Here is a 102,414-nt window from a genome sequence, read left to right on the forward strand (position 1 = left end):
CCAGGGCAACTAAGGAGTGGCTCCGTAAGAAGCATCTCAAGGTCCTGGAGAGGCCTAGCCAGTCTCCAGACCTGAACCCAATAGAAAATATTTGGAGGGAGCTGAAAGTCCGTATTGCCCAGCGACAGCCCCGAAACCTGAAGGATCTGGAGAAGGTCTGTATGGAGGAGTCGGACAAAATCCCTGCTGCAGTGTGTGCAAACCTGGTCAAGACCTACAGGAAACGAATGATCTCTGTAATTGCAAACAAAGGTTTCTGTACCAAATATTAAGTTCTGCTTTTCTGATTTATCAAATACTTATGTCATGCAATAAAATGCAAATGAATTACTTAAAAATCATACAATGTGATTTTCTGGATTTTTGTTTTAGATTCCGTCTCTTACAGTTGAAGTGTAGCTATGATAAAAATTACAGACCTCTACATGCTTTGTAAGTAGGAAAACCTGCAAAATCGGCAGTGTATCAAATACTTGTTCTCCCCACTGTACACATATATGGGTAAAACTGTGGTTTACTATAAACAGCACGTTCACATATCTTCTCACCACATGGAACAATTCCATAGTCGACAAATGTCAACTGGACTGGTTCAGATTTTGTCAGTTGTGTTCTGATTTCAGAACTCATGAACCACAAAAACTGGGGAAACTAACAAAACCTCAGACTAATCAAGGTTGAACAAATTGAATCTTCAATGTTTCTCAACCTTGCTATAACATGGACTGGCTGTCACCAGCAATCTATGCTCCTTCCTTTACCAGGGACTGGCAAGCGGTTGTCCTTCCTGCTTTGGGGGCCACATAAAAGTACAACTATCACTTGAGAACTGACCTTATGTGTCATTTAGCTAACAGTATGTGGGACCAGTCAACAACATCCCAGGGATCAGTTTTGGTCTGCAGTCCGGGGGTTGAGGATCACTGACCTAGGCCAAATCCCATTTCCTCTGTATTTGCCCATGCTTAAAGTGGTGCCGTGGCCTGTCACACGGCCTCCAACACATTTGAGTGACCGCCAGGACACGGTGACCATGGGGACACCAGATGAGCAAACACGAGCACGATCAAACATGCCAGCCGCCACCATCACTCTCAATTCCGGTATGACAGGCCTTTTTGCTTGGGGGAAGGGGTATCAATTGGAAAGCTGCTAATTTTCATGTTTAAAATGCCTGGGGGGAGTTCCTATCGGGCGGTTGTTTAACAGTGTGTCTTCTCTCTGTAGACTTAGACAGAAATACTTGATCTGCTGACTGACACGTCGTTGCCAGCGCGAGAGGAGCGCAGGAAGCAAGAGGACATGATGACAGAGCGCTCACCGAGCCTTGCACGCCAAACCTTTCTGAGACGCGCCAACGGAACCGGAGAATCTGGGCCCGTATTGAAAAAACATGTTAGAGTAGGATGTATGATCAGTTGATCTAGGATCAGTTTAGCTTTTTAAACCATAATGAATAACAGGGGGGACCTGATACTTATTAGACTAGAGGTGTCAAACTCATTTTGCCCTGGGGGCCGCATTTGGTCTTCAACAAGGTCTGGAGGGCTGCACTGAAAATGGGTTATATTTCCTCACTGCCGAAAATTGCATCTATCGTTTCGGGAAATTTCGATACTCCCTGACTGTCTAGCTTTCATTTTGGTGATTATTAGCGAGCTGGACACAGTCAAGGATCTCTATGAATGTAGGTCCATTTTAATTTCTACACAGTTTCAATTTGGTTTTAGTCATTTTAAAGTAGGGTATATTGAGTTTGTTTGTTTGACCATGATTAGTTGGATCAGGTGTGTTGGTGAACAAAAGCCTGCACACCCAGTGGCCTTCCAGGTCCAGAATTCCACATCCCTGCATGAGTAGCTTCAATCAATTGCGTACTACAAGCTGTAGAATTTTGATCATGTATTATCTGGTTATGGATTAAAACAGGGATCTTCAACGTTTTCTTGCCTAGGGACCCCCGCCCAGGCATACCAGCGTACCCCATCATATGTTAGCAACATCTTTTTTCCTCCATGTCTTGTCTCATCTACTGAATAATAAATGGCAAGGACAGGTAACCAACATTTTATAATGAATAGATTTGGTTTATAGTTTAGCATTATTTTGACCTCCCCACATTATAATTGGAAGAAGTGTAAATTCTAACATAGTGTATTAGATAGAAAAGTAACTCCAAACACGTTCACTAATACTGTAGCAGCTGTTTAAACAAAGGTTAGCATTGTGTTAGTAAAAATGAATGTCCAAGTCAAGAAAGCTTGCCAGCAGCCAGCGGCACTTCTGACTGGTTTTCGTGGGTGTTTTTTCAAAGCCTATGTCAGATAATCCAGTGAGTGTAATTAGCTCCAATTAGTGTAATTTATTCAATATTAGGAGTTGAGAAATAAGGTTGACATCATTAGAAAGAAGATATTCCCCTTTTCTACTGAATGTCATTAAAATGTGGTTTATTCTGTTGTTGCTAGCGATATTCATAACATTGGAAATATATACAGTTGAAGTCGGAAGTTTAAATAATAAGGAGAAAGGGGGATGCTTAAATAAGTTTACATCCACTTAGGTTGGAGTCATTAAAACTTGTTTTTCAATCACTCCACACATTTCTTGATGACAAACTATAGTTTTGGCAAGTCGGTTAGGACATCTACTTTGTGCATGACAAAAGTCATTTTTCCAACAATTGTTTACAGATAGATTATTTCACTTATAATTCATTTCACTTATAATTCACTGTATCACAATTCCAGTGGGTCAGAAGTTTACATACACTAAGTTGACTGTGCCTTTAAACAGCTTGGAAACTTCCAGAAAAGGATGTCATGGCTTTAGAAGCTTCTGATAGGCTAATTGACATAATTTGAGTCAATTGGAGGTGTACTTGTGGATGTATTTCAAGGCCTACCTTCAAACTCAGTGCCTCTTTGCTTGACATCATGGGAAAATCAAAAGAAATCAGCCAAGACCTCAGAAAAGAAATTGTAGACCTCCATAAGTCTGGTTCATCCTTGGGAGCAATTTCCAAACGCCTGAAGGTACCACGTTCATCTGTACAAACAATAGTACGCAAGTATAAACACCATGGGACCACACAGCCGTCATACCGCTCAGGAAGGAGACGCGTTCTGTCTCCTAGAGATGAATGTACTTTGGTGCAAAAAGTGCAAATCAATCCCAGAACAACAGCAAAGGACCTTGTGAAGATGCTGGAGGAAACAGGTACAAAAGTATCTATATCCACAGTAAAATGAGTCCTATATTGACATAACCTGAAAGGCCGCTCAGCAAGGAAGAAGCCACTGCTCCAAAACTGCCATAAAAAAGCCAGACTACGGTTTGCAACTGCACATGGGGACAAAGATTGTACTTTTTGGAGAAATGTCCTCTGGTCTGATTAAACAAAAATAGAACTGTTTGGCCATAATGACCATCGTTATGGTTGGAGGAGAAAGGGGGATGCTTGCAAGCCGAAGAACACCATCCCAACCGTGAAGCACGGGGGTGGCAGCATCATGCTGTGGGGGTGCTTTGCTGCAGGAGGGACTGGTGCACTTCACAAAATAGATGGCATCATGAGGAAGGAAAATGATGTGGATATATTGAAGCAACATCTCAAGACATCAGTCAGGAAGTTAAAGCTTGGTCGCAAATGGGTCTTCCAAATGGACAATCACCCCAAGCATACTTCCAAAGTTGTGGCAAAATGGCTTAAGGACAACAAAGTCAAGGTATTGGAGTGGCCATCACAAAGCCCTGACCTCAATCATATAAAACATTTGTGGGCAGAACTGAAAAAGCATGTGCGAGCAAGGAGGCCTACAAACCTGACTCAGTTACACCAGCTCTGTCAGGAGGAATGGGCCAAAATTCACCCAACTTATTGTGGGAAGCTTGTGGAAGGCTACCCGAAACATTTGACCCAAGTTAAACAATTTAAAGGCAATGCTTCCAAATACTAATTGAGTGTATGTACACTTCTGACCCACTGGGAATGTGATGAAATAAATAAAAGCTTAAATAAATAATTATCTCTACTATTATTCTGACATTTCACATTTTTGAAATAAAGTGGTTATCCTAACTTTACTAGGATTAAATGTCAGGAATTGTGAAAACTGAATTTAAATGTATTTGGCTAAGGTGTATGTAAACTTCCGACTTCAACTGTAGGCCTCCTTGCTCGCACACAATTTTTCAGTTCTGCCCACAAATGTTCTATAGTAATGAGGTCAGGGCTTTGTGATGGTCACTCCAATTGACTCTAATGATGTCAATTAGCCTATAAGAAGCTTCTAACGCCATGACATCATTTTCTGGAATTTTCCAAGCTGTTTAAAAGGCACAGTCAACTTAGTGTATGTAAACTTATGACCCACTGGAATTGTGATACAGTGAATTTTAAGTGAAATAATCTGTCTGTAAACAATTGGTGGAAAAATTACTGGTGTCATGCACAAAGTAGAAGTCCTAACCGACTGGCCAAAATTATAGTTTGTTAACAAGAAATTTGTGGAGTGGTTGAAAAACATGTTTTAATGACTCCAACCTAAGTGTACCGACTTCAACTGTATATACAGTGGGGAGAACAAGTATTTGATGCACTGCCGATTTTGCAGGTTTTCCTACTTACAAAGCATGTAGAGGTCTGTAATTTGTATCATAGGTACGCTTCAACTGTGAGAGACGGAAACATTAAAAGTATAGACTGATCATGTCTTTGTCAGTGGGCAAACGTACAAAATCAGCAGGGGATCAAATACTTTTTTCCCTCACTGTATACTTGTCAGAACACACATTTTAATTTTCTGTTGCAAAACGTTTTGCTATGGTGTGCCCTACTGAACAGAATGCAGGTTTGAGGACTTGGTTAAATTGAAGATTACAGTATTTGTGTTTAATCTATGAAATGACCACTGAACTGCAGTAACTATTGTTACTACAGTTCCGTCAGTAACTATTGCAGACTGCACCAGATAATGCTGTGTAGTTAAAAAACAAATAACACAATATCAAGCACTTTATTAGGTTTGAACAGTATCTTGCTTTGAAAGGCCATTTGGCATTATATAATTATATCATATATATATAATTATATATACATATATTCAAATTTTTGAATAACAAAAAACACTATAAAATGAAACAAATGCAAATAAAAAATGTTTTTAAAAAAAGAAAATACAAATTAAAAATAGCCAAAACAAAAAAAGAAAACATTGAATACATTTCAAAATGGTCCCAGTACAGTTTTAACACAGATTTTCTGTTTTAAAAAAAAAGATAAAAGAAAAGAAAAAGCAAGGCAGCAGACAAAATGAAATATAAATTAAATTACCCTACAGTATGTACAGAAGGGAGTGGGGCAGCGACCGGTTATAAGGGAGACAAAACCGGCCCAAGGGGCAAAGAGAACGAGAGAGAGAGAAGGTGGAAGGAGTTAAGGGAAAGAGCGAGACATCTTTGGGCGTCTAAAACGGACAGCTAAACAGGCTCAGGAGAGGAGAGACACAGGTTTAGGGGTGGGAGAGACACAGGCTCAGGAGAGGAGAGACACAGGTTTAGGGGTGGGAGAGACACAGGTTTAGGGGTGGGAGAGACACAGGTTTAGGGGTGGGAGAGACACAGGTTTAGGGGTGGGAGAGACACAGGTTTAGGGGTGGGAGAGACACAGGTTTAGGGGTGGGAGAGACACAGGTTTAGGGGTGGGAGAGACACAGGTTTAGGGGTGGGAGAGACTGGTTGAACCCTATGAAGCCCCACTCCTCCAGTCTGTTTCGCTCTCGTTCTCAGTCTCTGGAGAAAGGTGTGCCCTGTTACTCAGACAGGGACATTCAAAATGCTCTACTGGGGCATTGTGTCACATTTCAATCTGCAGCTAACAGGGGTATGGAACAAGGGCCCAGACACACTGGGCTGTCCTCTGTAATAACCAGTAAACTATGTCTTTGTGATTGCAGTAACTCAGGGCAATGTATTATACCAACTATATTTGGTTAGGTGGAGGACCCAACGAGGGGCCACAATGAAGGAATAGTCAAGGGTCCAGCACTTCAGTGAAATGGAGTGAAGACGTAGCTGGAACACAAAACAATGGAATGGGGTTGAATTGGAATGGAACCCGGCGTTACAGCATGAAAGGGAGAATAAAGGCCCTGATCTTGGTCTCAGAGTTACAGCCAAGCGGCAGCAGAGGTGGTTTGTCGATAAAGTTCTATACGATGGCTCAGAGATAGTAGTGGGAAGTGGGCAAATATATGTACTAATCTGTAGGGTGATACTGGTTTACCAAGCTTCTATATACCAACACTCAACCAACTCACAGAGGGAGAGGTGCAGTGAACTTACTTACCATATAAATCAACCTGTGAGGCACTTTCTAGAGTGAAGCTTTAAGTCAATAGGGTTGGGTGTTGGCACAGTGTCATTGGGGACAGGTGATTATTACATTTGGCTAAACATTCAGACACAGCCAACTACAGACAGAGCCATAGAATGGAAGCAAGGTGGATAGAAACCGCAAACTTTGGTTCAAAAGAAGAGTAAAACCCTCCCACCTCTCCACGCACACAAACACCCACCCTGACGATTACAAAGATCCAACACATCCAAACATCCAGGAAGTAAAACAAAATGTAGCCAATCGTAAATCATGGGCACTTGTGATGCTTTGGAATAGAACGTGGTCTGAAATGACGATGACAGTTTAAGTGACTGGTCCAAATGAGACATCCAGTTTGAAGATCTCTACCTAGCTATTTATGTCCCATGGTTTAACCTAAGGGTCCCAGTCAGAACTAGAGGCCTAACTAGAGGCCGTAACCAGAGGCTTTTAAAAGGTCTCTCCAATGTTGACATTAGGGTTGCAAAATTCCTCAAAAACATTCTAAAAAGTCTGGTTGGAGGATTTCTGGAATCAGAAGGGAATAAGCTGCAAGGTAATCCTCCAAACTGGAATTCTTCAAAACAGGATAAAAAAAAGATATAAAAAGATTGCAACCCTAGTTGACGTCAAGTAATTTCCTATCTAAGGGCCATGTTACCCGTCTGGCCTTCGTATCATTGGTTTAGTCATTTCAAGGGCTTTTTTGGTGCAACTAGCACAAGCTTTTTGAACAATCAACAATAACTCAACAAGTTCTCAATAACGGTGCGTTTTTTGTGTGCAGAATTTCAGGGACTATTTCTAATTCAATGATCACGTGATTGAAGCACATCGACAGAGTTGGATTGTGCTCCTTCCTTTCTGCTTATAAAAATATATTAAAAGGGAGAAGCCAAACCGATCTATTACCAACTCATGAACAATGGGGGTTGTGCGCGGTGCAGGCATTTGTCTACACACTGTGGGCTGTCCCAATGACAAAAACAATGCTGAACCTCTATGCCTGGACAAACAGGGCCATCTGCATATAAGACAATGAGTTTGGTATCACTAGGCCTGGCAGATCTTCATTGCTCTCTAGGATACCTGTCAACTCCACAGAACAATGGAGGAACTAGGATCAAAATGGAGGCTCTCACAATTGACCAATAATCCCTGATCACAATTGACAGCTAAAACCTCATGTCGGTCACCCCTAATTCACTCATACCAGGGTTAACACCTTGGTTCATGGGGAAGGGGGTGGGAATCATACATATCATACGACCTGCCCCCTACACACTATTACTATTTATTACAATCATTTGGGGCCAAGTGGTAGCTGTGATTGGCTAATGGACCAGGGGCAGGGGCAATTCCATTTGCACTCAACCAACTAAGTAGACAAATTGAAATTCTATTCATACATTGAGAGAACCTGTATGGGAAAACCCCCCAACTGGCAATTTCAAGTCATTTCCTGAGTTGACCGAGATGAGATGGAATTGACCTCGACCTTGTTGCTAGCTAATTGACATCATTTATATTTCATTACAATCGCAACTAAAGACGGCGGCCTCATCCACAAACCCATAGCGTGTGTTTCTAACCAAGCTGTCCTTGTAGGCAGCCATTTTGAATAAAAAAAAAAAAATCACTGCAAACATTCCATGTCACACGTTTCAACAATAAAAGTAACAATGCATCCATTTGGGGTGGGAGTATCAAAGCAACAGCATTAAAGTATAAAAAAATTGCTCAGTATTAGTCATAAAACACTAACAGCACAGTATTGAGGTGCCACAACAGATTGTGAAACGTTCTAAATGTTGCAGATAGAAATATATTGAATAGAGCTGACAATTCCCTACGACAAACAATCAAATATGTTCTACACAATACATTTCTATCGGAACGTTCTATAACATTTCATCATCCTGAACAGGCCCCAGTTGAAAAACAGAGAGGGATGTCTTCACATTTTGACGCCATCTTCTTAAACAACCTATACCGAAAATAAATATATGCAATAGAGTACAAGTAAATAGAATAATAAGTGAATAATAGATAGGAAATGTTTTCCCCCATTCTAATTGTAAGCAATTAAATATATGAATACATAACCATTTCCATGATATAACAAAATGATAGGAAATCACAGTAATTGCATGGTTACTATATTTTATCCATAATCTTATGTAGTTTTAGAAATGGAAATTCTGAAATAATCATTTTATTATGGCAACATTCGGGCGTCATACTCATTATCATTATGCATAGGCTATTTTGAATGCATTGTTGGCCAAATCTTCAACACGCTCATTACATTTAAATATATTTACGTTTGATATTTGATTTATTTTCGGTATGGGCAACTTCAACTTCCATAAACGTTCTACACACATTGAATCCACTGTGACGGCGAGCATGTGAAGGTCCACCTAAACTACATTGTTTTCTATGTCCTTGAACACAAATGCAGCAAAGCCACAATGTCTAGGACTGTGTGTGAGAGATTTGGCTTGCGACGGCCTAGGCCTGCCTCGCAGATGGAGAGATGCTCCTGGGAGGAAAAGTGGCCTCTAGGTTCAGATCTAGGATCAGCCTGCCCTCCCCAAATCCTATCCTTAACTATGAGAGGGGGAAACTCAAAACTGACCCAAGACCAGTGTCTAGGGGCAACTTCAACCTTCACCTGAGGAGACTGTTTGGCACATGGCTCCCTTTTAAAACACACACATACACCGTGTGTTTGTGCCCTGAGAAAATCAGTGGCTCTGGGGTGCTATGCTCTTGTGTAACGGTGAGTTCAGCAAATGCCATGGCTCCTTGACCTCTGTGTGAACTTTGAACTCAAAGGAAAACTAGTGGAAAGGGTTTGGATCATGTGATTGGCTAAGCCATCGTGGCCAATTCTGGATGTGCTCCTGGCCAGCTGTAACGTGTTTGTGTGTGTGCGTGCGTACAGATTAATTCTGATTGGCTGTGTAAATCCATTCCTCTGACGATGACCTATCAGCTTTTAGCTTCAGCCTGAATCAGATAAAGTCTCAAGTCACTCAACCGCAAAAAACTAAAGAGAACACAAAGAAACCCCTAACACCATTTCCTCGACTCTCGATTTGACATACACCTCTAAAGCATCTGATTTACTTATTTAATATATATACCAATAAAAAGCATTATGTCACCCAAAAAATACAGCCAAACTTAAACTGTATCTAAAAACAAACCCCCAAAATGTGACAGGGTAAGTACGGTATATGTACATTGGGTGGATTGGGGAGTGTCTGGATGTGGAGGGGGATAGGGACAAGGGGCCATATAAACATGCTCAATATTACAAAATATTCTAGAAGGCATCTCTGATATTCACTCCCTCCGGTACACTGCAGCGCTGCACTTGGCTCTGTCACAAAACTTCCATTCCCTTTTCCTCTGTGCACGCAGGCTGTCCAGTCATCTAAGCCGTGAACAGTTTGTTTCTTTCCGTCTGGTATGTGTGGGTTTGGTGTGTGTTTATGACTGTGTATGGATGTCCGTCCCCTGTGTGGGTCCCTACTTGAAGTTGGCGTAGTCAGAAAAGGCTTCGATATACTCCTGGACCACTTTGTAGCAGAACTCATACTGCTCCTAAACACAAGAGAGCGAGAGAGAGAGAGCAAGAGAACATCACAATGATGAGTATAAAAGATACTAAAGTATTCAACAAAGATCAATTCATTTGCCCAAACTGAATTGGAGAACTCTTTGAAGTTGCCGAAAAAGTTGTGTTTCCAATGCTGTCCAAAAAGACAGAGAAAACAGTGGCAGGGAGCCTAGCGGTTAAGAGCGTTGCCCCATTAACCGAAAGGTTGATAGTTTGAATCCCTGAGCCGACTAGGTGAAAAATCTGTCGGTGTGCCCTTGAGCAAGGCACTTAACCCTAATTGCTCCTGTATGTCGCTCTGGATAAGAGCGTCTGCTAAATTACTAAAATGTAGAAATGTAAATGTAAATTAACTCAAGCACACACACACACACACAAACAACGTCTTATTTGGCGGTGATCACCTATTAAGAAGAAAGAAGAGATGGAGGAAAAACAAGAAAACGTGGATAGAGGGAGTCTGACTAGGTGAGCCAAGAGCTCATTGAGGAGTTTATACTAGCTTACATAAGTTTACATCTGTTGTTGACAACACACATGGTATGCTAGAATCTAAGCAGCACCATTTTCACAATACTTTCCACATTATTCACATAGGGTGACATTTAGCGCGAGGATTTTGGCAGTGAGTTAAATAACTGTAATAACAAAAAGACAGGAAGGCATATTATTGAATGCAAGTTCCTAAGCTTGCAACTCTTAATTATATCACATGCATCCCTTGCATTGCACAGTTGGCCAAACTCATGTTGAAAAATTACATCATAACACATATCATTAAAGAAAGATGTATAATTACATTGCGCAGCAGATTATAATGAGCTTTACAGTATTGTTCAAAATTCTCTTTTGTGTGATGAAAATGACGCTCATAGTGTGCCCTCACCAGTGTCTGCACCATGTGGGGTCTCTGCAGCCGGAGGCTCTTGACAGTCTGGAAGACGTCCAGGATGGCCTCAGCCTTCACCCGCTCCAGGACCGTGCTCAGGGCACAGAAGGTCCCCGTCCTCCCCGCGCCCGCACTGACACACACACAGAGATAGAGGTTAGACGCACGCACGCGCACCCACAAAATATGATAAATGGCACATGCTACTGAGTTGGACTGGGTTGGATGTTAGGTTACAAATTTCAGTAAAATATTGACTCGAACATTGTTAAAACGTTAGGTGAAGGTTACCTGCAGTGGACAGTGATGGGGTGGTTGCCAGATTGTTGCTGCTGCTTCTGGACCGCAGCGATGATGTGGATCATCCCCTTCCCGTCGCTGGGGATGCCCACCTCTGGCCAGCCATGAAAATGGAACTGCCTCACCGCACGAGCCTTGTTCTCCTAAAGAGAGAGAGCGAGTGAGAGAGAGAGAGAGTAAGAGAGAGAGTAAGAGAGAGAGAGAGAGTAAGAGTGAGAGTAAGAGAGAGAGAGAGTGAGAGAGAGTAAGAGTAAGAGAGAGAGAGAGAGAGAGAGAGAGTAAGAGAGAGAGAGAGTAAGAGAGAGAGAGAGTAAGAGAGAGAGAGAGGTGAGAGAGAGAGAGAGAGAAAGAGAGTAAGAGAGAGAGAGAGAGAGAGAGAGAGAGAGAGAGAGAGTAAGAGAGAGAGAGAGAGAGAGAGAGAGAGAGAGAGAGAGAGAGAGAGAGAGAGAGAGAGAGAGAGAGAGAGAGAGAGAGAGAGAGAGAGAGAGAGTGAGAGAGAGAGAGCAAGGACACACAACCACACTCTGAAGGCACACAGAAGTGACAATTCAAATCTAGTTGACCTTGGCTTGATGTGTGTGTGTAGACGGTGTTTTGAATGGGTTATGTTGACTACTATAGTTTTTTCCCCAGAGGCGGCCTCTGTCCTCACCCGGTTGTTGGTGACCAGGAGGTCTCGAACAGTGTAGCTCTCACTCTCCTCCTCCCTCTTCAGCTCGATGGAGATGTCACCACACACCATCACCCCATCACTGGGCCAGTACTGGGCACACTTCTCCTACAGGAAGAGAGCAGGGGATGGCGAGAGCGGGAGGTAGAGAGAGGGAGAGACAGACAGAGAGCGAGACAGCGAAACATGGGAGATAGAGCAAGGCAGAGAGAGAGAGAGAGACAGATGGAGAGAAAGAGAGACAGACAGACGGAGAGATAAAGAGAGAGAGACAGAGTAAGTGAAGCTCCTTCATTTCCCAGGCTCATGGCACTGTGCATTCATCTCTAGGAAGTAGTTAAACTAGCAGAGAATGATCTTCTAATCATAAGACAGAACCAGGAAATTGACTAATAAGAGGACTTTCCTATTCCAATCATTGTTTTCTCTACTTCTCCTCTTTTATAAACTGGGTGGTTCGAGCCCTGAATGCTGATTGGCTGACAGCCGTGGTATACCACGGGTATGACAAAGCATTTATTTTTACTGCTCTAACTACGTCGGTAACCAGTTTATAATAGCAATAAGGCACCTCAGAGTTTGTGGTTTATGGCCTTGGGCCTTAATGCTTAATTATAACATACTTTACTGGCATGGCATGACTGGGCTGAGAGTAAAATGTCAATTTCTCTACTCCCTCCATCCCTCTTCACCTGTCCTCTCTCCATCTCTCTACTCCCTCTGTACCTGTCCTCTCTCCATCTCTCTACTCCCTCTGTACCTGTCCTCTCTCCATCTCTCTACTCCCTCCCTCCGTACCTGTCCTCTCTCCATCTCTCTCCCTCCCTCCGTACCTGTCCTCTCTCCTCCAGCTCAGTGAGCATGACTATGGAGCAGCTCCTCCACTCCCAGATCATCCTCCAGAAGTCTTCGATGGTGTGCTGCAGCGGGCCCTGGCTGGCCATGTACGAGTCCTTCTGACGGTAGCCCTGGACCAGACACACAGGTCAGCTTAGGCACATGAAACCATACACACACACACACACACCTCCACAACAACCATTGTAGGAGCCATTTCAGCCTGTATCTGGCTCATCTGATGAGTTGCGTAACCTTCCCAGACTCTCGCCAAGGGTCTCTACCTCCACTATCACTTCAAGACAGGCTTCTCCTTAAATTCAACCTACATGTGAATACTTACTTGTATTGGTGCTAAAGTTCTGTCCATTTGTCTAATTTTAAAAACCCTCAAGACCCGTAACGCAGTGTGACTGTCTACTCACGTCAATGAAGGAGGCGTTGACATAGTCTGTGCTCTCCTCCCCTCTCTTGACTGGGATGATCACTCTGTTGAACTCATCTACGAGACACCCACAAACAGGTTACATTACACAGAGTTCTGTGGTCGACTTTTTTTAACATTAGATTGCGATAATCTGCTACGCTAAAGCCTAGGCATTAGCTCGGGGAGCTAACACAAGTCTTCAGGTCTCAGTCGAGGTTACTGGAACAGTAGAAGCCGTCACTCACATGGGATGATCTGGAGAACTCGGTTCTTCTTCATGTTAGCCGGCAGGTTGCCAGTCCTCATCTTGTCGTTCTGGATCTTGATGGAGGTCAGCTTCTGTGTGGGGAGACAAAACCACAGGCTTAGCTCTAAGAGACTTGAAAAAATTACTCAAGGGAAAAAATGCTCTCAAGTCAACTGCTACTGCAACGGTTTAAACCTGAATCATATTCATAAGTGCACACCGTAGCAAAACATTTTGCAACAGCAAACAAAAACGACAATTTCTTATTGGACATGTTCGGGTAGTCCCTTCCGGTTTCAATCAATTTTCTTCCGTTTGAGTCAAATAGACGTGCTATGGTCAAATTGATTGATTTAGCTTGGACTTTTGGGACTATTCCATTACACCAGGCAAACTAAATCACCTTGAACTCGGCTTCCATGCCCCCACAGCCGGCGGCGGCGGCGGGGGCGTAGAGCTTGGCCAGGTGGGACTCCAGGGAAGTCACCTCCAGCTCTGTGTCTCCGTACAGGTAGTGCTCCAGCATAGCCTGGAAGATGAACACGTACTGCATCTGTGGGGAGAGGGAGGGGGAAGGAGGGCGAGAGAGAGGAGAGAGAGAGAGAGAGAAATCATTAGACTTTTAGTATACTTGCGATGCTCATATTACACATCCACAAGTGGTGTCAGAAGAGAACACCACATGAACGGGTAATACCCACACACACTTAAAGCTCCCAATTTGAGACTTGAGTGGAAACTGGTTTATATAATTCATACATTATAATGCTGTGAGTGTGTGGTCTTATTCAAGTCAGGATAATGTTGTGGTCTTATTGCAGTCTGAGTAATGTTGTGGTTAGCTCTTATTGCGGTCAGTACGACTTACGTCTGTCTGGACCATTTGGCAGCGCTGGGCTCTGATGCGCGTGACGAAGCCAAAGACGTCCACCTTTCTCTCGGTGTTCATCATATCCAACATGGCGTCTATCACTATGAAGGTCCCTGTCCTCCCCACTCCCGCACTGAAACACAGTCCGACACACAGACCGACACACAGACCGACAGACAGACCGACACACAGACCGACACACAGTCCGACACACAGTCCGACAGACAGACCGACACACAGACCGACACACAGTCCGACACACAGTCCGACACACAGTCCGACACACAGTCCGACACACAGACCGACACACAGTCCGACACACAGTCCGACACACAGTCCGACACACAGTCCGACACACAGTCCGACACACAGTCCGACACACAGTCCGACACACAGTCCGACACACAGTCCGACACACAGTCCGACAGACAGACCGACACACAGACCGACACACAGACCGACACACAGACCGACACACAGTCCGACACACAGTCCGACACACAGTCCGACACACAGTCCGACACACAGTCCGACACACAGTCCGACAGACAGACCGAAACACAGACCGACACACAGACCGACACACAGTCCCGACACACAGACCGACACACAGTCCGACACACAGTCCGACACACAGTCCGACACACAGTCCGACACAGTCCGACACACAGTCCGACACACAGTCCGACACACAGTCCGACACACAGTCCGACACACAGTCCGACACACAGTCCGACACACAGTCCGACACACAGTCCGACACACAGTCCGACACACAGTCCGACACACAGTCCGACACACACACACAGAGGTAGAAAGAGAGAGAGAGCGTGAGTCAGAATCTAACACGCACAGAAAGATAGTTTGTAGTGTGTGCCTGAACGTGGGTTGTGTTAGCCCACCAAGCTTAAGACTAGGGATTAGCTTGGCATCTAGGCATCAGCGAACTACCTCCGCTGCCACCAATAACACACACGCACACACACACTGACCTGCAGTGGACCACGATGGGGCCGGCGTACTGGGGGTTGCAGGTCTTGACCTTCTTGAGGAACTTAAGCATGCCGATGGGTGTGAAGGGAACGCCAAAGTCTGGCCAGCTGGTGAAGTGGAACTGGGTCACCAGCCGCTGGGGCTTCTTACCCCCCACATCCCCCACCTAGAGAGAGCGGGAGTGGGGAGAGGGATGTAGAGAAGGAGGGGGAACGGTAGAGACAGAGACACCATTAGTCGGACTGTTTTGGAGTATCAGCTTAATGCTATTTTCACCTTCACTTTTTCTCTCTCACAGTCTCACAAACGTTGCCATCAGTGTACCAAACATATAGAGACCTGCTACGAGTGTTGTTCATTTGAGAATGCTTGGCGTCTGTAGGCAGGAGAACAGAGGACAAACGAGGAGGAGGGAGGAGAGAGGAAAAGAGGAGAGAGGAAAAGAGAAGGAGAGAGGAAAAGAGAAGGAGGGAGGAGAGAGAAGGAGAGAGGAAAAAAAGAAGGGAACGCCAGGGTTACCTGTTGGATGCAGAACTTGCGGATGGTGTAGTCCACCAGCACCATCATGTCTTCCACAGAGACCCGGATGTTGCCGTAGGTCCAGCAGCCCTGGTCCGGCCAGTACTGGGCACACTTACACTGAGACACACAGAGAGATTGCCGCTGTATGGATTTCTTTCAAATGAAAAGAAACAAACACTCATAGTCGTACACTCATACATTCACGTTGGAAATTTGACATGCTGAACATACCCCATCATCTTCATATAGCATCTACTACGAAAGACTTAGCAGGGGTCTTTTCAGGAGTGTGCAATGTTACAGAACGGTTCAGATAGAAATGTATTTCGTAGAACATATATTATAAATGCCTTTAACTGTTAAATAGGCAGTCGTGTTAGCTCTTAGGACATTTCTATCTGCAACACATTCTGAACGTTTCACCTTCCTGAACACATCCCAGTTCTCACCCCTCCCCCTCTTTCTCCTCCTCCCCTACCTCTTTTCTCTCCTTCAGGTTGGTCACCATGACGATGGTGGCTGTGTTCTGTTCCCAGATCATTCTCCAGAAGTCGTTCACAGTCTCCTCCTTTGGCCCTGAGAGAGACAGAAGAGATATATTATCATCCACTGGATATTATCATCATTGATTAAATACAATCCTGTATGCTTGCTTTGGCAATGTATTATGATGTCATATTACGATGCCAACAAAGCTCATCGGATTGAATGGAACCGAGAGATGGGGCACGTTGGAAACCAGGGCTACGTAGTGCACTAAATATGGGATAGGGTGCCATTTGGGATGCATGACATAAGCCAATCCCAGCGGCTAGAATAGCCTCCTTACCTTGAGCTGCAATGAACTTGTTCTTCTCTTGGTACCCCTGTGAACAAGAGGAAGACAGAAAAGGAAGAGGGTGAGAAAAAAGTTTTGTTTGAACGCTGAATCCGTTTAATGACCGTGTCTTGCATTGTTAGGTAATGTTCTGATGTATCGTCCATATTTCTCTACTTTCTGATGTATTGATGTTGTTTCAACTTCATGCGCATTGAGAGTTGGACATGCGTTCTACCTAACCTTTATTTATCCAGGGAGTCCCATTGAGGTCAAAAGACCTCTGACAAGGGAGCACTTGCCAAGGGTTAGCAAAAAAAATAAAAAAAATAAAACACAGCTTGTCATTGATGTCCATGGCTTGTGGTGTCACTCACGTTGATGAAGGACGCATTGATGAAATCAGAGTCTGGAACTCCCTCTAGAGACGACAGATGCACCCTGGAGTGATCATCTGAAACACAAAAACAGAACCTTGATTAGATTGAATAGCAAGCCTGTGTTTTAAAGGAGCTACATGTAACATTAACATTTACATCTAGCGCCAAATGTCAAATACATACCGATAGTAGCAAAGGAATAGAAATCCACGAGTGTAAAACATACTTTGTAGAACGCCACTTAATGCTGCTAATTAGCACTTTTACAGAAACTAGCCAGTCTAGCTGTTGTTGAATTACGATTTGTTCTTGTTCGCAACGTTGACGTCGTCTTTCCAACTGATGTTTTTTGGACTACGATAAGGTAAGAAGCAGTTCTATGCCATGTTAGGTATTTCGAAACAGAATCAGGGTTTAGCTCTACGTTGGGGACTCACATGGCAGGATGTTGACGTATCGGTTCTTCTCCTTGTTCTCCTCCTTAGAGGCCGCGTCGCATGCCGCCTGGATGGGACACACCGGCAGCGCCTGGACACACAGACGGGTAACATTTATCTTAGCTGAGTGATGCATGTTCCTATTGGTGTGTCCCTAGAGTGATATTCTTCTATCCAATTCCACCCTTGGTGGAAACGAGGAAAAAGCTAATAAGGAAAGGAAGCTAAGGGAAATGGAATTAGGAAGTATTGGCACACAGCTAATAGGCTCTGTGTAGGGGAGTATCACGCCAATCAGTAGCTAGAATCACACGCAGAGCATTCTAGTTGCAACTACTACCCGCCCATTGTCCTGACAGGGCCATAGATGACTGAAATGTGTGTAAGGTGTGTGTATATGTATGTAAGTACATGTGAATGGGCAAGACAAAAGATTTAAGTGCCTTTGAACGGGGTATGGTAGTAGGTGCCAGGCGCACCGGTTTGAGTGTGTCAAGAACTGCAACGCTGCTGGGTTTTTCATGCTCAACAGCTTCCTGTGTGTATCAAGAATGGTCCACCACCCAAAGGACATCCAGCCAACTTGACACAACTGTGGGAAGCATTCGAGTCAACATGGCCAGCATCCCTGTGGAACGCTTTCGACACCTTGTAGAGTCCATACCCTGACGAATTGAGGCTGTTGAGGGCAAAAAGAAGGTGTTCCTAATGTTTGGTATACTCCGTGTATATAATTGTGTGTGTGTGTGTACAGTATGTGTGTGTATATAGATCGATATTTGTGTGTGTGCGCGGACTCCATACGTTGAACTCCTCCCGGAAGAGCTTGTTGTCGTCAGCCATGCGACGATTCATCTCCTCCTCCAGCTTGTCGACAACAAGGGGCGGGTACTTCCTGTTGGTACTGGGCGAGCGGGCCAATAGCGGCACACTCTGGAGCTCTGGAAAAGCAGGAAGGGAGGGAAGTAATGGGATGGGAAAGATATGTGGTGATTGAGGCCCACAGGGGATGGCGGGGAGGGGAGAGAGAGAGAGAAAACCTTATTGTTGAGACACTGACAACAATAAATTGTATGAAAACAATGATTTTTATATAGATAGATAGATAGATACACATATACACAAAGTATACATAAACAATTGTTACAGTAATAAACAATTACAAAACGTTATGTTGTAACAGCCAGAGTGACAAATTCACCAACCAATGATTATAAACTAAATTAATGAACTATAGAAAATACGCTATATTATGTTAAATATGTTATACATTAAACATTAGATTCTAATCTACACATGCAACTTCGCCAAACTGACTGTGTTTGTTAATAAAAGCCCACAAGGGGGCGCCATAAACCAATCCAACACTGCTAATGAGCCACAATTCATCATATGGAACAACTGCATAGGCCAAGAATCAGTGAATATGACAACATTACCCGTAAATGATCACAAAACCAATGTGATTTTATCTCAACACAGAACAATGGAGAAAGTCCCGGAAAATGGCTCCCAAGTGGGTCTAAGGCACTGCATCTCAGTGCTAGAGGCGTCACTATAGGCCCTGGTTCAATTCCAGGCTGTATCTCAATCCGGCCGTGATTGGGAGTCCCATAGGGCGGCGCACAATTGGCTCAGCGTCGTCCGGGTTTGGCCGGGGTAGGCCGTCATTGTAAATAAGAATTCTTAACTGACTTGTCTAGTTAAATAAAAGTTAAATAAAATAAAAAATGTACGACCACAGACAAAACATGCGTGTTCACACACACATGCGTATACACACACACACACACGGTTACCTGTATCATCTGATCTACCGTTAGTCAGCCTGAAGGAGTTGGAATGGCTGCCGGCCTGCTTGTACTTCTTAAACCTGTCAATCACACACGACACACACATGAATACATACACCTCCTTCAGAAAGTATACACACCCCTTGACTTTTTCCACATTTTGTTGCGTTACAAAGTGGGATTAAAATGGATTTGTCCTTTTTTGTCAACGATCTACACAAAATACACTGTTATGTCAAAATGGAAGAGATTTGCTACTTTTTGTGAATTCATGTAAAACAAAACACTAATATATTGTGATTAGATAAGTATTCAACCCCAATCCCCCACCCAATGTCATCTTGTTAAGCAACTACAGTGTATATTTGGCCTTGTGTTTTAGGTAATTGTCCTGCTGAATTTGTCTCCCAGTGTCTGTTGGAAAGCAGACTGAACCATGTTTTCCTCTAGGATTTTGCCTGTGCTTAGCTGTAGTCTGTTTCTTTTTATCCTAAAACTCCCTAGTCCTTGCTGATGACAAGTATACCCATAACATGATACAGCCACCACCATGCATGAAAATATGAAGAGTGGTCCTCAGTGATGTGTTGGATTTACCCCAAACATAACACTTTGTATTCAAGACAAAAAGTTAATTTCTTTGCCAATTTTTTTGCAGTATTACTTTAGTGCCTTATTGCAAACAATATTTTTTTTAAATTCTGGACAGGCTTCCTTCTTTTCACTCTGTCATTTATGTTAGTATTGTGGAGTAACTACAATGTTGTTAACCCATCCTCTGTCATTTCCTATCACAGCCATTAAACTCTGTAACTGTTTTAATGTCACCATTGGCCTGCCTCATGGTGAAATCCCTGAGTGGTTTCCTTCCTCACCGGCAACGGAGTTAAAAAGGACTCTTGTATCTTTAGTTTTTTTCTACCAATAGGTTCTTTGCGAACCATTGTAAAACCTCCCTGGTCTTTGTGCTTGAATCTGTGCTTAAAATTCACTGTGCGACTGAGGTTCCTTACAGATAATTGTATGTGTTGGGTACAGAGATGCAGTAGTCACTTAAAAATCATGTTAAACACTATTATTGCACACAGAGTGAGACCCTGCAACTTTTTACTCCTGAACTTATTTAGGCTTGCCATAACAAAAGGGTTGAATACTTAGACTCAAGACATTTTAGCTTTGTAAACATAAACATTTCTAAAAACATAATTCAACTTTGACATTATGGGGTATTTTGTGTAGATCATTGACACAAAATCTCAATTTAATCAATTTAAATTCAGGCTGTAATAAGTCAAGGGGTGTGAACACTTTCTGAAAGCAATGTAAATCCAGAATATCACCCACACACAGTCACACACACCCGTCCATTGCCATGGTAACAACTATAACACTTGGTTCATCAACAGTGGCCTCTATAGGGTGTTTGTGTATGAAAGAACACAAGCAAACCATTTCCTGCTCTGCGCTTTTACAATGTGTAATGAATTGTGTGAGTAGGTGTGGGTGTACGAGATCGTTAGCGTTTTACACGGGTCTCATATCTGACTATTGTATAGCTCTATTTCAAAGATAATCGTGCCTGCAACCATACTTTTCTTTTTAGTTTACAAACGCTTCCCTGAGACATGAAGCTGAAGCCGCGACTGTGGGGGAGAAAACCAGGGTGTATTCATTATGGTACACCATAGCAAAATGCAGTAATACTTTTTGCAACGAAAACTAATGTTTATTGGAAGTTCAGGAAGCCCCTCCCAGTTTCAGTCCGTTTTCTTCTATTTGGTGCCTGATGAACACGATCCAGGGACGAGTTTCCGCTGAACCACACAGGCCAAGTACTACCTCAACTCCAATAAGAGAACAGACTTTTGGTTCAGTTACAAAAAGTTTTGCTACGGCGTGCACTACTGAACACAACCCAGATGAGTGGTGTGGGTGGTTTCTGCCTGAGAGGGACATGACTGACCTGAGCATATAGAGGATGATGATGATGAAGACGATGACGAGCAGGGATGACAGAGCCACCATCACCGCAATGATGGGCGTGTCATCTGATTGCGTATCTTGGTCTGAGAGAATGGGGGGGGAAGAGACAGAATTTAACAACATTCTCTAACATTTTGAGTAAAAGTTCGATTTAGCATTTGATTGAGCCTGTTTCGAGTGCCAAATGCAGTTTGGGTTGGCACCATTGGATCCATTGCACCAGGCAAGCTCGATCAAGCGCACAAATCAGCTTAAGTATTTGAAAGAAAACCAATACTATTCAATACTGTTAATAGTTAACTGTATGCATTAGACAGGCTATATGAAACTGTTCGCTGACTTCTACACTGATTACAGGAGCTCCTAAGTAAGGACATCTTGGTAACAGTTTTTTGGACAGCTTTGTCATTAGTTTTGCATAACATTTTCATAATAATGACAGAATAGACGCCATTATTTTACATTTTAGTCATTTTAGCAGATGCTCTTATCCAGAGCGACTTAGTTAGTGAGTGCATACATTTTTCATACTGGCCCCCCGTGGGAATCGAACCTACAACCCTGGCGTTGCAAGCGCCATGCTCTACCAACTGAGCTACAGGAGGGCCTGCTCTATATCCGTTGTTATAGAGCAGAAAGAGTCATCACGACACAAACAATGAGGCTTTACAGAAGCAGAGGGGTTAACCAAATACACGAGGACCAGTCATATATTGTATATACTCTAGATTAGAATATAAACTATCGATATATAGTCTTTCTCAATCCATGCAACGTAATATGATGTATTATATACCATTTAGCAGACTTTGAATAAAAGCGTCAGCGACCGATTGTGATCCCAGTGGGAATCGAACCCTCAAATCTGGCATTGTGTGCACTATGCCACCCTTACCAACTGAGCCAAACAGGGCCACATTTGATTTCACGTTGGTGAGACTATGCTATCTTGGTAATGCAGTTTGGAACGTTCAGCTAACAATGTTCAGTGTTCTCTGTGGTACAATGTACACATTGAATGGTGAGGCACCACGTTGGTAGGAAGGTAAGTGAAACTGATGAGGAGTAGAGGAGGAGGACTATTCGGCCCATTCCAATTCAACGGCTCATACTGTGAGATGATGCAGGGCTTGAATACTGCGTGTGTTCGACAAGCCAGTTCAATTATTGGCACGTCGCTGCCACGACTGCTTATGACTTACGGTGCCTTCAGAAAGTAGTCAAACCCCTTGACTTTTTCCAAATGTTGTTGTGTTACAGCCTGAATTTAAAATGGAATACATTTAGTTTTTGTGTCACTGGCCTACACACAATACCCCATAATGTCAAAGTGGAATTATGTTTTTATAAATGAATAAAAATGAAAAGTTGAAATGTCTTGAGTCGATACGTATTCAACCCCTTTGTTATGGCAACCCTAAATAAGTTCAGGAGTAAAAATGTGCTTAACAAGTCACATAATAAGTTGCATGGACTCACTCTGTGTGCTATAACATATTTTTGAATGACTACCTCATCGCTGTACCCCACACATACAATTATATGTATGGTCCCGTTCCAGCTCACATACAATTATATGTATGGTCCCGTTCCAGCTCACATACAATTATATGTATGGTCCCGTTCCAGCTCACATACAATTATATGTATGGTCCCGTTCCAGCTCACATACAATTATATGTATGGTCCCGTTCCAGCTCACATACAATTATATGTATGGTCCCGTTCCAGCTCACATACAATTATATGTATGGTCCCGTTCCAGCTCACATACAATTATATGTATGGTCCCGTTCCAGCTCACATACAATTATATGTATGGTCCCGTTCCAGCTCACACAAGCAAAGGCTTGTGCAAGGCTACTTACTTACTACCTCATCTCTGTACCCCACATACACTACATTACCAAAAGTATGTGGACACCTGCTCATCTTACATCTCATTCCACAAACATAGGCATTAATATGGAGTTAATGGTCCCCATTTTCACAATAACAGCCTCCACTCTTCTGGGAAGGCTTTCCACTAGATGTTGGAACATTGCTGCGGGGACTTGCTTCCATTCATCCACAAGAGCATTAGTGAGGTCCGGCATTGATGTTGGGCGATTAGGCCTGGCTCGCAGTCGGGGTTCCAATTCATCCCAAAGGTGTTTGATGGGGTTGATGTCAGGGCTCTGTGTAGGCCAGTCAAGTTCTTCCACACCAGTCTCGACAAACCATTTCTGTATGGACCTCGCTTTGTGCATGGGGGCATTGTCATGCTGAAACAGGAATGGGCCTTCCCCAAACTGCTGCCACAAAGTTAGAAGCACAGAATCGTCTAGAATGTCATTGTATGCTGTAGCGTTAATATTTCCCTTCACTGGAACTAAGGGGCCTAGCCCGAACCATGAAAAACAGCCCAGACCATTATTCCTCCTACACCAAACTTTACAGTTGGCACTATGCATTCGGGCAGGTAGCGTTCTCCTGCCATCCGCCAAACCCAGAATCGTCCTTCGGACTGCCAGATGGTAAAGCATGATTCATCACTCCAGAGAACACGTTTCCACTGCTCCAGAGTCCAATGGCAGAGAGCTTTACACCACTCCAGCCAACGCTTGGCATTGCTCACGGTGATTTTAGGCTTGTGTGCCATTGCTCGGCGGTCCCGTTCTGTGAGCTTGTGTGGCCTACCACTTCGCGGCTGAGCTGTTGTTGCTCCTAGATGTTTCCACTTCACAATAACATCACTTACAATTGACCGGGGCAGCTCTAGCAGGGCAGAAATTTGACGAACTGACTTGTTGGAAAGGTGGCAACCTATGACGGTGCCACATTGAACGTCACTGAGCTCTTCAGAAAGGCCATTCTACTGCCAATGTTTGTCTATGGCTGTGTGCTCGATTTTATACACCTGTCAGCAACAGGTGTGGCTGAAATAGCCGAATCCACTCATTTGAAGGTGTGTCCACATACTTTTGTATATATAGTGTATAATTATCTGAAGGTCCCTCAGTCGAGCAGTGAATTTCAAACACAGATTAATTCGCAAAGAAGGGGAAAACTGAGGATCGATCAACAACATTGTAGTTACTCCACAATACTAACCTAATTGACAGAGTGAAAAGGAAGCCTGTACAGAATAAAAATATTACAAAACATGCATCCTGTTTGCAATAAGGCGCTAAAGTAATACTGCAAAAAATGTGGCTAAGAAATTAACTTTATGTCCTGAATACCAAGCGTTAGGTTTGGGGCAAATCCAACACAAAACATCACTGAGTACCACTCTTCATATTTTCAAGCATGGTGGTGGCTGCATCATGTTATGGGTATGCTTGTCATCGGCAAGGACTAGGGAGTTTTTTAGGATAAAAAGAAACGGAATAGTTGCTTACAAAGATGACATTGAATGTTACAGTTTTGACTTAAATAGACTTGAAAATCTATGGCAAGACTTGAAAATGGCTGTTTAGCAATGTTCAACAACCATCTTAACAGAACTTGAAGAATTTAAAAAAGAATAATGTGCAAATATTGCACAATCCGAAGTTCTTAGAGACTTACCCAGAAAGACTGGGTAAGTCAAAGGTGATTCTAACATGTATTGACTCAGGGGTGTGAATACGTATGTAAATTAGATATTTCTGTAATTAATTTTCCATACATTTGCAAACATTTCTAAAATCATGTTTTCACTTTGTCATTATGGAGTATTGTGTGTAGAAGGGTGAGATAATTATTTATTTTTTTATCCATTTTGAATTCAGGCTGTAACAACAAAATGTGGAATAAGTCAAGGGGTATAAATACTTTCTGAAGGCACTGTATGTTGTGCTCATCTTAGCTGTATGACCATTCTGCATGACGTTGTAACTCGAGACCACACACACACACACAGTCTTACCTGTGTCGTCTTCTCCACCTGAGGAGGGTAAAACAAGAGTACCATTACTATCCAACATAAAAAACAACATCCTACACCCCACACACACAGCACTGACCTGCTCGCCTTTCACTCTCACAAGCACACACAAAAACACTCAATAAAACACAGATACAGACACACACACCTGTAGTAGTGGCACCACTCGTGTCGGCCGACGCCGCATCCACTGTAGGTTCTGTGGCGGTCTCAAGCGGGGGATCTGTGTGACTGTCCAAGGACGTTGTCTCCGGAGCAGAGGGTGTGGTCCCATTCTCCCCTCCCCCTCCCTGACTGACCGTGGTCGGAGCAGGGGGTGGTTGTGGGTCGGCGGTTGCCCCCATGGACACTTGGGGGGCTTTGGTTGGGCCAGGGGGTGGTGGATTGGGGGCGGGCGCAGGGGTGGCACTGGGGCCTGCAGTCATAATGACCCGCTCCACAGTGCTGGTTGTTGTCAGGGTCGTCACGGCAGCCGTGGGGGCTGCGGTTGTTGGAAGGGTGGTGGTGGTTGTTGCCACGGGAACATTGTGGAGGGTGGTGGCTGGAGGGTCCGCGGGTTTGGCAGTGGGGACTGGACCTTCTACGAGAGAGATACAGTTTATCTAGGCCACGGATTCTCAAACTTTTTGGGTCCTGGGACCCCTTTTGTGATAGCTAATTCATCGGGGACCCCCTCATAATCAGAACATAACTTCAGTGAGATAAGAATAGCATACAAGGAGTTTCACTATGACTTTGGCAGTGCATGGACAGACAAACCAAGTCTCTGGCCCTGGGAAGGAACATTTTAAAGGCCTGCCTCTTCGAGAAAATGTTGACATTTTCAAGTTAATTTTCTGCAATTCTACACATTTTGTCGTGGGGCAGAGAGAACTTTGCAGTTTTAAAGTTTAAATTACAATGCATTTTTTGTTGAAAAAATTATAATTGGTGGAGTACTGTGGATACCAATATCCCCATTTTGCCCAGGGTTAAGAACATAAATTGTAGATTAATAATATTACATTGTATTACACACTCTAAACTTATTCCACAGATCCCCTGGACAAAATTAGTTGAATCTGTTAGTAATATTTATTTATATAAAAAAACATTCTATATAATTGTGTTATATTTAGAGATCTGGCCGCGGACCCCCTGGCGTACCTCCGTGACCCCACTTTGAGAAACCCTGATGTTTGAGTTGAGTAATTTATGCCTCAACTGCAACTTCATTGGAGTTGCAGTGATACAAACAAGTATTTTACAATACACATGTCAAAATGGTGTCAGCGGTAGGATCCAGCTGTTCAGGTGATGTCATGTGGGTCCTCCTTACCTGTGGGGATGAGAGGTGGTCCCTGGGCTGAGACGGAGACCCAGAGGGCCACACTGAGCAGCAGGAGCAGGGGACACACACCCATACTGCCCTGGGAGAACGGGGACACATGCCTTACTGACAACCCAAAAATTACCCTTTCACAGTGCAACTGGTTATGATTGGATTATCAATTCAGATGTGTTGTAACTGGAGGCCCAATCCTTGGTGATCACTTTTAGATGTGGGTACATGTTTTCTTAGGATTAACATTTTTGTACAAGAAAATATAAGAGTCTTAAATGCATTGACTATAGGGTAAATCCATTTGAATTCAATCAGAATTCAATCAGTTTAAAAAACAGGGTTGTCAAACTTTGATAATTGCTGGATAAAAAAAATAAAAATGCAAGAAATAATAAAATAGTTTGACAACACTGTTTGTAAGCTATTCAATTATATTAAATCTCAACCATTTATCTTTTCCAGTGATGTCTCATGGTATGGTGGGGTATGCAAAATGGGTCAAGTTTGAGCACGTCTATCTCCTGAATGTTTTGGCATTCAATTCGAAAAAGTCACTTTGATTACTTCTTCCATGGGCAAACATCAAATCAAATTGTGTTTGCCACATGCGCCAAATACAACAGGTGTAGACCTTACAGTGAAATGCTTACTTACAAACCCTTAACCAACAATGCAGTTTTAAGAAAAATAAGTGAAGTAAAAAATAGATAAGTAAAAAATAACAAATAATTAAAGAGCAGCAGTAAAATAAAATAACAGTAGGGAGGCTATATACAGGGAGTACTGGTACAGAGTCAATGTATGGAACGTTTTGTCAAACCAAAAAGGGGTGCAGTCAGAAAGTGAAATCATATGGAATGACCCTATAATGATATGAGTGGAACAAGGAGTTGATCTCTTACCTTAAGGAGCGAATTTGGCATCAATCACTCATTCGCAAAGTGTGGTCCTGGATGCAAACAGAAAAGGAGGAAGACACTTAGAATCTCAAAGAGGTGCTTAGAAATGTTTCACTAGTTAGTTTCACTAGTTTTGTATTATTACTTTAACTTGTATCTTACTGGTTTGCCTGTTGAGAACATTTCTACTATACTGAACGAAAATATAAACACAACATGCAACAATTTAAAAGATTTTACTGAGTTACAGTTCATATAAGGAAATAAATAAATGAATTAGGCCCTAATCTATGGATTTCACAAGACTGGGCAGGGGTGCAGCCATGGGTGGGCCTGGGAGGGCATAGGCCCACCCACTTGGCAGCCAAGCCCACCCACTGGGGAGCCAGGCCCAGACAGGGCTTTATTAAATACATAAATACTCCTCAGCACCCCCCCACCCCCCCTCAGACGATCCCGCAGGTGAAGAAGCCTGATGTGGAGGTCCTGGGCTGGAGTGGTTACACGTAGTCCGGTTGTGAGGCCAGTTGGACATAGTGCCAAATTCTCTAAAAACGACGTTGGAGGCAGCTTATGGTAGAGAAATGAACATTAAATTCTCTGGCAACAGCTCTGGTGGACAATCCTGCAGTCAGCATGCCAATTGCACGCTCCCTCAAACATCTGCAGCATTGTGTTGTGTAACAAAACAGCACATGTTAGTGGCCTTTTATTGTCCCCAGCACAAGGGGGAGAAATGCTCACCGATATGGATATAAACACATTTGCGCACAACATTTGAGAGAAATAAGCTTTTTGTGCGTATGGAAAATGTCTGGGATTTTCTATTCAGCACATGAAACATGGGACCAATACTTTACATGTTGCATTTATATTTTAGTTCAGTGTACATGAAGTCAACAATTGTTTGTACATTTGGTAGAAAAGGCATAGTTGAGGTGTGGAAGGCTTGACTGATCCCAGGTGGTGATTTAGCAGCTTTTATCCAATGTTAGCCTAACACACTACTGTGATCCATGCAGGAATCGAACCCACAACCCCGATGTTGCCAGTACCATGCTGCAACCAACAGCCATCAGACCCGCATAGAACCCCACCATTCTGTGTCTGCTAAATCCCAGTCGCTCGCTCTCTCCTCTTTTCTGGATGTGTTTTGTATCCAGGTGGTGCTCCGTAACAACATGAATAATAAATGACCACATTATTCTGGGACACAGCGAAGGGAACAAAAAAAAGCAACATCTTATGTAGGCATATATGCATTTCAACTTGGGCTATACGCAAGACGGCAGACAGACTAGTTACCCGAGCTCTGGAGATAAATCGAGAAGTTAGACTGAGAAGGAACGCAGAGACTGGATTGAGACAACTTTGTTCCGATTTTGAATTTGGACACGGACTTGGCAAAATTGCCTGTATTGCGCAATAATTTAAATAAAATTTGTGTCGCATTTCTGCATTGACTGCAGTGGGGCTCACCTCGAAATACAATGAAAGGGAGTCAGTTGAAATGAGGGTGTGTGTGTGTAGGAAAGTGCCTAAAGCGCAGCCTGGGTGGCCTGACTGAATGGTGTCATCCCAACCAGTCCAATTGGGTGCGGCCTCACTGACTGAGCAGTGATAACTACACACACACACAATGCCTGGTTATCAGGAATTTACTGCCAGAGCCTCAGAATTGGGTGGAAAAGACAGCTACTGTGCCACTTGTATCTAGGGGGAATAACTGTGATCCATCCTTACTGTTTAGGGGAAAGCAAGTGGTTAAGATGGGTCTACATTTTTACATTTACATTTTAGTCATTTAGCAGACGCTCTTATCCAGAGCGACTTACAGTTAGTGAGTGCATACATCATTTTTTATACTGGCCCCCCCATGGGAATCAAACCCACATCCCTGGCGTTGCAAACGCCATGCTCTACCAACTGAGCTACATCCCTGCCGGTCATTCCCTCCCCTACCCTGGACGACGCTGAGCCAATTGTGCGCCGCCCCATGGGTCTCCCGGTCGCGGCCGGCTACGACAGAGCCTGGATTCGAACCAGGATCTCTAGTGGCACAGCTAGCACTGCGATGCAGTGCCTTAGACCACTGCGCCACTCGGGAGACTATCAACTAGTAGTATGTATTCTGTTTTGTTAGGGGCAATTCCACGGTAATGGAATTACGCAGAGACAAAGGTTTTTCACATTAAAATATATGCCAAACAAAATCCATTGATTTCAAAGTTGAACAAACCATACAACACTACATACAAGGTCTACTAATTTCACAGAAAATTTCACAAAAACACATTTGCTGGAAGAACTGTGCTGATGCAAAGTTGGGTAACAGAATTACGGTAAAATCCCCCTCAGCTTTTTATGCGACCACATTTCCCAGAAAGAATGGGGTGTCAGCTATGACATGACTGACACCTTGAGTTTTACATAATTACGGTAACGGAATGACGTCACGGGTCCCTGATCTGTACTATACAGAAATGCATAATTATGGATATGATTATCATGCTCTTCATGGTGATGTATCCTGAATAGGTACAAAGGTAGAAACAGGCAATACCCTTATTTTGCATATATTTGGGTATTATTCTATACACCGGATATTATTCTAATGAGCTCCGCCCCCAAACAAGACAATATATGGTTGGTCCGGACCAGACCAAATCTGAACCAATCATAGACGTCTATGTTTCACAAGTTTGGACATCACAGTACAGTGTGCTCTAATGTACTTAACTCTACTGTACAGTAGTGTAATCTACTTTTATTTCCTGTTCTGTATTGTACCGTTCTCTGCTGTCCAAACTTGTGAAACATAGATTTCTATGATTGGTTGAGATTTGGTCCGGCCAGGCGGACTGAACACATTTCAACTACTTTTCAACATCCATGGACATCCGGTGTCGGTCAGTGCTCAGTGGGCGAGGATGCTTGATACAGTAAACAGAAAGAGGGTAGGTGTTATGGTAGGTGTCACTAAGAACCAGGAGAGGTGACATTAACTGGAGAGAAAGAGAGAAGTGAGAGAGTGGCAGAGAGAGAGGGGTTGTCCAGAATGTTTTCACAGTCTTGCTTTGACCAACAGACGACAGAAAGAAAACAGTTGAGCTGAACATATCAGTATGCCAGTGGAAGGGAGGACAGTAGCAGGTGACCCAACTGTGGTTTGTGACTACTATGATTTCCCATTGTAGCCAATTCAATTGCAGTAATTCCACTACCGATTTGGTAACAGAATTATGAGTTTTAATCACTTAACTATTCATAAACAAACAGTATCAGTAAATACACTAGCTAATTGGAATGTTTACCTTTACTTGTTACTTCTGTGAACTTTCATTATACTCCCTCATGAGGGAGAGAAATTAGAAAATAACTTATCAAGATATGTGGGTTTTTGGTGACGGAATTACAAGGCAATGTTTCTTAAACTTACAGAAGGCAAATAATTTCTCTAAAACGAAATATAAGTGTTGATATTAGTTGGCAGGGGTCTTCAACATTATTGTGTTTTGATGTATTTCTAATACCTTTTAAGACTTTTTCTGGTAGATGTTGTCTAAGACCCCTTCTCCATCGGTTTGACCATAAATCAAAGCCTTTGCTTTTTAAATTTTTTTTGGATGGAAGATGGTTGAAAAATGTATAGACTCTTAGCTTTCATTTACATGTTGGTGCTCATGGGTCCTTCTAGATGGAAAAGCCCCTTAGCACATAGAATCGTTTTTAAATGGATTGTGAAAACCACACTTGGTATTCGAGCTTGCAGACTCATGCTGCATATTATTTAGCCTAGCACTGTAACTATCCTTCCCCCAATACTTTCGCTCTTTGCCCGCTTCTGCTACCCTTCCCCGGTCTTATCCACCCACATTTACGCACCCACAGCTGACAAAAAACATCCACAATTACAGTTCTCCCTTCTATGCACAAACCGTGCCAACCACCTCCACAAAAACCTCAACCAGTGCTGCAGTTTCCCCTCAGACCTCAGCCAAAGCTGCTGCGCTGCACACGGGGAGGATTTCACTTGTGCCATTTTCCACCTCTAAACGAGGATAGGGAATCAGGATTCTACAATTTTTACATTTTAGTCATTTAGCAGACGCTCTTATCCAGAGCGACTTACAGTTAGTGAGTGCATACATTTTCATACTGGCCCCCCGTGGGAATCGAACCCACAACCCTGGCGTTGCCGGCCATTTCCTCCCCTACCCTGGACGACGCTGGCTAATTGTGCGCCGCCCCATGGGTCTCGCGGTCGCGGCCGGCTACGACAGAGCCTGGATTCGAACCAGGATCTCTAGTGGCACAGCTAGTACTGCGATGCAGTGCCTTACACCACTGCGCCACGTCCCTGTGCTAAATTTAGAAGAGGTGTTCCTAAATTAAAAGGGTGGCCTAGTGCATCGCAAGTGTTTGTTTCACTTGACTTTAAAGCAGACTAATCGCTGAAGACGGCACTAAGCTGAATCCAGGATAGAACAAATAGGAAAATATCCTAGGTCTACAAACTCAACCCACTGGGCAAAAACTGGCTGAATCAACGTTGTTTCCATTTCAACCCAACCAAATCTACGTGATGACATTGAATCAACGTGGAAAACAGATTGGATTTGCAAAAAGTCAACGTATGGGCATTTAGTCTTTTTTTTGTCAACTTTTAACCTAAATCCAATGGTGATTTTTAAATTTTTATTAACGTTAGTTGACAACTCAGCCAAATGTAAATCAAAACTAGACGTTGAACTGACGTCTGTGGCCAACACTTAACTGTAGATTATGCATGTCATACTAAAATTAAATGTATCACATTTCCTTCCTTCCTCCTAAATGGTGTTTTGCTTAATTTAAAAGATGTGCCCAATAACAACGTGCAGAAACGAAGTATGGAAAGCCGCAGTCTATGACAATCATTTTACCCCTCTCTCTGCTTCTCTTCCTCCCTAGTAGGCTAGTCTGTCTATCCAGCTGATTCAGACTGCAGGAAAGTGGTAAAACAGCGAGAGCCCAGCACATTGCTTCCTTCCCCTGCAGTCTGGCTGCTAGTACCCCAAACCCCTCGCTCGTCCAAAACCAGCCTGACCCTTGAACCCTTCCTGTACAATGCCCCAGCCTCCCCTCACCTGACCCATAGAGCAACCATCCTCATAACCAATGACTCGGCTATGACAACCATTCCCCATTAACATTAGCAACTTTATATTCACATTAGCCTAATTGAAGTAGAAGCTTCCTCTCTAAATTAGGCCAAATGTAGAAGGGTTGCATCAGCTGTCTGGTATGAATCAGCCGTTGTGCTTATGAACCGGCTTGCATCATTGGGAGCCTAAATGACCTTTTTGGACAAACATGACTCACTGCTGTCACCCTGCTGTGATAGGGTGGCGTGTTCATGGTGGTGAGGCGAAGCCATCCCATACTAAGTGGAGCTAGTAGCCACATGGATGCAGTTTGTGAGTGTAGTGCCTACCAGTCTGATCTATAGGTCTGAGTGCATCAGTCTATGGCGACCTGGCTAAATGTGTTTTGCCCACCTAAGCAGTCCCCAAACCCTTTCTCTCAGTGGGTGAGTGAGTGTGTGTGTGTGTGTGAGTGTGTATCCACAGAGGGGTGTGTGCCGTGAGAGGGACGTCCCAGTGACTTAAGTGGAGAGAGGACATTATTAATTAAAGAGGCACTAGTCAAGTGTTTCTACTTCATACCTAGGCCATACTCACACAACACAAAGTGCCATCTTTTATAGTCAAGTAAGAGAACAGCCACCCTTTGGCGTGATGGATCGCTCTATTTGTAGCCGAGACAGTAGAGAAAGGTTACTGAACAATCTCTGGTTGTAGTAGCAGTAATGTTCAGCCTCATCACTAAGCTTATGATAGATCTACTCTATCCTTCTAAAAATAAAAGTTTGACAACAAACGTATATGCCTAGTAGCCTATGCCATGATACTGTATACTGTGCTGCAAAACGTACGTTCTCCTCTTGCACATAAGTTTCCTGTTACGAAAGCTGTGACGACAGCCATGCCCGACCAAGATATTCTGCTACCGCAGAGAACAAAGAAGTGGTCCACAGCGGCTTCCTCTCACTGCTTCATTTCGGATCGCAGTCTTCCGATATATAGGCCTAGTTCCACACAGGCACATCCAGTTGATCAAGGCTATATTGACCACGTCTATAACGTTCTAGCAAGCTCCTGTGGAACTAAAAACGTTTTATTAACATTCCTCCACCTGGGTCTGCTTGGGCCAGAATCTGCATAACTTTTCCAAAAGTGCCCATTTCTCACTTCCTATGTTTTGATATCTTGCTGCATTTCCATCCATTCTCATCAAAGCAACCCCCTGAGATGAGACGTCTCATCAAGCGGTCTATTTCTAGGTAGCTAAACAAGTCAGGCGGTGCTCGGTTGTTCTTCTACTGCAAGACTGACTACTGTGTTCAACAGGGCTACTGTTCTACTGTTTTGATGCCACCCCACCTAAATGGAGAGTGAGTGTAGATTCAGAAGCGACTACAATGGAGGATATTTTCTATTATTAGCCTAACTTTCATGCTACTTCATTAATAGTCACATTTGCTATGATAAAGCTGCCCACAAAACACAGTCATTTTCGATACTGCGAAAGTCTGTTTTTCTGTATTTTTTCCTCAAGCTTTGTTTAGTTGCCATCTAATTTCAAAAGGATCGAAAGAGTTGAACAATCTAAAAGAAAACTTGATTTCAATTTTTTTTTTGCAATTGTCAGTAGGGCAGGAAGGTGTTTAAGAGCGACAGGGCACGCGTCCAAACATCTTCATATTCGGACAATGTGCCTCCCATATAAACAGCAACAGTGGTCCATACACAGCCCGGGCTCCCGAGTGGTGCAGCGGTCTAAGGCACAGCATCTCAGTGCTTGAGGAGTCACTACAGACCCCCTGGTTCGATTCCAGGCTGTATCACAACCGGACGTGATTGGGAGTCCCATAGGGCAGCGCACAATTGGCCCAGCGTCGTCCGGGTTTGGCCGGTGTAGGCCGTCATTGTAAATAAGAATTTGTTCTTAACTGACTTGCCTAGTTAAATAAAGGTAAAATTAAAATAAATAAAAACAGCCGATTCAGAACGCCGACTCCAGGTAGAATGCAGAGTTTGCAGACGATTGCCAAGACATTCCAAAAGCATCATGCATGTTAGTCACTGTTGTTGACGACTGTTGCCTCATTAACAATACACTCCCAGGGGTTAAAGCTGCAATATCTAACTTTTTGGCCGACCCTCCCCCGTACCAAAATCACATAGAAAAATGAGTTATAATGCCTCCCGAGTGGCACAGCGGTCTAAGGCACTGCATCGCAGTGCTAGAGGTGTTACTACAGACCAGGGTTCATTCCCGGGCTGTGCCACAACCGGCCGTGGCCGGGAGTCCCATAGGACTGCGCACAACTGGCTCAGCGTCGTCCGGGTTACTTGGCTCATTGCGCTCTAGCAAATCCTTGTGGTGGGCCAGGTGCCTGCGGGCTGACCCCGGTCGCCAGTGTTTCCTTCAACATATTGGTGCGGCTGGCTTCCGGGTTACGCTGGCGGGTGTTAAGGAGCGCGGTTAAGCAGGTCATATTTCGGAGGACGCATGACTCCACCTTCGCCTCTTCCGAGCCCGTTGGGGAGTTGCAGCGATGAGACAAGATCAAAAATTGGGGAGAAAAAGGGAGTTATAGATCTGTCATTGTCATAGAAAGCAAGTCTATGAATTAGGCGAACTATTCGAATTTAAACAAACCAGAAATGTGATTTCTGCATAGTGCATCTTTAAAGGGAAAAAAATCCCATGACTGAAATTTAGAATCTGAACTGAGATTGATTTATGACCGATTTGTTTGACAGAAAAAGGCAGTTATTTGAAAGTATATAGGTCCATTATCATGTCTTTATAGTTTTAGATGTTCAAGTGGGGCCTGGAGAGTTTTTTACCCAAAATAATAATGTTTAAAAAAAATCCACACAAACAATATATACTCTACGGGCATATTGAAGTTCCAGAGTGGGATCTCTGCTAGTTTTTAAAGTTATGGCCCATTTTATACAGAACAATTGGCATACTAGGCTATGTAACCAATCACAGCCCTCTTTTAGGCTTGGGCGGTATCCAGATTTCCATATCGTCACACCGTCCACTTTCCAGGGATTTATGGTATTACCAGCATAGCACACAAGGGGACGCTAAAAACGCAAGAAAAGCCCATTGGGCCTCTTACCAGAATGCTAATAAAATTAGCACAAACTAATAGCAAATTCACAGACACTAGCTAAATGCAAAGAGAGACAAATCCAGCTCATAAAATTACACAAGCCTAGCTAGAAGCTACCGAATGTCATTTTCAGTGAGTGTGGACATTTACAAGTGAAAGTGAACGAGAGAAATTGTTCAAATGAACAAAGTTGTGACGCATGCTTTTCTGAAGGAAGAGCAGCATGTGTACACGGAGCAGAGGGGAGAAGAACAGAGGAGAATAATAATGCTAGTAGGAAGCACAGGGAAAAAAAAATCGCAGCTGTGCATACAAGTGTAAACTTCATCACCTCATGTGAGCCGCACAACAGAGACTCGCCGATAGATATAGAACGCTATGGACTTCCTACCTCCCGCCATCTCCGTTGTGCTATTTACAAACACGTGACTCCATCAACTGTTCTGGGGACCAACGGTAAGCTTCATAATGTCAAATAATGTGACAGGTGAATTGTGAAAAGCAATCTGCTTTATCTCCTAACGCATTGCACAAGTTGTCTGCAAGTATTAACTTATAAAATAGCTACAAATATTCACATTATTGAAAAACTTCCAATAAACAGATGACGGTATTTTTATATATACGGTATACCGCCCGAGCTTACCTCCCTTTACTTGTATCATTGCACATCCTGCACATCACCAGCAGAGGGCAACCATTTTGAATTCATTTTTACAGTCACTGTAATGCTTACAAATTGGATCATAACTCTAAAAGCAGCAGAGATCCCATTTTGGAACTTTGATATGACCGAAGAGTATTTTATGTTCAACAATATATAGAAAAATTTGCCAAATGAAAACATTAATTATTTCAATATTCATGTTTATAAATTAATGTAAAAACGGTTATTGAAATCTAAATACTACTCATATTACAGAGAAAGTGGTAAAGCGTCATATGACACCAATGTTTGCTTTGTAGCATCTACAGATGAAACACTATGGAGTCTTAAAGGAGGCCTGGGTAAGCCCAAAATGTCCTAAATAAACCAACTTTGATAGCTTATTTATCAATTATGCCTTTAGATACCAATGTCAAATATATGTCAACAATCCTTCCTCCAAAGGACTATTCTATGGATTACATTTAGTGAAAATCCCCAAAATCTTGTTCTTTTTTTTATGTCGGTTTCGCGCCTCTCTGCTCCTTTTCTTTCACACGGACTGTGCCTAGGCTAATACAGAGGCCATTTTGTCCAGGTCCATCCAATTAAGGATGCCAATGAAGACACGATTGGGATGAAAACAAACACACTTTGTGGCACAGCAGGACTACAGCAGGACTACAGCAGGACTACAGTAGGCCCCCATACCTACTTTGCAGGTCTTAACATTAACCAATGAATGGATCCATTACAGAATGTGAGCCTAACTCTTATCACAAAGATGACGGAAGTTCCCAGGACATGCTTGAAAGAGGCTAAAGAAAAGAATCCAACATGGGAATCTCAAAGGACAGTCCGATTTTAAAAGCAGTCATTTGACAAACATTTGAACATGACACAAATAAAGAAACAGCCTGTTATGTCAAATTGCAATTCCAGTCTTAACAACTGTGAATATGGATGTAGACTGGTGTTTTTTTTATTAATGTGTTATGCATGCAAGTGGTGACTACAGCATGACTACAGAATAAATACATTGTTCCCTCTCCGCCTGTGGCCAAGTGCCGGCCTAATCAGTGTGAAATTACTGCGAGGTCACAGGACTGTGTTGCTGCTCAAGGTATTCCATTCACACAATGTGAGAGATTGACTTAAAGGGGCATTTTACCATTTGTTTCTTGTTTCCTGTCCATCCGCCGTCCATATGGTCTCTAAATATCATAATGAAATGAAAACAACTAAATCACAGTGCATTTTAGAGGTAGGCCAGATCCTCCCACTTGTTCACATATGCTTTGGGTTTAGGCAATGCTCATATAATAAGCAGGCCTACATTGATCGCCGTTTGCCAATCCTCTCCTCACCTTATAACCTCAATCTGAGCAGCTGCACTAGACTCAGTGGATTCACCTAACTCTCTAATGTCCTGTAACATTCTCTACAGTTGATACAGATATGGAAACTCGGCGCATCTGATTACTGTCATTACATTTGACTGAGACACTCTGTAGACCAACATATCAAGCGAACCAGCTCATGAGGGTACATGCGTGCCAAACAACGCCATCAAGTCTAGTTCATCCAGGGTGGGTAGCTTAGCTTGTCAGGACACCGGGTTGCCGGGAGCGTCCACTGATAAGCAGCCCAATGGCCTTAATGAAATGACAACAGCAAGACAAGCAAGTACTGGAGCAGTGCAAATTTCCCCCTTGCTCACTCACTCGAGGGTGCACTGCTTCACGAGTCATCGCGAGGAGAGATAATGGCAGTCTGTCTGCCCTCATTCATGGCATATTAATACTCTGCCTGTGTCCTGAGGACGATCCGCTGTGACAGGAATACTCTGAATGACCCTCTTCATGGCGGCTCAAGTAGACCATGCCCAAGACTCTCCCTTGCCCACAACAGACCATACATCATCATCGCCACACACAATACTCTGGACTTCCCTTTTTACGGCTAGTACGGCTCCTAGTGTGCTCTGTGACGACGTTTGCTCACCTCATTCATATGAGCCAGTAAATTGGTGAAATGGAGGGAAGGATCCATGATTTGCGCCATGGCAAAATGTGCAGTCAGCCAAAGCTTGTGGGAGCTCAATCGTGTCCGGCTCAAAAGGACCAAGCGCAAACGTGTTGACTCAGTCAGGCTGTGCATGTAGGCTGCTCCTGCTTTGTTGTGGGGTTTCTCACAGAGCGTGCCAGGGGCCTCTACCCACATCACACAGAGGAGAGGATGTGGCGACGCTAAGCAGCGGCCTTCCCCCAAAAGCCACTGTGACCCCAGAGCGTAGTGTGGGCCAAACCCACACTTACGCTCACTCCATCAGCCCAATGTAGGGGCGACGGGCTTCCATGCATTGGCCTGCACACAAAACTATAACACAAGGGTCAATATCGTGAACTTGTGCATTTCTAAATGGTTTGAATTGCTTATGCCTACATGGACACTCATGTGCCGAGTTAGCTGGGATTGCAAACTGTGGCCAGTGAGTTGTAAAGTGCAATGGGCAGTCTCATTGCTGCATGCAGTAATTCACACAATTTTGCTAGAATTAGCTTACTTCCATATTTACATTTTAGTAATTATCCAAATCTTATACAGATTTTTCATCTAGTTGGCTCTGGGATATAATTTGAATAATCAACACACCCCCGACTTTTTGGCCAGCTACCCCGGTTGGGAAGCGGACTGCGGTGTGAGGGGATGCAGAGGCTTGCCTCCTATGTGGACTGTTCGGATTATTGCCAAGGTGTGGTGGTCTTATTGGCGTTTTTACAGTCGCCGAAGCATCACCCAGGTGGGTGCTACACTTCAGTAGTGAACGATTCAGCCTACCAACGGAGGAAAAGCTGTGAACGGAGACGACCAGGTGTCCGATGAAGAGCTCCAGGGCCTGTCTGTCAGATGTTTCTACCTCCCTGCCTGGCTGTATAATAAATGCTATCTACGCTCAAGATTCTACCTTTCTAAACTGGCTATCATCTAACGATGTGGAAGACTATCTCCCAAGAACTGCCAGATCCCTAAAATGTGTTTTTGTTATGTTTATTTTTAAAGCTACTGATTAAAATTAAAGGGACCATAACGGAAATAAGTCACTGACTTTGTGTTATCCCTGACATGTAAAAACAGTTATGCCTACAGTATGTACTGTGAGTACAGTGCATTTGGAAAGTATTCAGACCCCTTCACTTTTTTCCACATTTTGTTACGTTACAGCCTTATTCTAAAATGATTTAAATAAATGTTTTTCCTCAATCTACACACAATACGGCATAATGACGAAGCGAAAACAGGTTTTTAGAACATTTTACAAATGTATTACAAATAAAAAACCGAAATATCACATTTACATAAGTATTCAGACCCTTTGCTATGAGACTCGAAATTGAGCTCAGGTGCATCCTGTTTCCCATTGATCATCCTTGAGATGTTCTACACCTTGATTGCAGTCCACCTGTGGTAAATTCAATTGACTGGACATGATTTGGAAAGGCACACACCTGTCTATATAAGGTCCCACAGTTGAATGTGCATGTCAGAGCAAAAACCAAGCCATGAGGTCGAAGGAATTGTCCATAGAGCTCCGAGACAGGATTGTGTCGAGGCACAGATCTGGGGATGGCAGCACTGAAGGTCCCCAAGAACACAGTGGCCTCCATCATTCTTAAATGGAAGAAGTTTGGAACCACCAAGACTGTTCCTGGAAATGGCTGCCCGGCCAAACAGCAATCGGGGGAGAAGGGCCTTGGTCAGGGAGGTGACCAAGAACCCGATGGTCACTCTGACAGAGCTACAGAGTTCCTCTGTGGAAATGGATGAACCATCCAGAAGGACAACCATCTCTGCAGCACTCCACCAAACAGGCCTTTATGGTAGTGGCCAGACGGAAGCCACTCCTCAGTAAAAGGCACATGACAGCCCGCTTGGAGTTTGCCAAAAGGCACCTAAAGGACTCTCAGACCTTGAGAAACAAGATTCTCTGGTCTGATGAAACCAAGATTGAACTCTTTGGCCTGAATGCTAAGTGTCACGACTGGAGGAAACCTGGCACCATCCCTACGGTGAAGCATGGTGGTGGCAGCATCATGCTGTGGGGATGTTTTTAAGTGGCAGGGACTGGGAGACTAGTCAGGATCAAGGGAAAGATGAACGGAGAAAAGTACAGAGAGATCCATGACGAAAACCTGCTCCAGAGCGCTTAGGTCCTCAGACTGGGGCGAAGGTTCACCTTCCAAAAGGACAACGACCCTAAGCACACAGCAAAGACAACGCAGGAGTGGTTTCGGGACAAGTATCTGAATGTCTTTGAGTGGCCCAGCCAGAGCCCGGACATGAACCCGATCGAACATCTCTGGAGAGACCTGAAAATAGCTATGCAGCAACACTCCCCATCCAACCTGACAGAGCTTGAGAGGATCTTCAGAGAAGAATGGGAGAAACTCCCCAAATACAGGTGTGCCAAGCTGGTCCTCTGTAGCTCAGCTGGTAGAGCACGGCGCTTGTAACGCCAAGGTAGTGGGTTCGATCCCCGGGACCACCCATACACAAAAAAAATTATGCACACATGACTGTAAGTCGCTTTGGATAAAAGCGTCTGCTAAATGGCATATTATTATTATTATTATTATTATATTATTAATCTTGTAGCATCATACCCAAGAAGATTCAAGGCTGTTTTCGCTGCCAAATGTGCTTCAACAAAATACTGAGTAAAGGGTCTGAATACTTATGTAAATGTAATATTTCAGTTGTATTATTTTTTATACATTTTCACACAAAAATAACAATCAATTTTAGAATAAGGCTGTAACGTAACAAAATGTGGAAGAAGTCAAGGGGTCTGATTACTTTCCGAAAGCACTGTACATAAGAAATAATAATAATCTATCCATCTATCTAATACCAGGCAGGCGGGCATTAAAAATGTAGGTGCACATCAGTTTGATCGACGCACCAGGAAAGCAGAGTTTTCCCTTTAAACATTTCACCCGCCTTCCCAGTGCACCGGGTGAGCCAAATCAAGCGTACCCTCTATTTTCAAAGGACTAGCCCCACCCGTAACCTCCAGGCCTATGTGACTGTGCCACACTGACCAACCTCTGCAGAGACCATAATCACACATCCTCAGCCTTTGCAAGATAAGAGACCCATCCCGGGGCCATCAAAGACCCAGAGCTGCTCTACAACCTGTGACATCAGTGTTTCCCCTAGATTTGTTTTCTTATGTAGGGCAGAAAAAAATTACACAAAATAACTTTTCCACTGATACCATTTGAGGACTAGCCTAACTGGGCTGTGGTCAGAGCTAGGTGAGATGGAGGCCCACCATAAATCAGCTAATAGGTTGAGAACATTGTAGGACCAAACCTACATAGCATAATACAACCCTCTCCAGCCAGTTCTTGTGCGACTTGCTAATCCATAGGTGAATTAGTGTCAGTGATTTGGGTCCCCATTGAAAAGGCACAGAAAAGAGAAGTGCTAGTGTCAAAATGAGACCATCACTCTTAACACTCACAGTGGAAATTAGCCTACTTCAAAATCTTTTAAGAGGCCAAAATTATTCAACAAGTGCAGGTTGAAAGTGCAAGTTGTCATGGTGAAGATGGGCCTAAATAGGCTAATGTGTTTTGAAAATATCTCCACTAGTGTTTATAAGGTCAAACTGTCACTCAATGTGCACTTTTTCAATGAGCTGCTACTCCTGTGTCTAGACTCTGGGGCACTAGAAACTGTCCTACACCCTCTAGAACTGAAAAGAGTTACTGTCTAACACCCCTCCTTAGTTGTTAGATAGGGCATAAATATTTTCCTGAAGCATCTGATGTTATTTACATTAGTAGCTAGGCCTATGCTAGTGTAATGTGTTATCCAGGGGCATTGCTAGGATTTGAGGACATTGGGGTCCTTTTTTTTTTTTTTTTGGGGGGGTAGATCAGCTTTAATATTGCAGATAGATTGTAACTAATATTGCAGATAAATTGTCTGCATCACTTCCAATCCCCCATATGTTTTTTTCTTTCTCAGAAAAAAATAAATATATATTATATATGCACACATACATATCCTTTTTTAAAATATATTTCCCTTTATTACTTTCCAACCCCACCACCCCTTCCCTAATTGGACTAAACTAGTGAACAACAATGCTTAAGCCTCTACTTCCAGCTTATACATACTATATACATTTTATGGACACAGTCAATTTTACAATAATTATATTTTGTGTGGGTTCCAGGGGGGGCCAGTATGAAAAGTACAATTACAATAATGCATGCACTCACTAACTGTAAGTCCCTCTGGATAAGAGCGTCTGCTAAATGACTAAAATGTAAATGTTTGTTTTTACTCCTGAACTTCCTCTACCCTCAACCTCTCCGATCATTTTCATTATGTCCATCCGGTTTGCTTCTATATGCCATATCTTTCTAACTGTGCTCTTTCACAAAAGCTCTCAACCTATAACCTATATACTTATTATGGACACAGTATGCTTTACATTATTAGTTATCTTGTTGTTATTAGTTGTTGTTAGTTGTTATTAGTCCCATCCTTCAACTCCATTCAACACCTCCCATCTATCTCTTAACCAACACCATCCATATTGGATTTCTATTTGCCATATATTTTCCAACTGTACTGTGATGTTTTACAAAAGTTCTGAACACTTCTATTCTCATTGTTTCTACAGATTGTAAATTGAAAATAAAATTTTTTGCTAAAAGTATTATTATATTATTGATCGATTGACTATGACTTTTCAGATCACCCAGTAATGCCATCTGCAGGATTAGCCCCAGGTAAATATTGCAATCCTTTAGCCATTCCTGGACCTGTGTCCAAAAACAAGCTACAAATGGACAGTACCAAAACAAATGATCTAATGATTCTGTCTCTTCGCAGCAAAATCTGCAGAGCTGGGAAGATTGTATCCCCCATATAAATAACATTATATTGGTAGAAAGATTTTTATATAATAATTTAAATTGAAAAATGATACGTTTTGAATCCGGCGTCATTTTGCGTATCAGTTCATAAACACTATGCCATGGGATCTGTACGTCAAAAATCTCTTCCAAACTATTTTGCAATCTGTCAATCCTTTGGTCCTTAAATGAAACTGGTATACTTTTTTACATTGGGGGCTTAGCCAAAATCCAGTTGGGGCGCCTGGGTGTCTCCACGGGAAGAAAACAATTTTAATTTCAAAAGCTAAATGTATCAATCTGGTGCACTTTGAGATGAACATTGAGAGTGAGAGATGAAATCTACTAAGAATATTGAAGAAAGAAAATCATCAACTCATGTCAATTCTATTCAAAAGTCAATACAATACATTCTGGTAACTTGCACCTTCCACAGCAGACACTGCCAGGATCCAATTACAGTAGCTATATTGGGTCTCTCTACGCTGGAACACATACATCTATAGCTCAGTTGGTAGAGCATGGCGCTTGCAACGCCAGGGTTGTGGGTTCGATTCCCATGGGGGGCCTGTATGAAAATGTATGCACTCACTAAAACTGTAAGTCGCTCTGGATAAGCGTGTCTGCTAAATGACTAAAATGTAAATGTAAAATCTACAGTGTATTGCCAAAAACCTCCATACCACTCAATGACTAACTTGTCCAATGAGCCAAACTGCTTAAAGAGTTAGTCAGTCACTCTCTCGCTCTGAAAATGATGTAGGATGTAGGAGACAATGCCGAAGTACAGTGCATTCCACTGAATACAAGCATTTTCTGTACTATATTTTCTGCCCTATTAACACATATGTTTTAAAATAGGACCCTGGTTGTATCTTAAATAATTCTGTAAAAAATAAACACATAATTGACGACGCTTTTGAATCTGACCTTCTAAATAACACAAAGATATGTCAAATCAAGTAATGCCAAATGTAAGTCTGAATTAAGTATGCTGAATTAAGTGTTTGAAATGCATCATACCGGTAAAGGAAGATTTTCAGGCAATCATTGTTTATTTAATCTTTCTTAGAACAGATGATGTTTCTGAATCGTAGTTTTCAGGAATGGGGTTATAATTGCTAATAGTCCAAACCGTTCCAAGGCTGGAGCCAAATTCATAGGAAGTAAACAAACTCAACATGCCACACTGGATTTAGAAACCGCTGGGTGCAAAGTTAAACAGTCTGCATGGTCCTAAAGCACACCGACTCATTTGTTTGTTTGTTTTATTTTTTTACAGCAGGCAATTTCACAATTCTTCAACCATCAAAATGTTCGGGGGTGGACCAAAAACATTCGGGGCTGCAGCCCTTGAAAGCCCACCCCTAACAACGCTGGTGTTATCCTACACATCTTGAGTTGAAAGTGGGAAGCAACTGGAAGATTCTATCTTGTTTCTCCAATTAGGCAATTGTTTTCATCTTTCCACCACTTTCAGTCACTATAGTAATGAAATATAACCTATGCTACAACTGCACTGAGGAAAAATACAATAGCCTACATCTGCAGTACAATTTTTTTTTAAACATAATCTCTACACAGTTTTGCTGCTCTCCTCCTAATATCGATTGATGCCATCTCATGGGACACATGCAGCAATGCAGTAAAACTGAGTACGTTTACATGCACACTAATAATTTGATATTAAACTGATTATGGAAATAGTCATGTAAACACCTTACTATGCTTATCTTAAATCAGTCTAAGGTCATAATTGAAGTAAGCATACACCGATTAAAACACCTGGTCTTCTGAGCAATCTTTCTAATTATTAGGACACGTAAACAGTTTAATCAGCGTTCCAGCTGTGTATTTGATCTGCGCATGTACCAGCACCGGGTAGCGCAAGCTCCCCTCTTATGCGCGAGTGAAGTGAGTTTGGAAAAATGGAAACGCATGCATCTTATAGTTTTCACATACACTTTATATGTCCAAACTCAGAATCCAAGTCTTCGCAAAGATAACATGGCCACTGAGGTAGAACGTTGATTTTGATTGCCGATTTTCTGCATTTATTAAAAGTCCCATCAGTAGCCTGATTTCAGATGTATGCATGTAAACAGAATTATTAGGGAAACTATTATGTTAACCTGACTATCCACAATAATCACATTATTGTGTGCATGTAACCATGCTCATTGAGAAATGATCTTCCATGTGTTAGGCCACACTGGTGGAAACAGATTATCTGCCCGTCTGCCTCCCACACCCCACCAATGCCCACCCGAACAGCATTTTTCACTGTATTGTTTCAGTATTGAGAAATGTCCCAACATAGCCTACCAGTGGTTAGAAACACCCACCAATCATACAGGCTGGTCTGTCCCTTATAAAGTAGCCTACGTCTTCAGTTTTCTGGTGGAAATACTAGGCTAAATTAACAAAGTTCTATGAGCCATCTTAGATACATAGAGACAAGACATGGTAGAATCAAGTCCCTTTCCCAAAATCTTCACCTGAATCTCCCAGCTGTTGCGAGGAGGCCCAGTTGCTCTTACACGTAGAGACTAGGGCTGGGAATTGCCTGTGAATCTTGTGATGTTTTTTTCCCCCTTTTCTGGTAAATTAGCCATTAAAGTCACTTGCATTATTTACCATAAATTAGTGTGAAAGTACCAGGTTTTGCCAACTATATGTCACTGTTCCTACTACTAACACATCAGTGGAGGCTAGTGGGAGGAGCTACAGGAGGATGGGCTCATTGTAATGGCTGGAATGGAATAAATGGAATGATATCAAATATCAAACATTTGGAAGCCACATGTTTGACTCTGTACCATTTATTCCATTCCAGCCATTACAATGAGCCCATCCTCCTGTAGCTCCTCCCACTAGCCTCCACTGATGTGTTAGTAGTAGGAACAGTGACATATAGTTCACAACATTTCCTTTGCAACTTTGGGTAGAAAACCGATGAAAATAAATGGTGTGGTCATCCTTACAATTCAAGCCAGTCCTCCATGAAAGCAATCAATTAGCTTAATTTCTCAGAGATCAAATTATATTTCAAAAAAATTATGTTTCAGGAATGTTAATCTTATCTGTTTCTAACTACAGAAAAAAGGTGTGTTTTTTATAGGTGGAATGACCCTGTATCGACCCCCCCTCCATCCATCACTACTAGACTGTGACGAGCCCAGACATGACAAGCCGGGGTCGGGGCAGTCCTGTCCGCATGCAGTCCAGGTCTGACGAGTCAATGTCAGATCGAGGCAAGCAGCTTCTGCTTTGCACTTGTATAGTCAAGACATGACAAACCGAGCTCGGTGGAGAGGAAACTGCATTCTGGACTAGCGCACTAATAACATAGTGAGGCGAGACCAATGCAACCGCTCACTCTGAAGCAGTCCAGACATGACGAGTTTATGATATGATGACACGCCAAACTCGTAGTATTGCCGTTGTCAATCTAGCCTTTCTTAATTCATTCCTTCCTTTCTTGCCATAATGTTGATATCTGACCATGTAACCACACTGATGTTATCCTCTTTCACCTAAATACTCAAAACCATATTCTGTTTTCTTCTGTAAGCTGTTGAGAATGTTATCCATGTTGCTGTCTGTGACCGACTGTGAGCATACATGTAGCTTTTATAAATAAAGCTTTTGTGCAGCAGGCCATATTCTATGTGTCGGCCATATTCTATACATAGAACTTGTCTCCACTTGCACCATGACTGAGTCAGGTCTAATGATAATGAAATAAAGACTCAAGTTGCACTACATTCTCAAGCTTTGCTGCAGATATAGGCTAATGATGCAACACAAATGGCATCAAATGAAAGTTGTCTCCAGCTTCATAAAGTCCCTAGTTTCAAAAGGTAAACTGCCAGAATGTGGCAAATTTTCCTGGATGACTCCTGCTTTGCCATATGTCTTTTCCATGTTCATTCACCTTTATGTATTAGATAATTGAGGACGCTACAGTATGTGGTATGCAAATACTCAGGGCCTGCCCTGAAACAAACTTTTTTAAACAAACCTACTTGCATAAATATATTTAGGCTTGATTAAGTACACTCAGGATCCAGTCAAGCCAGAATAATTAGTATTAGAAGAGGAAATGGGGAGTGCGAGGCAGGGTCAAGCAGTATGATGCTTGTCGAGACTAAATAAAGACTATCTGCTGTGATTTGAAGGGGCCTGGCTGTCTAAAGCGATCTAATTCCTGGGCTGTGGTCGCACTCAGCCCCCTAACACCCCCACCCCGGCAACAAAGCATTGATCAATATGTACTTTTCAGTGAGGTAGCACTCACTGGACCGCCCATTGTTTCTATTTCGCATTGTTACAATGTATACGTTCACAGAACACACTATCATATGGACTTCCAATAAAAATTATGCCGACACTCTTCCTCTCCCCCTCTCTCGCCACCCCCCTCGAAAAAATGTCACTCCCTGCCTCCAAGCTAGTTGTGTGAATGTTCGTGTCGTTACAAACATCATTGGGTGAGCTCCCATGATGATAGCCATGGAACGTTATATAAAAATCACCCCGCTAACCTCTCTGCCTTATCTCGATGTTAGCCGTGGAATACTTTGCTATGATAATGTGTGGGACAAACCAAAAGTGGTTGTTTGTGTGACCAAGTATTCTGACCTTATTACAACAAAATGAAGCACGCTACACTGTAACTAGTGACAATTTACAGAAGAACATAAACAAAACTCACCACGACTTCCGTTTGGTTTAGCACAATCCTGAATATTTACAATTGTGCAATTCCTTTCTTCCTTTTTCCACGTTCTTAACCCCGGCCCCTGTCTTCACACCCCAGGAACCAAGTGTGTGGGGGCCTGGGTAATAGGAACGAACTGGGACAGACGGCCAATTTGGAGAGGCAACAGATCGCAAGTCTGTTTATGTTAACGAGTGACTAAAACGGTCCCAAAAATTCCTCAATGTTCCCGAGGGTGTTCCTAACAAATTGGGGTCTCTCCGTCTTCCTTGAGCATAGGGGACGTGAATCCCACTGTTTATTCGCTGTATCCGGGCGAGTCAGCCGTATCTTTTAGTCCGCCATGTTGTCTGCACTAGGAGGAATGGGAAGCAAAGAATTCCCAGGCCCCTCCCTCCTTCCATAGCGCCGATGCGACATCTGGCGGTGAATCTGTGACATCGTCACGAGACCGAGTCAACAACAGCAGCCCTATCCAGAAGCGCATGACTCCACCATCTATCACACAGGTAGCCCAATTCTGATCTTTTTTCCTCACTAATTGGTCTTTTGACTAATCAGATCTGCAAAAGATAAAAGATCTCATATGATTGGTCAAAAGACCAATTAGTGGAAAAAATATCAGATTTGGGCTGCCTGTTTAAACAACTAATATTGGACGGGCTTATTAATTGCCCATAGACTGCCTGGGCACACAATCCCATTAAGTTTACAACAGCAGCTTGCTGTCAACATAGGCCAGTGGTGGTCACTAACCCTGGTCCTGTTAGTGGGTGCAGGCTGTTGCTCCAGCCCACTGAGCCCAGCACTACCACACCAGATTCAACTAATCAAGGTCTTTTGACTTGATACTCAATTGATTCAGGTGTAGTGCTAGAACAAAAGCCTGCACCCTCTAATAGGACCATGGTTGGAGGGTGAACCACTGCAAGAGGCTTTACCAAAACTACTAGGGCTCTCAAACTCAACTCTGGACCTCAAAGCCAGTTCCACTACATTTTTTTCATTGTTCCCCTCTAGTCAGGGACTGATTTAACCCTGTGACACCAGGTGTGTGCAATTAATTATCTGGTAGAACAGAAGACCAGCAGGCTCCAGACCTCATAGGGTAAGAGTTGAGTACCCCTGTACTAGGGTGTAAATGTTTCTCTGACACAACTTTGAAGATGTAAAACAGCACTGTCCCAATCAGCTTTGTTTCTGTAAAAGGTGTCAATTTCTGGAACTTCCAGATTACTAAATGTTTGCAAGATTTATATTAATTTTACTGGAAGTTCAAAACAGTTTCAAACACAGCATCACGCTGTTGCAATTCAATATTTATGCAACACCTAAATGAATAAAAAACAATTACATTTGTCTGCACTATTATCAGTCAATATATTCAATTACAACACATTTGATGTTAACATCAATTTTCCACACAGCAAAGTATCAGATATAGTAATGTTTATTTATGCATGAACAAATCAATAATGCATATAACACTTGTAGTGAATAAATAAAATAATATACTGATATAGTAGATGTATCTTGTATGAATATCTAAACAAGTTCCAGTCATTGAAGAACAACACTCTGGTACTGAATGTGGAATGTGACTTACATGTTCTATATAACTGTACTGTTGAATGGGAAAACATTTATTTTGGTATTGTTTACAAGACTGAATGTGTCGTCCCCATATTGGCTTCTCATTTATGTAGCAGGTCCTCAATTTCATTGTGCGTATTTTACATATTTTATGTATACTCCTCTGGGTTTGAGTCTGTGGGTGTTAGCTGTTGTTGAGCATGGGTCAGGAGGATTTCATCTGTTGCGCGGCTGTTTGAGTGGTCAATGTAGGAGAGACTAGTTTGAAGGGAGGTAAATAAAGAAAAGTGTGTGTTTGAGAGGCTAGCTCAGACGGCTAGGTTGGCGATGACAGCTCTGGTGAACTCGTCGCTTGTGGCATAGCCCCCCAGGTCTCCTGTGCGCACCTGCCACAAATAAAAGAGCAGTGTGTCACACACACACACCTGGGCTCTGTTTCCCAAAAAGCAGCTGAAGGCTAACTTCATCTTAGAACAATAGGATCCTATGGTTCTAACGATGAACTTCGCCTTAAGCTGCTTTTCAGAAACCTGGCCCATTCAGGAAAGAAATGGTCCTCACAAATATATACAAACATGACTAGTGTGTAAGAGAGCCTTTTTCACCACTAAACTCAGGCACACATTAAAAGGGTAGGGGAATATTAGCTTATTTTGAAGCAACTCAAATCCATGGTCATATGTATTTACTCATAAAATAGTTATGACCAAACATACTAAATAATGGATGATTCAGTAATCTACATTTATGGTTAGCGTAGTCTACATTGGTCTTTCAACAGATGCTGCACCACTCATCCTACCCCTGAAAAATGAAACAATGTGTGTTTAATCATGCCTTTAATTTTGTTTAATGCAGTCTACCCCTTTTGAGAGAACACAGGTCAAAACACACACTTTTTCCCATATTTTATTCTTCAGTATTTGACCATGATAATATATTTTAATACAACAAAAGGTCCATCAGCCATTATAACAGTTAGTGAACAGGGAAGGAGTGTTATTGAGTGTTGTTTCAAAGATCCAATATTATAACCACAGTCCTGTAGCCATAACCATTATAAATAAAAACATGTACCAAGAACCGCACTTTGAAGCATTTATAATACCGTACCACTCGATGACAAAAGCCAATACATTTGAAGTCCCAATGACTGACTGACACATGCCAGTCTAAGTCTCTAGTAGAAATGCTACCACTGAGATCATCATCGCCATAACCAATATATAATTGAATGGACATTTGGCACAGAGTACAAAACCAGAAAAGTAAATGGTCTGACATGATCAATTGGTTTCCAGAGCGAACTCGGGCAAGGCTGGTCGTAGGCTCGGGTTACAGTTGCTTGTTTGTTTGCAAATTGAAATGATGAAAGAGCTTAGCTTGACTGAATAGCCAAACACGTTGGAACTCCAAGGTCACAACTCCAGCAAAAAGCTACCAAGATATTGACCTCTATGATAAACATTTTGTGCGTTTTACAGCATACACAGTGGACAGAGTATTAAGACATTATTTTAGTAACTAATGATGATGACTAGAGTATGCAGCTGAGCGACAATGGATCAATAAAAGGTTAAATGAAGCTAGCTACAGATAGCCAATTTCACCGTTTGGTAACTTGTTAGCATCCCTGCTAACGCAACAATATCAAAACATTGATTGTAAATGCTGAAAGTGTTCTCCCTTCTCAGGAGTGACCTCTACATCCTGCATCCTTTAAGACAGTGGTGGTGATATGTGTTTGTGAGAAACTTCCATGTTTATGATGACTCAGTGGAAACCAGTGGTGTTTTTACAGCAACTAAAACAGTCTTGACTTGACTGTGCACGTAATTAAGGTTGTGATTGAAAAAGGCCAGTTAAAAGGATACTGCGAGATTCTGGCAATTAAGCTGTTTTTCTACTTACCCAGAGTCAGATGAACTCGTGGATACCATTTTTGCCTCTGCGTGCAGAATGAAGGAATTTAGAGGTCGTTTCAAGAGCCAATGCTAACTAGCGTTAGCGCAATGACCAGAAGTCTACAGCTACGGTAGTGTACGCATATGCTACCATGGTAGCCTTAGTCCAAGCCAAGGAAATGCTGCACATAGAGTCAAAGGGTTATGAACGACGTACTGTATATGCCTGGCATGACTCAGGACTGTGAAATGGCAGGCCAGATATCCATTGATACAGTGCTGGGGTAGAGATTTCACACGCGTTGGCATTGGTGTATTGTCCTCGTGGCACGAAACCAGCTTCACCAATACTGCTGAATAACACACGGCCCAACCAGTATGGACTGTGAAGATGGACTAGTGGAGATCAATTTAATATAAAATCATAAGCTTGTCCACAGCAGAGACAAGGAAACAGCTTAGAGAGAGGAGGAAGAGTTGGCGAGTGGAGGGAAAGAGAGACTGTAGTTGACTAGAGAAGTAGCCGACAAATAGAGAGTTGACTACAGGGAGGTAGTAGAGAAGATTCTAGACCAGCTCATAGAAGTGTGCAGCCAACAGCAGAGGTAGTACAAAAGAACAGGCTGACATGGAGGAAAAGAGAGAAGCAGGAAACGGCACCAAGCATGGGGTGCTCAGAGTTGGAGAAAGACTCAGCAAGGAAAAGACTGGGAGAAAATAGAAGGCCACAGCATAAATGGACGATTTGGTAAAAACCAAAAAATGACGATAAAGCAGATAATTATTTGCTTTGGCCAATCAAGCATATTTGAATTTGAGCAAGAGAGAACAGAAAAACATAAAAGAGGATACACTGAGCGCTTTACGAGGAAAGAGGAATATGAAAAGAAAGTGGAGGAGAAGAGAGCTGCCAAGAGTGACGTAAGGAGTGTTAGTTTAGTGGGAAAGTGAGCAAAATAGTTAGTGGGGCAAAGTTATTAGGGGATATGGCGATATGGGGTTCAATATATCCAGATTTTATTTGGTTGTCCGTCCAGTTTACGGTAAAGGGCAGGGTGGGGTGTTCAGGGGATCGGGACTTCTTTAGTACATGGGTCGGTGGCGGAGGTTCCCCACAACGGCTTGCACAAAGTCCCCGGTTGTGCTGTAACCGCCCAGGTCTCGCGTCCGCACCTGGGACACACACACGCAGGGACAGGGTGCAGGGGAAGAGGACGAGCAAAGGAGATGGAAAGGGGGAGGGTATTTCAGACACTAGTGGATTGACAAACACCATACTTCACACATTCAGATAACCTGTCCTCAATCAGTGAATAGAAATTATTCCCAGAAACTTTCGGTGTCATGGCTGACATGACAGAGTCATACCTTCGCACAATGGTGTGTTGACCATGTGCCTGCTTAAGAACCATGGTATTAGTTAGGGTTAGTGCTGCTGCTATTAGTGCTAATAAGGGCTGTGATGCACACTAAAGTTAGGTCTTTGTTACCAGTCAGTTTCTATGGTTACAGAGCTGTGTTCCTTCACCTCACTATGCCAGCTGAGAACAAGGACAATGTTTAGCAGGACACACACAGAGGGGTGTATAAGATGCCACCCACGTCGACATGCATAATCAAAAGGCTCTCTCACACACATGGATATGGGTTATTGATTGTTAGGTGTATTTTCATAGCTAAATGCAATGGGTCATGAATTGATTTTTTGGATCAGAGTATTTGTTTTTACACTTTTCATCCATAAAGGTCTTTTTAGAATTGACCCACAAAATGCATGGACAAATACGTTATGTTGCAAAAACACTGTTCTTAACCCTTCAACTTTAGAATTAGTCATACACTGTATGTGTTTAGACAAACACTCACTCCCCAACACACACACACACACACACACACGTACATGCACACAAACCAATAAGATTTAACAGGATGTTGATACAATAGTTAAAAACACACACACTCTTACCTTGCCCTGTTTGATGACCTTCCTGACAGCATCTGACACCATGTTGGAGTGGTATTCCAGACTGTAACACAAAACACAGTCAGTTGAGATTAGTGTGCGCGCACATACACATCTCATTGGAAGCAGTGCCCACTCACTTGAGGTGATGGAGCATGTTGGCAGCGCTGAGCAACATGGCCGTGGGGTTGGCAATGTTCCTGCCTACAGCCTGGGCAAAGGGGTGCCGCGCTCCCTGAGAAGGAGAGGAAATGTTTATTTTCAGGCTATTTTCCACACGCTTATTGTGGCACTATACTGATGGTTAAAGGTCTAATGTAACAAGTGTATGATTGCAGCTGACTGGTTAAGATGGATCTCAGGCAGACAAGACACTCACGGTCTCAAACACGGCGTACTCGGCGCTGTAGCTCTCTCCTGGCACCACTCCTGCCCCACCGACCAGCCCAGCGGCCAGGTTGTCAATGATGTTGCCATAGAGGTTGGGCATCACCAGCACGTCAAACTGGTATGGGTTCTGGACCAGCTACAGAGAGAGAGAAGCAGCGTGAGAGAGAGGGTGCATATTTGTGAGAGAGCAAGAGCGCGAGAGAGCGAGGCATACCTGCATGCAACAGTTGTCTATGATGATGTTCTCGTATTTGATCTTGGGATACAGTTCTGCCACCTCGGCACAGCACTGTAGGAACAGGCCATCTGCAAGCTTCCTGTAGAAAGGCAGAAGGAGACCAAATCAGATGTAGAATGTCAGTGCAATGGTCCCCAAGTTGCTTGGGCTGTAACGTACATAAGGCCATTGAAATGTTATATTTTTTAAAACAGCTACGCCTCCCATTTGAGAAACACTGTGTGTGCGTTTGTGTTTCTGATTCTACGTGTTGATTCGGGACCAACTACGTCCACCACCCTTAGCAGGGCTTGACATTGTTTTTGTCATTCAGGCAAGTAGGACTGATTTTTTATGTCTGAAAGCTCCAGTCACTTCGCAACACACACACACACACATAAAAGGTCTAACACCATAGGCCAAAAAGGTGGCTGAAAATTGTGTTGTATGATGCAAGGAACTACTTTACAAAATAACATTTATTATGATCATTATTATCACCATACAGAGAATCAGGACAAAAACTAAAATCACACTAATGACCCATTTTGCTCAATAAATATTTTTTTTATGCACAGTTGCTTTCCATTAGCGGCAGGGCTCTAGGCTGACTTTTTCCAGTGCCAAGTAAGACATGAAAGATGTTAGCCATGTTAGCCATGTTCAGGGAATGCATGTTGAATATTTTGATGTGCAACATGTCAAAATAGGATACAGAATGAGCAGATTTCTTAATTTGCCTGCATCTTTTTTTTGGGTGCATATTGGCCTAGGCTATATGCTACATAATTCACCACCTGAGGAAGTGGGAATTCAAAACACATTAGCTAGATTGCTAACCGTAAATATATTGCTGCTAGATAGCAATGTAATTGATCTAAGAGTAAATTCAATGTCCCAAAAAAACTTTCCATCGGTAGGCCTAATAGGCTACTTGATGTATTCACCGCAAGTGGCGTGCTCCGCTCCGTTCTGCCTGCGCATCATAATGACATACTCATACTTTTTTTTTTACTCAAGACTAGCGGAGACTCCTCTCTAACAGTAGCTAAAAAAAATGGTTTTTGTTGCAATTATTTGATGGAATCTTGCTCAACTGTTGTATGCTTGCACTTCAATTCATCTCTCCCTTCAAAGTGGGGAGAGGGAGTGAGAGCGGGCAACGAAACAGGGACAGGGCCGATACAGGACATTTATACATGCTAATAGCTAAATAGATGTTTAATTTTTTTTTATTGTTACATACACCGGATAGGTGCAGTGAAATGCATAGTTTTATAGGGTCAGCTATAGTAGTAGGGTGCCCCTGGAGCAAATTAGGGTTAAATGCCTTGCTCAAGGGCACGTCGACAGATTATTCACCTTGTCTGCTCGGGTATTCGAACCAGTGACCTTTCGGCTACTGGCCCAACGCGCTAACCACTAGGCTACCTGCCGCCCTAGTTCACTACCAAGATAACTAGCCAAACTAGACTATATGGTCTAGTTAGTCTGTTCTCTATCATTATTTATTTTATAGGCTAGCCTACCTGCTGCTGCAATGTCTCTCTACTGGAGCAACGGTACACGACTGTACAAACCCTGTTTGCTGACCAAAAAGTAGCTACAACTGGGCAAATAACTCACTAACTAGCAAGTAATATCAACAACCCGGCTCTGATCTCAAAAGCGCATCTCTCGACCACAGGTGATTAAAAAACCCTAATACCTCAATGCAATTCAAGAATTCTACTCATGATGCGCTTTGCAGAGATTGGGAGAACAGTGTGCAACACATCGCATCCAGAGGAAACTAATCCAATTCTGATCAGAGTAATTGTTTGATAGTGATGTGTGATTGTGTTACTTGTCCATTCAAACAACTTCAATCTATATTCTGCTTGCCCCACAAGTTTTTCTTTTAACTTGTCCCGGACAAGAGGGCAAGTGTTAACGTCGAGCCCTGCATAAACAGTTAAGTTGTCTGTAGTTGGATAGATGTGTAGAAGCATTTAAAAATAGGTTACTTTTTTGGCAGAGAGACTCACATGATGTTGGCCTTGTGGACCGCCGTGACCTTGCTGCGACCCTTCTTGGTGGCGTAGTCGAAGGCAAACTTGGCGATGCGCCGAGACTTCTCTCTAGTGATGATCTTCAGACATTCAATCACCCCAGGCACACTCTGAGAGACAGAGAGCACAGAGTTCAGACCAGGACACACTTCCATCTGACCATGGTTTGACCATGATGTTGGAGTGCTTCTGTGGTCATGTTCTGCCCAGTGTACACAGGCACACGGCGATGCGGACGGGAGCTTGATTTAGCCTCAACATGCCTCCGGAGGCTCTGCAATTGTGTCAAACCCTCCATATGAAGCCTCCACCCACATTTTCAGATCAGGCATTAATTGGCTTTTAGGGGTGTGAACGCTTAAATTAAATTGGGATCCTTAAATGTTAAGATAAATCCCTAACCGATTTTTTAATTTTCTGTTTTGGTGCCCTGGCTACCACACTGTGAACAGCGTGACGCAAACCCGTGCACAGATACTGTGTGAGAGCGAAGTGTTGCATCTCACTCATCTCAATATCCTAGCATATCCATTGATGATAGGCCCTGCTTTACTGAAGTTGTGAGCCCAAAAATTGCCTAGGTACAGCATTCCATTGAGACACAGCTTTGGATTGCCGATAGATAGGTCTAGTGCACGGTTCTGACTGGCTGCCTGGTGGCCGACCTGCCTGTGCCCCTCCCCTCTCCAGCTCGCTATGAAAGATGTGAGTGTTTTGTTATTCTCGGAAGTACGTCAACTAATCAGTCTCCTCCGTTCCAAAAATACTGAATCTTAGGAGTCGATTCTTTGCGGAATCGAATCTTAACACTCAGAAATGGGAGTCGATACGGGGAGTCAAAGTGCAAGGAGTCAAGGAACCAATTATTTTGGAATCTACTCTCCACCACCATGTCATCATCGTTAACAGTTGGAAAAATGGTAGAGAAAGTTAAATGGTACTTTTAAAAGTTAAATGAGAAGGAAATGCAAACTTTGCGAGGTGGAATTGAGGTACAGCAATGGTAGTACAGGTGCAATGCTTAACCGTCTGAAAGGGACGCACTTTGAGACCCAAACCGGTGCCGCCAGCAGCATTGTGAATTCATGTGGAATTTTATTAAACTTTACAGTTTTAATGGAAAAAAGTAGTGTGTGCGTTATTTGAAAAATTAACTAATATAATAACTCAAATTTGAAAAGTAACGCATTATATTACGCCGTTACTCATAAAAGTAATTACTGTAACGCATTACTTTTGAGACGCGTTACACCAACACTGGTTGTGATAGATGATTTCAATGTGTATTAGCCATACAACAAACTAATCAAAAACATGGTAAGATTTATCTTTAGGACCAATTAAATTGTCTTAAAAAAATGGGCTAACTCCACCCACCTAACACCCTAGGCAAGCTGAAACGAACACACCCGTTGGTTGGTTAAATGGCAGTGTGTGGTGATGTACCTCGTGCTCCAGAGAGCTGTACTCTCCTTCAGTCTGCTCCCGGATGATGACCAGGTCCAGGTTGTTGTGGCGGGTGCTATAGCCGGGCAGGCTGTTCACGTGGACCACATTTGCAAACAGGTCCAGCCTACGCCTGAGCAGACACAGGAGGAAGAGGTTCACTAATGAGAACAGCCAGCCAGACACTACGAGTTCTCATAACCTTACAAAATGAATTGATTTTGTTGGATTCATGCTGGTGCTAGATCTAATATGGCCTTACCTAATTTTCATCTCAAAGCCAGCCAGCTCCCCTTTGAACTCCATGGGGGTGTTAATCTTTCCTGCACACAGAGAAAAGAAAACTCGGTCAGAACACACTGATGTGATAAAAGCGGACAAGCGGAAGCAAATCCCCCGCAGAGGAGACAAGGAATTTATATTTTTAAGGGGTAGATCAGCTTTAATATTGCAGATAGATTGTAACTTCCATCAATGTAATTGTCTGCATCACTTCCAAACCCCCATATGTTTTTTTTTGCAAATAAATAAATATTATTATTATTTATTTTGGGATATATATTCTGAGTATATCCACATAAAAAAATCAGACCATTTTATTGGTAAACTACACGGTAATGTAAAAATTGTATTTTTTAATGATCCAATACGTAATATAGTACATTTGTCTTAATTTGGTTGTAATCCAGAGAGGTTAGAACATGTATCTAGATCCTCTGAGGCTGTGGAGGGATTCAATTTATGAATTTAAAAGAAAACATGAATCATCAGCGTACAATGACACCTTTGTTTAAGCCCTGGATTTCTAATCCCTTGATATTATTGTTGGATCTGATTTTAATAGCTAACATTTCGATGGTCATAATAAATAGATATGCCGATAGTGGACAACCTCGTTTCACTCCTACGTTACAGTTTTTATTGATATCTATCTGTTCTGTTAGACCTTCTATTTCCTTTGTTAGTACGGACTCTTTTGACCTAAATTGCTTTTGATTTCGAGATGAGTACTGAATTGCATGGCCTCTAAATGCACATTTAAAAGTGTCCCATACAAAAAGGGGATTTGCTGTACCTATGTTATGTGGGAAAATTCAGTTATAAATTCCTCTGTCCTAGTTAAAAACAAGTTATCATCATGATGTAATTTCCATTATCCTCGCCCACGTGGAAATTCAGTAAGAGTAATGTATATGCCAATTAGATGATGGTCCAACCGCATTCTGTCCCCTATCAACACTTTTTAAACTTTTGGTGCCAACGAGAATGACATACAGTTGAAGTCGGAAGTTTACATTAGGTTGGAGTCATTAAAACTCGTTTTACAACCACACTACACACATTTCTACAAACTATAGTTTTGGCAAGTAGGTTAGGACATTACTTTGTGCATGACACAAGTAATTGTTCCAACAATTGTTTACAGACAGATTATTTCACTTATAATTCACTGTATCACAATTCCAGTGGGTCAGAAGTTTACATACACTAAATTGACTGTGCCTTTAAACAGCTTGGAAAATTCCAGAAAATGATGTCATGGCTTTAGAAGCTTCTGATAGGCTAATTGACATAATTTGAGTCAATTGGAGGTGTACCTGTGGATGTATTTCAAGGCCTACCTTCAAACTCAGTGCCTCTTTGCATGACATCATGGGAAAATCAAAAGAAATCAGCCAAGACCTCAGAAAAAAATGTGTAGACCTCCACAAGTCTGGTTCATCCTTGGGAGCAATTTCCAAACGCCTGAAGGTACCACGTTCATCTGTACAAACAATAGTACGCAAGTATAAACACCATAGGACCACGCAGCCGTCATACCACTCAGGAAGGAGACGCATTCTGTCTCCTAGAGATGAACGTACTTTGGTGCAAAAAGTGCAAATCAACTTCAGAACAACGGCAAAGGACCCTGTGAAGATGCTGGAGGAAACAGGTACAAAAGTATCTATATCCACAGTAAAACGAGTCCTATATCAACATAACCTGAAAGTCCGCTCAGCAAGGAAGAAGCCACTGCTCCAAAACCGCCATAAAAAAGCCAGACTACGGTTTGCAACTGCACATGGGGACAAAGATCGTACTTTTTGGAGAAATGTCCTCTGGTCTGATGAAACAAAAATAGAACAGTTTGGCAATAATGACCATCGTTATGTTTGGAGGAAAAAGGGGAAGGCTTGCAAGCCGAAGAACACCATCCCAACCGTGAAGCACGGGTGTGGCAGCATCATGCTGTGGGGGTGCTTTGCTGCAGGAGGTTCTGGTGCACTTCACAAAATAGATGGCATCATGAGGAAGAAAAATTATGTGGATATATTGAAGCAACATCTCAAGACATCAGTCAGGAAGTTAAAGCTTGGTCGCAAATGGGTCTTCCAAATGGACAATGACCCCAAGCATGCTTCCAAAGTTGTGGCAAAATGGCTTAAGGACAACAAAGTAAAGGTATTGGAGTGGCCAACACAAAGCCCTGACCTCAATCCTATAGAAAATGTGTGGGCAGAACTAAAAACACGTATGCGAGCAAGGAGGCCTAAAAACCTGACTCGGTTCCACCCAACTTATTGTGGGAAGCTTGTGGAAGGCTACCCGAAACGTTTGACCCAAGTTAAACAATTTAAAGGCAATGCTACCAAATACTAATTGAGTGTATGTAAACTTCTGACCCACTGGGAATGTGATGAAATAAATAAAAGCCGAAATAAACCACTCTACTATTATTCTGACATTTCACATTCTTAAAATAAAAGTGGTGATCCTAACTGACCTAAGACAGGGAATTTTTACTAGGATTAAATGTCAGGAATTGTGAAAAACTGAGTTTAAATGTATTTGGCTAAGGTGTATGTAAACATTCGACTTCAACTGTAAGAAAGAAGTCAAGTTGACTAGCTTGATTGAGTCTCCGCCTTGTATATCTCACTAGGTCAGGATATTTAAGCCTCCATATATCCACTAGTTCTAATGTATCCATGACATTCATGATTTCTTTAAGAGCATGAGGGTGATAGTTTGTAGTGTGATTTCCTTTACGGTCCATTGAGCTATTTAAAACAGTATTATAGTCTCCCACCATAATAATATAGTCTTGTATTGCTTGCAGGGTTGATCATTTATTATATATATTTTCAAAGAAGCGTGGATCATAATTATTTGGTCCGTAAAGGTTAAATTAGCCATATCTGTTTATGGTCCAATAACATATTTAAAATCATCCATCTACCTTGCGGATCTGTTTGGACAATTTGCACATTTGGATCAAAATGACTTAATATCATCACCCTTTTGAGTTCCTTTGCCAATGGGAGAAGTATATTTCATCCCCCCAGTTCTTTTTCCACACAACTTCATCTAGAATTGTTGAATGAGTTTCCTGTAAACAGATATTATATTCCTTCTCTTTGAGCCAGGTAAATATTGTTATTATTTTCTTATTATCTGCTAAGCCATTACAATTATAACTGGCTATACTTATTTCACCACTTACCATAATGAGATACAAGTTTCAAATCTATTTATCATAATAATCTATTTGTTTGTAAATGTACCATTAAAAAGTAACATAGTGATTGAGTGTCCATATAGCTGTACCATGATATTTGCATTGCTACTAAGTAACCCTCCAATTGTTCTCCACTATTCCCCCCGCTAAAGCCCCTCTCCATCCTAAATTGGGTTGTCATCCCAGTGATCGGCATACCACCCCCGTCCTCCCGGATCCCTAAGCCCCCCGAGAGGCCAGGACCCATCCTTTGAAAACAGCACACAGTGCCACCCACAAAACAGAAGCAGGTCATCCGCCAAAAGCCTTTCCAATGCTCTCACCTCAATTTGCTTTATATATAGCTATTCAAAATATTTATCTATTCAAATATCTTGCATATCTTCAATTTCAATCATTATCAATTAAAATGCATTATAAATGTCAGCAGTTCATGCAAAGGATTGTTACCTATAACCAGGATTGTCATTGCATTACATTTTTGTCAAACAATTATTATTTTAGCAAACAATTGTGGTTCATCCTATATTCTCCCTAACATCCTTACCCCCTTGAAACAGATCTGGGATACATACACACACACTCTTACACACTCAACCCCTTTCCTCCACAATCAACCATAAGCTCAGATGCTCAACGGTTGTTACATCCCAGAGCCCAACTCAAGAAAGGACCTGATTTACGAATTACAGCTGTTTGAGAAATCATGCAAGATCGAGCAAAAATTGAGATTTGATTAACCTATGTCAAGTCCTAGGTGATGGAGATCAGATCCACCCCCTTCCCCTGAAACATACACACACTCTGGTCCCCCGTTGTAACCATTTTCCCAAGCATCACTGTGCAGTCAGACCTTTGATTATTTTGTGCCACAATAATATGCCCCCTCTCTGATTGTCCGTGTTGCCAGCACTGCCACTACCTGGGTGGGGGTACCCCACCCGAATCCCCACCAGCTAGGTACAAGGTCGTCAAGGTTCTCATTAGCGGCTTTGAGAATTTCCTTGTATATTATGCTCTCCCATCAGGGGGCACTGGCTTTGTAGGACCAACCCTGCCAGGCAGGCTCAGAATCTTGAGGGGGCGGTGCTGCTCAAGTAGGTCTCTGACTGCATTTATCTTTCTGTTTTGGCTGCATATAGGCAGCTTACAGCAGGGCCATAAAACAGATGGGGACTTCGCTTTGGTGTATGGGTCGCTCAGGTGGGTGTCTAGGGTATAGGGTTGGGGACCGTTCCATCATGATAGGACAATAAATTAGATGTATACTTTATTTTAAAATGTATATCCCTCATCTGCATAAAATTGAAAGCTCTCTCACAACCCCTGCTCACAGACACACATTGGTTCTGGGATATGCAACCATTTCTTTTCTTCTCACTCATTTAACGCCACACTTTTCCAAGCATAAAAACGCACACCACCAATACATCCACATTCGGTCTTCTGTTTGCTTTGTTTTTATCTCCACTATGTTGATTGAGTACTTTTGTGTTCTAATTAGTTATATGAAGATGTATTATTTTGCTAGTTATCCTTTCTTCTAATGCCGTCTTATCCATTTACAAAATACTATAAATGTGTTTTATAGTATGCTTCCCTTTTCATCTAAAGATTGCAGAACGGTGCAAAGTTCTGTACCCAATCTCCCTCGGGAACTGATCATTCATGCCTATTTTGGTGCCAGCAAGTTTTTACCTAAGATTTTAAACATGACTTTATCCTTAAAGAAAGCAAATTTGGCAACGATTGTCCGAAACGGTGTACACGTTCGAGTTGGATTTTATCGACAGCATCGAGTGGGATTTGAAGAGCTGTAAGAAAGAAGTCCTTCACTATTTTCTCGGGATCCTCTCCTTTTTCTTGGATACCCGTAAATACTAGATTCTCTCATAGATCTAGTCTTTGTCTAGTAAGACTTCTCTCAGAAAGTTGTTCTCCTTTTTAAGTTAATTAACATCCGTTTCTATCTTAGTGACTGTCCCGTTTAGCTTTTTTGTATCTTTCTCCATTATCGCAGCTTTTTCGTCACTCATTTCAAGGCTCGCCTTCAACTCCTTTACATCCTTACTGACTAATTCTAGTCTGCCTAGTTTGTCATTTATCGACTTCAACAGATCGCTTTTGGAGACAAGGAAGTTAGTTACCTTTCATGGCCACCCTGTTGGTCTTCATGGAGGCCAACACCTGTTCCAGCTTCTCGTCGCTGTCCATGTGCTGCACCTCACTTAGGTGGAACTCCTCAAACTCCACTGGGACGTCACCCGCCTGGAGGGGGATGGAGGGAAGGAAAGAGAAAGGCAGGGTTAAGGGTAGAACCAAGGAGATAAGACAAGGGGACGAGAAACAGGACGGACATGTCGGGGATGGATGGATGAATGAATAAAGGAGTTAGCGAATGAATGGACTATAAACTTTATGAATGAGTCTTGCATATTCAGTTATCAATGAACACAAAGTATTGGATTGAGCTCAGAGCATGCTTGGCGCATAGTGCCGGCAATAGTGAATTCAATTCCCACATGGGCCACATAATGTATGTATTGGGGTTGATGCCTAAGTAATAGGATACCCGGAGGCGATGAGTTAGTTAGCTATATGTCAACATAGGGACCAGACATCCACACTCAGTCACATTGTCACTCCAGGTCAGCATTGAGAAAGTGGAGCCACCATAATGTACATACCTTGAACACCTCCTTGACGGCAGTCATCAGTTCAGGTCCTACTCCGTCCCCGGGCACCATGGTGACCTTGAATGTGGCGTCGGCGCGAGCCGGAGGTGCCTCAGGCCCACCCAGACTGGCGGTCATACTGAGGGACCGGGCAGCCAGCTGCTGCCACTGCGGACCAGTGCCAGTAAGGCCCTAGACCAGGACACAATAGTGAATTAGGTATACTGTAGAAAGTAAGCATAATCAGATGGTCTGGTCCTCGTTATAGCTAATGTGTCTCATCTGCCAGTGGCTGTATTCTTTTTTTTTTTTTAAGCCTTCTATAAATATTTGGGATATGCTTGGTCAGTCATTTTCAACATACTTTCATGTCGTCTTAATCAACAAACTACATCATACCTAAAAACACTTTCATTCTGAATGTTAAAATGTTAGCATGAACAGATACTTTCGCATGGAATGTACATCACGATTATCAGCCAAAGAGACGATTCCAAAGGACTTTCTTAACTAGCTAGTTAACCCTGCTTTTAAAATGACGAAAAGCTTTTGCGTACAGTTTTGTTTGAACAACAGCAGGAGAAATAGACCACCAAATTAAGTTTAATCAACAGCCAAGGACCATGTTTAACAAACCTCATGGTTTCAGGCTATTATGTCTCGATGATGGAAAGCTGTGGGCTCCGATTACTCCATACATTTGTGTGTTCGAAGCACTTCATCACCGGTAAGTCGCTAACACTTGTTTGTATCTAACTAGCTACAGTATGTGTATTGCATAAAGTTTGCTAGTTAGCTTGTAGTAAGGACTAGTGAGCTGTATCCGTCCAAAGAACAGCTATAATGTTCTTCTGCATTTGGATATTTATGCAAAACTGGAGATTCCACCAAGTAGGTGTAGATATCGCCATAGGCTACTTTGGGACATTTGGTAGGGTTGTCTCCCCAGCTGGTCTCTGGCAAGTTGAAAGGTCATATACACTACCAGTCAAATGTTTGGACACACCTACTCATTCAAGGGTTTTTCTTTATTTTTTACATTGAAGAATAATAGTGAAGACATCAAAACTATGAAATAACACATATGGAATCATGTAGTAACCAAAAGAAAGTGTTAAACAAATCAAAATATGTAATATTTGAGATTCTTCAAATATCCACCCTTTGCCTTGATAACAGCTTTGCACACTCTTGGCATTCTCTCAACCAGCTACATGAGGTAGTCAGCTGGAATGCATTTCAATTAACAGGTGTGCCTTCTTAAAAGTTAATTTGTGGAATTTCTTTCCTTCTTAATGCGTTTGAGACAATCAGTTGTGTTGTGACAAGGTAGGGGAGGTATACAGAAGATATCACTATTTGGTAAAAGACCAAGTCCATATTATGGCAAGAACAGCTCAAATAAGCAAAGAGAAACGAAAGTCCATCATTACTTTAAGACATGAAGGTCAGTCAACATTTTAAGAACTTTGAAAGTTTCAAGTGCAGTCGCAAAAACAATCAAGCACTATGATGAAACTGGCACTCATGATGACCGTCACAGTAATGGAAGACCCAGAGTTACCTCTGCTACAGAGGATAGGTTCATTAGAGTTACCAGCTTCAGAAATTGCAGCCCAAATAAATGCTTCACAGAGTTCAAGTCACAGACACATCTCAACATCAACTGTTCAGAGGAGACTGTGTGAATCAGGCCTTCATGGTTGAATTGCTGCAAAGAAACCACTACTAAAGGACACCAATAAGAAGAGACCTGCTTGGGCCAAGAAACACGAGCAAGAAACACGAGCAATGGACATTAGACAGGTGGAAATGTGTCCTTTGGTCTGGAGTTCAAATTTGAGATTTTTCGTTACAACCACCGTGTCTTTGTGAGACGCGGTGTGGGTGAACGGATGATCTCCGCATGTGTATTTCCCACTGTAAAGCATGGAGGTGGTGGTGTTATGGTGTGGGGGTTCTTTGCTGGTGACACTGTGATTTATTTAGAATTCAAGGCACACAACCAGCATGGCTACCACAGCATTCTGCAGCGATACGCCATCCCATCTGGTCTGGGCTTAGTGGCCTTTGTTTTTCAACAGGACAATGACCCAACACACCTCCAGGCTGTGTAAGGGTTATTTTACCAAGAAGGAGAGTGATGGAGTGCTGCATCAGATGACCTGGCCTCCCATAATCCCCCGACCTCAACCCAATTGAGATGGTTTGGGATGAGTCGAACGGCAGAGTGAAGGAAAAGCAGCCAACAAGTGCGCAGCATATGTGGGAACTCCTTCAAGACTGTTGGAAAAGCATTCCAGGTGAAACTGGTTGAGAGAATGCCAAGAGTGTGCAAAGCTGTCGTCAAGGATAGCTATTTGAAGAATCTCAAATATAAAATATATTTTGATTTGTTTAACGCTTTTTTGGTTACTACATTATTCCATGTGTTATTTCATAGTTTTGATGTCTTCACTATTGTTCTACAATGTAGAAAATTGTTAAAATTAAGAAAAACCCTTGAATGAGTAGGCGTGTCCAAACTTTTGACTGGTGCTTTAGGCGAGCTAACAATAATCAACTTTTCTAAATACTTAGACCGTTCAAGGGCAGGCAAAGACTGGAAGTACACTGAACAAGCAGTTAGAAAGATATGGCATATAGAAGCAAACCGGATGGACATCATGAAAATGATCGGAGAGGTTGAGAGTAGAAGTAGTTCAGGAGCAAAAAAAATATATATATATATACATAATAGAATTATTGTAAAATTAACTGTGTCCATAAGGTGTAGATAGTAAGTATAGACCGGAAGTAGAGGCCTGGGCATTGTTGTTCACTAATTTACTCCAAGTAGGGAAAGGATGGCGGGGTTGAAAAGTAATAAAGGGGAGTATATATATAAAAAAACATGGGGGCTTGGAAGTGATGCAGACAATTACATTGATAGAAGATACAATCTATCTGCAATATTAAGCTGATCCACCCCCCCCCCCCAAAAAAATTTTTTTCATTGCCAGCTTAGAGGACAGCGACAACATGCACGGTGTGGACCGAGGTGATGTAAAACAAATTGGTGGAGAAGTGGAGAGTATGGAGGACTAAAAGTGCCACAATTAAATAAATAAATACACCATTAAATAATTACTTAAATGTGTCATTAATTAATTAAAATTAGAATTAAATACATAAATGTGTTATTAAATGTGTCATTAATTAATTCAAATACCGATTCATTTTATGTAAAATACATATATAATAATTTCACTATTTACATTTACATTTCATGGTCCTGCGTTGGAGTGCTTCCTGAATTACTTAAAACTGTCAAACTGACCCATCAAAAGTTGGTAGGCGGAACCTAACGCCTGATTGGTTACCCTCTGCATCAAGCCAAGACAAATCAATTCCGGATAATGGATTGATGCAGAGCTACTGAACACATTCCAATACACTGGGTGGCGCTATTCACCTCTACGTTGGTTTAGTTACACGGTTAAACAGAACTTTCATTGCAACGGCTAAAAAATCAAGAGAAGACTCGGTCCTGCTAGCCCCAATGTTGAGACGCGTGTGAGGTGCAGGACAAAATGTCTAAAAGTTACCTTCTCGGCTCGCCTCAGCTCGCTTGGAACCTCGACTGAGCAGGTGCTAAAAAAAGTATATGTTAGCAGGTACCAGGTACTTTTTTCGTAATGGAAAACCAAAAAGGCGAGGCGAGGCGAGTAGGTACCATGTAATGGAAAAGCACCATTAGATTTTGAAGAAGTGTAATATCGTTACATGGTAAGTTTAGTCTTTTCCTGGTTTCAAAGGCTGCATTACAGTAAAGTGATGTCATTTTCTGAACTTACCAGACTGTTCTATTATTTGCCTTTTACCACTTAGTCATTATATCCACAATATGATAGTTATTTATCCGAAATCTAAATGTGGAAGATATTTTGTGAATGCACCAATTGTCAACCTTACAATATCGTTGCAATATCGACATCAAGGTGTTAGGTCAAAAATGTGATATTTGATTTTCTCCATATTGCCCAGCCCTAATGTCAATGCATACACAGTTCAGATGAATTGACACAAGTTCAGTGTCTTTGAAAACATTAACACACTGTGCAGTAGTTGACTTTTTTTCTTCCATTTACTAAAATCAAACTGTTCTGCACCTTCAGTGCTAACAGTACAGCATTCATGTTAGTCATTCTGTGGACCATAATGAGACAGGAAGCTTCAAAGAAACAGCTTTTTTCCTTTCTTTTAAAAGGAAAGTAAACTTTCAGTTTTTCCTTGCTTGTTCTAACACAACAAATAAAAACATGGGTTGGACATCAGTCTAAGATTCTTGATAACACTTCCACAGTCTCTACATATAGTCTAAGTGCATCAGTAACAGAAACTCCTGGAGCTGGCAAAATTGCAACCTCTTCATCTGAGAGCTCACGGGCCAGCTGAACCTCGGGGACTGACACAGTGCCTCGATGAAGGCAGTGAGGTCCGTTCCAATCGATCCCATATTCTTCAGGAACCTGAATGGATGACAAGCATAATCAGTCTTGTACTTAAAACTAGTTTGACATGTCCTTACACAAGATTGTTATTTTTGGTCACCAAGGCAGTGAGAAATGAAATGTTACTTATTCAGTTTTTTAAAATAATACAGCTTTGCATAGTATGCACTGTAGAAACTACAGCTCACAGGTTGATCTTTAAAAGCTCGGGAGATTTTAAAGAGACAATAATCTATAGTAAATGTTTCATTTAAAGTATCACATTTAGCACCATTTTTTTCTCCCATAATTCCTTTGGGGAAACAATTTTAAGAAAGTGTTTAAAGTTCATTGTTAACCTCAGTAGGATCCTCCTCAGGGCCTTGCTCTCTGTAACTTCTCCAGAGTTGCTGTGGTGACTGATTCCTTTCAGTTCTAAGACCGTGGAAGTTCCAAGCATCTCGAAAAGAGTCGAGGCTTTGCTGAACCAGTGGAAGGAAAATCCGGTGCAGAGCGAAAAGATGGACTTCATTGTCTGGATTCAGTGTCTCCTGATCTTCCAATGAAGTAAAGATCTGATAGAAGAGGTCCAGGGCATGTTCATAAACATCTCTCCACATCCTCTCTATTCTGTGTTTAGGATAAAATTGAGAAATTGTTAATTTATGACATATGCTAAAGTACATTCAACTAGTATGTTAGTTGTGTGAGCCTAGTTGCCAAACATATTTCTTTACCGCTGATTGTGGACACTTCTGCCTGTGATGTGTGAATTCTGTCGGTACCTCTGCTTCTGATCATGAATTCTGCTACATCTGCATTCTCCCCCCTTTGTCAGACCGTACCCTTGATGGCAGCCCATACTGCTCAACAGCGGCGATAAAGCTCTGTAAGACCGTATGAGCTCTATTATTGCCGGCCACAGTCAGGTAGACCACTAAACGACTGAATCCATCCACCCCACCGTGGACAACAAATCTCCACCTGTTGCAAACACATGAAAAAAATATAACTTTATTGTATAACAATTGTAATGAAACATATAGAAAGATGCATTGTTTATCTGCTAATATCACTGACCTGATAAGCTTATGGTGGCCATCTATATGCCACAAAGAGTTTGGGCCAGGAACAAAATACTGCCGTCGCCTTAATACACGCAGCCTCAGACGTCTCATGTAGACTCCCTCTGCATTGACTCTGCGTAAAGACTCTTGCAGTCTTGAGACTGAGGGGAGGAATTTAAAATGAATAACCACACACTCACTGGCTACTTATTTTGAGGATATAGTGGTGTCATAATAAAATAAATAATGTGTGTAAAACAGTCAACTATTACAGAACCACCACAGCTTCAAAAATGTACTTTACTGTCAGATATTGTACATATACATACATACACACATACATACACACATACACACATACATACATATATATACACATATATAAAAATTATATATACATATATATATACATATATATATATATATATATACATACATATATATACATATATATATATATATACACACATACATATATACATACATACATACATACATACATACATACATATATATATTTATATATATATACATACATATACATACATACATATACATATATTTATATATATATACATATATTTATATATATATATATATATATATATTTATATATATATACATACACACATATATATACATATATATACACATATACATATATATACACATATACACACACATATAGATAGATAGATAGATAGATAGATAGATAGATAGATAGATAGATAGATAGATAGATAGATAGATAGATAGATAGATAGATAGATAGATAGATAGATAGATAGATAGATAGATAGATAGATAGATAGATAGATAGATAGATAGATAGATAGATAGATAGATAGATACCACATGCTCGAACAGAGATGACCTGAGATTTTTGCCTCCTATGATATTTTGCTTTTCTATGATTATATTATACCCTTTACAGCAGGGGCACATCCGGACAGCTGAGAATATTACTGTCAGATATTGTTCCACCTCTATTAAACAGGAGGCTAAAAATCACAGGACATGTCTATCCTGATGATACAAGTCAGCCGTCCTGAAATGTGTGTTTCTCTTCACATTTCTTCTACACATTCTACATCTCAGAGGCGATGTCTTTCCATAAGCGGGCTTCCTTCACCTTTCAAAGGGGCAGAGCTCCAAATTAAAAATACATTTAAATAATGCCCATATTATTATCTACTCACTTGGAACATGCACACCTCTTGCATTCAGGTGACCACGCATTAGCTTGTAGCCGGTGTTTGGATGACTTCTGTGAATTTCACTTACAATACGGTCTAACTCCTCATCATTCACAGCTGAATAGAGATCTGTCTTTCTGTACAAACAAGAAAAAACACAACATCAAGTAATGTTACCTTAAACGTCATATTCTTTCCGAGTGTATGAGAGCAGCAATTCATAAACAGAAAACTCATGAATTTAGTGTAAATACCTTAAACTGTATTGTTGCATGCGCCTCCTGATGGTCCTCTTTGACACACCGAACATCGCTGCAATTTGAACTGCGGGAACTCCACAAAGAAGTTGATGCTCCAGAACTGCACTCGGTATGTCAAACGCCAAACGCCCCGGTCCCTGTGTGTGTTGGGCCTGAAGTGCCCTGGTACCAGAGAAGCGGTGGACAACTTCTTCTAGATTTGCAATCACTCTGTGGTCGATATCTTCGTCGGAAAGTGCGGAAATGACTCCAACAACTTCAATAAGTTCCTCTGCTTTACTAGCTACATGCTCTGGGTCAGCAGGTCCTGCTTCTACATCCTCTGCTAAGTTTAAAATGTCTCTAACCAACTCCCTGGAAAGTTCACGGAGATCCTCCATTGTCTCTATCCAGGTTGGCCTACTCTACTTCAGACCAAAGCAATGGATCAGACTAGATTCGCGTTAGCCCCGCCCACTGACTTTGATGGGTCAGTTTGACAGTTTTAAGTAATTCATGAATCACTGCAATGCAGGATCATGAAATGTAAATGTAAATAGTGAAATAATTATATATGTATTTTACATAAAATGAATCGGTATTTGAATTAATTAATGACACATTTAATAACACATTTATGTATTTAATTCTAATTTTAATTAATTAATGACACATTTAAGTAATTATTTAATGGTGTATTTATTTATTTAATTGTGGCACTTTTAGTCCTCCATAGGAGAGCACGCCGCTGCCTTTTCAATGGGCGAGTTCATTTCACATGGCCGGTGCCACGAATGAGAGGAGTTTACTCATTTTAGACCATTCCATTGGTCCATACGTGTAACCTCCACTCACCCAGGGCATGGGCCATGCAAAACGAACTCCACCAAAAATATATGAAATAATAATGATAATATGAAATTAAGTCCATATTCTGCGCCTCAGTCTCTTTTTTTAAATGTTTCTGCACATAATAATGCGCACACTAATAAAAGCATTTCACTGTTTGCGTATCGGCATTTCTTTTCTATGACAACTGAGAAACGCAGGGCAAGATTAACTAGGGAGTAATCGTCGTGTAATGTGAGCACCCACGTCCTGGGTTTGAGGATGGACGGAATGAAAGATTTTGGACAGGGAAATCGGGAAATGTGAGCACGTCCAAGTTAATCGAATGTTAGAAGTCGTGTAGTGTATATGCCCAGCATAACTGATGCTGTGGTCTGAAGCTGATAACCATGGGACATCAATCCGTTAGCATGTGTTCATTGATACGTCGTTAGATTGCTGGTTAACGTTCGTGACAACATTCAATGGAATGTGACAACCATTCAATTTCAACCTGGCTAGTTATCTTAGTTAGCCGTATCATAGCTTTGACAGATAGTACAGCCAGCTAACTACCAGTCTTAGGAGCTAGCCAGCTATCGACATTATCCTATCGCATTAACGTTAACATTGGTAACTAACGTTAGAGGAATACATATCAAGGAGTTTCTAACAAAACAATGGTAGTCACCAATACCAACGGCGAAAAGTTTTACGTTACACGAAACACTTTGTCCACAATTTGATGGCTGTAAACATCATCTACCGACTCACCTTGGCCAATGTTACAAGACTCCCTCTCAAGGCGGCAGCCATCATGATGCACAAACCAGCAAGAATGTGGAGGAAATGAACTTCTTCTTCTATGATATGATGGCGGTCTGAAAACAAACGTGTAAAGTGCATGCCGCCACCTACTGTGCTGGAATGTACGATAAATCATTATCTGCCCATTTCTGAACTGCCATGCAAATTAAAAACCAAATAAATCACTACTATCTTCTACCACACCCTCCCAACCCCAATTCTTCTTCTTCGGTTAGGTTTAACGACAGTTGGCAGCCAACAAATTTAGCCTTACTGCCACCTACTACACTAGAGTATAACTCCCTTATACTTTGCTTAAAAAAATAAAATAAAAAAATACCCTACCATTTAACACTACACTCAGCACAAAAGCTCGTACAGGATAACTAACATCACTTTGTCGGGCAAAGACTCAACATCAAAGCTCAAAAGAACAGACAACGACTCTTCTGTTTCACCACTCACGCCACCATGTCTGCGTCGCACCAAACGACGAGCATCACAAACACCGGGAATCTTCCCCTTCAGTTGGTCAACTTTCACATTTACCGCTACCCCAGTAATCACTCCTTTCAATGGCTTCTCGGCGCCCTTTTCTTGAGGGCAAAACAATTCACATCTCTTGCCCCCGTTTAACGGGAGCGCCTGCTCCCTCTGACCAGCAGAAACACAAACAATTATCACAAGACCACTTCTGGTTACCCTCACCGATTCCACAGCACCCAACTCTGTTTTCACCCACCCTGAAACCACAAATGGATCAGCCAAAAGGCAAGGGTCCACTTTTTCCACAAACTTCACTCCTACTGTCAAAGACTCATCTTTATCCTGACCCTAGGTGCAAGCCTTGGGTTCTGAGAACTTCACCACACCTACCACCTCTGATACTAAGCCCTCATTAACTTCCATTTCTCCTCCTGTCTTCAGCTCACTCTGCTTACACTTTCTACCATTCTTCTTTAACAAACCATCTCCTTTTCTTCCGCCATTTTGAACTGACCCAAGATCACCCTCTTCCTCCTTCTCTCTCTTAGACCTCCTCTGCTGCTCTTTTCCCCTCCATTCCTCCTACGTATTCCAAGTATACGTCTCCTTATGACAATACTGCACTTCTCCTGACATACATCTTGTTCTTGCTTTCTGAAGGGACGCCATTTAACCGGCTGTCACAATCTCCGTACAATCAGCACGAACCCCTCGGGATGTAGAGCTTAACAGTGTATCCCACTTGTAAAGCAGCTGATGTTTCTTCTTTATCAATAGCTACCACAACCCTTTTCCATTTCAAACAAGCGCGCTCTTCCAACCACCACCCACCGTCTCGCTTCCTCTCTCCCGCCCCAAATCCCCCAACCCAATTAAACTTGATCTACAGTGGGGGGAAAAAGTATTTAGTCAGCCACCAATTGTGCAAGTTCTCCCACTTAAAAAGATGAGAGAGGCCTGTAATTTTCATCATAGGTACACGTCAACTATGACAGACAAAATGAGGAAAAAAAATCCAGAAAATCACATTGTAGGATTTTTTATGAATTTATTAGCAAATTATGGTGGAAAATAAGTATTTGGTCAATAACAAAAGTTTCTCAATACTTTGTTATATACCCTTTGTTGGCAATGACACAGGTCAAACGTTTTCTGTAAGTCTTCACAAGGTTTTCACACACTGTTGCTGGTATTTTGGCCCATTCCTCCATGCAGATCTCCTCTAGAGCAGTGATGTTTTGGGGCTGTCGCTGGGCAACACGGACTTTCAACTCCCTCCAAAGATTTTCTATGGGGTTGAGATCTGGAGACTCCAGGACCTTGAAATGCTTCTTACGAAGCCACTCCTTCGTTGCCCGGGCGGTGTGTTTGGGATCATTGTCATGCTGAAAGACCCAGCCACGTTTCATCTTCAATGCCCTTGCTGATGGAAGGAGGTTTTCACTCAAAATCTCACGATACATGGCCCCATTCATTCTTTCCTTTACACGGATCAGTCGTCCTGGTCCCTTTGCAGAAAAACAGCCCCAAAGTATGATGTTTTCACTCCCATGCTTCACAGTAGGTATGGTGTTCTTTGGATGCAACTCAGCATTCTTTGTCCTCCAAACACGACGAGTTGAGTTTTTACCAAAAAGTTATATTTTGGTTTCATCTGACCATTTGACATTCTCCCAATCCTCTTCTGGATGCACTCTAGCAAACTTCAGACGGGCCTGGACATGTACTGGCTTAAGCAGGGGGACACGTCTAGCACTGCAGGATTTGAGTCCCTGGCGGCGTAGTGTGTTACTGATGGTAGGCTTTGTTACTTTGGTCCCAGCTCTCTGCAGGTCATTCACTAGGTCCCCCCGTGTGGTTCTGGGATTTTTGCTCACCGTTCTTGTGATCATTTTGACCCCACGGGGTGAGATCTTGCGTGGAGCCCCAGATCGAGGGAGATTATCAGTGGTCTTGTATGTCTTCCATTTCCTAATAATTGCTCCCACAGTTGATTTCTTCAAACCAAGCTGCTTACCTATTGCAGATTCAGTCTTCCCCAGCCTGGTGCAGGTCTACAATTTTGTTTCTGGTGTCCTTTGACAGCTCTTTGGTCTTGGCCATAGTGGAGTTTGGAGTGTGACTGTTTGAGGTTGTGGACAGGTGTCTTTTATACTGATAACAAGTTCAAACAGGTGCCATTAATACAGGTAACGAGTGGAGGACAGAGGAGCCTCTTAAAGAAGAAGTTACAGGTCTGTGAGAGCCAGAAATCTTGCTTGTTTGTAGGTGACCAAATACTTATTTTCCACCATAATTTGCAAATAAATTCATTAAAAATCCTACAATGTGATTTTCTGAATTTTTTTCCCTCAATTTGTCTGTCATAGTTGACGTGTACCAATGATGAAAATTACAGGCCTCTCTCATCTTTTTAAGTGGGAGAACTTGCACAATTGGTGGCTGACTAAATACTTTTTTTCCCCACTGTATATCATGCTGAAACACTCCACCATTAGGATTGTTCAGCATGTCAACAACCATTTCAACCATACCACGGGAAATACGGGTGCTGAGGATGCTGCAGCACCCCCTGAAAAATCAGAATAAAAAAAAGTATATCATATATTATAATATTATATATATTTGGCCGTCTCCACAATAACCTTCAACCTGGCATTTCTGCTTTCCACAACCTGAGTCATATTGATAACCTTACCAATAAAAGCTATGACGTCAACTTTATTCATTATCAAAGTGTCCTTTGACACCGCACCTTCATGAGCGCAAGATTTGTGAACAGGCCTCAGAACCATGCCTGGACCAGCAGAATCACGACCCCAACAGTAGGTCCCCTTACTACAGGAACATCCATGTAAGCTCCATCAGTCCGCAATGTAGTTCTACCAATCTGTTTTACAGCCTCTGTATATGATACATCATGACAGATCCTATATCTCTGAGCCTCTCTAGCCTCTCTCTGCACCTGTCATCCACTGTGTTCTCCCCCACAATTACAGCACTTAACCTTCACATTGCTTCCACATTCACCATAATCATGTTCCCCTCCACACTTGGTACATATTTTCTTTCCTTCACACTGCACAGCTACATGTCCCGTTCTTTGGCATTTAAAACACTGCAGTGCATATGGGACAAATTCTCTAACATTGAAACTACTTTTCCAGGCAAAACTTTCTCAAACCTCAACATCACTGATAAGCTATCACTTCTTTGACCCTCTTTCCTACTGATCAACCTTTTGGTCTCAATCACTCTGCCTCACTTCACATTTTCTTTAATATCATCTATGGACATATGCTGAACAAAAATATAAACCCAACATGTAAAGTGTTGGTCCCATGTTTCATGAGCTGAAATAAAATATTCCAGAAATGTTCCATACGCACAAAAAGCTTATGTCTCTCAAATGTTGTGCACACATTTGTTTACATCCCTGTTAGTGAGCATTTCTCATTTGCCAAAATAATCCATCCACCTGACAGGTGTGGCATATCAAGAGGCTGATAAAACAGCATGATAATTACACAGGTGCACCTTGTGCTGGGAACAATAAAAGGCCACTCTAAAATGTGCAGTTTTGTCACACTACACAATGCCACATATGTCTCAAGTTGAGGGAGCGGGCAATTGGTATGCTGACTGCAGGAATGTTCAACAGAGTTGTCGGCAGATAATTGAATGTTCATTTCTCTACCATAAGCCACCTCCATTGTTTTAGAGAATTTGGCAGTACGTCCAACCGGCCTCACAACCGCAAACCACATGTAACCACGCCAGCCCAGGACCTCCGATCCACAAAAAGTTATACAGCTGCACCATTGAGAGCATCTTGACTGGCTGCATCACCGCTGTACCTTAACCTAATTATCCTAACCTGCTACGTTAATTATCCTAACCTGCTGTGTAAATTCTCCTAACCTGCTACGAAAAGTACATTTTGACAAAAGCTGTATCCCTAGGAAAGTTGTTGATTCTTTGGTGGAATAGTTGGACAGAGCAACCTTATGTGCGAGATACAGGCACCCCCTAGTGGATTGGCACTGCAGTTCCTAATATTTTCAGTTTCAGCAGAGTAGACCGTTCAATCAAATTAGTAGGGCCAAGGAAACCGCCTTGGTGTTGCAGAATAGTTTTCCTTCTTCACAGAAATTCGAGACCAAGCGGGATGTGGTTAGCTAACATATTTTCCATATGGTCCCACACACCCTGGCACTAAAATAAGGGTAGGTTCCTGGCAGGTTGCAGTACTGCAGAATTTTGTACCAGTGTAAGGTTCCGAAGCACTAGGGTCCAGACTCACTAGGGAGCGGTAATCGGTCTTAACGAACTGTGTGTAAAGGACGTCATGCTGCTTGCTTAGTGAGTACCACTTCCCCCGATCCGGCTCATACCTGGCTCGAACTTGGGACCTCTGCCTCGCAAACACACGTGTACGCCCTCCTGAAGCATTCCAACCCATTGTACCACCAAAAAAGGCCTTCTTCAATGGCCCAAGGGGCAACACTTCAGGCTATGGAGTGAGTTTCACAGATCTCCATCTGCTACATACAGTATGCTTCTGATGGCCTTATCCCCACCTCTGTTCTGACCACCAGTATGGGGACCATCGGCAGGGGCCATAGCTGGCAGTACAAAGTTTTGAGGTGTGAATTGAACCTGGCACTCTAGGGTCGAGAAACAGATCATACGTTAGGTAGAGCAGGTTTATTAGAATGTATATTATATAATATCATTGTATTTTCATGTTCTGTGTGTTGAGCATTGGACCTATATCCGCATAGCATTTGTGACTAGCATTGGAATGTGGTGGGTTCTGGCCTGGGTACCAAAAAGGATACTATAAAGATCCATAGCCCATTCATAGACGCTAACTACTTTTAGCGCCTATTGACGATAGTATCTTCTGGCCAGGGGAGTTTTGTTTAGAGGCCCAATGCTTGCTCTAAACGTAAACACGCATCGCTTGCGGTATGTTTTTGGAAACATAAGGAATGTATCTTTCATATCAGTGAGAAATATATTTAAAAAACAAAAAGGTTAAAATTACTACACACTTTTATAGGGTTATGGTTCCCACACAGCCATATTTCCAAGTTACAGTGCTTGTTTACTTGTTTAGCTATCTGCATCAGACGGACGCCACAAACGTGTTGTCACTGAAACATATTGCTGGCTGCAACTGTGTTAAAACTGGTTTAAACTGTGTACAGTAAGTGTATATTTAGCATTTGTGAAATTATTTTGATGTGATATGAAAGTATAGGGCTTTGTTTCTAGACCCATACCGCAATTGAGAATCGATTCACGTTTAGATGGAGTATTTGGTCGTTTTGGCTGCCAGAGCCAAATAGCCTTTAAATAGAACATGCAAGATCCTTGGACTATAACGACCCTGCTACACTATAGCCATCAGGCATGCGGCATTGCAGTCAGCCATTGAGGGAACGCTTCCTTTGAAAATCAATGAAAGCTGCTATACTGCCCGTGTTGCGCTCGCATTGTGTCACGTCCAATGGCAGCGTCCAAGCTCAAGAATCGCTGAGGTTCAATTCTCGATGGCTGACGCGCGTTCATTCTATCTTGTGAATTGAAATAAAGTCGATTTTTGTTGCATATGGCCTCCACTAGACACCACTAGTTATTTAAAAATGTATGAAGTCAGCCTCCCGAGTGGCGCAGTGGTCTAAGGCACAGTTCTTGAGGCGGCACTACAGACCCGGGTTTGTTCCCAGGCTGTGTCACAACCGGCTGTGACTGGGAGTCCCCATAGGGCGGTGCACAATTCGCGCAGCGTCGTCCGGGTTAGGGGAGGGTTTGGCCAGGGTGCTTTACTTGGCTCATCACGCTCTAGTGACTCCTTGTGGCGGGACGGGCGCCTGCAGGCTGACTTCAGCCGTCAGTTGGACGGTGTTTCCTCCAACACGTTGGTGCGGCTGGCTTCCGGATTAAGCGGGCGGGAGTTAAGAAGCGCAGTTTGGTGGGTCATGTTTTGGAGGACGCATGACTCGACCTTCGCCTCTCCCGAGCCTGTTGGGGAGTTGCAGCAATGAGACAAGATCATAATTGGATATCCCGAAATTGGAGAGAAAAAATTTAACATTAATGTATGAAGCCAAGAAGCTACTAGCTAGCTAGTAATTACTATTTTTACAACAGTGGCGGTCGGTGCCGTTTAAGATGAGGGAGGACAATATTTTATTCATTTATGAGCATGGCCTTATTTCTATTACAGCATATTGGATGACTGTCATTCATATTCCATTCACCCAGTTCAATGTAACATCGATAGGTTTAGGCTACTACATGATACTCACATTTTTCCTATACCCATCATGAGGTTGCTATAACCTAGCCTATGAATTAAAGTTTACATCGTAGGTGCACACAGGTCGAGAGAAAATGTTGAGGTGACAAACAGTGACACATGGACAGACAGTGACACATTCAATACCGCCTTGCACACTCTTGCCTGCATCTAGCTGATCTAGGGTGTAATCATTAGTCCAACAGTTGCAAACGAGCGTTTCTATTGGACAAATTAAGGTATGTTTATCCCCGTTTCGTTCTGTTTGCTTCCTTTTAAGAAACCTTTCTCAACAGAATCGGCTGAATGAATACACCCCTGACCACACGTAAACACAGTTCACTTTCATAGCAGCCACGTTGTATTCCTTCTCACATCTACGCGCTCTCCTCCTCTTACCTTTTCCCTTCGTTTGTGGACTTCAATGCACAACACATCAGCTGTATGTGACCAGGCAAAAAAACTTTTCCAAGCCAAACCGTATCATAACCGCTACACACAGCCTGCATCGTTGTCACCATATTAGCTAAAGTAATGTTATAGTCAACATAGCTAATAGAACTAACAAGTTAGTAAACCCGTTACAATCATGCAGTAAAAACAGACACTCTCTCTCTCTTGCTTCTCCTTCATTTTTGTAGAAATTAATTTGTTAAAAACTGTTCAACTATTGTCTTTCTCTCTCTTTGAGTCAACTACTCTCCACATTTTATGCACTGCAGTGCTAGCTAGCTGTAGCTTATGCTTTCAGAACTAGATTCATCCTCTGATCCTTTCATTGGGTGGACAACATGTCAGTTCATCAAATCAAATTGTATTTGTCACATGCGCCAAATACAACAGGTTTAGACCTTAAAGTGAAATGCTTACTTACAAGACCTAACCAACAATGCAGTTTTAAAATAAATAAGTGTTAAGTAAACAATAGATAAGTAAAAAATAAAAGCAGTAAAATAACAGTAAAGTTATTGCTGCAAGAGCTCTGATAGGTTGGAGGGCGTCCTCCGGAAGTTTTCATAATTACTGTGTAAGTCTGTGGAAGGGGGTGAGACCCATGAGCCTCCTAGGTTTTATATTGAAGTCAATGTACCCAGAGGAGGACAGAAGCTAGTTGTCCTCCGGTTACACCATGGTGCTACCCTACAGAGTGCTGTTGAGGCTACTGTAGACCTTCATTGCAAAACAGTGTGTTTTAATCAATTATTTGGTGTTACATGTGAATATATTTAGTATAGTTTTATCTAAAAAGGTTAACTTTTTAAATGTAAAAAAATTAACATATTTTTATGAAATTCACTGAGGATGGTCCTCCACTTCCTTATCTGAGGAGCCTCCACTGTTTCACAATGTATACAAAATAAACTTGTGTAATTAGAGGATCATTTAGTACAACCACTAGCAACAATTGAATGAGTACTTGCTAAAAACTGGACCAAAGCTATTGTACTTACGCATAATCGATGAATATGGTCCAGTAAAGGGGAAAATAGAATAAAGACGCACTTCTCTCTGCTACTCTCCACAACGCGATCTGTGTAGCAGGTAGAACGTCACATTGATGTGACGCTGATGGCATCGCAACACGTATAGTGGGAACTGAAGTGTAAGGAGTAATGTTAGGCTCCTTTAATCCATTATTAGGCTAGGGAATGTGCTGGGTGCCAAAAGGGATGAAAAACAAATGTCTTTGTCACATGCTTTGTAAACGATAGGTGTAGACTAACAGTGAAATGCTTACTTACGGACCCTTCACAACAATGCAGAGAGAAAGAAAATAGAGAAATAATAGAAAAGTAATAATAAATACTCAATGGGTAACGATAACTTGGCTATTTACATGAGTTACCAGTACCGAGTCGATGTGCAGGGGTACGAGGTAATTGAGGTATAAATGTACAGTGGGGAGAACAAGTATTTGATACACTGCCGATTTTGCAGGTTTTCCTACTCACAAAGCATGTAGAGGTCTGTAATTTTTTATCATAGGTACACTTCAACTGTGAGAGACGGAATCTAAAACAAAAATCCAGAAAATCACATTGTATGATTTTTAAGTAATTAATTTGCATTTTATTGCATGACATAAGTATTTGATCACCTACCAACCAGTAAGAATTCCGGCTCTCACAGACCTGTTAGTTTTTCTTTAAGAAGCCCTCCTGTTCTCCACTCATTACCTGTATTAACTGCACCTGTTTGAACTTGTTACCTGTATAAAAGACACCTGTCCACACACTCAATCAAACAGACTCCAACCTCTCCACAATGGCCAAGACCAGAGAGCTGTGTAAGGACATCAGGGATAAAATTGTAGACCTGCACAAGGCTGGGATGGGCTACAGGACAATAGGCAAGCAGCTTGGTGAGAAGGCAACAACAGTTGGCGCAATTATTAGAAAATGGAAGAAGTTCAAGATGACGGTCAATCACCCTCGGTCTGGGGCTCCATGCAAGATCTCACCTCGTGGGGCATCAATGATCATGAGGAAGGTGAGGGATCAGCCCAGAACTACACGGCAGGATCTGGTCAATGACCTGAAGAGAGCTGGGACCACAGTCTCAAAGAAAACCATTAGTAACACACTACGCCGTCATGGATTAAAATCCTGCAGCGCACGCAAGGTCCCCCTGCTCAAGCCAGCGCATGTCCAGGCCCGTCTGAACTTTGCCAATGAACATCTGGATGAGCCAGAGGAATGGGAGAAGGTCATGTGGTCTGATGAGACAAAAATAGAGCTTTTTGGTCTAAAACCGTTTGGAGGAAGAAGAAGGATGAGTACAACCCCAAGGACACCATCCCAACCGTGAAGCATGGAGGTGGAAACATCATTCTTTGGGGATGCTTTTCTGCAAAGGGGACAGGACGACTACACCGTATTGAGGGGAGGATGGATGGGGCCATGTATCGCAAGATCTTGGCCAACAACCTCCTTCCCTCAGTAAGAGCATTGAAGATGGGTCATGGCTGGGTCTTCCAACGACCCGAAATACACAGCCAGGGGAACTAAGGAGTGGCTCCGTAAGAAGCATCTCAAGGTCCTGGAGTGGCCTAGCCAGTCTCCAGACCTAAACCCAATAGAAAATCTTTGGAGGGAGCTGAAAGTCCGTATTGCCCAGCGACAGCCCCCAAAACCTGAAGGATCTGGAGAAGGTCTGCAGTGTGTGCAAACCTGGTCAAGACCTACAGGAAACGTATTATCTCTGTAATTGCAAACAAAGGTTTCTGTACCAAATATTAAGTTCTGCTTTTCTGATGTATCAAATACTTATGTCATGCAATAAAATGCTAATTAATTACTTAAAAATCATACATTGTGATTTTCTGGATTTTTGATTCCATCTCTCACAGTTGAAGTGTACCTATGATAAAAATTACAGACCTCTACATGCTTTGTAAGTAGGAAAACCTGCAAAATCGGCAATGTATCAAATACTTGTTCTCCCCACTGTACATATAACTAGGAATGAAGTCCCTAGGCAGTAGCGCCTTGCAGTTGCCTTACCAAGCGGTGATGCAGCCAGTCAAGATGCTCTCAATGGTGCAGCTGTATAACTTTTTGAGGATCTGAGGGCCCATGCCAAATCTTTTCAGCCTCCTGAGCGGGAAGAGGCGTTGTCGTGCCCTCTTCAAGACTGACTCCTGAGTGGCGCAGTGGTCTAAGGCACTGCATCGCAGTGCTAACTGTGCCACTAGAGATCCTGGTTCGAATCCAGGCTCTGTCGCAGCCGGCCGCGACCGGGAGACTCATGGGCGGCGCACAATTGGCCCAGCGTCGTCCAGGGTAGGGGAGGGAATGGCCGGCAGGGATGTAGCTCAGTTGATAGAGCATGGCGTTTGCAACGCCAGGGTTGTGGGTACAATTCCCACGGGGGGCCTGTATAAAAAAAATATGTATTCACTAACTGTAAGTCGCTCTGGATAAGAGCGTCTGCTAAATGACTAAAAAATGTTTAAAAAAAAAGAAAAAAGACTGTATTGGTGGTGTGTGTGGACCATGATAGATCCTTAGTGATGTGGACACCAAGGAACTTGAAGCTCTTGACCTGCTCCACTACAGCCCTGTTGAGGTGAATGGAGGCATGCTCAGCCCTCCGTTTCCTGTAGTCCAAGATCAGCTCCGTTGTCTTGCTGACGTTGAGGGTGAGGCTGTTGTCCTGGCACCACACTGCCAGGTCTCTGACCTCCGCCCAATAGGCTGTCTCATCGTCGTCAGTGATCAGGCCTACCACTGTCGTGTCGTTGGCAAACGTAATGATAGTGTTGGAGTCGTGCGCGGCCACGCAGTTGTGGGTGAACAGGGAGCACAGGAGGGGACTAAGCACACACCCCTGAGGGGTCCCCGTGTTGTCGGCGTGGGAGATGTGTTGTTGCCTACCCTCACCCCCTTGGGGCGGCCCGTCAGGAGGTCCAGCGTCTGCTAAATGGCATATTATTATTATTATTATTATTATTGAACACTGAGCTGTAGTCAATGAACAGCATTCTCACATAGATGTTCCTCTTGTCCAGGTGGGAGAGGGCTGTGTGGAGTTCAATAGAGATTGCGTCATCTGTGGATCTGTTGGGGTGGCAAATTGGAGTAGGTCCAGGGTGTCTGGGATGATGGTGTTGATGTCAGCCATGAATAGCCTTTTAAGGAATTTCATGGCTACATATGTGAGTGCTATAGTCCCGTGTAGCTCAGTTGGTAGAGCATGGCGCTTGCAACGCCAGGGTTGTGGGTTCGATTCTCACGGGGGACCAGTATGAAAAAATGTATGCACTCACTAACTGTAAGTCGCTCTGGATAAGAGCGTCTGCTAAATGACTAAAATTTAAAAAATGCTATGGGGCGATAGTCCTTTAGACAGGTTACCTTGGCATTCTTGGGGACAGGGACAATGGTGGTCTGCTTGAAACATGTAGGTATTACAAACTGGGTCAGGGAGAGGTTGAGAATGTCAGTGAAGACACTTTGCAGCTGGTCAGCGCATGCTCTGAGTATGCGTCCTGGTATTCCGTCTGGCCCTGCGGCCTTGTGAATGTTAACCTGTTTAAAGGTCTTACTCACATCGGCAACAGAGAGCGTGATCACACAGTCATCCGGAACAGCTGGTGCTCTCATGCATGGTTCAGTGTTGCTTGCCTCGAAGCGAGCATAGAAGGCATTAACTCCTCTGGTAGGCTTGTGTCACTGGGCAGCTCGCGGCTGGGTTTCCCTTTGTAATCCGTGATAGTTTGCAAGCCCTGCCACACCCGATGAGCGTCAGAGCCGGCGTAGTAGAATTTAGTCCTGTATTGACGCTTTGCCTGTTTGATGGCTCATCGGCGGTCGTAGCAGGATTTCTTATAAGCGTCCAGATTAGAGTCCCTCTCCTTGAAAGCGGCAGCTCTAGCCTTTAGCTCTGTGCGGATGTTGCCTGTAATCCATGGCTTTTGGTTGGGATATGTACGTATGGTCACCGTGGGGAGGACATTGTCATGCACTTATAAATGATGCCGGTGACTGATGTGGTAAACTTCTCAATGCCATCGGATGAATCCCGGCACATATTCCAATCTGTGCTAGCAAAACAGTCCTGTAGCTTAGCATCCGCTTTATCGGACCACTTCTGTATTGGTACTTCCTGTTTAAGTCGTTATTTGTAAGCAGGAATCAGGAGGATAGAGCTATGGTCAGATTTACCAAATGGAGTTTCTGTGTGTGGAGTAAAGGCGATCTATAGTTTTTTGCACAGGTGACATGTTGGCAGAAATGAGTTTAAATGGATTTCAGTTTCCCTGCATTAAAATCACCGGCCACTAGGATACCTGGGAATCCCCCATCCCCACACCCAACGCTGATAGCTGCATAACGTTTTAAAAATAGCTTTTTTTAACCTATTTGTCATCACATCACTCCTTAACCTCTGGGGCAAAGTGTCAAAGTGTCTTATATTTACCTTGTTGGGTATCTTCATGAACTACACTATTCAAACAAACGTCATTTCCTCAATAAGCAAGTGATCGCAAGTCTACAGCAGCTGCTCGCGTCGGAGTTTACTATATATGGGCAACACCAGGCATACCAAGAGTGTCGTTCGCTTCCGTGTTTGTGCGATTAGCAGTCTAGACCAGCCGGTGGATCAGGGAGGTTTGGTGTTTCATTCATTCGGAGGAATTAATACAAAATCAGCGAACATGTCATATGAATTGAGTAAGTTGTTTAATTTATTTTGCTTTTTGAAACAATATACAATAAAGATGGACCTTTAATCGCTTCCTCAGAACAAATGAAGACGTGCTTCACTACAGAGAGAAGCAGCTAGCTAGCTAGCTAGTTTGCTACGTGTGTATTGCACAAACCTCGCCCAATCTGCATTTTCAATCACATTTCCTGTCTTGAAAGACATCACACCACTGTGAAGGTTCCTGTGTATGAATAGCCACGCATTCGTAATTGAGTTGATTTTCCTCTTATTGGATGGAGCTTGAACGTGAACCTACTCAGTTTTGAAATAGCCATACGAAAAACCAAGGCATTGTTATGACATGTCACAGAATGTGGGTGGTTGTGCGTGCTTTTAGCAAGTACATTATACGGTCGCGCGCATAGTTGATATTTTACATTGATCTGCTAAAGTGTAATTAATCAACTAAAAGCAGAGGTAGATGTCGGCCTATTTAGTTATTGTCTTTGTGACAGACTGCTATTTACAATATGCATTTCAATGGCCTGGCATCATTACATGATACTAACCCTTTACATTATACAAGTTATAGTGTAATTCAGTTTGTATTAGTTGAAGTACAGTTCTGTAATCGTTGTGTGGGTTATTTACCTACCAAATAGGCCAATGCCTAGACTAACCTAGACCATGCCTATAACCAGATAACAATAATAACACACTTTTCCGTGTCATTCACACAGAGCATGTATTTGCCAGCCTCCCACAAATGGAACGAGGTGTTGCCAAAGTCCTAGGTGGGGATCCCAAAGGCAACAACTTCCTCTATACCAATGGAAAGAGCGTCATCATCAGGAACATTAATGTAATTCCTTCAATGAAATCAACATATCACCTGACACATTGTTCACAGCTGATAACCTAAAACTCATAGGCCTATATCTGAGTGTGTTCATGTAGAGTAAAATATGTGATTTGGGCTGCCTGGTCAGATTTATTATAGGATATCATCTCTTCCCCAGTCTATATTGCAGCTGTGTGCATTTTAAAAGTATTCTTGGGATGTGTGTGTGTGTGTGTGTGTGACAACCTGTACTAATGTTAGAGTTTTGCTTAATCTCTGACAGAACCCTGCCATAGCTGATATCTACACCGAGCACCCTCATCAGGTTACTGTCGCCAAGTACGCTCCCAGTGGCTTCTACATTGCTTCTGGAGGTAGCTATGGGTTATCATGTCTTATCATGCTTCAGATGGCAAGAAAAACGTGAAAGCTTTTCAAATTCACTCGCTTCTCTTCTGTCAATGGATTTGGCGTCTACATTGTGAATGGTGAAAAGACCAGACATAGACATTTGCATCTACCTAGAGTCCTCTCATGCGTGTATATTCTGTGGAGAATATGTAATTTGCATAGAGCCAAATGGGCAGAGATCATTTTCATGGTAGTGATACCAAATCTGCAACGTTCAAATGTAATGTTTCCTACAGATGTGTCTGGTAAGATCCGTATCTGGGACACTACCCAGAAGGAACACCTGCTGAAGTATGAGTACCAGCCTTTCGGGGGGAAAATCAAGGACATCGCATGGACTGAGGACAGCAAAAGGATTGCTTGTGTAGGAGAGGGACGTGAGAAGTGAGTCTATAGGGCCTAGTGCAGACCACAAGCAGGACAGGGAAATGGAGCCTGCACACTTACCTTCCAAATAAGCTCTCAGGTTTTGCTAACAGTGCAGTACAACAATGGTTGTATGTCATTGACGATTGTATAAGCTTTAGGTCAGCGGTCATCAACACGTAACCTGGAGAATTACAGGGTGTGCAGGCTTTTTTCTAGAAACATGATTAACTGAATCAGGGTTGTGTTCAGTAGGCATAAGACAAACTGTTTTGAAACAGAAAAACAAAAATAAGCATTATTGTGTAAATTCAGGCGATAATGTATCTGTATTTTTTTTCCCTTTCATGTCCTCTGAACACGACCCAGCATGTTGGTGCTTGGCTGGAACAAACGCTTACCTCTCTTGAAACAGTAGTGGGCAACCCTGTTCTTAAAGTGAACATCCCAGTATCTGACATAAATTCAGTATGCCAGTATGTGACATATCATGTCTAAGACCTTTTTTAAATGAGATATTTGCAAAAGTATTTTTCTTATTGGATAAGGGGAATTTCGCGTTTAACCAAGCACTTGTGAATGACCAGTCGATATTTGGTTCTGGCTGTATAGATTTAGTAAATGTTTTGTCTTGTCCTGTCCCACTGTAAATGTTTGTTCTTCCTCCCAGGTTTGGGGCTGTGTTCCTGTGGGACACTGGCTCCTCTGTGGGAGAGCTCTCGGGCCACTCCAAAGTCATCAACAGCGTGGACATCAAGCAGACTCGCCCCTACCGCCTGGTCTCTGGCAGCGATGACAACTGTGGGGCCTTCTTTGAGGGACCCCCTTTCAAGTTCAAGTTCTCAATCACAGTGAGTGTGTGATATTCCTGGAAAAAAATAAAAATATAATTGGAACTGGTTCTCAATGTCCATCAGGGTGTGTGGTTGGGAGGGAATTGTCTACAGATCTCTAACTTATTTTCATGAGTATTGCCTTGTGATACTATAGACCGGATTCACTTGGGGGGGAATTCCAACTCGAGTTAAGCGGAAATGGAACGTAATTCCCTTTTTATGGACTTTTCTCTCTACTTCTGACCTTTAACTTAAGCATGGGAATAGCATGTTATTCACCTGCTATTCATTTGGGGGTGTAGATCAAGTAAATAAAGGTGTGGTAGAGGTGTGTCTACAGATACGCTGTATTCTGAACTTAATTCCTAATAATTCCACCACCTTAACACATGAGGAAACAATGAATAAGGTTTAGCGAACCTACCAGTTCCAAGTGGGAAAAGCATCCCATCTACTTAATTTCCCCTGACATAAATAATACCATTCTCAATGCACTGTCATTTACAACTTGATAAGAACTCTTGACAAGAGCTTTTATTCTGAAAGGGATTACATTTTCTTTGTCTTCAATCTATACACAATACCCCATAATGACGAAGCAAAAACTGGTTTGTAGAAATCTTTGCAAATTTGCTAACAGAACTGAAATATCACATTTACATAAGTAATCAGACCCTTTACTCAGTACTTTGTTGCAGTGCCTTTGGCAGCGATTACAGCCTCGAGTCTTCTTGGGTATGACGCTACAAGCTTGGAACACCTGTATTTGGGGAGTTTCTCCCATTCTTCTCTGCAGATCCTCTCAGTCTGTCAGGTTGGGTGGGGAGCGTCGCTGCACAGCTATTTTCAGGTCTCTCGAGATGTTCATGTCCAGGCTCTGGCTGGGCCGCTCAAGGACATTCAGAGACTTGTCCCGAAGCCACTCCTGCGTTGTCTTGGCTGTGTGCTTAGGGTCATTGTCCTGTTGGAAGGTGAACCTTCGCCCCAGTCTGAGGGCTCTGGAGCAGGTTTTCATCAAGGATGTCTCTGTACTTTGCTCCGTTCATCTTTCCCTCGATCCTGACTAGTGTCCGAGTCCCTGCCGCTGAAAAACATCCCAACAACATGATGCTGCCACCACAATGCTTCACCGTAGGGATGGTGCCAGGTTTCCTCCAGACGTGACGTTTGGCATTCAGGCCAAAGAGTTCAATCTTGGTTTCATCAGACCAGAGAATCTTGTTTCTCATGGTCTGAGAGTCTTTAGGTGCCTTTTGGCAAACTCCAAGCGGGCTGTCATGAGGATGAGGAGTGGCTTCTGTCTGGCCACTCTACCATAAAGGCCTGATTGGTGGAGTGCTGCAGAGATGGTTGTCCTTCTAGAAGGTTCTCCCATCTCCACAGAGGAACTCTGGAGCACTGTCAGTGACCACCTCCCTGACCAAGTCCCTTCTCACCTGATTGCTCAGTTTGGCCGGGCAGCCAGCTCTAGGAAGAGTCTTGGTGTTTCCAAACTTCTTCCATTTTAAGAATGATGGTGGCCACTGTTCTTGGGGACCTTCAATGCCTCTACACAATCCTGTCTCAGAGCTCTACTGACAATTACTTCGACCTCATGGCTTGGTTTTTGCTCTGACATGCACTGTCAACTGTGGGACCTTATATAGCCTCAGGATCTCATCACGGTATCACTGTGCATTAAAATTGCCATAGATAAAATGCAATTGTGTTTGTTGTCTGTAGCTTATGCCTTCCCATACCATAACCCCACCGCCACCATGGGGCACTCTGTTCTCAACGTTGACATCAGTAAACCGCTAGCCCACATTCACTGCCCGGTACAGTTGATACCGGAATTAATCCGTGAAGAGCACACTTCTCCAGTGGCCATCGAATGTGAGCATTTGCCCACTGAAGTCGGTTGCGACGCCAAACTGCAGTCAGGTCAAGACCCTGGTGAGGACGACGAACATGCAGATGAGCTTTCCCGAGGTGGTTTCTGACAGTTTGTGCAGGTGAAGAAGCTGATGTGGAGGTCCTGGGCTGGTGTGGTTACACCTGGTCTGTGGTTGTGAGGCCGGTTGAACATACTACCAAATTCTCTATAAACAACATTTGAGGCGGCTTATGCTAGGGAAATTAACATTCAGTTCTCTGGCAACAGCTCCAATTGCATGCGCCCTCAAACTGAGTCATCTGTTGCATTGTGTTGTGTGACAAAACTACACATTTTATAGTGGCCTGTTATTGTCCCCAGCACAAGGTGCACCTGTGTAATGATCATGCTTTTTAATCAGCTTCTTGATATGCCACACCTGTCAGGTGGTTGGATTAACTTGGCAAATGAGAAATGCTCACTAACAGGGATGTAAACAAATTTGTGCACAATTTGAGAAGGTGTTTGTGCATATGGAACATTTCTGGGATGTTTTATTTATACTCATGAAACATGGGACTAACATTGTACATGTTGCGTTTATATTTTTGTTCAGTATAGATCTATTTAACCTTATCGCTGGAGACTGTGAAACTGAAGCATATCAACTTTCCCACAGTAAACTTTATGAAATTCCGTGCCGTTATGCAAAATTTAAATTGTACGGCCTTTTAACTTGCAGGGATGAGCACTCTCGAATGTCTTAATTATAGGCTACCCCAACTTTCTGTTTCCTATTTCTCATGTTAAAGATTAGCCACTATCAGTATCGACCATCAGTAGGACTAATAACCACATATTCAACTGCCAATTTACTGTTAGTTCCCTTCAGTTGTTATAGTCTACATTATCGTTACATTGTTTCGTTTACCTTCATTTGCTTCCTCTCTAAACACTTTCCCGGCTGTGTGGTTGTTGCTGAGGATCATTAGTAACAGTTGATGATATTTTTAAAAAGACATGTAGGCTAGCTAAATAAATAGTTATGGAGCACAGACAAGCCGTAACAGTTTGAACCATATGCATTGCGCAATACTTGGCCGTGTCATCACACAGTTTTTATTTTTTATTTTTTTTTATTTCACCTTTATTTAACCAGGTAAACCAGTTGAGAACAAGTTCTCATTTACAACTGCGACCTGGCCAAGGTAAAGCATAGCAGTGCGATTAAAAACAAACACAGAGTTACATATGGGGTAAAACAAAACAAAGTCAAAAATACAACAGAAATACATATAATATACAGTGTGCAAATTTAGCAAGTTATGGAGGTAGGCAATAAAATAGGCTATAGTGCAAAATAATTACAATTAGTATTAACACTGGAATGATAGATGTGCAAGAGATGATGTGCAAATAGAGATACTGGGGTACAAATGAGCAAAATAGATAACAATATAGGGATGAGGTAGTTGGGCGGGCTAATTTCAGATGGGCTGTGTACAGGTGCAGTGATCGGTAAGGTGCTCTGACAACTGATGCTTAAAGTTAGTGAGGGAGATAAGTGTCTCCAGCTTCAGAGATTTTTGCAATTTGTTCCAGTCATTGGCAGCAGAAAACTGGAAGGAATTGCGGCCAAAGGAGGTGTTGGCTTTGGGGATGACCATGGTCAGTGCTAGCAATAGATGAGGGTATACTATTGTACACTATTCTCCCTATTATAATTCTATGTACACTAATCTTCCAACATTACCATGGGTTGAAGAACCGTGTCAATTTTCAGAATGACTCAAACCACCGTTTTCGTGCGTAAACGCTCTCCAACCCTGTTTATTTTTATTCATAAATACTTTCATAAACCTAAACCACAATATCAGAGTATTATTAAATATACCAATTTGGTGCTGAAGCAGATTAATATGGATTTCTATTCATTCATCCCTAATATTCGGAACCTGTTCTCTTGATTTTTATATTCTATTGAGCATCAACAAAATTCTAACTGAAAGGTACACCGTATTTAAAGGGATGACTTAAGATAAATGTACTGAGAACCCTATTGATTGAAATCTCCACAATAAAATATGTTGGCCAGCAAGTGGGAGGGTTTTCAGCGGTTGAATGGTAACCACACCGGCAGAGCGCGTTACGACTGAGTAAGGGAAGTCTAAATTCCAAATACTGACATGTGTAGGGAAGACGTCAATTTCCTAAGTCTGAATCGCCCCCTTGGTGTTTGTCCTATGGCCGGGTTATCCCTGTCGTGAATACTTGGATACATTTGTTGACCATGGAAGGCGTCAGCATGTAGGCGTCAAGTCTACTTTGGTTGACATTGGTGTTTTGGTCACTAAGTTCGTGGTGCCGCACTGCTGGAATTAGTTTGGTAAAAAAAAAAAGTGTTTCTGATGTCTATAAAGAGTTCAAGAACAGAAACCAAAAGCCTTCATTTGTAGTGCACGTATAGAGATGTGGTCAAGGGGAAGTACTCTGGTCTTGGGCCTACGCATTTATATTCTTGGCAACTTTTTTGAGTGGTTCTCAGTTTGTTCCACTCTTTGCTTTCACATGGTATTTTGTGTACATTCACATGTTACAGTCCACATCCCCTTTAATATCTGGGTATATTTGTGAACAGCGTTTCTACATTTCTACACTCTACTACCTCAACTTATTCAGTAATAACATTTTGGTGCATTATGCCTACCAAACACTACCGGTCTTGGAGAAGTCTGCTAAAAATCCTTTTTTTTTTGCCGTTTCCCCTGCCACTACCCTTGAGCAAGAAAGCTGTCTGTCTGGACTTGGGTTTGCAACAGGCTACCACCAATCACTGTGTTTGGTCTTGGGCCACATCCATATACATTCAGTGCTTACACATCCCAATTTTACTGCCATAGGGTAGCTTGGCTACAAATATGTTGAGGGGAAACGACCCTAATAAAACAAATGCTTTTGTTTATTTTGGGCAGCGCTAAATGGCTGGCTTTGGCTTGGAGTGTATTCACAAATCATGCAAAGCCTTGCAATGAGCTGAACATTAAACAAATACACTCACTCTGTTCATATGTCTGTTTACCCCACACTGTAATGATTGTTTATTTAAGCAATGACCTCACTCTAATAGAGATTAAATCACTTCTGCTGTAGAGATGGTAGTGCTGAACATGATACAATTTGCTCTGTTAGTTAGGACTCTAATGGGCTATCCCTTTCAGTGATAAAATATAAATGGTCTCAAACCAGGCAAGATCATATGTTGCAGTCTGTTTTTAAATGTGTCTCAAACTGGTCCTAACTGTTCCACAGTCATATTTGTTCAAGCACAGTAGCACACCTGATTCAACTAGTCAACTAACCAGCGTACACTCCTAGATGGAGGCATCTTAAGAGCGTTGCGTTTAGTACTTTGGCAGTGCGCAGGCTAAGCTTTTGATATTCACGATGCTGAAAACATTTGTAGTTGGAAATGTTCATGCCAGTCTGAGCTCCTTGTAGTTCCCATGAAGTTTCAACAGAGACGACAAGATAAATTAGACTTTTACGTGCTCTAGCAAATGGGTGTTATTGCAGGTTGAAAAGGGAGCCTTATGAAACATAGGGGAAATTCTTCAGAGGAATTCTTCTAAGGGTCTCCAGAATTAGGTTGTCCCTTTGTGTGTGTGTGTGTGTATTCTGGACCAATGAGTAAGCCTGCTAACTCTCCAAAATTGCTTGAAATAACGTAATATTTTCAAGAAATAGACTAAACGTAACAAGGTATAATTGACCTGGCAACAACAACCAATATACAAATGTAGCCCTCTTAAATCAACCAGAAAATCCAGAGTTATATTTGGCTGTTTATCAAAGTTGGCGATCTTACTTTATAATCCTGCTTTTTTGGAATGGCTCGAAGAATTCTCTAACAATCTCTCCCACTCTACCCCCATCGTAGGACCACAGCCGGTTTGTCAACTGCGTGCGTTTCTCTCCAGACGGGAACCGCTTTTGTACGGCTGGCGCTGATGGTCAGGTGAGTCCGGCAGCTGCCAGAGCTGCTACATGGTCAGGGACCCAGCATCACTAAGGTTGTTTCAGAACCCACGACTGATGCTAGAACATTGACAGCCTATTTGAATTGTTATAGAAACAGTTTTTGTTTTAGTCAAATGTACACTCAACACTATGTATTTGGTCAGTGACGCTAACATTTTAAATGTGGCTCTATACCCCAGCATTTTGGATTTGAGATAGAATGTTACATATTAGCAATAGTACAGAATGTCACCTTTCTATTTGAGGGTATTTTCATACATATCTGTTTTTAGATATGAAAGCACTTTATTTGAAGAATTCATGCATATTTGGAAAAATTCACTTACTGTATTAAAGTAGGGAAGTTAAGCATCTGGTCCCATATTCCTTACATGCAATGACTATATCACGCTTGTGACTCCACAAACTAGTTTGATGCATTTTCAGTTTTTTGGATTATGTTTTGCCCAATAGGAACTGAATAATGTATTGTCATTTTGGAGTAATATTTTATTGTAAATAAGATGTTTTTGAACACTTCTACATTCATGTGGATGCTACCATGATTCTGAATAATAATGAATGAATCGTGAATGAGTGGGAAAGTTAGAGGCACAAAGATCATACCCTCCCCCCAAAAATGCTAACCTCCCCTGTTATTGGTAATGTTGAGAGGTAAGCATGTTTTGTTGTAGCCTCTAACTTTCTCACTCATCATTATTCATGATTCTTTCATGATTTTTCTTAATCATGGCATTATCAGCATAATAATTTAGAAGTGTTCAGAAACATCTTATCGACTCAATTAGAAAGCAAATTACTCCAGTCACCATTCAGTTACTATTGGGAAAAACATAACCCAAAACAAACCGCAAATGCATCCGAGTTTGTAGAGTCAAAAGCTTGCTTTACTCATTGCGTGCAAGGAATTTGGGACCAAATACAAAATTTTTGATTACTTTATACACAAGTGAATTTGTCCAAATAATGACTTCTTCAAATGGGGGGACTAGATGCATAAAGTGCTCTCATTTCTAAATGCTAAAACAGATATGTATGTAAATATCCTCAAATAAAAGGTGACATTCTGTACTGTCGCGTCATATGAAACATTTGATCTCAAATCCAAAATGCTGAAGTATAGCGCCAAAAAAATATATAATGTAGCTTCACTGTCCAAATACATGCTGTGGAGTGGAATAAGAGTACAGTAGAAAACAGCAGTGAATTAGCACATTTTGTCAGATACATTTCAGTGAAGCCACAATAATTGCTGACTGTAGGGCAGTAGCAGGCACATGTTTCTTCCTGATGGTGAAAGGAAGCAATTTTACCCTACAGTGCTGGTTCTTACTTGACCCTGTTTTCCTAGATCTTCCTGTACGACGGAAAGACGGGCGAGAAGATTGGCGCTCTGGGCGGAGCCAAGGCCCACGAGGGAGGAGTCTATGCCGTAAGTATCTCAAAAGCTTCTGTAGCGTTATTATTTTCCACGTCAACGTTCAACTCCGCCTTGTGGTTTGAAACATGTAGTCTTTGAGTTTATACTTTAGCCTGCATAACTTGTCAGGCTCTACTGATGAGGAGTGAACACCCAGTCCAGATTAAAGTGGCCATGTAGTCTTTCAGAGGGACTTGAATGTAAACAAGCAAAATGGATGATTTCCTTTTTAAATTAGGAGTGCAATGTATTCCTGTGAAAAGAAGCATTAACTAAAAGCAGGTTTACCTAGCTCAGTGGAGACCTTAGCACCCTCGAGTTAACCAATCCTGTGAATGGGTTAGGCAACTCGGGTGTGTCTATACTTTAACAGAAAAGTTGGATAAGACGGATGTTTATGAACTAGGGCCTTGTAAACAAAAAGGGAGTAATGTAGAGATCTACGGGTCTTTAGCGAAGTCCAGCTGACCTTTTGATACAGGATGCAGTGATGAGTATTAAAACTGTCACCTGTAACAAAACGACGGGCACTACGGTAGATGGCATCCAAAGATTTAAGAGTAGTAGCAGCTGTGCTTTAATAAATAATATCACCATAATCAAGAACAGATAAAGGTTGACTGAATAATCTGCTTCCTACTGTTTAGAAAAAGGCACAATCTGTTTCTGTAGGAAAAAGCCAACTTTAAATAATCAGCTCATCTGTTTTTTAAAAACATTTTATCCATATCAATCCAAATGCCTAAGTATGTATATTCAGGAACACGTTCGATTGGAGAACCATCTGAGTGAACATGTAGTACATCTGAAACATTCTTATGAGAGTTTAAAAACATGTATTTCGTTTTTCCCATATTAAGCACAAGTTTTAAATCGGCAAGGGATTCCTGCATAGGTATAAAATCTGTAGTTTTGACACAGCCAGATAAACAGTCGGGTCAATAGATGAAGTTTACAACTTTTAACAGGTTGACCAATGGTGTTTACATAAATGGTGAAGAGAACAGGTCCCAAAATCCACCCCTGTGGTACACCTTTATGTACTTAAATAAATTCAGACTTAACCCTATCAATCACGATGGCCTGAGTTCTGTCACTAAGATAATCAGGAAACCATGAAAAGGCGTCAGAGCTCAGGCCTATTGAGGACAACCTTTATTCAATAAAATAGCATGATCAACAGTATCAAAAGCTTTTGACAGGTCCACAAACAAAGCAGCACATTTCATTTTAGTGTCTAAAGCATTGACAAGCTCATTAACTACAGTGGTTGCTGTAATGGTGCTATGCCCAGGCCTAAACCCTGATTTGGTTTAGTCAAAATACTTTTCTCAGATGATAAAGAGCAAAGTTGTACATTTACCAAGGATTCAAGAATCTTAGCTAGACAAGGAAGCCTTGAAAAATGGGCGATTATTAATTTCACTACTATCCCCGCCCTTATGGAGTGGCACGAGCTAATTTCCATACTTTTTTAATATTTCCTGATAAATGTTAAATAAATAAAAAATGGGGTTATTGAGCCAACAATGATGGGCGCTGCACACTTAAACGGACCAGGATCCAATTGGTCGCCCCCTGTGGATTTCTTGTCTATTGTTAGCAAAGCATCCAGGACGTATTTCTCTGGAAATAGTCAAAGCTTTATTTAAATAGTCCCCTATCAGCATCCAGTCCAATATCATTGTGAATAGGCTTAAAGTTCTTTCAAAGAGAGCCCGCTAAAATGAAAATTGTGATTTTAATGCATCAATGATGGCATTAATTTTTCTGTAATGAGGCCAGTGTCTGAATTAATTTGTTTTGGCAGAGAGGTGGAAGTAGAACCCTTCAGGGATTTGACAGTTTTCCAGAATTTAGCCGGGTTCCCATTACAATCCGAAAGAGCGGTTACATAATAATCAGATTTAGCCTTTCTGATTTGTCTTACACAATGAGTCCTCAGTTCCTTAAAAGCTTGCAAGTCCGGGCCTAAGCCTGTGTTCCTGGCCTTGACCCAAGCTTCATCTCTTGGTAAATAAATAAAACATAATTACGGATCTTGTGTACATCACTGACATGCAGTCACTTAACACATTAAATTATATACATATTTGTGGATTAATTTACTTCTACTCGATACCTCCATTTGATTTACGTTTAGAGGTTTGGTTTTGAGCTTGAAGTCCATAACAAAAAAAGTGGACACCGGTAGGAAAATTGTCATGCTTTCCCAGCTTATACCACAAAAGAGAAACTGTAGCTGAACAGGTTTCTGCTGAAAGCACTGCTAACTGACAGTGATTCGACGCCTCCCATCTTTAACCCTGCGTCCACTCCTTCCCTCTGTTCTCCTCCAGGTGAGCTGGAGCCCCGACAGCTCTCAGCTCATCTCGGCCTCGGGCGACAAGACGGTGAAGCTGTGGGACGTGGGCACCAGCACGGCCCTCACCACCTTCAACATGGGCGCCGATGTCATGGACCAGCAGCTGGGCTGCCTGTGGCAGAAGGACCACCTGCTCAGCGTCTCCCTGTCTGGCTACATCAACTACCTGGACAAGAGTAACCCCGACCGGCCACTCCGCACCATCAAGGTCAGTCAAAAGCTTCGTTCACACTACACGATTTTCAGTGTAGTGTAAAAGCAGCTTAAAGGAGTTGGGGATCCAGAGTCGGGGCTGGAGGGGGTGTTAAGATTAGGGTATTCTTTTTAACTCTTTACAGACACGACTGGCAGGGTTTATCTCCTGATATTGACGGACTGCCCAGAAACGGTCCCTAGCAGATTTATTATCATGATGAGCACTCTACAAACATTATCTGTATTACAAAATCGTCCTTTAAAGATATTCTCAAGCCACTTGTTACTCAACACATGCAAGTAGCTCAGTAACAGGACAGAAGATGGCATACAAATGGTTCTCGGCAGTCACCAAAATCCAATAGCTCATATGACAGTTTTCTGGAGACCACTGAAATTGCTCATTTGATTCTTAAATACTGAAATCGTGCCCAAACTGAAAGTGTCACAACTGTGATGGTTTTGAGTCAAACTGAATGAATGTTGTTCACCACTAACCATTTGACTGTGTGCTAAACAATAAGTCTCTCTTATGATGTGCCTTACAGGGTCACAGCAAATCCATTCAGTCCTTGACGGTTCACAAAAACGGGGGACGTTCTTACATCTACTCTGGCAGCCATGACGGGCACATCAATATCCTTTCACTGGGAGGAGGGCATGCTGTGTCAACACTGAGGCCTATTAACGATGAGCGGTGCTTTCAGCGGAGTCCATTTCCCCTGTGTGAATGGGACTTACATAATGGGGGCTGATTGGCATTTGGAACATGAGGCTAAAAAATGCCCTCTAAAGTGCTAATGGTCAAGGCCTTGTGTATGCAGAATCCAACAGCATGATTGGCACTTATGAAGACTCACATAAAATCTAATAGCCATTTCTGCTTATGTTTTAGTTCCCATAACCGCTGCTAATGTCATTGTCTGGGGTAATTTAACAAGAGGCCCACACCACTAATGTTATGGTGCTATGGTCCCTTGTGTTAAGTTAAGCCCATGATAAGATCTGCTCCGCTGCCCTCTCCTGGTGTGTCAGACATTCCTTAACCGTGGCCTCCACATTACTGGGACGCAGAGACTGGGGAGAACAACGACTTCTCAGGGAAGGGTCACAGCAACCTGGTCACCAAGATGGTGGTGGACAATACTGACCAGCTGGTGACCTGCAGCATGGACGACACGGTCCGCTTCACCAGCGTGACCAAAAAAGAATACAGGTGGGTCCAGAAGCGTTCAACTTGGGTTAGAAGACCAGAAGCACACTTGGCATAGTGTGTGATTTGGGACTTATCCTGATATGAGATAAAAACACATTTCACCAAACTCTTGAACGGCTTCCTATGGAATATTTATGTAGAATTCCTCAGTTCTTTCTTATCTGTAGTTAGGGTAGCTTTGTAATAATAATACTGCCTGCTTTCAAGATGATTTTCACTTATTCTCATTGGGCAAGCTCGAGCAGTTGTGATGTCATACATTATGTTCATTCATAAACCCGGAGCAACATCTATATTTGACACATCCTTTGATACCACACCATTACATTTTATTAAAAGGGAAAGTACACGTTAATAGTGATCTATTGACATCAGACATTGAGTTTTCCCCAGAGGACGTAAAGGTCCATGTTAATGGAAAATGATTAGATGACACTGTTGTTTTGGCAGTGCTTCCAACCTGGTAAAGATGGACGTCCAACCTAAACATGTGTCGGTAGCAGCAGGGGGGCTGGCTTTGGCTGTGTGCATCGGACAGGTAACCAAGTCAACTCCTGATGTGTGCCCACTCATCTGTCATTCAGGCGTCATAGTTGGAGTGTATTGTAGTCAGGGTTGGGTATTTAGTCATGTTATTCATAAATGGGTGACACAATTGAATTGACTGTGTGGTGGTCCTCAGGTGGTGTTTTTGAAGGACAAGAAGAAGGTGTTCACGCTGGACAGTCTGGACTATGAGCCGGAAGCGGGAGCCATCCACCCAGGGGGCAGCACTGCGGCAGTGGGCGGGGCAGTAAGTCTCCATATAGCAACTTCATTTGAACTGGAACTATTATCATCAGTGTTGGATCCGAAGTAGTATTGGATCCGAAATAATGGAATTTCAAGATCTATTGGATGATGTCCTGTGTCATATTTCGTCAAGTAGTCTTATGTTTACACACTTGCATCGGGCACAATGAATCATTGCTATGAAACTCTTCAGAATGTACTTTCTTAAAACTGCATGCTAAAGTTATTTAGGTGTGAGTCAGATCGAACTATAGATTTCTCCCCTTGTCAATGGCATTTCTCTCCCTCCTCCCGGCAGGATGGAAAGGTCCACTTGTATTCTGTCCAAGGCAACACTCTGAAGGACGAGGGGAAGAGTGTGGAGGCCAAGGGGCCAGTCACAGACATGGCCTACTCCAAAGATGGTGCCTACCTGGCCGTCACTGATGAGAAGAAGGTTGTCACAGTCTTCACAGTGGCAGACAATTACTCGGTATGCAGCCTCTCGCATATCCCTCTGAAGCAAAATGTGCAAAAAAAAGTATCATTAACATGTTCTTCCATATTCGCTGGCCTGAATGCTAGAATTATACATGTTTACAAGAAATATATTCCTAAAGCCCAATGAACAGCAAATGCCATTTGGGTTAATTAATATCAATCAGCGCTAGTGTAATGCATACAATCATACCATCAATTTGATTGTGAGTGGAGACTTTATTTTCCATGGTGGATTCTGCATCATTTCTATTTATCCCCCTCCGACAGGTCAAAAATGATTTTTATGGACACCACGCAAAAGTAGTCACCTTGGCCTGGTCGCCCGACAACGAACACTTTGCCAGCGGTGGGATGGACATGATGGTCTACGTTTGGACAGTGAATGACGCAGACAAGAGACTGAAGATCCCAGGTGAGGGCCAAAATAGTATTCAGTGAGCAGAGGCATACACACACAAAGTATCTGGAGTTCCCCTGTTGGGCTATTTAAAGCCCCTGTGTAACCGTATCCAGATATTTCAAACCAGCACTATGGAAACTGAACGTGTTGCATGGATAATGTGTCACCACTCGACTGGGAAGCGGTTTTAAACTCCATCTCCTTTCCGTAGCAACCTTTTAGAGCTGGTAGCTAAATCTACCTTTTTGTGTAGGTAGTTAGATTTTTGTCTGGACAACAAAAGCTAACATTACAGTTTTCAGTGTCTCTGTGACAAATGACAGCATCTTTTATTACCATTGCTGCAGAATTTCTCCAAAATGTCCCTAAAATGAATTATATTCACCACCACTAGACGGCAGTAGCCTATTCAGTCAGTCAGCATTATTCCTTCCTGCTCTGCAGGAAGACATTCAAAATGCTCAATTTTCAGTGGAAAACACATACTGTATATGCACACCCAATTCTAAAATGTTAGTCTTATGACCTCTCTTGATAACCAGTCTTTTGCCCCCTTTTGCTGTAGTGTCACATTGAAATGACTGTGGTGTCACTGTGAAATAAATGACTGTTCTCCCATCCCTTTCCACAGATGCCCACAGGTTGCACCATGTCAGTGGCCTGGCCTGGATAGATGAGCACACTCTAGTGACCACCTCCCATGATGCCAGCGTCAAGCAGTGGACTCTTAAATTCTGATCTGCACAAGACCGGATCATTCGGGACAAGGACTACTGTAGACCGCTCTCTCCCTCTTACATCCTGTATCTAATTGATGGTCTCTTGTCAGCAACCCCTGAAATTGTCAATTGTCTATCATTGTAGGGAAAAGCTCATATTTAAAACAGTCCCAATGCTGTTTTATTCTTTGATGCTTTAAAATAGTTCACTAATGCACGAACAAAAAAAAAAAGGACTCAAATAGCAGCACTTGATCTCTTGAGCTTTTCTGAACAAGAAAAACAATTTAAGCTCAACATTCCAGAGGCAACAGCCTTATCTCAGTTCAAACTGAAATGCCTGTGTGTGGTTGGAGGGTCATTTCATCTCAACTCAGGGAATTAAATGAAATTCAATTTATGAATTGAAATAAAAAGTCCTTATTGAAAATAATGGAGGTATATTTTAGTTACATTCCTGAATGGAGTTGAGAATGAATGGCCCTCCGACTGTGCTTGCCTGTTAGTTTATGTTTTCAGTCGAGGTTGTTACCATTTGTATGGGGGTGGGTATTTAGCAGTTTTTTTTTCTCATCTTTCTTTGACAACTAAATTATGTAGTCATTCACAATTTCTAGTTGGAACAGATGTAGTTGGTAGAGCAATAATAGGAACTTTAAACAAAAAAGAAATTAATCATGTATACAATCTAAATGCTGTGTATTCAAAGAGGCTCCTGTACTGTTGCCGTGTTTTTGTTTTGGCTCACGATGCTCCCACTTTTTTCTAAGGGTGGATATGATTCATAATATTAATTACAATAAAAATACTTTTTTATGCATTTCTAGCAACTCATGTCCATTTCGTGCTACCCATGTTTAACGCTAACTGTGCTTGTTTTCATCTCATTACCAGGAGGGTAATGGGTAACAGTTACTGGGCTAATCAAGGGGATATACATTTACATTTTAGTCATTTAGCAGATGCTCTTATCCAGAGCGACTTACAGTTAGTGAATACATATTTTTATTTTATTATACTGGCCCCCCGTGGGAATCGAACCCACATCCCTGGCGTTGCAAACGCCATGCTCTATCAACTGAGCTACATCCCTGCCGGCCATTCCCTCCCCTACCCTGGACGACGCTGGGCCAATTGTGCGCCGCCCATGAGTCTCCCGGTCGCGGCCGGCTGCGACAGAGCCTGGATTCGAACCAGGATCTCTAGTGGCACAGTTAGCACTGCGATGCAGTGCCTTAGACCACTGCACCACTCAGGAGATATAAGGTGCAATCCATGAGATTTCTTGGATCTAGTGCTCCACTGTTTGTTAGTTTGACGAAAATTCCAGATTGTCTG

General features: G+C 42.4%; 3 protein-coding genes across 7 annotated transcripts; 1 reads left to right on the forward strand and 2 right to left on the reverse strand.

The window, feature by feature from the left end:
- Window positions 1-5,160: 5,160 nt before the first annotated feature.
- LOC121575512 (receptor-type tyrosine-protein phosphatase alpha-like) lies at window positions 5,161-48,196 on the reverse strand. Of its 4 annotated transcripts, none has more exons than XM_041888664.1 (23): window positions 47,844-48,196; window positions 27,313-27,359; window positions 26,405-26,495; window positions 25,235-25,666; window positions 25,069-25,086; window positions 21,157-21,259; window positions 19,200-19,273; window positions 18,205-18,341; window positions 17,401-17,491; window positions 16,961-17,037; window positions 16,596-16,632; window positions 16,245-16,342; window positions 15,764-15,883; window positions 15,244-15,410; window positions 14,249-14,384; window positions 13,784-13,933; window positions 13,379-13,472; window positions 13,132-13,208; window positions 12,703-12,837; window positions 11,852-11,977; window positions 11,191-11,342; window positions 10,897-11,032; window positions 5,161-9,994 (listed from the first exon to the last, which is right to left on the reverse strand). In XM_041888664.1, the coding sequence occupies exons 2-23, from the start codon at window positions 27,331-27,333 to the stop codon at window positions 9,920-9,922; spliced, it is 2,547 nt and encodes an 848-aa protein (XP_041744598.1). In that variant the 5' UTR covers window positions 27,334-27,359; window positions 47,844-48,196; the 3' UTR covers window positions 5,161-9,919. The 4 variants fall into 4 exon arrangements, with proteins under 4 accessions (XP_041744598.1, XP_041744597.1, XP_041744595.1 ...); XM_041888663.1 differs by having other exon boundaries at window positions 13,379-13,469; window positions 15,764-15,919; XM_041888661.1 differs by having other exon boundaries at window positions 15,764-15,919.
- A 1,087-nt stretch (window positions 48,197-49,283) lies between these two features.
- Window positions 49,284-72,272, reverse strand: LOC121575513 (isocitrate dehydrogenase [NAD] subunit beta, mitochondrial). Of its 2 annotated transcripts, none has more exons than XM_041888666.1 (11): window positions 72,167-72,272; window positions 63,603-63,782; window positions 63,063-63,183; window positions 57,676-57,736; window positions 57,414-57,546; window positions 55,944-56,077; window positions 53,914-54,016; window positions 53,689-53,835; window positions 53,450-53,544; window positions 53,313-53,373; window positions 49,284-49,828 (listed from the first exon to the last, which is right to left on the reverse strand). In XM_041888666.1, exons 1-11 carry the CDS (start codon window positions 72,209-72,211, stop codon window positions 49,751-49,753), a joined length of 1,158 nt encoding a protein of 385 aa, XP_041744600.1. In that variant the 5' UTR covers window positions 72,212-72,272; the 3' UTR covers window positions 49,284-49,750. The 2 variants fall into 2 exon arrangements, with proteins under 2 accessions (XP_041744600.1, XP_041744599.1); XM_041888665.1 differs by lacking the exon at window positions 49,284-49,828 and adding an exon at window positions 50,265-52,519.
- Window positions 72,273-85,032: 12,760 nt separating this feature from the next.
- Window positions 85,033-101,896, forward strand: LOC121575515 (WD repeat-containing protein 1-like). The gene is made up of 15 exons (XM_041888667.2): window positions 85,033-85,168; window positions 85,883-86,004; window positions 86,267-86,357; window positions 86,631-86,778; window positions 87,431-87,611; window positions 93,389-93,466; window positions 94,841-94,921; window positions 97,249-97,482; window positions 98,018-98,105; window positions 98,529-98,685; window positions 99,136-99,223; window positions 99,368-99,478; window positions 99,776-99,949; window positions 100,225-100,369; window positions 100,989-101,896. The coding sequence occupies exons 1-15, from the start codon at window positions 85,153-85,155 to the stop codon at window positions 101,093-101,095; spliced, it is 1,821 nt and encodes a 606-aa protein (XP_041744601.1). The 5' UTR covers window positions 85,033-85,152; the 3' UTR covers window positions 101,096-101,896.
- Window positions 101,897-102,414: the final 518 nt, after the last annotated feature.

Source organism: Coregonus clupeaformis, chromosome 10, assembly GCF_020615455.1.
Source record: "Coregonus clupeaformis isolate EN_2021a chromosome 10, ASM2061545v1, whole genome shotgun sequence".
In the NCBI taxonomy this organism is placed as follows: domain Eukaryota; kingdom Metazoa; phylum Chordata; class Actinopteri; order Salmoniformes; family Salmonidae; genus Coregonus; species Coregonus clupeaformis.

Bases quoted from the DNA above. Each gene is read 5' to 3' on its own strand.
- LOC121575512 (XM_041888661.1), bottom strand. From the start codon at position 27,333: ATGCCAAATTCGCTCCTTAAG. The intron at 26,496-27,312 runs GTAAGAGATCAA...CCGTTCTCCCAG, and splicing joins TGCCAAATTCGCTCCTTAAG to GGCAGTATGGGTGTGTGTCC. The intron at 17,038-17,400 runs GTGAGTCCCCAA...TTTGTGTTTCAG, and splicing joins ATACGTCAACATCCTGCCAT to ATGATCACTCCAGGGTGCAT.
- LOC121575513 (XM_041888665.1), bottom strand. From the start codon at position 72,211: ATGATGGCTGCCGCCTTGAGAGGGAGTCTTGTAACATTGGCCAAG. The intron at 63,184-63,602 runs GTATGTACATTA...ATCCCCCTCCAG, and splicing joins CCGTCAAGGAGGTGTTCAAG to GCGGGTGACGTCCCAGTGGA. The intron at 53,374-53,449 runs GTGAGTGGGCAC...TTTGTGTTACAG, and splicing joins AACATGCTCCATCACCTCAA to TCTGGAATACCACTCCAACA.
- LOC121575515 (XM_041888667.2), top strand. The intron at 86,779-87,430 runs GTGAGTCTATAG...TCTTCCTCCCAG, and splicing joins GTAGGAGAGGGACGTGAGAA to GTTTGGGGCTGTGTTCCTGT. The intron at 99,224-99,367 runs GTAACCAAGTCA...GGTGGTCCTCAG, and splicing joins TGGCTGTGTGCATCGGACAG to GTGGTGTTTTTGAAGGACAA.